The sequence below is a fragment of the Platalea leucorodia genome (assembly GCF_965183815.1).
Source record: "Platalea leucorodia genome assembly, chromosome: 8".
NCBI lineage: Eukaryota > Metazoa > Chordata > Aves > Pelecaniformes > Threskiornithidae > Platalea > Platalea leucorodia.
This window is the reverse complement of record NC_138830.1, coordinates 1,448,435-1,575,504: the sequence shown is the minus strand read 5'-3', so window position 1 is coordinate 1,575,504 and position 127,070 is coordinate 1,448,435. Positions and strand designations below refer to the sequence as shown.

General features: G+C 40.6%; 1 protein-coding gene across 5 annotated transcripts; it reads right to left on the bottom strand.

The window, feature by feature from the left end:
* Positions 1–6,824: 6,824 nt before the first annotated feature.
* PEX5L (peroxisomal biogenesis factor 5 like) lies at positions 6,825–119,150 on the bottom strand (the record flags this gene model as incomplete). 5 transcript variants are annotated; one of them, XM_082319543.1, is made up of 15 exons in its annotated part: positions 6,825–7,029; positions 7,766–7,923; positions 8,296–8,461; positions 10,218–10,415; positions 11,615–11,685; positions 12,545–12,688; positions 13,628–13,744; positions 21,022–21,117; positions 26,312–26,408; positions 27,583–27,709; positions 28,841–29,050; positions 30,859–30,970; positions 44,519–44,557; positions 45,691–45,795; positions 47,552–47,614. In XM_082319543.1, the coding sequence occupies 14 exons, from the start codon at positions 45,757–45,759 to the stop codon at positions 6,825–6,827; spliced, it is 1,809 nt and encodes a 602-aa protein (XP_082175669.1). The 5 variants fall into 5 exon arrangements, with proteins under 5 accessions (XP_082175669.1, XP_082175667.1, XP_082175670.1 ...); XM_082319541.1 differs by lacking the exons at positions 44,519–44,557; positions 47,552–47,614 and adding an exon at positions 119,130–119,150; XM_082319544.1 differs by lacking the exon at positions 44,519–44,557.
* Between the last annotated feature and the right edge of the window lie 7,920 nt (positions 119,151–127,070).

Genomic DNA, 127,070 nt, shown 5'->3' with positions numbered 1-127,070 from the left:
CCGCTGCGGTTTACGGGAAGTCGCTTGAATGACGATTTCACTCGCTGAAAGTTGGCTTTGTTTTTTCAGAAAGATCGTGTTCTAATATTATTACTTCTGTCTTAATTTTGAGGTGTGCAGTTGCATGATCTTCAGGAGAAATTCTGATCTACTTTTTTTCCCCCTCTTTCATCATACGGAGTGTATGCGCAAAATCCTTTGGGCCAGACCTCAGCGAGTATAAATTCCAGTTGTAAGTATAACTGATCAACATGTTGAGATAAAAATAAATTACAAAAATAACTTTGCCTCAGAGTAACGATGAATTTATGAAAAATGTTTGGTAATGAAAAAAGCCTCTTCTGGGCTTAATTTTTAAGCCGAGAAGCATGTTCACACCGTAAACAACAGGATAGAAGGCCTCATTAAAAAAAAAATCCTTTATTTTACTTGGAGAAGGAGGACCCTCCTTTCAGTTCAAGTAACTATAGTCAAGACCACTTTGAAATTGAAAAGAGATTTTGAAATATTTGAAGCCACAGACAAAGTTTATTTTTAAAACATATTTAAAAATTGCACAGTTATAAATACAGGTAAATAAATACAATTTAATATGTGGAAAAGAACCCAAGGAAGGCATGCTTCCGTTACAGTACAAAAATACTACATTAAATGTGGTGCTCTGCAAATAGCAATCTATGACCTTAATAAATTTAACACATCCAGTATGCACATCGTTCGTTTTTGAGGAAATAGATTGTTTTAAAGAGCAGTGCAAGGAAACATCCAATTAAAGCATCAGTAAACTACACGTCTGTGTTTAATATTATACACAGCTGATAATGCACTAAGTATACAGAGGCCAAGTCACCTGTAGTAAGAAACTCATCTTTTACTCCGTGTGTAGTTACAGACTCAGATTCTCAGTCTGGGCCAGTCTGAACCTTTGTAACGGAATGTAAACCTTCAGGCGTAGGGCTGAACTCCCGCCTCGCTGCCGAGCCTCGCGCCCACGCTTGGCGATCGCCACCAGAAGTTAAGTGAGCACGTAAGTCCTCGCCGCAGCAGGGCTCTTCAGACGGCCCAGGCGAAAGTATCTGCCAGCCCCGTGGTCTCCTCTTTCTCGTACGTTGGCTTAAAAATAAAGCCAAAAAACTGATGCAAGATTGCAAAGGTTTTCAAACAGTTTACAGCATATAGAAGAAGCCGCACAGAATGCCTCTCAAAACTATATTGGTTTAGTTTGCTCTAGATATGTTATACTCTGATATATAAAATATATTTATAAATGTTTTGATTTTTCTGAATTTACAATAGATTACTGATATTAAAAAGGCTATTTAAATTAAAGTTTTGGCCAATGTCGGTGGCATTCTGTAAATGTGGAAGGGGAAAAAAGATCAAAGCACATCAAGTCTCGACCATGCAAGCTTGCTCAACGGGCTGTCACGTGTGCGAGCGTTTGTAAAGTCCCGGGTTATTTTAGGAAGCCTTCGATTCCTGCTCTCTTTCCCATGCCTGATACCTATCGCTTTGGGGGCTGAGGCTCTGAAGCTTTCTGTGGATTCTGTGTCGTGCTGGTTTGTCGTTTTGCCTAGGTTTGTTCAAGTGTCAGCGATCCCTTCGTGCATGGCGCTCCTTTTCTCTGATTTATTTCACCAGTCCAAAAACAGTAGAACTATAATGAAGGAATCTGATTTCTAGCCTAGATAAGGTTTGAGTAGTAGATAATACTGGATTGCATACCCACTGTTGTTTTGTTTTGTTTTTCCCCACAATGTGCAGTGCATTTTGCTTATCTCTTTTATCTGTGAATACTCAGTATTTTATAAACGTTTAGTACATAAATTCACTGTACAGACTGCTAAGCTGACAACACTGGGGGCCAGAAATCTCAGTTTTTCAACTGTGCAGGTTATTCATGCGAAGTAACTAATATGTCTCATTTTGCAGATGCACGTTTAGGCAAGAGAGATCTACGACCAATTTATGTTTCGCTCCGATTCTCCCTGGCTCTGACGGGCAATGGTTTAGGCCTCAGGCTTTGCCTCTGGGGCCACCAGTAATGTTATCAGTTATTACTTCTGTCGTGGTGGCTTTTGTGCTACGGAGGCCCGTGCTCTCTGGGTGTTCATAGCATCGCCTGGCTGATCTGTTGGGGTTCCCAGGCTCCTCCTTTTCATCTGACAGGCCCAAGTTTTCTATATTGGCTCGTTAGCTCTTCATGCTTAACGATGTTCTGAGCTTTCAGCTGAGTTAAGTGCCTGCAGCTGAAATCAGTGGATGCAGCAGATACTCAGACCCTGTCAAGTTTTACATCTACATGTTTCAAACAGGACAGTCGGACGCTGAGCTGCCTTCAGAGCCAGTGGGCAAGTCTGAAAAGCCCGGCCCGGTAAGTGGAGACAGAGGCAATACTTGTTGCCCTGGGTCTGGGAATCTGTTTCTCTGGTTTGGTGCTGTCTGGTTGGGACTAGAGAAGAAAATGTGAGAATCCAAACAGCCAGCTTCGCTGTGCAAGCTGCGCACATTTAGCTTTTTAATTCTTAAGCGGATACTAAAACATGTCTGGAAAAGCTGTTACTACAGATGTCTGTCATTAATTAAACCCTCGAAGCAAACATGAGATCCGCAACACACAGTGATTTCTAAGGAGGGGATTTAACAAGGGCTCTGCGTTTGGCCTAACCCGTTCCAAATAACGTGAACAACTCCGTTTTGAGTTTGGCAGCTGCAAAGTACTTTTAAAACATCCCATAGAAGATACCAGTCAATGGTTTAAAAATACCCTATGGGTGGGCTTCTGCATGCATTGTGTAAGCATCTCCTCAAGTGGCACTGCTGCATGCTTTGTGTTGGTATTTCAGCGTCTTAGCTGGTAATGGAGTGGCATGCAGTATTGTCACGTGAGGTGGTGTCATTTGAACCTCCCCCTCGGTATTTTTACAAGTCTGTGATTTATCAGATCATAAGAAAATACCATTAGATACAGATATGGGTATGTGTTTACCTGAAGATCAAATCGATTCCTCAAACTGATATAAACCTGTCTGTTGCAACACGGTTTCTCGAGTCATTGCAGTTTAAAGAGACCAGCAAGAAACGAGCCTGTTGCTTTCATCGCAAAGCCTCGCTCCGTAGATACTCACTTTGGTTTCAGTGCCGGCTCGGCGTGCGCAGCGGTACCGGAGGCCAGCCCTCGTCCGGCAGCTGAATACGTGCACAGGAGCTGATCCTGCAAAGCGCCGAGCACTCCTGCGAAGCCTACAGACTTCAGTGCTCAGCAGCTTGATGGATCAGACTTACACGTCATACATATTCCTACGCTTTGCAGAGGGACAGTCACAAGCTGGGGTTAGGAAAGCGTTTTTTAATTGCATGAAATAGAAAAGAAAAGAAAGACTGAAAAACTTGGAATCAATTACCCGGCAGTGGTAAATCGCCTCTGGAGAAAGAGGGGAGCGACAAGAAGGGGAAACAGGGGTGGGAGATGATGCTAAACCATTGCAGCGCTCTAATCTGGCACCACCCCATAGATGCTGGGCAGTTGTAATCCTGGAATGTCTGACTCTCTCCTCTGCTGAAATTGCTAGTCGCTCTGTAAAACTGCGTCCTTCCTTAGACCTGAGCGACCTTGTGTTCGGGTGTTACCTTCCAGTTTAGGGAGGTGGTGACCTCAGCACGCAGTCTGTGGGAGAGCGGCCCCCCGCTCTCAGGTGGTGCCATCCCGTGCGATGGCTGTTACTGGCCCATCTTCCTTCCTTGCACACCCGGGCAAGTCAGGCTGACGGGAGGCTTTGACTCGGTCGAGCTCCCCGGGAGCACCGGGAACGGGACCCAGATTTCGTGTCTCTCACTCCCAGGCTCAATCTGCTACCGTTCAGCAGCCGCCTTGTTTATCCTGCCTCCCGCTCGGTTAGAAGTGCGCGCAGGGGCGTTAACGTGCTGCAGCCTCCTCGCGTGTTCCCTCGGGCTGATTCAGGCAAATACGCGTGCTTGCCACTGACTAGTTAAGAAATACCGTGAGGAGGTCAGATCACAGCTGTATGTAATCCTGTCTTCTGCACCGACGGAGCTCGGCAGCGGGGGCTGAAGGAGGACGATAAAGCCCAGGATCTTGAAGAAGTCCCCAGAAGTAACAAGAGCTGCTGAGCCCGGGCTGTTAGGAGCGAGGTGAGCCCAGTCACCGGCCGCTCTCCCACACGGAGCAGGCCAGAACTGCTGTCTCGCGTGAGAGACGTGCCGCCGGCCCCTGCAAGCCTGCCTGCTTTAGTCGTTCCCTCGCGCAGCGTCTCGGTCGGTGGCGTGTGGTGAACTGGCCATAGGCTATCTAAGACAGTAGAGAACAGGCGGGATAATCCCCGACAGTGTGCACAATCTCTTTAGGTAGGCTTTGTAGCCTGCGTCCCGTACAGCAGAACTGCAGGGCTTGTGATGATGTCCTTCGAAAAGTATAAAAATAAAGCTCCTGAACAGCTAATTCCTCAGGATAAGCGCTGATTATCCTACGCCACGGCACAGAGGATATTGTAGAAGAACTTGTGTAGTGACAGGGCATCAAGCAAAATCTAAGCCCATATGCCTTTGCTTTACAGCCTCTTCTCAAAGCTGCCTCCCTTCTCTTTTATCACTTTCCAGATTCAATTGCACTGCACCTTCTGCTCTGCCTTATCAATAAAGAGCTGCCATCACACATCGCTGTCAAAGCAAAAGAGCAAACTGTTGTCAGCAGATATGCACACAGCAGCCCACTGAGCTACAGTGACATTCCCAGTCAGTCCCTGATAGCCAGTCCTTAGAGAAAGTTGCAGGAATCGGTTATGAAACGCTTGATAGATAAATAGGAATATATATGGAGACAATGAATCAATAAAGCACTATTAAAAAAAAAAAAATCCTGTAGCTCTTTCAGCATCTCTATTCTGTGGGAGAGAGTGAGGGGTAAGCCTTTTATTTTTTTAATGAGAATTGATTATTTTTATTTAAGAAACTATAGTTGGTGATTAGATGCAGTGATTACACTGTCCTACATGGAATTTTCCTTTAAGTGGTTGCTCAAAATAACAGACAGCTGCAAGAAGCTTTAGGTTTGTCCTGGTGAAACTGTCCCATTCCCGCAGCGCTGCTTTCCCTGCGATCTGTGCGCTTGGATTTTTTCTTCATCCAGCTGATCGAGCTGGATTGTTCTTTTAATGCTCTTTATAGGAAACGTGCTATTGTCCCACTTGCCAGTCGCTACCCTGCACATTGAATTCCTGACCACAGATCAACACAGTAGCCACCTAATTACACTTTTTATCTCTCACTATTTAGGAAAAACACTAAAACTATCCGCAATTGAAAATTACATCCTTAAAAGTTTCTGTTCCTGTCCTGTATTGACACATTCACCTTGAGCTAAACGTGTTCGACGGTAGCTGGATCAATCCGTTCATCGTGGGGCGGCGTACTGCCCCAGGACAGCTCCCCACGCAGCCCGTCCGGGAAGGTTCAGATGGTGTGTATGTATATACATCTTTACGCAGCTACGAATACCGATGTTATCTAGGGATTTAGTCTGCTATCATGGAGGTCACTGAGACTTTTGCTACTGCTTGCCGTAACAGCAGGATCAAATTTTAGTCTCAATCCTACGAGCATTATGTAGACCCCCTTTTTTCAGGGAAAATTCTCCCGTGAGCACGGTCTGTAGGCATTAACTCCTATGAAGGCTTTTCTTTATTTGCAATAAAGATCTGTGGCTTACTATGTTCTGAAATGACACAATTCACATACAACATGTATGTGCATGCACATGCATGTATGTGCGTCGTACCTGATGGATGCATAATAGAATAATCTTTCTAATAGATATTGCAGTTTATACTGTATTTGCATTTTTTAAACGTAAGAATATTGAAAACCCTCTCATCACATTTCAGGAAATATTTGGTCCTTTACGCCAACAAGGCTATCCTGTACATTCCGTTGTTAGTAACTAAAATAAAAGCATAGCGCTATTTTACAAAAAGAAAGATTAAAGTGCATAAGTACATAGATAGGTGCAGACCCTGCTTTGAGCTCCTCTGAAGCAGACATACGCTGTCCAAGATCAGGGATGGCTGGTTTAAACAGCAACGGTTCTAGTGCAAGTGACCACTTGGGCCGGCGACGCTGGGCCTTCCCATACGTGCGTGGCCTAATCCCATAGACCCCCATGGCCAGTATTCCTCTTCCCGCTGCCCGTGGTTTACAGTTCCGCGGGCCTGCAGAATCGGGCCCAAGTTAATCAAGGTACCTTTGGACACAAAACTGTCCTTGACTGCCAACTAAGAAGTATCTTCAAAACAAAAGACATCCATTTTACATGCATCTATTTTCAGAGCTATGTTAAAAATGGACCTTGAGAAGACTTTTCAACAAAGAAACCGAGGGACAGGGAATCCGCGTTGTAGGGCAAAGGGATGTCAGCGTAGTGCGATGAGCTACTAAGCAGGTTCCTTGGATGCATTGCTTGCCATTCTACTGTGCGATAATGATTATCTAGGTTTGTTCTTAATATATTTTTCTTTGTATAGCTGTGTATATATAGAGAGAAATAGCTTGTATGGGATGAAGATTCTTCAGAAATGGCCATTTCGTCTAGTTCAGGGCTTTGTCAGATTAGCGGCAGCTCATTTCAATCCTTTGAGTTTGAATTTATTTACAATATTTTGTGCTTTTGAACTTTTCCTTTTTGAATAATGTCCGAGAGAATTCCCCTACTGATCTACAGCCATGATCTTTTGGAAAACGCGGTCATTTTGAGATGAGTAATAAAAGAGTTCTCTGTTTCCTAATACGATTCAATTTGTGGATGCTTTTTATTACGGCTCTAGATTAAATGCTCTTAACAGAATGTCTAGATCACCCACGTTGGCAGCTTGAAACAGTTCTGGCTGGTCCATCATAGACAGAGCAATTCGAAGCGCTGCCCAGATATTGCCTGACAGAGCAGGGTGGGGAACCTGTTGTTGATTCCTGCTCTTTCTTTGCAAACTGAGAGCAGTGAGAAAATTGCTGACAGCCTCTCTGTAGGGAAGAAGAAAAAAGAAACAAGCCATATAATTTGCTTAACAACTGGAGTAAAACTTTCTCAAGTTCTGTGCTAGACTCAAGTATATTATTTTACAATGCAGTTCATCAGTCTCTTTGGATTATTCTTGCTTGATTTTCTTTAAACAAGTGGATGTGGCTTGTAGTAGCGCAGAGCTCGGTCTAGTCATACATCTGGGGATATCGTCTTCATTGCTGAGTAGCTCCCCTTCCTCTTAACTGTCTTAAGCTGCCCGTTGGGACCCTGGAATGTCACCCTGATTCCTGAAGGATGGACTGCAAGGGGTTTTGCCGGCATTAGCTACTGGAAGCAGTTTAACTGAAGTTTCCCTTCTAAAGGCAGGCTCTTGTACTTTCTTTTAGAAAAGCTCTTAAGCACAGGACTAAGTTTGAGTGTGAGAACAATCCCACTGATTATAAGAAGAGTACTTGCACTTAGAGCTAAAAAAATGCTTAAGCAGCTTGCTGAAATGAGGGATTTATTTTCTTTTGATAGAAATTGAGTAGTTCTGTTATGCAGAATTTGTGGATATAAGAAAAGTATCATTGCTTTGTTAGTACGTTGTAAAAAATAATTAGAAAATTTTGCAATAGCTGAGATTATGTAGCTATATTCTGATTTTTTTTCTTAAGACAGGTCCAGCTAGACGATCAATTTTCACTTGGTAGTTATGATGCCTGACTTTCTCGCTCACACGTTTCTGTAGCTTACCTGTACGCCCCTAGGTTTATGCAGCTTATCCCTAAATTGTATCTGGACCTAATGAAGCCAGGTTGTATTTCTAAAGCACGTGTGTAGGCCTCGACAGCTTCTTCGCTTCGATCCCCATTTGCCAAAGTTGCTCCCAGGCGGTTCCATAATGTATAGTCCTGGTGAGAAAATGAGTTTTCTACTGTAGGTGTCAAAAAGGCACATAATAGCTCATTTTTGCTTGCAAAGTAAGGAGGACTGCAGAAAATAACAGTATCATATCTTCTCTTAATTGACGTGGCATGTGAGGTTCTGACTCATGATTATGGGCAACTTGATATAACTAGTACAATTAATCAGCACACAGCTAGATATTGGACATGTATAAATCTGCTTCTAAATGGGGCTGTCTTGTAATTAACATTTCTATTTCGGGTGTTAAAATTTTAATGGCTGAAGTGACATCTCATTAATATTAGCCTGATCAAGAGGGGAGAAAGAAAATGGCCTGTAAAGCTAAATTCTTAAAGATGTAAAAGCATAAAACGTACCTCTGGCCGAACAGTTAAAGCGGCACTAAATGCATCTATTGCTCTGTTAAATTCTCCATTCAGGTGGAAAAGAACTCCAAGTCCCGTCTGCAAGTCAGGGTCTATCATATCACCATTCTGGTGAGCAGCCTCCAGGTACAAATCCTTTACTTCTTCAAGTAATGAGCTAGACAAGGGTGAAAAATAACTTAAAGCTCCATCTTACATTTCTTTACAAATATTGCAATATTGATCGCATAGCCAGAAATTAAAGTCCTTGTGGTGGATGTATCAAAAGTGATATACTCCTAAAATTTGAAAATCAGCTGCTTCAACTTCATCATGGCAAAGATTTACTTCCAGGTGCTGTTGTAAACTCATGTCTGGAATAAAAAAGTTCACCTATATAATGAAGAGAACAAGGCTTACAAGGAGCGGCTGGGGGAGCTGGGGGGGCTCAGCCTGGAGAAGAGGAGGCTGAGGGGAGCCCTCATCGCTCTCTGCAACGGCCTGAAAGGAGGCTGGAGCCGGGGGGGTCGGTCTCTGCTCCCCAGGAACAAGCGATGGGACGAGAGGGAACGGCCTCAAGCTGCGCCAGGGCAGGGTTGGGTTGGGTATTGGGAAAAACTTCTTCCCCCAAAGGGCTGTCAGGCCCTGGCCCAGGCTGCCCAGGGCAGGGGCTGAGTCCCCATCCCTGGGGGGATTTAAAAGCCGTGTGGATGCGGTGCTTGGGGACATGGGTTAGTGGTGGGCTTGGCAGCGCTGGGTTAGCGGCTGGGCTCGATGATCTCAAAGGGGTTTTTCAACCTAAACCATTCTGTGATTCTATGAAGTCAAAGTGCAGCTATGAACCCAAGTGAAATAACATGAAGGCTTATTAAAACTATTACAACGGGATGAGTTTCTCAGACGTAAAAGAGTTCTCTATGGGCAAAAGCAGTAGTCGTTCTTAAGAGCAATAGATCAAGTGACTAGCCAAGACCCCCAAGGAAAGATGCCAAAACTTAAGACTTCTGTACCCACTGTAGACTTCATGAAACCTTTGCACTGACAACACCAGGTCTCAGTGGGATGAGGCCGAAGTAGAGTAACACACTTAGCAATTAAGCAGAACTTGCATATTTTATTTTTGCTTATACTAAATTATCTTGTCAACCCAGGGATTGTTAGTGATAAGGGTAAAACATAAAGCCTGTCTTCAAAACGACAAGCAGTGAGATAGCCTTAGTGTTTTAGTTCTATAAATCATGGTTATGCCTCTAATGACTTTATCATGCATCTCGCAATTCAGAGATACTTATTTATTGAGCTCATGAAATCATGACGAAGGGCTGCCAACTCATGAATTTTGTTGTTGTTTAAAATGGCTGCCAGCTCCCATTACAGTACGCAAGGCTGAAGTCAGATAAAATGACTACGCTGTCTCTTTGGTTAGAACCAGAATGGCTTTTAAACAAGACGATGCTGCCTCCCAATATTTTCAGTGAACTGAAGCCACGTCCCACTGCAAAATGGCTATCATTGCTGGATTCTTAGTGGCCTGACTGGGACATGGGAAATATGATGAACAGTAGGAAGAACGCACACATGTAGAGCAGGATACAGGCCTGGTATGGATTTGGAAGCAGCTGAAGAATGAGGATGCTGATGTGGGAACACAGAGACAGCAGACAAGGTCAGGGGAAAGTGATGGGAGTTGAGGGGAAGCGTCTCTTTTTAGCGGTTTGGTTTTGTTTTTTAACTTCCAGGGATGGCAAAAGATATAGCCTTCGGTCGCTAAACCAAATGTCCTGCGTTGGCTTCCCACTCCTGCCACTAGAGATAGCGAGTCTTCCATCGCAGGGAACAGGCTGGGCTTCTGCAGAGTAAGGGGGCACAGCAGGCACCGTCATTTCTAGTGATGTTGTTAAAACTTCCACCATCGGGATTTACACTGCATTTACCTTTCATCTGATGTCTTAGATGTTCTCCTGGTAAGTGCTGGGGACCCTTTTTTGCTTTTCGCTATATACTTGTATTTTGGATTTTGCTTTATCCAGTTTCTTAGAGCTTGATAGGCTTCTTGTTGATGGCCAGTGTTGGTATAGCTTACGGCCAGGGCCATCAGAGCTTTTAGGTTGTTCGGCTGTAGTTCCAAGCACCTAGGCAGAAAATAAAAATATATTGAGGTTTGTTTGGTTTTTTTTTAGCCAAACACAATTCTTGAATTCTTCTAAAATAATCTGTGTAACAAAAATCACTCACACAAGTAAGATCTACCCAATAATACTTTTAAAGAAGGGACTTTGTCTTGTTTGTCTGTGATAAGTGCATTATGCATATGTATAGACAGACATATGCGTGCACGTTGCATACACACATAGGTACATAAACGTATGCATACAAGCTTTGTTTTCATCCTTCTGGTTATGAGTAAATGTAGGTAGATTCATTTTTATAGTATCTGTCCAGTAAACAAAGGGAAGCTTCATGTAAATTCAAGTGAACAGTTTAATGTAGTTTGCAGCTCTACAAAAAATATTTTGAAGACGAAATTTCTTCCATCCCTATGAATCTTCTCAGCCATCCTGAATTCTCACTTTTTCTGTGATAAAGCTGGAGGCAATCACCTCAAGCAGTCTTTCTACGGATATACACCATGAACTGAAAACAATCCAGTCTGTGTTGTGAACATCACCGTTGCTTGTTTCAAAACTGGGGGGGTGAGCAAGCCCTAAATCAGACATCCCCTTGGATTTCTATCCCGGTGAGCTAAGAAGTCACGTATAAATAAGTTAGGTGAAATGACTCGATGGTTAACATTGCTAATGCAACGGAATATGGAGAGGGTACTTGCTTCAAATGAACACCCACTACAGAAAGATACTACTGCTGCTGGTATTTTGGAACTGACATTTTACATACAAGCACACCGTGATCTTCACATCTCTGTCAACCTAAAAATGTTGTCAGTTTAGTATTCAGCAGCTGAAAGGAGCTCGTTCCAATTAAGAAAACCTCTTCATTAAAGGACGGACTACAGAAAACATGCCAAGTGGCTAGAATATCAAAACGGCACTTTATTTGCATTATGCCTAATTCACGCTTATCAGGCCACGTAACTTTTCTTCTGTGCGAGTACTTAAGTTGCTAGATTAAATATTGCACTTATTTAAGAAAACAGAAATATTAATCACTAGTCATTCCTCTGAAGTCACTGGGAAGTTTTCTGTATCTATGTCAATGCTTTACTTAGTTAAATAAATGCTTCATGTTACAAGGTAAGTATGACATTAAACCAGCCTAGGCCTCCGTTACCTAATACCATCAGACCCCTTATTTAGCAATTATCTTCATCTACCTTTGGAGGGCGACAATGGCTGCCTGCTCATTTTCATTCTCTGCCTGTGTTATGCCCAGGAACTGCCAGGCCTGCAAAAATAATCATTGTGTTATTTGTTATACATACCCAACTGCAAGCAGAGTTACAGCTAATATCACTGTTAAGCAGTGGGGTGAATAAAAATAGCAGATGTGTCCAGCACTGACTTCAGCTTTTTCTGCAGCGTGCATACCAACAATACAAATCGATGGAGTTTTCAATATCTTTGGGCCTGATAATATTTATAATCAATGAATGCAAAGGTATTCTGTCAGTGTATGAGCACATGCTGATTTCTTAAATTGGAGTTACTGTGCATTTTAAATGTTGTTAGAAATTTATGGAAAACGGTGAAGAACAATTCTTAAGTTGTGTAGGTTTAAAGGATTCTAGAGCGTCCAGGAATTCTCTCTGCTTCTCGAAATCCTGCTGCTTAATTTAATGTAGCAATAGATTCAGAGACCTAGATACTTACACTGTAAATATCTTTCACATTTCACAGAAAACAGACTTTAAATATGTACATATTGAAAACATCAATATTGCAGAAATTGATATAGCTTTCAAAAATTTGTCAACATTCTTGTTAAATCGAAAATGTTCACCTTTTCCACAGCATTGTTCAAAAGATAGTTTGAAAACATCGGGAAAAGAAGGAAAGGTTTGAAATATTGTCTCTTCTGAATGCTTTTAAATGACAGCTTGGAAATTCTATAGTTTCAAAAATAGATTCTCACCTTAGGAAGAGCTCACCTTTATCTGTTTCAAGGTATACACTATTCCAAAACCACCATTACCATTCAATCTGTTCCAGTCAGTCATGACTAGCAAAGGTTTGGGCCCCGAAATCATTGCATGCTAAGGGGAGCCCCCTTTTCCTTTGTCAGTAAAAGGCACGGGAGTGAATACCTCTGCATCATTGGGCTCCTGTAGAATGGCAGCCTCCAGGTATAAGATCGTAACAGGCAGGTCACCTTCTTTCATTTTTTTCAGTCCTTCCTCAAAAGCACCAGGCCAGTCTTTGAAGGGATTCTCAGTATGGAAATAATAACCCTGGAGAAGAGAGACAACGGACGCATGATGAAGCAGTGTAGCAAGGAATGGCAACTCTCTAAAATTAAATGACTCGCTATTTTCCAACTGGGCGTAAACATCCTTTGTGCCAGGGAAACGGTATGAGCTCCCCCATGAAGTTTCAGTGACAAAAAGTGTAAAAAGTCAGCATCGCTGGACATTTATGTTCATGCTCTCTTTTTTTCACTTCAGCTCTGAGGTTATACCTACTGGTACGCATGTTGGGCTCTCCTGCTCTCATCAAAGATAACGGCAATAACTCACACGGACTGCAATAAAAGCAGAACTGAACCTAGCGTGAGCCCAGCACATCCGATGTGATGGTAAAGAGCACACGTCAAGCAGCTGACTCCCTGCAGCGCTTGTAACCTGATGTCTGTTCAGTTAATACCCTGAAATCTTCAATTAACCTTCCAGATACAAAACAGTGTTGCAAGCACCTGAGTTCATTTTAGGATTTCTTTAAATTTTGCCTTTTGCTCTTCTTGCCACTGCAGTGTAAAGGGTGTAGGCTAATATCAGCTGCATAATATAAAGCAAATTAAAACATACAATGGAGGGAATGAAGAAAGAGACAGAATCCCTATCATTTCTATCCTCAACAGTGTTTGAATGTGCCAGCCCAGATTTTTTTATTTGCTGCTCTTCCTTGAGTGCCCGTCTTCAGAAGTGCCCATAATCCAGCAGTTTGCTTCGTGAGCCTTTCAGCTGAATCCAGGCAGCGTGCCAGTCGAACTGTATTCTCGCTACGGGAAGGTCTTTTAAATCTGCCCCGCTCACAGACGCTTACAGAGGATGAGCTCTTCTGGGTAAAACCAGCTGCCATGTCCCAGGGGTTTTCTTGCGTGCCCTTGAATAGCTGGGCTCGTCGCGGGGCCTCCCGGGGAGGATGTACCGTACCAACAACCTTTGCGTTACCTTCTCAATGGTTGAGATGGTGACTTGCCCTGGGGCTTCCTGGTTCTCCGAAATCCAGTTTCTGCGAGCCATTTCTTCCCATTCTGCTTGCATTTTATCCCAAAACTCTGTGTCTGACTAGAAGAAAAAGAGGAAAAAAGGAAGAAAATGAACAACAAAACTTTAAAATAAAATGGCAAGCTTTTAATTTCTTTCTACCAGTGGTCTGAGTCTGGCAATTTTGCTGAGCAGTATTAATTCTATTAATAATCATACTGACTGAAATGCTACAGCACAAATTCAGAATTCCATATAATTTAATTTCATCTCTTATATTGGATCTTATATTGGATCACGTTTTGTCAACAGAAAACTCTCTATTTCAGAGGCAGAGTGTGTTGTATTTGAAGCAGGATTTGCAGCAGTTCACACTGCATCTTATTGATGCTAACAGCAAATTGTTACATAAAATTGGAAGGAAATGAATGCTGCTAGTCCCTGGCCAAAAAAAAAAGAAAGAAAAAAAGAAAAAAAATCAACTAAGCATACATGCTAAAGAATAACAATAGATACAACAGTTTAAAAGAGAACAAGCATCTCGCTTTGGTAGATTCAGCATCATTTGCAACTATGCAAAAGAGGAATGGCACAGCTTAGACAGAGGGCTTCTGCACAGGAGAATTTATACAAATGAGGCTTTTAGACATATTGGAGAAATCCTAATATTGCATCATGTACTGTGCTGGTGAGAGGAATCTATAAGAGATTATAAAGTTGTACAGTAAGATTAACATTCAGCTCAAAGACAAGAGGGGAAAATGCAAATACAAGAGAAACAGAAATGATGAAAAAAGAATGGGATTCAGGATGTGTAACAACCAGCATGAGGGAACCGCTGTGGCTACTAGGAAATGATGGCAAAAACCCCGAAAGAGGATTTAAAAAAAAAAAAAAAAAAAAAGAGGGGAGAATCCAAGGTAAGGTCCTATTTTTTCAGCTTCCACACATCAGTCACAAGCCCTGAAAAGCAGTTCTGTAGCAGCATACGTGCTCAATACATGCTCAGCACTACGAGCCTTTGCAAAGTTCTCCAGTTGCTGCAAGGTCACGGCCAGAACGCCCGTGAGCTGACACTACTGAGGGCACCGTTTCCCAGCTTATTTATGTGAAAGACAACAGCACAAATAATTCTAGCAGTTTAGACAGAACTATTTGAGTGTGAGGTTGATTGAAGGTATTATAAACTGGTATATTAAGGTGTGTATATATATATGAAGGTATTATAAACTGGTCCAGATAGTGTTGTCTGAATCTTCATTGCCAGACTGACCTCTTTGCTACTGCTCCACAGCTAGGCACGATTTGCAAAAATAGAGCTTAGTCAGCGATTGCGCGGCTTGCTGCAACCCTCCTTCTTAGGCACGTGGAAAAAGGAAAGCACAGGCTATGAACAGATCTAGAATGAGCCAGCAACGAGAACATTTGAGATTCGGTGTGAAGGATTGGGAGGACTCGCGCTGGCTACCGTTAGGTGTGGCTGCTGTAAATCAGAAGGCTGCGTACAAACGGCAAGGTGCCTTCCCTCTCTAGAGATCTGACGGGCACCTCCCTTTGGCTCTTGCCCCAGCACCTGCCTCCTGGAACCCAGCGCTTTCGTCCAGGAGACTCAGAATCGTCCGAATTCCGCAGTTATTGGATCGGTGAAGGTACCTGCTACGTCCTTCTCTGGACTAGGAAACAAAGGTGAACCATTCACTCCTGGAGAGGAGATTTCACTCTTTGTACCAGAAGGGAACAGAACCTGACAACTCTGTTACACAGCAGCCTCGGAGGTTTCCAAATTTGCTTTCATTCCAGATTTGAAGGCAATACACTCTTTTAAACAGTGGTGCAATTGTGCTGAAATGTCCGTTCAGGGTTTGAAAAGGCTAGGGCAGTGATCAGATCCCTCCCTCTTTTATCAGCCACGACCAGAGGCACCTGAATGCACCCCCTGCCCCGCTCAGCAGCTGTCCCTACCAGCTATTGTGCCTTCAGTGCAAATCTGCACGGCACTGAAGAAAAAATTACTTGACCATGTTTTTACTGGCAGTAATTTTGAGATTCGGGATGAGATAAAGGAGTGGAAATTTCCCTTTTCTACAGATTAATATTAATAAAGCTACTGAAAAATAATTGTTAATGCCTTTTTAAACAGATTATAGAACTAATTATACATAGATTCATATATATATGATGTTTATATTGGAATTTTTGCTTGTATTTTTCCCACAAAAATCCCTTATGAATCAATGGGTTAGAAACATCTCAAATCACATTTCTGCAGATCGTAAGCAAGCATACAAGTGGTTTTAGGTCTTGAGCTCAAATTCTGCTGCTTAATTACGTATTTATAATTGACGCAGAAGTTCAGCGTGTGCATACTCCCCTTAAAAAGCCAGCGAATTACCGTGCGTTCAAGTAGCCGTGCTTGATGTCTACCTATAGTGAGTCAAAGGTGGAGGAAAAATGTAGCGGGGGGACCCGCTTTGCTATAACGCCTCTCAGCTCATCACGGGCTACTCGGACGTGGGCCAGGGCCCTGCTGTTACTTTGCAGCTACAAGCGAAGCTTTGCTTAAGGCCCAGCCGCAGCTCGCTAAGCGCAGCCAGCACGTGGGCTTTCTAAAGCTGGCGTGGCAAAGCTGCGCCGAGCAACCGGACCGTGCACGACTACGGCACCTGATAAAATGCTGCAATATTGCGGTGACAAATAAGAATGTCAATAGCAGAGCCGTTTAATGTTCTTGAGGAAGAGGACCGTAAATATTGCACAGTCTTTGTTGAAGTCTAAGTCTGTTTCAGCTGTCATTAGTAGCAATTTTTTCATTGACTTCAGTGGCAGGAGCGTTAAATTAATACTGTTTCTGAAAATCTGGCTTTGGATCAATACTCCTAGATCTAATTTTAACTCTCTTTGCCATGTGACTGGTGCCAATTACTTAATTTCCCTGTTTTTGCCACCTTAACGCTGGTGAATGACTTCAGATGTACCGAAAGGTTTCAGACCAGTTCAAAACGTTTAACACGTTCTCAGATCATCTGCAGCAGTTAAGCGGAATGACAACCAGGAAAAATGTTCGTGCCATCTGACTACTTCCAAGCAGAATATTCTGCATTTTGTCAAAGAGGCTATTTTTACTCTTAGTATTTAAAAATATGCTGAAGCAGTTAAACAAATGGGAGGCAAAATATTTCCAGGCTCTTTACTTCCTACGATACAGTGAAGGGGGTGGGGTGTAGTTTCTGAATATTGCTGGCTAATTTCTAACTTACCTATTTTCATAACTTTAAGAACAGAATTTTGCCTGTCCTGTACTGCCAAAAATTAGTTTGCAATGTTCCTTCTTGACCAATGTATAGGAAACAAAGGTTGTTCGTTCTCTGAATTACTGAATCGGCAGACCCTTCAACGTGAAAGACACAGTAAGTTAAACTTATGTGCCAACTACATAAGATTTCCTTAGCTGATATCTTCTCAAAACAAAACCTGAAGTATGCCTTTTTAGTAAAGTTTAGAGATAAAAAAATTTGTATCAAGGCAAAGATTCCCGTTGTGATTTGAGAGAGTACCGAATAAAACGCATCTGAATGACTCAGGCTCCTAGATCCCAATTTAAAATGTGGTTTAGGCAGTCTCAGGCCCATCCGAAAGGGATGTTGAAATAGCGCGACAGGAATATCGCAGGCACAGAAAGGATGCTCACCAGTATTCATGGGAACCACAAAGCTGATGATTCTGGACTGTTTTCCTGGGCTAGAATAAATTAATCTCATCTTATTCCTGCTATTGTCACATAATTTAGCTGTAATATGTTCTGATGCTTCATAACAGAATGCTATACGGCAGATGGCTCACGTGACGTGGTGGTGTAAATAAAACGATGCTGAGGAGGACAGCTCCAAATTTCTTTTGCGAAAGCTCACAAAACAGTATGGCACCTGCTGTTTAATCTCTACATTAGGGAAATGTGGCATAAGAAAATATCAAAATCGCTTTTTTCCCATCTCTGAGACATTTCTCAGTGGGAAGTTTTTGCGCTCTCTTGGTTTCATTTTTATTTATTCTAACTCGTTGCCAATAGGACGGTGGATGATAAAACAGTCGTTTTAACAGAATATAGCTATGGGATGGATCTGAATCCCCATGCTGGCATTTTTAAAAAAATCAAAAGTACCAATTTTTGCTAAAGCACAGCTAATTATTAGAAAGATTCCGTTAAAACGTATTTGGTATGGCACTTGGAAATCATGAAGACTTTAGGCTATTTGTGCTTCCCTCCCATGTACAGCAAAGGGATGAGGCAAAAATCAAACCCAGTTTCCAGAGGGACAGCAAAGGCAGCCAAGTCTGCAAGCACCCGATCACTGCGAGTGAATCTGGACCCTGCCTAGTAAAAAAGCTGATTTACTTACCTCTTTATTCTTAAAAGATTCCCCAATGGCATAGACATCTTTAAACCTTCTTAAGAAAGAATTACCTCACAGATCTTCATTAATCTCGAAGTTTGACATCTTAAAACCATTCCCAAAGCTCTAAAGTGAATACTGGGTGGAGGATAAAGTTTGGTGTCTTCATTTACTGAATTGTTAATTAATTCCTTTCAAACTAGGCCACAAAGAACCTGAGATTTGCTTCCTTTTCTTGATCAGTTTTCTGGCTAATCTTACCACTTGGAGATTTCCCAGTTGAAGAATATTACAGAAACATCCAAAGCCTAAAAGATGAATTTTTGAGCTGTATCTATTCTCCACTTAAGAAAGCACTAATCTTTCGGAGATGGGCTGCAATTTATTTCAATCACTCTCGCTTTCTTACCGCTTCATTTTAGCTAGGATGAAAATCCAGCTCTTTTCATATGCAAATGGCAATAACTGCTCTATAAGGTCTTGAAGAATCCTTTCCTTTACATTTTAACTACCTGGTCCAAGTTTCTGTTTTAAGCAGGAAGAATAACTTAAGACTGCCAGCTACACAGTTAGGGAAACATTTAATTAGATTCTTTTTAACAGCTGTTTTTGAGGCTACCTTAAAGCATTTTAACAACGTGTCTTTGTTGCCTGTCGTGGTTTAACCCCAGCCGGCGACTGAGCACCACCAGCCGCTCGCTCACTCGCCGCAGTGGGATGGGGGAGAGAATTGGGAGGGTAAAAGTGAGAAAACTCGTGAGCTGAGATAAAGACAGTTTAATAATTGAAATAAATTAATAGTAATAATAAAAGCATATACAAAGCAAGTAATGCATGATGCAATTGCTCACCACCTGCCAACCAATGCTCAGCCAGTCCCTGAACAGCGATCGCTGCCCCCCAGCCAGCTCCCCCCAGTTCCTATACTGGGCACGACGCCATGGGGTATGGAATAGCCCTTGGGCCGGTCTGGGTCAGCCCCCCCGGCTGTGCCCCCTCCCAGCTCCTTGTGCACCGGGCAGGGCATGGGGAGCTGGAAAGCCCTTGACTGGTGTAAGCACTGCTGAGCAGCAACTGAAACATCAGGGGGTTAGCGACATCAGTCTCATCCTAAACCCAAAACACAGCACTGTGCCAGCTACTGGGAAGAACATTAACTCTATCCCAGCTGAAATCAGCACATTGCCTCAGAATGGCCTTTTTTTTAATGTGCAATATTTTTTTCTACAATATGTTCTCCTCCTTACTTTACTTTGCAAAGTAATTCAGTAATGTCTTGTATTCTGTTGTTGGCCTCAACTCCTTTTTCTTTCTGCTGAATGTCTGGGAACTCCCCACCACAGATGGTTTCTGGCAGTTGCAAGAGTGCTGACATCATTTGCTTAAGCACTAACCGTAAGGCAGAGATGTTCATCATCAGATTCCCTGTGTCGCAACCACGGATTACAGCACAGCATGGCCCACCTTAAGGAGCAGTCTGCAGTGCAATCGGGAACATCCAGAGCATTTAAAGCAGTGGCAATTTGAAAGCAAGTCTCTCCTTTCCTGCCCGGAGCAAATGTCTATGATGTGTGACATCAAAAAACCTATTCTGCATCACTAGCAGTTGTTTATAAAGAATCTATTTGATTGGGAAAGAGCAATGCACTCAGAAAATACAAGAAAAAGGCATTCAGTGTACAGTTTATAAAACAGCTAACTTACTGATTGTGTCCATTGCAGCCTTGCAGGCCGATACAAGAATTTTTGTGTGTGCAATAAGATCCTAAGAAATGATGGTAGAAACCATGCAGTCTTACCTTAGTAAAAACCCTACAAATCAAATTAATTTCTTAATTAAGAAATTCTGTTTCTAGCAGAAGCCAGCATGTGATTTAGGCCTAGTTTTGTTTGTAAGCAACCAATATTAATCTCGAATAGTTCAACTGCCAACACTGGAATTAAAATGGTCTAAAACTTGAGTTAGAGGAGTATTAAAATACAGACGCTAAAATTTAAATCTAACCCCAAATATCCCTGAAGTGTTCTAGATGTTTGGAGACTAATGAGACTGCAGTTCATGCTAAAATTAATCAGTGTCACAGCCTCATCCTTTCCACCCTAAAAACTCATTTCAGTGGCTGTTGCATAATTCAGCCTGAACTTCTGTCCTCAGTGGATGCAGCTGTCCTGGCTCTTCGTGGCGCTGGGAGTTTGAAGGTTACTGACTGAACCCCTGAGAAGATACGATGCTCAAGATGGATGCTTTTATCTTATTTTTTATTGGATTCTGTTACAAAAACTGTGTGCCACCTTGTCTCTAGATAGGATCAAGATTTCAACTGGGACTAGTGGTATAGAACAACACTCAAGAGGCATTTTTCATGTTGGAAAAGTAGTAGTTGGTGAAAAAAACAGAAGTGCAATAGGAGAACTGTCCAAATACCTGCACCTTTTCAAACTAAATTGATTTCCCAGGAAACGAGAGTACTCCCGGGTTTAACATTCTGCCACTACTTATAAAAACGCAGTGGTGCATGGTTACTGCTAGACGTGCAGTTCCCCATTGCAGCAGGTCGTTATTCTGTTTATCAACGAGTCTGAATTCCAGTTCCACTGTGGAGAATTGGTTTACGTCTGAGCTTAAGTAACTGATTGCACACATTAAGTTGCTGGGGAAAAATATGCTTCACTCTTACACTTTCAGTGTCGAAGTACTTACATTTATGGGAAATTTTTCTTGACCCACTTGCTATAGCAATACAAAATGGAGCTTGCAATGTTGGTTCTATCTAATCTTCATTTATACCTAGGGTTTGGGGGGGTTTTTTGAGAGAAATGGCTATTTTAAATTAGTAACTCCAGGAAATATGTCTTTTCTCTGCTTTAAATAACCCAGTTCCAACTTTCTCCTATATTTGTGCTGCAATATGAATAAGAAATCCATAGAACATTAGCTGAAAATGAAAACAATAAATGAAGTAATACCTCAACAGCTGCCTTTGCTCTTTCAAATTCCTCCTCCAAGGAGTGATTTCTGGAGAGAAGCGGCCCTCCCCAACGCTGCTCCTTAGCTGATCGCGCCTAAAAAATAAAAGAATAAATCAGAAAGGGATGATATACTCTCTGCCACATTTCTGAGTTATTTCCTTAATTGCCTAGAGCCCCAAATGGCCTTTTTCTTGGGCAAAACTAGTTGTGTCCCTGCATGAATTCCTCTGAATTCTCTTACACTGTAGCAGGGATCATTCCTCATGGGAAGCAGAGTAATTTATCTTTTCCAGACTTTTCACTCAAGGTGCGTGAATGATAAGGAGACATCCAAGGAAAGACAATGCAAGCGTTGGGCCACAAAGGGAAGAGCTGACTATTTTGTATCAGACTTTTACCGTAACTGTTCCTACTCCTGTATTACGACTGTGGCAGCGCATTCCCCTCGCTATGCTCCAGGAAGAAAGAATCTCATTTTCCCTGTACATTTTGTGTTTTTCTTTCAGGTTCTGCTTTGGGATCACATTGGAGAGCCCGGTTTGCTATGGATTTCACTGGAAGGACAAATCCTTTTTACAATTGGCAGCTCTCTCTTCTGTGCCTTACTATCAGTCGATCCCACTGGAAGGACATAACAAGTTTCTCCCTGTTCTTTTATGAAAAACTTTTTTTTTTTTTTTTTGCACAAAAGGCACAGTACAAAACCAAACAGTATTCAATGATGGCACAGAAAAGCACAAAGTGGCCTAATCTTGCTAAAGAGAGCTCTGACTGCTAATCCCTTCCCTCGGGTTTGTCAGAGGTTAAACTCATTAGCCATTTGCCTGACCGTGGTCCCAACTGCATTAATTTACGTGATTACATTTCTGATGACTGTACTTGTCATATTCAATTTCAGTGGGCCACATTGCTAAAAGACCAATTTTGCCCGCTGCAGACTCATTGGGCTGCATCTCCCAGCGCTGGAATGTGCACTGCTAGGGTGAAACACCCTGGGCGTTCGTATAAGTAACGTGCAACGCATGGGCGAACACAGATGTCTGTGTGTGTACAGACATGGGGTTTTACCTAGAAGGACGACATTGGTTTGTCAATCTAGCCTTAAAGTTCTGGTTTGTTCCTGAGTCTCTCAGGTAAAGATTGATGAGTGAAATTGGTGACACAGGTGCGGTTAGAAAAGCCCGACGGAGCACCGTGTCTGTGAGAGGCGCGGGGGCACCGCGCGCGTTCCGCTCTCGGCCTCTGGACTCCGCTGCGAGCGGGCCTCCTGCCCTCACATCCGCTCCGCTGCTCCACAGTGTTGGCAAAATATTTTGCTTTTCTTTCACGAGGCCGGGAAGAGATTTCAGGGTGCCGCTGAAAACACACCGAAACCCAATCCTATACACAAAACAGTTATTTTACCGATTAATAGAATTTAGGGCAGAAGAGAGAACTGGTTCAAATCGTCCGTTTGTCTGTATACCACATGACGGTATTTGTCACGCAACAGCCGCAGGATAAAGCTGACATTCCACGGAGAATAAGCTGAGGTTGTCTGCAATACATGTCTTTGAGGAAGGTGCTCGGATTTAATTTAAAGTTATCAAGAGACCTTAATCTCATCACTTTGTTTGCAAATTTGTTTAATTGCCCTCCTTGTTTCTCTTATTAATTTTAATTTCAGTTTCCTACTATCACTTCTTATTCTTTTTCCAGTAGTTTAAAGCACTTTTTAGTACTCCTTATTTTCTCTGTGGAAAGACACTGATGACTTTAATCAGGTTTTAATTGTCTTTTAAATGATATAAAGAGATTGAGATCTTAAATTGTCTCATTATAAGGCATTTTATTCAGATTTCAATCTTTTCCGTGTCTCTCTTACTCTCCCTCTTTATATTTTTATAGCCTTGTTTTTTTATAGCCATACAGACAACCAAAGTGAACCCTATATTCCGGTCTTGCCGTTTCTCTGTGCAGAAACCAGGTGATCTCCTATCTCCCACTAATTCCGTCTGCTCCTACACACTCCTCTTGCCACAGCACTGCGCAGGGAGCGCCCATGTTGACGTCCTCGTACGCTCTGAGCCGTAGATTCTCTTCAAATTGCCTTCCAGCGTAGCGGTGGAAGTAGAGCCTGCATTCTTTTTCCAAAATGTACAACTTTTCAAGCGACTGTATTGAAATACGTATTTATACAGATGTCTTGGTCACCGGCTCATTTTTATGACTCTTTTATTTACGTTTTTTTCATTCTACTGTTGCATTATGTGCAAATTTTATCAGGAATGGCTTGCATATTTATTTTCAGATCAATAATATTGAAGATCATGGCTTCTCTTTGGAATCAAGTGATTACCACTCCTAGTAAATAACTACCGTTCTTGAGAACTTAAATTAGCCAGTTTTAATCTGTTTAACAGCTGTTTTATTTATATTGTATGGTGCTAATTTTAAAATCAGAATATGGTATGTTAATTCAAACATCTTGCAGAATATCACACAGCAACATTTATCAGCCCGACCTGTAATCTGATCAAAGAATTAAATTTGGTTTTCTTGACACGAAACTCTGTTGATAGACATTAATTATGTTCCTAGCCTTTTCATTATGTACGAGTTGGCTCTTGCAAACTGTTTGATTATTTCCGCTTTTTAATCTTCTGTTTCCAGTGACTGCAATTTCCTTAGGTCAAGGACAATACCGTAAATCACAACGTTCAGACCGAGTACTACCGCAGAAGGGGAGAGCGAGCTCGTTGCGGCGGTAAAGAGGTGAGGGGGAAGAGGACAAGAAGCACAGAAGCCCCCTCCTCTGCCATATGTCAGAGCATACACATTGTCCCTGCATAATCCCCACAGAAATATACCTTCTCCTCCATTAAATGCAAACCTGCCCTCAACCAGAGGGAAAAAAGAATTAACAAAACCCACATAAGCTGCATTTGCATATAGACAATGCAGAGTCGCATCCTGAGTTGTGGTACCCAGAAATGCAGGACCCCACATACAACAAACCTGCTGCCTTTCGCTAGGGTGGGAAGAGAGGGGATGGGAATGGAGTGCCAGCACCGGAGAACTTCCCATCTCCTGCTGGTGATGGGGCGGGACTCTGCAGCCTCCTCCCTCAGGGGGAGCCCGAGGCGGGGTCCGGGTCCGGGTCCGGGTCCGGGTGGAATGGGGATGTCTGAGGCATGGGCGCTGTGCGGACGCGGTGGCTGGATATGCTCGCCACTCTACAACGGTGGTGCTGTAGCCGATCACTGGCTGCTGTCTACAGGGACAAAATCTTCCATTCCAATGCATTTGCGCACACTTTCCTGCGCTTGTAGTCGGCTTATGTGCTGTTGGACCTTAACTGTTGGTGAGAGGCTTAAATTATAGTCTTAACTTTTGAGCAGGTCTTCAAAAAATGAGCTACATCTGTCCCTTGTAACTCTTGATTTCATTAGAGTAACTGGCACAGCCAAGGAGGGCTAGGGCCATTACTCTTACTGTAGCTATTTGGGAGAAGTGGGGAATAAATTTTGCATGCTAAATATTGTTGCCCCAAACTGCAGATTTCTAAGGTTTGCAGGCTTTGCGCTATATCTTTGTCCAAGAGTGCTGACATGTTAGAATTAGGTACGTTTTTTTAGTATGTCAGGATTTTTGTGTATGCATTCTGAGTGAGCAAGAAAATACCTAAAATGCCCAGGGAGGCATTTAGAGAGTTAAAACATGAGCAGACTTTATGGATATACAACTGAACATATTATCTCCCTCTGCAGTTTGTAATTATAAGAGAAAAAATAAACCTTAAAAAAACCTCAGACACCGTAGGATATCTCAGTACTACTAAAAGCATAACAAGGAACTTTCCAGAATAGCAGATAAATGAAAGAACAAAGATACTTTGGGCCAGTGCAGTTTAAGAGTTAATAATAGGTAACGTATGATGTGCGTAGAACACTGAGAAGCAAGACGGCCACATCTGATGACAGCCACCATGCTGCGGCCCGTCCCAGCCTTCAAACACGTTTCTTCCTTGTTAATTCAAAGCTTGTCTTTGTGATTTTGTATTGGCATAAGTGCTGGTAAACACGGGATTTTGTTAAGAAGATTGCATAATTTTAATGAAAATATGACCTAGTTACTTAGTATTTCACTTTGAGGAACTAAAGCTAACGTGTCAAAGATGAGTGATGAAGGTGATGATTGAGAAATTGCTGATGGAAAACTGCAGCAAGTTTGACAAGAAGAAATCTTTAGGGTATGGCAGAATCTGTTGCATATGCAAAGGTTACCCTTAAATGAGATAGGCAAGATCTATAGAGGACAAAGTATGGAAAACGTATGCTTTGATAAAAGCTCTAACGTGATTTCTTTTACAAGCAGATTAAGACCTCAGTCAAGACAGATGAGCCTGTTTGTTGGGAACTGATGACTTTGACAGTCCAAGTATAGGCAGGATGAAGCAGGCAGTGAATGAAAATAAGTAAACTACCTAGAATAAGAACACAATCTCACTTCAGGTCATTTCTCTGCACTACTAATTACCAGTTCAACAACATTTCGTAACTTGAATGGATCACAAGTTTGAAAAAAGCAGCTTAATATAAATCAAAACAAAACATGCGATATACCAGAACCACAGGTAAGCATTTCATACTCTGCTTCTCTTTCAAGCTGGCTGATTCAGCTTCACATACATACCTATCTGAAACCATACAGCTCTAGGTAACCACTTCCACAAGGTCCTGTCCAATATACAATAGGACAGTGGAACAGGGCAAATCTACAAATATCCAGCCCAGCGCCCTCTGTATTAGAGCTCCTTTTCCAGCAGGAAAAAGTCCTTTGACCACACTGCTCTCCCACCTGTGGAGACAAACTGCTAATGAACGTTGGTCTAATGATTCCCTCCAGTATTCCTTAGCCATTTCCCAATTCTGGGGATTTCTGGGTGACCAAGAGACCTTGAGAATAGATACATTACAGGGAGAGGGAACCATTAGAAGTTTGAATTTCAGAACTGGAGGAAGGGAAAAATGATGATGCTGTAAATTGTAGCTTGAAGTCTTTCTTTCTGCACAGGAAGGTCACAGTTCACTGCAGTGTCAAACTCGGAATGTTCGACATGCTGACATTGTTAAGTTATTTTCATAGCAAATTAATTTGGAAGCTGTGAAGATTCGGCTGTATGAACCTTTTAACTGATGATCCTGAAAATATCCCTTAAATAGTTCTTCCAGAATGTGAACAGTTAGCCAGTGGGACAATTCCTACTTGCCTTTTTATTGTTACTAAATCTACCAAATCCTCTTACCTGTGTTGCAGGTGCAAGTTCTAATTCTGACGTTGAATCAGACTCCAAGGCACTCTTGACGTTAGTCAGCTCCGACTGTGATCTGTTTTCTGTGGACCTAGCAATAAGGCATTTACATACTCATCACCGCACACTAAGACATACTGCCTCATGTCTTTCATGTTCATAAGCACATGCTGATTAATTAGGTTATTTCTTTTAACTGAATTGTTTAACTCGCAGTTATCAAAAGTGCCTGGCCTCTTCTCAGTGTTCTCAGTGTTCACTCTTACGCTTTTCACTTGCATGCAGCCAATAGTGAATACAACAGAACAGAGTCAGGCCAGGACAGGGTCGAGCCCTGGCTATGTATTGGCATGAAACCAGTATAATGCAGTGAAGACTTTGCCTCTGCCACTATGCTTCTGTTTCATAGCCAGGCAAAATGAGGTTAGGCAATGACACAAGACTGTACCTGCTGTCAGGGTCTAAGAATCAACCACCACATTACAAGACTTCACCTTGGCACATGTGCATTTTTATGCCACAATATCCTAATATTCTTTCTTCCTAGAAAATGAAACCCTGTAGATCAAAATCAAGTTAACTGAGCAAAACCTGTGTAAAGCTCTAGGTTAATGAAACACCCAGATAAAGGGCAGGTTAAGATACAGGATAAGCATCATTTGGTCAGAAAACTGCTTCTGGTGTATGAAAATGCTAATTACGGTCATGCGTAATGGAGTGAATGAGTGTTGCTTGCATACCAAGAAGGCAGCAGAATTAATCTACATGAACTGTTCCCAAAGGCAAAGTCCAATTCTTCCCTCATTTACATCCCCTGCAATTTTAGTTGAACTGCATGAAAGCGGTAGTTCTTGGCTTGGATATTTTATCTTGCCTCTTCCAGTTATACGCAGAAATTCTGCCCTCTTGGTAGCAAAACCAAAATACACTGGATATCCAGTGACTGTCAAATCACTGCCAAGTATCCCTTTTTACTCATTTTACTCACATGTTTGTAGTTGGTTTTGGATCACCGCATGCCTCTCTAGAATTCTCACCACCATTTATTTAGTAATTGCACCTGCTACTTTTCACAACATTAAAAATTGCTGGCAAAATGTCATTTTATAGTGTACTTGCTTATGATACATTGTCCAGAATGTCTGCTTGAACGCATTTAATGTAATCATAACATTTAATAATATGACTTGCCATCAAGCAAGCATTTCTGTGAATTATGAAAGTGGGACTGGAAATATTTTTGTAAGGAAAGCAAAAAGTTGTACCATAAAAGCTCTTTTGATGAAGCTCTAGATGATGATGATGTTCGCTCGGTAGAAGGGTGGACCTTGCTACTCCTGTCCCCACGAAAACTGACATCGTCCCATTTCTCTAGCCGCGTCTGAATATCGGCTGAAAAATAAGAAAAGAAAATATGAATCTTTTAAAGAAACTGCTGCAGAAAATTTTATCTCCTACGTTAAATGTAAGTAATAGATAAAATGGTGCCATTAAAGACTATATTTTAGTTCAGGTCCAATACACAGAAATGTGTGAACCTTTCTAGCTGATATTCTGTGAAAATGTTTGGGAATTCACAATATTTTTCTAAATCTATTAGCATTCATGGTCAGAATGTCAGTGGAACTCTTGACTTAAAATCCGTGATTTGTATGTAATTTAGATCTGTTGATAAAATTATACTAACTATTTGATAGTTTTGGATATTTTTAATTTCCTAATTGTAGTCAAATTATAAAAAATAAAACTTTTACTGACTACCATTTAAAAATGACTGTGTAGGCAACTGATATTATTCAGTCATATGCTGGACTTGCTTTGCAAAAACGAGATGTTCAGCTCCTGTATGAAGATAAAGTTCTCTAAAAGAATTTCCGTGCTGATGAATGGAACATTTGCTACCTTGGTATAAATTACATTTACCTTGCAAATTTCTCAGTTGCGGTGCAAGTCATTTAGTTTGGATGGAACTAAATTAAATTCACCTTTTCCAAAAGCCAACTATAGATCATGCTTGGCAGGATATTGAGTTGTGTTTGGGATTTTTGTTCAATCTGTATAAATATAGCTCTTTCGTCAAGAATGGCTTCTTTTTTTTCCCTTGTATGCATAGATAAAGCAGTATTTACAAATATAATGTGTATTTCTGACACCTGCAGTTCTGAAAAGGACATCCAGTATGGGCTGCCTCTGATTTGTGTCCTTTACCAATTTCTCATGATACCTCTATAGATTTTTCTATGATTTTACTTTCCCTGACTAAATTCTTTTTCGAAAGAAGACTTTATTTGCACATTTAGCGACAACTTAATAGGTCTAATGGCAAAGGCAAAGGCAAAATGTGTTTTACAGCATTTCAAGTTTAGTGTTGCAAGTAGTTTACACGTGGAACAAAGGTTATGCTCCCTCCTAAAATGCGGTGCAACAAAAATCCTGGTGTTGCTCATTATTTTGTGATAGTAGCACAGAGAAACTTCTCCTAAGCAAGGCTATGTAGCACTGATAAAACAGCTACACTCTTACCTAAATCTAGTGAAGACTTGTCTGAAACTCTGGCCGTCGGGACTTTCTGCTCGGTATCCACACTGATAAGGTCAGAATTGTCTGTCTTCTTTCTGTGGGTTGAAGCTTTTAAGCCTTCACTTCTTGATGGATTCTCTGTTTTCTTTGCTTTGTTTTGGGTTTGTAAGACAGGTTCACTAAGATCCAAGAGATCCAGACCTGTTGATAATACTTAGAGGCAAATGTTAGAATTCAATGTTGTTTTAATTCAAATAGCTCACTTCTAAAAATTTAATTAGCAAAAAAATTACTAATCTATTTGCATTTGACTAGAGTAGATATATATTTTCTGACTAAAGACGATGACCATCGTATTCAAATATGACTAGGGATTTCAGGTGCTTAACAGGATGCAGTTTAAAAAGCTTGATTTGCATAAAAGGCTTTTCCTCTGGAAATCTTAAAGACATCTTAGGTCTTAAGGCTGTGGCTGTACTCCACAGATCTTCTTATGTTGTGAGGGTTCCCTGTACCATTGAGCTTTTAGATAAGATTTGGTTTAATCTTATGGTTTATCAAGTATGGGTAACAGCTGCTTAGGGCACTACTGTTGAGCCACGTGCCATTACGGAAAAAGCTGAAGAGCAGATGGCTTCGTGGGTATAAAGGAATAATGGTATGTTGGGTAATGGTTTCTCCTGTTGTTGCTGTTTGTCTTTTGGGGGATAAAGGTTGAATATAATTATAAATTCTACTGCTATTTCTGTTCAGCACTATATCAGTATAAAAGGCATATTCAGTCTGAGTTCTTAATTTAAAAGTTGCTTAAAGCATAACATTTAAAATTCTTTAGCACATAAAAGAGAAAATCTCCCTCTTTATCATCTTTTATAGGGCAGGTGGTTTTGACAGATCAATTCGTATTATCTCTTGCAGTGCTTTATCTGTGTTCTTGGTAAATCACTGAATTTCATCAATCTTCATAGAATTTTTTATTTTGTTATTAAATAAATCTAATTACCCCCCCCATCTGATAGATATTCAAGGCAGATATAGGATCTACAGACACTTTCTTTTTTACAATAAATGCCACTCTTAAACAACCTGAAATATTTCTATTCATCCCTGTAATATCTTTAGCCATATATAAAAGGAAAAAATATTATTTACAATTGTTATTTAATTCAGTGTCCCAGTTTTTGTTATTATAACTTGAATATTGCTTTAGACACATATTAATTGGATGTGAAGATAATCACTCAGCTGTCAATTTGTCATTTTAATAATTTGCATGTATATAGATTTTAATTAAATGGCTTCTAACAAGGCAAGTCATTTTATGAGATAGCAATAGAACATAGTAGTGCTATGCTGATTTTATTGTGTCATCTCAGTCAATCTGCTCAACTGCTTTGATTACCTTTGCACAAATACTGAATAGGAGGAGGCTAATTTCTAAAAACACTTCCAAAGGACGATATACTTCAAATATAATTCAATATAATTCAAAAGGCATTCGGGATTCACTCTTGGTTTTTATTATCTGCTCTACTATCTCACCGCAACACAAAGGAGGTAAGAAATGTGTTAGATCCTTTCAGTACTAAAGTGTCCGAACTCAGCCTGGATAAACTGTTTTGATATCTCTTCCCTTTTCTCTGACATCCCATCCAAGTTTTTATAGGTTTGGTTAAAACCAGACTAAATATGGCTTAGCCACAGGTTAAAATTTTGCAAAACCAAAGATTGCGAATTGGTCAAACTGACGTGTACTTCCTATCGAACGTAAACAAGTTCCCTTTAATTCAGCCCCGGAGATCTGCTAGAACACATGCGATTTGGATCACATCAGATTTGCCCTCAAATGTAACGAACAAAGTTTTTTCTACTAATAGATCAGGCAATTATAATTTAATACCAGCTTGTAATTTTGTGCTAATAGCAACAGATCAAGAAATCACTTGGCAAAAATGTACCATAATTAAGATAAAACTGAAATTATTTCTCTGTAGTGAGGGATAGTAAAGAATTTTGTTTACCTGCAGTATTTGATGTTACAGGCCTTGCGACAGCTTCTGGTTTAGTTTCACAGAGAAAGTCATCGATGGAGGGGCTCAGAAGGGGTCTGCTTTCTTGTTGCTCATTCACCAGCTAGCAACAAAAAAACCCAGGGTCACAGAGTGTTGTTGGGAGGCAGAATTTAAAGAAATAAAACATACTCTCACAATATCATGTGCTTTATTTTTGATCGCAAGAGTAAGAGATTGCAATTAGAAGATGTACAAATAGCTCTGGACTTAAAAAACTTCAGTCACTCTTTTGGGGCAAAATTATATTCCCGTTTTACAAATTGCACAAAAATAAAGCAGCAAGGTGATTTTTCCATAGCAATTATTGCATACTATCGCTTATAGGGCTAAAGTATACGAGGCCTGATGTATCTCCCTTCAAATCAATGGGCGAAGCTGGCCTTCTCTATCCCCAGGAGACTCAGCAGGGCTTTTTTTGGTGTTTGGAAGTGGTCCTTTTCTCACCAGTAACGTGCCTCCCCGCAGAACCTGCACACCACCATTTCACCTAGCAGATGTGCATTAGCCCACTAAACAATAACCGGCTGAGCCAGAAAACACCTCTCTGCAATACAAAGACAAATGGATGCCAGTGGATGGAGCCTGGTGAAGGTATGAACCTCCTGCATGAGTTTTGACTGCCTGAAGACTCACAATACAGTTTTTATTTATAAGCAGTTTTCCCTTTTTATTGTAATTGCATGAATGCATTGGTTTTCTGCTCCCTAAAAGAAATCTCTATATTACAGGCTATTTCATGTATTAGGGATTAAAAAGACGAAGCAGTAAAACACTCTTATAAATAAAAGTCTCCTCTCTGCAATCTATCTCTGATTGGAGGATCAAGACCTAAGCTGAGCTGGATGGATGTCTGATGGTGTGGCCTGCATTTACTTTATCTTTAGTAATGTGAAAACATGTTTTCCCCTCTGTCTGTTGCTTTCACCTGGAGCTATTTCGGCTTTACTTTTATCCTCTCTGCTCTCCTCTCTGCTCTGTTCTCACTCTTTTTCCATTGTTGAATTTTCAAAGTTTTCTCTCAGCTATACGTGAACGTTTAAATTTAGGATGCTAACATGGACTAAAACTGGCAAAAAAAGGTATTTATTCATCCTCATTTGACAGTTGTTAATTACTGGCATTTAGCTACTCCAGTCGCAGGATTGCCTCTAAAGTTATTACAGCAAAACAGCTTAGATTCACTTGATTTTTGTATTACAAAGTTGCAAGAAAATACTGGAGCTATTGAAATAAAAAGTCCAATATTTTGATGGGTCAAACATTTAAGCTGGTACCTAGCACCGACTAACTGTTTAATATGTGCACTTATTCATTTGCCCAGGACCTTACAGTTTTGCACTGAAATACCAATTTACATGAGTAACATGGAAGAGAGATGAGTGATTGCCTGCCCAACTGCGTGTAGCAGAACGTGCAAATGCAGGCACTTAATTTAGAAATCTGGCAATGATATTGTCCCAAACTCTAATTCTGCATATGCTAAACCCAGACTGCAGATGCAGCTTGCAGGTGCCTTGGTCTTGTGGGTTTTTAACTCTCCAGATTAATTGCCCAGGTTGCTGTCTCCCTCAATGCACAGAAGTTACTTGCTTAATTTGGTAAATCCCAACACTTGATTGGCAATTGCATTTATATCAGCTGCACAGCTTTCATTTCCACTAAAGGTGGCTCTACAGTACCCACGTAATCTTCAGGGGTATACTTTTACCTAATACTGATATTTAAGACCTAAGAGGACATTATTTTTCTGTTTATGATTAGGTGACAGCCCTGACTCATTTCTATTGGTGAAAAAATGAAGGTGGATGCCTAGTTAATTCTTGTCCAAATTACTTTTAATATTTTAAATATTTAATTAATATTTAATTAATATTTAAATATTTAATATTTTAAAAGTTTCTTTATGATCAAATCCAGATATCGAGGACATGGTACCGTGATGGACTTGGCAGTGACAGGTTAACGGTTGGACTTGATGATCTTAAGGGTCTTTTCCAACCTTAACGATTCGATGATTCTATCAGCAAAAATTGCTTGAATACATTTTCTTTTCGCATTTACACATCCCATTCTAGGAACTAGCATCAGTAACAGCTACTGCGCTTTTGCAACAAGTTGCATATTCAGGTGAACGTAGCACCCCGCAGAAAGATTGTCAAAGCCTCTATATCGGCTGGATCTTCAATGATCTACTAACAGCATAAAGAAAAGTCCTACACCATTTGGAGGGGACAAGAGCAAAGAAAGAAGAGGTTCTGTAGGAATCACTGTAAATGTAAAAACTTCACAGGAAATATTCTGTTTCTGTATCTGTGAGAGTGTACCAATAGGGTACATTATCGCATAACATTTGGATGCTTACCAAGTTTCCCATTATATTCCATGGAAATTTTCTTTCATAGGAAAGAATGGGAGAAGGAAGGAATGAAGAAGGATTGTGAGAACCAAGACAGCCCAGATCACTCACTGGAGACAGTGAAGGATAGAAAATCTGAAAACCAACTGGAAAGGCAATTTATTGCCCAAACCTGTTGCGGGGTAAGAGGATAAACTCCGGGAAGAGCAGCAGTAATGCTGAGAATCAGAATCGTGGAGGGGAAGGAGACTAGAATCAAGAAAGATCTGAATTTCTCCAGGGTTCAAGTGAAGTATGGAGTAGCAGATGTCTGGCAAATATCTTTTTCTTTTCAAAGCTGGTTATCACATCCCTGGCAATTTCTTTATTATGTTGTTTATGTAAGGAAGACCTGCTTAGCAACAGGCCTTCATTAGTTTGATACCAGCTGTGTATTGTTCAAAGTCCCTTGATAAAGTTCTACCATCAAACTGAAAGAAGATTGTTGTTAATACCCACTTCATCAATTTTTCCAGCAAACACTAAGATTTCAATTTTACTAAGTTGTGTCTTCTTTGTGCTGCATTTGCAGCATTTTAGTTTAATTAGAAAACAAATAGGTCCGTCTTCTCTGACTCTCTTACTTTGTGAACATATACACTGAATTCACCAGAGATGGGCCATCCAAATGATCAGAGGAATAAAGAACACATTTTACAGGGAGATTAAAGGAGTTTGACTTGCTTAGGCTAACAAAATGAAGTAGGAATATATTTATTCTTCCTGTATACATAAAGAGAGAGTGGTCAGATGACATTGGAGGAGGAAAGTTATTTCAGCTATAGAGAAAGGGTGGCACAACAACAGAGAGATCTAAACTGGCCATGAATAGATCTGGTCTGGGAATTAAAAGAATCTAACTACTGCAGCAGGGAAGTGCACGAACAGTATTTTTTTAAGGTAGGGGGACAAAAAGCCTAACTATTTAAAATAGCTTTTGACAAGCCTTCTACGTGGCTGTTTATGATGCAATTGCTTTTGAGAAGTGGACTGTGGCCCAGAGGATCCCTCCCAGTCCTGTGTCCTATGCTCCCATGACTAAGGACTGGAAGCTGTAGGAGTGTCTTATTAAAAGGATTGTTTCAGTGAAAAATAATCTGCTTTCAACTGAAATATCTGGGTCCAAACAGATAGCAAATACATGATCAAGTCTACCAATTCTCAAACGATCTATGTATAGCAATAGAACATATTACAAAAGTATGTTTTTGTCATGAAGCAGGCATGTCGTGATGAATCAAACCGTAACAGGTTAGAGAGTGCCATGAGCTGATATTTTGGCTGTAGGTAAGCAGGCAGTGGGGCAGGTTTCTGCCATTACTGTGTATGCAATGCCACTTGGTAAGCCCTTGGTCTCACACTTTGAATTTCATTTTGCTGCCTCATATATTGTACCAAATTTATCCCTAGTTTAACTCTGCTCAAGTTATTAGAGTTATATCAGGCATGAATTTGGAGTAGCGCTATGAAGCATTCATGAGATGAAAACTATTATCTATATTAAAGTAATAATTTATGGTTCTCAAGCACCTTTCAGGGTGAATATCACAGAATGCTTTAAAACATTCATGAATCAAGCCTGGCACCACCGCGGCGCTGAGAAGCATTATCTCTGCTTTGCAGACGGGAGAAGCAAAGCGAAGTGAAGAAAGCCGCCCCACGTCGCGCGGCACTGGCGGGAGCGGCGCGGGGAGCGGGAGCCAGGCGGCCGCGCCGCACGGTATTTACGCGTGCGGTGTTTGTACAGGCGCCAAGCTGGATAGACTCAGCCCGTGAAACTGTTGATTTCCGAGTACTAATTTAGCCAGGGAGTGCCGTAAATTCTCATAATGAATAAGAACTTCATTTTTCTTTATAAAATCTATTTTAATTAAAGAAAAAACCCCCACACTCCCTTAACTGAAGGATATCTAAAATCTGTGGAGGGTGATAATCCCTATTACTAATACATCTGCAGAGACTCATCCACAGTATTAAATACTCCTAAATTCAAATGAATTTTCTGTGACTGACTTCTGCTGTTGGACAGCACCACAGAAAAAGGCGCTTTTTCTCACCCCAGTACTGCTATTGGACTTTTTTGTTCCAAAAAGCACACCGGTGGGGATTTTTGGTGCTTTGGGAGAGCCAAAAGTCACATCTGATGGCTGTTATCAGCCCCACTGCTTAAATACACTCACAGCGAGGGTTATTTAGCAGAGATCGGAGGCAAGGCACAGAGGCCAGGCGGCGGCGGCAGTTGCGGTGCTGGAGGCCATGTCTGCCATGTCTCCCCTCAGCGCAGGCTGGGCAGTCCTGCAGCCCAGGGCACTGAAGGGAATCACCTGGTCTCCATTTTCCAAGCCCTGTCACCCGCCCCATCCCCAGCTGTCTGCATTTATTCAGCTGATGTAGCTTATTACTTGCAGCTGCCTTTGCCAATAAATTTGCCTTTCCTCAGGGGTCTGGTTTGGCTAGTGGTCTCCATGCTGCTTCTAGAGCTGCTGCGGGATGAGGTGGCAGCAGCGGCTCATGGCAGTTGCCTCTCTGGGTGTGCCTCAGGCGTGACGGGTAAGTGGCAGCCCAACAAATGGTGCTGGTTTGCAGTCAAAAATATTAAACCCTAGGTGGGCCTGGGCATGGGTGTGCTGGGGCAGGAGGGAGACGTTGCTGTGGAAGAGGTGCAGCACTGTCCCCCTTAAGGACAGCAGTGGCAATGAGAGGGATTCCTTCCTTCTAGCTAATATCCAGCCTGGTCTCAGCTTCCCTCAGTCACCCACCCAGCACCCCTATCCTCTGCCCTGCTGCCACCCCTAAGTCCTAGGCTTCATTTTCTCCCCTTGCCCCCGCAGGAGCGCCCTGCCTGGTCAAACCCCTTCCTGAGGCCTCGGCCCCAGGGCCTCTCCTCAGGCCTGGCGCTGCCCTAGGACCCCGCACGGGGCACAGCGAGCACCTAGTTGCCACCATGGTGGCAGCTCTGCTCTCCTGTAAAAACTTGTTTTTTGGTTATCTCCAGGGCCTTTGGCTTATAGTTTTAATGCAGGTGCCTCTTGCAATGCTGGTGATGGTGTGTTTTACTGTGTCAGAGACAATGTGAGCTTATGCATGGATACAGCAACTGCTATGGCTTTGGTTTTGCTCTGCTCCCAGTCTACATCTTACATTGTAGTAAGAGAGTTATGAAATACCTAGGGAGTAGTCTGATTTAAAAATAAAAAAGAATAATAAAAAAAAGAGGGGTGGGCAGCTGGCAGGGCTCTGTTGTGGAAAGCTTCCGCAGAGCAGCTGAGTTTGGCCCCAAGGCAGAGGGAGCTGGAGCACACCGGGTGCTCGGGGAGCAGCTGAGAGGACCAGCTTCTGACCTAGTGTCACACTTAGAGCTGGTAACGTTCAGCTGCACAACCTGCCCTGCTCACGGCTAAAAGTGCTGTCTCTGCTTTCGCTTCCTAGAGTGCTGGGCTTACGCCGCGGGAGCGCTGGAGCGCACCGAGGCTGTCAGTAAGGTACAGTCCTGATACCCCATTTTATACATTCTCTTACCGCGTTCCTGATCTTCATCTGTTTGCAGTGCACAATGCATGCTGATTTGTTTCTTTTTTAAATGTTAGTAGGGTATAACATAATGCTAGTCTTTAAATTATTTGGAATCTAAATTGGGGGGTTCCAGTCAGGCACAGGCAGCTAATTAGCACCTATGTTTTGAGCACATAGTGAACTAGTTCTCTTAAATTAAGTGCCTAAATTCCCTCCGCATTCAATAGGGAGAGATAAATGCCTAGAAAGGCAACTCCAGAGGGAGATCCTGCTTAATGTAGGCTGTCCCTCAGGAGGCTCTCAAAGGCACCTAGCTTTCCCACTGGCTACATATGGAACTTATTTTAGAAGGACTGCTTCAAGAGGCACTTAAAATTTAGATGTAATTAGCTACCCAGGATAGTTGGATTGGATTTTACCTATTTTGTCACCTGAGGCTGATTGAATTACTCAAGGTGCTGATTTAGGAAGCCCCAAACTACTACTGGGTAATCCCCTGCACAGTTGAGCAGCAAAGCTGCTCCTGGGCACTTACCCCTCTGGCTGTACTGCCCACTCAGTGTGCTGGCGAGAGTGTGGTTGGGCTGCTGGCTGCATCAGTGAAATGGTCTGACCTAGAAAGCTCAGGGTGTGGTAATGAACATGTGGTAATGAGCATGGGAGAAAGAAGTAACCTTTTAACTCAGATTTTCTATTGGAGAAATGGTATTTTTGAACTTTACTCTGAGAAACTTGTCTGCTGCTTGGGTGAGACTGGACAAATAGGTGAACCAGTTAGATTAATTAGAATAGTTTGTAAGTGCTGTACTGTTCTTTTAACTTAACCAGAGGCATCTGCTAAAGCATGAACTTCAAGCAGTAATTAATTTGTATGATACATAGCAATGGCTTCTTGGTAGATAGATGCAGAGAACTTATCTGGCACGTTGTGATCTTTGGTGGCATTCATGAGGGTAAGAGGAAACAAATGAATTCATTTCCACTAACTGTTTCTAAAAACTGGTAAATGGGAACCACAACTAGAAATTGAGGTTATTGTTCTCTAGAGTATAGCTGGAAGTACTGGCCCGACAGTTGTGTCTGCAGATCATTATCTTGGCAGGATAAAAACTGGAAGACCTCCTTTTCTGCTCACTGAGGGAGATTTGGAAAGATTTTTTGACAAAAATCACTAGTCTTGTGCTAAAAGTTCAAATTGCATCAGTTATGCTTTTCTTCACCCACTTTTCTAGCATGTTTATAAATATTTCATGATCAAAATTACCACCTCACTTTATTTACCATTGTACAGTAAGTGTGATCACTACTTGACCTTTTGAATCATCTTTGTGCCAGGGTCATACTAATCTTTTCTCTGTCACTCTAGTGTGAATTTATGTCCCAACAAAACTGACATGCCAGCCAAATATTGGGTTTTCAGAGGAACAGAGAATCAATTCACAGGGCACGCAGCACAACTGACTTCCACCTAATGTGAATTGCGGGAAGCTCTAAGACTGAGACAAACTCATTTCACCCTCCTGCAAAGAGCAGTTTGGTCTTGCTGCCTCTCTGAAGACCAGTCTTGCTCAGCAGGTGATAACCAGTACTCTGTTGCTAGGTGGTAGGAATTGCGTGGAGTGGCCTGTGAATGAGAGGTGACAATATTTTACCTGAAATCACACAAGCCGAGACACCCCCCTGGGGCTTAATGCAAACAACTGACAGGGCTTGTGTGAAGTCAGAGCAGCCGGGGGAGGATTACTATAGGCACTGCATTGGACATTTAAATTCGCATGCCAGCTGTGTTGTTTAAAACCTATGCTTGATGTCTAAATTGGTAAATGATAGCATGCACAAGTGTCATGATCGGAAACAAATGCGGACTTGTGATGCTAGATTCTTTTGTTGTGTCTTCATAAACAACACTGGCATTGCTTGGTGGTAATTCTTGCTGTGATTGCTGTGTCACAGTAGCATCCTATGTGTGTTCGAAGTGCTGACCTATACGTGTTATGGTGTATTGCTGCAAGGTAGAACTAAATATCTCACAGTTCATCTCCTTCCCTCTGTTCCTCTTGGTCTGGCTAAAGGAAACTAAACATGGGAATGGTAGTTGTATCTGGCTCCTGCATTTTGGCCTTGCTCCAGCAAAGCACTTAAGCGTGTCCTGCAAAACTCAAGGTTAGGCATGTGCTTACCTGCCTTGCTGGATCAGAGCCATGGGGGAAGGGGAGAAAAGTTACTCTTGTTGTCATATTTCAACTGTGACTGACAATGTGGCCTTTAGTACTAGTATAAAAATGCGATTTACTGTTTAATTGGTCTGTTGCATTAATATCCTCATGCTGTATGCACTTTTTAAGTAAAGGAAGCTGTTTACTAAAACAGAGTGCCTCCCTTTCCTGGGTGTTAGATGATTTTATTTATTTATTTTCCCTCACGTGGCTATGCATTGTCTTTGTGGTGTTACCCTGCCATTTGCGTTTTAGCCTCTCCCCTTGCCCATATCACTATCTGCATGGGAGAACTACTCTACAACGGTGATCAAAGACAAAATTAACTGATCATCATAGATGCTTAGAGATCCTTAAAGTAACATAGTCACTAAGAAGTTACAGAATGTTCCTTTAAAGAAATTATTTCTGTAATGTTACGTTATGGAAGTACCTAGTCTGTACTCCTAAAATGGCCTGCTAGTTAACTGAGGGATTAACAAACTTGACCTGTTAAATACAGGCGGGGAAGGTCCTGTAGGACAGGAGGGCTACAAAATCCCAAGTTTCTGCTGAGAAAGCCTGAGGAAATTTACACTGTGGGAGAGCTGGGGAGGCACAAGTGTCACGATGGGGAACAAATGCTAACTCGTGGTGCTAGATCCTGGTTTCTGTACCATTCATTCAAATTCCTTTTTGTGTGGCAACCCCAGCTGAAGAGGAAGTCGGACTTTGAGAACCACAGTTCTCAAATGCTTTTAAATAAGGTGCAGAGGGCAGAAACTAGAGGAGTCCTGTTTCACTCACATTGCAGGTATTACATTTGTACTCTTGCAGCATCTCGGGGGGCAACTATGATGGCTGCTTACAAAATATTAGAAAATTATTTAATGTTTCTCATTAGCTGAAAGTAAAGAAGGCTGTCAGCATATGGAACTGCATGTACAAATTCTTTGTGAACCACCAGTGATCTGTAGCTGAGTTCAAGTTTCAGCAGTAGTGGATTGTATACAGCCCCGTGCACTATTCTGGGTATGGTACGTAATCAAATGGCGATTTAGGTGAAAGATACACAACCGCTGCTTTAAGACCAAAGCTTCATGCTATAGCAGCATGAAGACTGTAAAGATGAAGATGAGAGAATTAACACTATCAAATGTATTATGGCTTATCACAGAATTTAATTTTTGTAAAGCTTATGCCGTTCCTGCTGACCTTCAGCTGTGTTGAAAATGCCCTTTGTTCATTTCCCATGCAATAAAATTCATCTTTTACTGTACCCTGGCTGTATCTTTGCATGTAGGCTGTAATTGCTTTGAAATCACACAGATTTTTCTTGTCCTTTCTGTGGATTTTTCTTTTAAAACGGTGTTCTGTAGCATATCTAGAATAAGGCTGTGGTTTTGGATGTATTACTGTGGGCAGTCATAGGAAGCAAGCTGTAATTTCTTGTTAAGTTATACAGCCTTTCTCTGCAGGGATCTGTCATGGCATGTGTGTTTGTTTTGAAATGTTTGTGGTTTTCTTTTGTTTGTTTGGTTTTTGGTTGTTTTTTTGTTGTGTTGTTTTTGTTGTTTTTTTTTTTTTTTTCAAATTGAAGAGTTTGCAACTCGAAAGCTGTCTGTTAATTTTTTTGGACTTGCAATTCAGTAGAACAGTTCCACTGTACAAATAGCGAGTTCATTGAATATAGAACTGTAGTACATGGCTTGCAACTCTTTAACAGGATAGTATATTTTTACTTAGGGTATTCATGAATGAAGAACCAACAAATTTCTGAAAATTAATTCCTATTAATAAATAATTCAGATAAAAAACCAGGGTTAAACTGGCGTAATATATTATTTACAGAAAATGCTTGTCCAAATCTTTCTGTGCTTATAGAATGGTAAGACATTTTAAAATGTATGAAACACTATAGTTAATTTTTATTTTATGAAAAAATTACACCATCAATTCCCATGGTAATTTCAAATTCAAACTGTTAATTCATGGAAAATGTGTTTAATTTATGTGACAGAGAAATCTGTATAACTTTAGGCTAGCAGCCAATTTAGACTTTTAAGCATATTATCAAGGCAACTTTATTATACTCGAGAGAATATTTCTGCTGAAATTATGCATACTGCCCTAAAAGCAATAATAGTGTTGAGCAGTATTTAACTTAGAGGTAAAGAATCAATCAATATTTGTACTGCTAAGCATGCATTTATGAATTTTGTATTTTCTTTTTTACTCTTCTTGTATGTACCCTGTTTTAATAATAGATGAAAGAGTTATCAGTAGGACTTGAAGTGTCCCCTGCTAAATGACTCAAAAATTTTATAATAAATGAGACAGATTTGAGATGTATGGAAAATACTGCTAATGACTCTATCGTGAATCCTTTAAAAAGAATATAAAAATATGATCTCAGGTCTAGTCCTCCTAAGATCAGTGAGGAAATTGCTACTGTTCTCAGAGGGCAGGTTGGAATGTACAGTGAATTATTGTAGTCCAGACTTAATTATTGTCATTATCTAAAACTGGCGTGATTTTTGCCTTTTTTTTTACATTAATGTATATCAATTAGTTAAAATTGAGTTAATTCTGGGTTAGATTGGTCTAACAGAGAACAGAAGCTAATTACATTCTCTAACTTTCTGCCATTCTGTTACAATGTTTAGTAAACATTTATGGAGTGGGCTGTGAGTCAATGCAAGTCTAATGCTAAGAAGTTTAGAATGAATATGATTGATTCAATGAGGCTGTTAACTTTTATATGGAAAACTGTGATTCTGCAATCCAATTTATGTAGTCAGACCCTGAAACACACATCAGAAAATCTACTAACAGCACTGGGAGCTGCATATTAGTTATCTTTACTCTGTTTCCTTTATAAAGTTGAAAGGAAGCATTTGAAAGATTTCCTATCACAGTTTAAAACAAACAAACAAACAAAAAACCCCCCAAAAAATCCAAAACTCCAGAACAAAACAAAAAGCCCAACCAAGCAAAAAAAAAAAAAGTCAGAGTTTAGGCAGTGGAAGTGTCTGAGTATTTTACTCATAAGCACTTGAGCAGATATAAGTGTGCTTGGATCAACAAACGGCATGCAAATGAAGTTCACTTTAAAAAATTTAAAAAAAGTTCCTACTCTGAATTACTAATACCTTAGAGAGAGATTATAAAAAAAGTCTAAAGCATCTGGTGGAGTTAATTGGGGTGTAGTCATGAAACATATCTCTGGGTTTTTTTTTTTTGACAACTTGTCTGTTGTAGCCTGCATTTTTCACAGGATAGGATGAATTTCAGCATGTTTCTTATAATGTAATCTTAACTTTTAAAATTTCTTCTTTTCAGTTCAAATTCTAAACCTAAGTGTTCTGTAGGTTAACTTTATAAATTATAAGCAGTCACTATCAAAATTGTACTCTGAGCAATATCTGTGTAGCTCACATAAATACCAAGCAGGCAGCTCCCACGTTTTTCAGTTATAAACAGAAGTGCAGATAGCTTTCAATATAGGTTTTGAATTTCTTCTTGGTGAATTTTTCATGGACTCCCATTTTTGTTCCATATAATACCAGAGTATATTTGCCACAGGATCATCTTGGACATGAATCACCTCCTGCAGGTCTTATTTCTTTCTGTTAGCTTCGTAGGGGTCCTGCCATCAGTAGCTTTCCAATTTATGTACTCTAATGAAGAATCTAAATTAGGTGTGATGAATCTGGGACAAATAACTCTTGTGACACTGTGAGATTTGTTTGTTTAAAATTGGGCTGGCAAGGCATTTAAGCGTGCACTTTTTTACTGCTCAAAAAAGCAGTTAATCATATTTTAAGGCATAAGTGTGGATCGAAGTACTTTATTGAATCGGAGCTTTTGAAGTTCACCGACCTGTAGTAAATTGGGAATTTCATAGCTGACTGTACAGTTAACCTTTGACTTCAGGGGTTATTTAGGTTTAAATTTCTTATTAAAAAGTAATTCTGAAGTGAGCTTTTTTCCCCCTGACAAATGCAAAGAAGCTGTGAAGAGGTTAAACAAAAATTTTCTTTTGGAATTCAAACTTTTATGCATGATTTTTCTCATTTATTTCTCTGCTTCAGTTAGTAGTATATTTGCTCATGGCTTAACTCCCAGTGAATCTTTGAACCCTCAGCAAACTTGCTTTCACTTTTTCTAGGTTCTGTTAATATAAAAAAAACCTGCCTTTTTTCATTTGTTCCATTCTCTTCTGAATTATCTTTTTAAAGATAAAGGGAGACAGCAAAGTAGTATGGAGTTGTGTTCTACAAAATCCCATTAGTACTGAAAGCTCACTCTCTGATGCTTGAAGTATTAAATTTGGCAACTACTGAATGTTTTCTCACACTAATAAAGTGACTTTCATTGCAAATAATTGAGATAGAATCACAAAAAATAGATACTGAAACGCCTACTCAATTACCAAGAACACCCCTCTGCTTATTGTAGTATACTCATCATTACTGCTGGAATGATGGTCAAGATTCCCAGTTGCCAAATATTGGCATAGCCCCACCAGAGTCTGCAGTACTTTTTTGGTTCATGTTATTTAAAGATTTGTCTCCAGATCTGATGATATGAAAGAATACGTGATGACACAAAATAATCTGTGAATTGGAAATTCATCAAAATTTAATGCATGGTATTTATGTCAACAAATAAGCATCATATTTTACACGCAAGGCTTTGCTAGGAGCATAGCAATAAAATGCGAATATTTACCTGACTTGTTCTATGTTGGATATGTTTTTAATATTTTCCAGAGGAAGAGAGCAAAGAGGGATCTCTTAACATTTAAATTCAGGGGCCTCCTTACATTATCATTCTTTCTCTCAAAATGAGGATTTAGAGTCTCTTCTTTGCGTATCAGATTCCACTTACGCTTCCTGCAGATTCTGCTTCTGCAGTCGGACGTGGTTAATCCTCCATTCATCAGAGATTGTAGAAATGGGAGATTTCACTTTTTTTACTTTTAGAAAAGCCAGTACTCGCCTATCTGGGCTTGATCCTGGCATTTTACTTGCAGGTTTCTTGCTTAGTTAGGTGTAGGGATGGAGCAACATAGATACCTAATGTAAATAATGACTTCCTAAGATACACATGTGCCTGTACTGGGTCTGGTGGCGGTGATATCTTTGGAAAGATCAGGCCTTATTCTCATGGCCCGCCTTGATCTGGCTTGGGAAACTTGTTTGCAGCCAATTGGGACCTTGCGTGTTTCACCCTGTGAGCAGCGACCGCATCCATCTGTTTCACCACGTAAAGAGCAGAGACGAACGCTTTGATGGTGATGGCTCAATGTATATCGCAATATAGCAGTGCGTTACTGGGAATGAATGGGCTGAACGAGAGGTTTACACGGACACACGGAAGAGGAAGCATCTCAGAGCAACGTTACAGCCAGCCAGTTAGGATATGAATGATGTACGCAATGTGGTCGTATAGCTGCACATCACACATACATGATGCAGAGATGGCTATGGAAAATACTCACTTTTTCACTTGATTCTGCTTCCTTTTGGCTTCTGCACCCCTTTGGTGCATAGCAGGGAAGTAGGTATTTGTGTTTAGTGGAAGAAATTACACTAACAGACACAAGCACTTTACCCGTAAGTTTATCATAGACTATTGCTGAGCAGACTGACAGACAACCACTACAAATGGAGCATTAAACGCCTAATGAACCCAGGCTGGACCCCGGCCCTGTTGAAGCCAATGGAAGTTTTGCACTTTTTTTTTTGGGGGGGGGGGGGGGGGGGGGGGAGGTGGGTAGAGGGGCAGCATTTTATGCTGGTTTCTAATCATTTGTTAATCACTTAGTAGAAAATTAGAAATGGCGCCTTTTTCTGTGTGCAATTACTTCACAGCCATTAGAGTTTGCCACGAGCGAAACGGGGTGTTCACCAGGGGCCGAGGAGCAGCTTGCCCGAGCTGGTTTCCCGAGCGGTAGGCGGTGGTTCTGTAAGGTGTGTGCCTTAGTGCAGCGCATCTGTGATGCTCTGCAGGGGAAGTGCGTGCTGGCCTCGCGTGTGTCTTAAATGCTTTCAAAAAGGACAGTAGCTGTTATCCTAGAACACGAAAGGAATAGAAGAGGATTGTGGATTTTGTTGAAGGCTCTCACAAAAGAGCAACTATGTGGTGAGATGACTTCCATTAAGCCTCCTGTTGAGTAGGAATAACTTCTGTGTGCTAAATATTAACAGTAAATGAAGTGGGCTTGCTTGGGGAGCAAATTCATCTATGTGAGCAACAGGAGGGAATAAACCCCACTCTTGGCATGAAATGGAAGTGGGGTGTGTTATGGTCGTGTTCAGTCACTGTCTTCAATAAACTGATGAAAGCACCTAAGGCTCGGCGGGTGCTCCGAGGTGTAAGGTTTGGTGTGAGGGCGTCGCGTCCTTCCTGCCACTGAAGGTGTAGGAATGGAAGCGATGGGATGTGCAAAGCAACATATTCTGACTTGGACCAGGAGAATCCCAGGGTGGGCTTAGGGGTGGGATCTGAGGTGTTGAAAATGATGCTACTGCGAAGTGGTTGTTTCTTATTTTACATACGCATCGAATATGAGTATTTTATATAGGTGTTGGAAATGAATATTTGCGGTGTGAATTGAAATTTTGCATTGCATTTGCCCGCGGCCTCCGGACAGCCCCGCGCTCCGCCCACCTGTGATGTCACAGTAAGGAGGGGCTTTTCTTCTGCAGACTCCTCCCTCGGCATCTCCTTCATCACCATGGCGACAGCCTTATCTGCCGCCCTAGCGCCTTTCCCCTACAACAGCGAAACCAACAATGGCGCCAGTCAGCAGCGAGCCCGCCAGCCACCGCCGCCCGCCCCCCGGCCCCGCGGCTGGCGGCCTGCCCGCCGGGGCCACGCCTGCTTCGAAGGAGAACCCGCAGGCGCCCTTTACAAGTCACAGTAGGAACAAGTGAGCGGTGACCCCGTTCGTTGCTGGGCGTCTAGCCGCAGCCTCCTCGGAGACTCGTGAGAGTTGCCCCAATGAAGCCAACAGGAACACGGGACGGCCTTGCCGGGGCGGGGCTGGCTGGAAATACTCCATGGCCAGCGGCAGGGCTTGGGCCTTTTGCAGGATAGGATCTCCGCAGGAGTAAGGTCTGCAGGTCAGCCCCTCGGTCTCACTGTAGTTACCCAAAAGTTTATCTCTGCCAATACCTGGGGTTTGCTTAAAACCAGCATCAAGCTGATCTTTGCAAATAAAGTACGGATCCCTGTAGTTCACTGAGGCAAACTCTCCCTGAAATTTGAAAGTATAATCTGTAGGGCGGGGCCCGCAGTGCTTATTGCTCTAGTAACACTTTAAAAAGCAATTCACATCATAGAAACGGTCTGGTTTTTGCTAAGAGCATATATGGAGCCAAATTCTGCCATCACAGGCATTGCTACAGTTCTCCCAAAAAAGGTCATTGTTGTTGAACTTGCTCTAAGGATTCTTTTAAACTTCACTTTTCTTAAAATTCACTTAATATATTGTAAATATTCAAGACAAAGTTAAAATGTTTTAACAATACTTAATATTTTAGCCAAACAAAAAAATGCGCTAACATTTTGTGTCATACTCTTTGCAGCCATACTTTTTTATTTAAAAAGGGTATTTATCTTCTTGATTTCATGTGGATTTCCATATTGTGATCTCTGGTACTCTTGCAAGTGCCAGAGAAAGTCTGAGCGTACACATAAAGCCATAGCAGCAGACCCGTATTATGCCAGTGACCCTGGGCATGTCCCGGCTGTTACACTTGGAAAGCTCCCATTGATTTCCATGGAAGTTTTAGCTGTGCAAAGACTGCAGGATCTGGCTCCACAAAAGCAGCATTTTACACTAGACTTAAGCATATTTAAATACTTAAAATTGCCTACTAACAGAAGGGGTTCTTTACTACCACATCATATACTAGAATTACTTCACTAGCATTGTGTTCTGCCTCCAATAAAAAACCCAACTCTATTGCTTCTACTGAGCTACAGGTTGTTTCAAAACATTTCACCAATTGCAGGTAAAACCATTACATTCTACTGCAGTTTTTCAACAGATCTTATTAATCATCAGGTCAATGTTAGGTTAGGTTAGCTTGCTTGTGCAACACATCGCAGTTACCCTACAGAGAGTTCTTTGCATGCTGCAAGAAATTCTCAGAGCAGAAGTGTCATAAATGATAAGCATGCTGGATTTGTGATGCCTTTGATATCCAAAGAACTGCAAAGTCATTGTAATATTAGATATATTTAATTCAATGAGAATTACTTCTAATTAGTAAGCATATCAAAGGTTCTTGGCCAATTATGTATTTACTCTGTTCATGATTCATATGAGATGTTCCAGGTCTATGAAGCTCGCTTGTAGTATGATGCGTGGAGCTATCGTTAGCTAGCACTAATAGCATGCTGTTTGATCTTTATAAAATGTAGTCCTTTTGTGCTGAGTGCTAGAACAAAATAGTTTATCAGCTAGAAAGGATGCATTGGAAAGCATGCAGTGCTTTTTATTTCTTGCAGAGTAAAAACCCACCAAAGCAAAGGTCAGGTCACTTTTTTGAAGACAGAGCCACTTTTTCTTCAAGGTTTCACCTACTGCCTGAAAAGAGTCATGATACTCGTATTAGTGCCTGCTGTTAACCTTTCATAAACATAACTGCAAAACCCTGGGAGGGGTTGATACCATATATAAAATCTGTCTCATCGGTTTAAAGTGGCTACGGTACAATGTAGAATAGTAACCTGACGAATACCTCTGTGCTATTTTTCATGAGCAAACTTTGTATATTTGCTAGTCAATGCAAGTGGTTTGATACTACTTTTTTTATTAGGTCTTTCTTTTAGCTTTCCTAAAAGACTACATGTAAGTCAGGTTGATTTATTTCTGGCTACTTGGCCTGTGGTATGAAAAACATTATTCTGAAACTTGAAGTTAGCAGGCAATTTCCTGGATACCAAAGAGAAAGGCACTGCAGTAAAATAGCTTAAATTCTCAGAGTCTGGTGGAGAGATACACGGGTGACCAATTCATTGGAAAATCCAGTTATTTATTCTGGTGACTAGAAATGGATTTTGCTGTCCAATGTAGGGCATGTAAGCTTGAAAATTTTGGTCTCTGTATTTGCTATAGTGAATGTTATATATTATATATTCAATCCTTGCCTATGAAGTGATTAGGCAGAAGAATTGGAGAGGAATAAAACCAGTTTTTCTGTGACCAGAACAGCCTTGTTACTGTTGTGAACTGCAGCTGAAATGATAGTCTCTAGCATGTTTATTACAATAACCATTGAAGGATTGTTCTTTTTTTTTTCTTTTTAAAAGGGGAAAAAAAGGTGCTATTTCCTTGGCTTCCTTCAATATTAAGTGTTGTTCCTTAGCGTTTTGGCTTGCTGTATGTATTTATCTGTTACAGTAGCTTATTGCTCAAACCCTGTAATTCTGTAACAGCTAATTTTATACTTGCAAGGTCTTTAAAATGAACAGTTTAGTGATAGTGCAGATTTGCAAGGTAAGTTATTTTCTCATGTAAACAACTGTTTAATTTAGTAAACAAATTTCATCATTCCCTATTTGTCTGAAATATATAGATGGAAGCAGCTGTGATGCAGAGCATGACAACCTATGTACAAATCAAGACAAACATGAATTGATGAAGGAAAATATATTATTTGTTTTCCTGGAAGATACTGCTTAAGAAAATTGAAAAACATGCCAGTATTTCATTATTTGATACACTTAAAATGGAACGGTTCCTTTAGGTGATGTTACCAGAGCAAAATAAGGAGTAGAGTTCAGAGTATTCCCATGATGCTTAATATTTATAATAGAATTGGGTTCAAAACTTAATAATGGTTTCTCTAGGTTTATCCTTTGGGATCAGATAATGGATAGTAATAAACGTATCCAAAGGTGTATGCTGATGTGGCAGGATTTTGTAAGGAAATACTCTGGTTTTTTGCAGCTGGTGTTTCTGAATAGTTTCAAATTAAATTTTGTGCAAGTCACGCTATTTAGATGTGGTACTTAGTAGCGAGTATTTAATTAAGGTACTGTAAGAGCATATTAATGTAAATTTCTAGGACAGTATATAGTTTTGGTTTTTTTTTTAATCAGTGACGCATATAGCTTTGTAACTGTGCTCATGTATGATAAAGCTTCTCTTCTTTAAATACGTGGGACCAATACACCACCTTCAAGCCATGATGGGCAGATCAGTTACAATGAGTACATGGTCATACTTGAAACATTACCGTTTGGTGAAATACTATATATTTCTGTAATTCTTTTCTTCATTACAGTTGTTTGCAAATTTGTTGTTGTATATGAAAAGCCAATGGCCAGTGCCTTGTAAATATTTAATATTTTGACAACAGTATTTAGACTATAATGATTAATTACAGAAATTCTTTGTTATCTTCTATGCAATAAAAGGATTTTATCTAAATCCATAACATAATTAGAAGCTTGCTCTTGACCAATATTTAAGGTACTTGAGTCCCAAATTCACCTTTCAGGAATATTTATACCACTAATTCTTGTGAGAACATGAACAGAAAGAAATTGAGTGATCAGATTCTGGTTTGGGGTTTTTTGTTTTGTTTTATTTTTTTTTAATATGTATACATGGAGAAAGAACTTCTGCCTTTATATAGGCCTGTGCTGTTCCATTTATTTTCTAAAGATCCTACCAAGCTGTTTCAGCTTTACTTGACACGCTACAATGCGTCGCTATTCACTGAGCTATTGGAAATCATCTCAGCATGGGCATGTTTAAATTTAAGCTTCTGTAAAATAGAAGTTTTAACACAGCTTCTCTTGTAAAGAAATTTGATAGAAAAAAGTGATATACAGACAGTGGTAGTACATGTGTGATGTGATTACTGATTTCGTGTCGCACATCTCCTTTCTACTTGAGGAGAAACAGAATGCCAACTTGCTGTATTTATGAATATAATGCCAAAAAAGTGACAAGCTATCCTGAACTCCTCACATCGGGCTATTGAATTGAAGTGTGTTTAAAACAAAACAACAAACCAACGGCCAGGTACTTTTCAGTCCAGAATACATTGAAGTACTGCTCTGCTCTTTGATACCTTTAATAGGTTGGGGAAGGGTTTTATAAAGCAAACTCTGAGCGATGCGTTAGTGGTAACTTCGGGTAGCTGCAGCCCAGCTATGGTAGGAGAGAGAGCAGAGAGAGCTGCTGCGCGCATTGAACTTGGGATGCTTGGCTGCTGTCCAGATCCCCAGGCAGCTGATGTATGAGACTTACAGTACCAATTAAGCAGCCTATTCAAAATGGCTTTATGCACCACAAATCTTTGTGTTTTGTGCAATTTGAAAGTAAAAATGAAGGGACAAACTTGCTTTACTGTTTAAAATTATGCAGTGCTAACATTTTTGCCTCTCAAAATGAGCGCGCGCAGCTATGAGTGGTACCACGGAGAGTTCCAGTGCCCGCAATACTCTGCCAGCTCTTCATTTCACATGGGATCTGTGTTTATTACTTTGTGGTTTTCCTTTCTCAGGCTTTTCTGTTCGTGTTTTCTCCGTATGTCTGTCTTTTCATCATCTATGCTTTTCTGCTGTTCTCTGGTGGTCTTATATCTTGCATCTTAACCATATGGTGAGGCAGTTTTATGAACCAATGCAAGATGGATATTTAACCAGAAAATTCTGTTTCATCAAAGCTTTTGGAAGTTTTTTATTATGAGCTTAACAAAGTGAGGTGTGTATATCTAAGGTAAACGGGAACATAATTCCTTTAGGCAGTGCTCAGTTGACTGTGGTGTGGAGATACGTGAACAAGCTTTATGTCCTGAGCTGGAAGCAGTATTGTCAAGGTAGGCCAGGTTTCAGGACCTGAGCTAGTATTTCCATATTGGACTTGCATCCCTTGGAACCTCTTATCAAGCTTTCTGTTAGTAATGGCCCAGCCTGTCTTGACTCATGACCTTTATAGCTCATTCTTACGAGATGATGAAATACAGATAGTGTTGGCTGCAGAGAAGGAATCGGGTATAGGAAGGCTTGCCTAAGAAGGAATTTACAGTAAAGCAGCTAAATCCATATTGGCTGAGTTCAAAGTGTACTACTCGTCTTTCATTCCTTTCTTTTTTCGTTCGTATGTTGATGCAATAACAGATTTCAGTATTAATATGGGAAGACTTTTCTGTTACTGCATACAAGAAAACTGGCAAAGAAAGATAATAGCTGATAAAAGGTGATCAGCACAAATGTTCACGTTTGGGTTGTGTCTTACATCCATTTAAATGTCAGTGCTGTGGTGAAATTGCATTCCACTTTGAGAAGCATTTGCATTGAAAGGGCATTGTTAGGTTTTCTGTCTGTTGACCATCAGCAGCTGTTGCGTTACGTGTGCTCCCTTTGGAAGCTGTCTCATTCCGATGCCTGTAGGTTCCTTCTGAAAGCCAAGTGGGACTGCTTCCAAAGCATCTCCGGTGAAAGCTCTGCAAGACCCATTTTGCACTCAAGAATTTTTGCAAAGTTATTCTACTTAATGAATCCAAACACATATTATGGCTGGAAATTAATAAAAAATTCTGTCAAATCTAACTCATTCTGTATAAACTAATATGATTCCTACAGGCTAATAGGGCGAAAATGCAGTGAAACTTGGTTGGTGTTGGGTTTTTTTTTTTGGGGGTGGGGTGTTGTTTTTTTTGTTGTTTGTTTTTTGTTTTTCCGTAAGTCAAAAAGTTTTATTCGGGATATACATAGGGAGTGTATCTTTTGAGCAAGGTAACGCATTCTAATGTGGGAGCAATGATGTTGACCTAACTAAATGGTCCGTCCAGCCTGGAATGTAGAGCAAGGCTGGTAAGACGCGCAAGGTCTGGGGCAGAACTGCCTGCTTAAAGGTTGTTTAAGGTTCTGGTCCTTTTATGAACGAGTTATGCAATACAGCGGCTTGCGACAGCAGGCTTGGATGAGACGCTTTGCAGTCCGTCCTTTCTCTGTAAGTGTCATCTTTTAATAAGGCCATTGTGAATATGTAGAAACTATTTTTTTAGCACTTATTTGATTGACGACTTGATAATTTGGAACTGCATTATCAAAGGGGTGAGGCTCTTCACTGCACAATAGTATTTGACTTCAGAAATTTCAGGGAATAGCTGCAGAATTTCTTTCATCTCTGCTTAGTCTGCATCAAGGAATGTTGTGAAATCATTGGATTTAGCAACTGGCAATTTCAAATTTGTTTGGTAGTCTGCAGCAGAGAATTAATACTAAAGTATTTTCTCTCTCGTTTGGGGTTCATTTTATGTTGACTTCAGTATCGCGAGCCTCAATCATAACATGCACATAGTAACAACAGAATGTTAATAGCTATGATAATGCATGTACTGAATTAGAATAAGGCACTCCTCTAGTACTAGTTCAAGTGAAATTCAAGGACCTCGGATCGCTTTCAAAATAAACAGATTGGTGACTAACGTACTGTCGGTTGTTTAGATGTGTGTTTGCTGCACACATGATGTGTAAACTGCGTATTTTGCTCACTTGCTTCCTCCCAGCACATACTGTTTTGTTCTCTAGAGTGGTAGGGGTTCCTCACCTCTGAAAGCTGCTGCACAATTTTTAATGGTTTTGTTTCACAAAATGTTCAGAGAACTCGGACTAAGGAAGAAACAATACCGCCCGAGTTATGTGCGTGTGCTGGAAAGTTTGTCAAACATTCACATCAGTGAGAAAGCAGTGAAATCTGTGCCTTAAAAAGTCTGGTGCATGTACGTTCTGTTTAATAATTAGCAATGTTTCAGCATATAGGAAACTGGGCAAGAGAGAATTTTGAATAATCTTCCATGTGCTTGTCTTCAGATGGGAGATGGGAACATGCTTTAGCAAATTTTCCTTATATTTCTCTGCTGGTTCACAAACCCAGATGTTTCAGCTGACACAGGTTGGTCAGTGGACCATAAATACTAAATGGAAGAAATTTTGATAAATCCGTAAGATTTCTTATCAGCAGACACAAGTATGCTCTCTTCCACATACTTTTCTTAATATGCCTTAAGAATTACTTAAAGATGTATGCAGACATGAAGTGTTGGCCTGTCATTTGCACCCTCCCTCCCCCTTAGGTAGGTTTAGCTCATTTCCTGAGGGCTAGAAGTTTGATTGTCAGTAAGAATTATTGAGAATTTTGACTTAAAACAGTAAAGATTTCAGCATTTTATTTTAAAACTGTATCTAAGAATTATTTAGTTATTAAATGCTTTTTCAAAATCTGAAATTTTTTATTTTTGGGGGTAGAAGATGAAATTATATTTCAATCCTTTTACGCTCTCCCCCAGACACAGAGGATGTTAATCCAGAATGATGAGTAAACCATTTAATACAGCTGAAATAAATTTGGGTTATATGTAATTTGTGGACATGTAGAACTTTTGTATTAGTGCTAATGCTGTTCAAGATGTAATGCCACAGCTAGACTAACCACAGAATTGATGGTAAATTGAGTAAACAGGACAGTTAGAAAAATATAAACATGGCTTGTGCTTTTTTTAAAAAGAAAGGTTTAGGAAAAACAACGAAAATAAGCGGAGACATGGTATTTTCTAATGTGGAAAAATCAGAGGCTTAACAAAGAGCAGGAATACAGAATACAGTCTTCGTAGGAAATTCAGAATATAGAATGTTGTTCTGAGCTAATTGAGGATAAGACAACTGTTTCTGAGCCTGTCTTCTATAAAATGTTTGGTGGGTGTAGGGACAGGGTAACCCTCAGTGAAATTAAGAGCTGGTCTTGTTTAACCTCAGACAATGGCTTGAGCCACAAAGCTCGAGACAAGCACTTAACTTTGTGCATGCTTGTCACAAATGTTTACAGACATTGGGAATCTTGATTTTGACGTTTTTGTTTGGATCTGCTTTTGCATTATCTCTGCCTTTAACTCTTGCTGTTAGAGAGAGGTTCCTGTACTCTCAGGTGTGGTGTCCTGAGAGTCAAAACATTAATTTATTGGTATTAATATAGCAAAGGCAGTGTTGACCAGAGCAAGATGTGGAGTCAGTCATGGCATAGCTTAAATGTTCCTGTTTATTTAAAAAAAAAAGACAGATCCAGCTGTTCCAGAAACTGTTGTGCCTTAACTGTTGTATCTTGATATCGCTAATGCTTCTCAATAAAAAAAAAAAAAGGCACTTAGATGTGGCAACATAGAAGTAGTTTGGCCTGATGTAAAAGGCGATCTCTGAGTACCTAGTAGCAGTCTGTCTTCAGTCTCAGGCTCCAGCTTTTGCAGAGAAAAAAGTGGATGATCTCTGGGGAGAGATCATCAGTCCGTGGGTTGGTTTTCTTTTATTACTTTTTCACTTGGGACTAATGAGACTCTGAAAAGTGTGTGACAATACTTTTAGGAATGCATAAAAGACAACTAGAAGTATAACTGTGCCTGGAATATGATGGAAGTTCTTTTAAAAAAAGAAAGTGATGCCGGTTCTGATGTTAAAATGGTATAATCTGTGCTCTCCCTGCCTGGAACATAGAAGAAAAGTGTATTTTCTCCAGTGTTTGCAAGAGCAAGTACTTTGTTCTTCTTGTTCCAGATATCATTATAAAACCATTCACTTCACAGTTGCATGCCTGTGTAGCCAAGAAAGGAATTAGGTCCCATTAGCCCAATATTCTTGTTTGTGGATACTTTCTCTAGACTGGGCAGAGACTCATCAGACATTTAGAATGAGACAGAGAGGCAAAGAAATAAACAGAATTTAAGAGAAAAAGAAATCTCTTATAGAGCTAAAAGAAGGCTCTGCATGCATACTAATCTGATCATATCCTATAGTTGCAATTCTATGAGTCTTAAGATCGGTTAAGTCCTGAAACTGGTTTTCTGCACAGAAAAGAACTGGCACACCTGTAGAGAACGTAACAAATTTTTATTAAGACTGCTGGATGGACATAGCGGTCGTCTGTTGTTTCCTCTGCCTTTTACGTGGCCAGATCAAAAGAGTCTGTGTTGCTTATTGTCGCTGTAGGGATGGTTTTACTCTTGTTTTGAAAGCCCTTAAGGAAGGTGGTATTACTTAGGAAAGGTGAAACTATGTTGAATAAGGGCAACTGTTCAGATGCCCTGCTACTTCAGAGTCAGATAAAATTCTGCATGCTGTTTTGAATAGTAAGATATGTATTCAAATATATGAATTGGTATATGTTTTGTGCTAGGTGCCTAATTTCAGAACTGGTTTAAACTTGTATTTGTGCTGGTTTTTGGCTGGGGTAGAGTTAATTTTCTTCACAGTAGCTGGTTTGGGGCTATGCTTTGGGTTTGTGCTGGAAACAGTTGCTAACACAGGGATGTTTTAGTTCTTGCTGAGCAGCGCTGACACTGAGTCAAGGCCTTTCCTGCTGCCACCCCACCCCACCAGCGAGCAGGCTGGGGGGCACCAGGGGTCCGATTCTCTCCCCATCCCACCGGGGGGAGCGAGCCAGCGGCTGGGTGGGGCGCAGTTGCCGGCTGGGGTTAAACCATGGCATATTACTTTTAAAATGACTGTTATTTTGATTGTTCTGATTTTGTTCACAAAGGAAGACAGCTTGGACAGAGAAGACAGTTTGTAATGTATTCTCATCAGTATTAACTCTTATTGAAGATTAGGATGAAAATCTCAGGATTTGAGTTCTGTAAATCCAGGGTAAACATTATGTGATCAAAATCCGTGCCTTCAGTTTAATTCTTTCATATAGATTCTTTTGTGATTTGCATGTAATAATTACAGGAAAAGATTTAATTCTGTTCAGGATTTTTGTTTTTCTTTGGCTCTTTTGTTAAATGCCTTGCTCAAATGCTATGTAACAAGAATGGAAAATTTCTTAACATGAAATGCTAAAATGTATTTAATCCTGGCCTAACAATATATGTGATTCTACTACATAGAAGGGTAGAAAGATGGCGAGGCAGAGAATGAATAGAACAAAAAAATTAAAAGGGGGTAGATGGAGGGTTATGATCTGGATTTGTTTTGAAGCAGGTGGTTGTTACTTTCTCATGAGGCTTGTGATTAGATCTGTACATATTAAATAATAAAAATATATACTAGATGGCAAGTTGGAAAACAACAGATCAGGGTAGTTTATAATTAAAATATAATTTTAGGACTTGTTTTCTTGACCTATTTGAGTTCTTTCCAGCCACCATTCTGAATGCTGCCAGGATAGATTTAGCGTTTTCTGTAATACAGATATTTGATATAATATAAACATTTGATACCCTTGAATTTATGATGTCATTTTTCTGCCACAACCTTAAGATTTGAGTCCTTTCTACAATGAACAGAGACTAAAGCAGAGCTGTTACAGCCCTTTGGTAATAAAGGGGCTTTATGCTGTATCCTTGACCCAAAACTCTTTGTTCTGTCTCTCTTTTGCTGCGTGTTCTTGGTAACAAAGGCTTCTGAGTCTTAGTGTACTTGCTAGAATAAAACTCTATTTTTAACACAGCATAGTAGCATATGTTTACCACCTTATTTTTATTCCCTAAAAATAGCAGGTTGCCATTTATCAGACAACAGCAATAGTAGATGAGGTAGTGGAGTAACAGTGTGACTGCAAAATAACTCCATGTCCCTGACCTGGAGATGGCCTCTGCACACAGTTTCAGCTTTGGAATGATCCCATCTGAAGTACTGAAGTATGTTAATGCCACAAAAGCAGCACTGACAGCATCGTATAAGCCCATTTAGAGAGGATTATGCTACTGTCCCTTCATTTAGCCCCTCGTTTATCACACAGTTTGGAAACCTTCAGGAAGCAAGCTCTTAAAATTGAGGTATTATGAGTGCGCTCTTAAAAGATATTCCCGCTTCTTTGATGTGTACTATTACTGTGGAGAATGGACTTCCCTACTCTAATACTGCAAAAATGTTGTAATTGCAAAAATGAAAAAGTGTAGGTGTGCTAGGAGATAATTATTTCTAGACCTAATTGGAAGCTCAGCTGTCTTGGACAATTAAAAGCTCATTCTTCTATCTTTACTCTTTAATTTTTTAGCAAAATGGGCCACCTCAGTTACATTTGTATAAATCTGCTCTTTTGTATATATTTGCAAGTATTCTATATTCTCTTTGGCTTCAGCGGATTTAATTTCATTTTACATCAATGACAGTGATTAGCATTTGGCCTGTTACGTCTAGTATCTCTATTTCCGATGGCCAGCACATCACTGATATCAGAGATGCTCTGTGTTGTCCTGTTTAAACAGGCATTCACCCTCTCCTATATCAGGTCACTGTGATGCAATCAAAAGCACTCTTTTTCATAAATTTATTTTTTACCTCCTTTACTTATTTTTGCATACTTATAAAGTAACAAGCATCTATTAAAGAAAAAAAAAAGGTGTACTTATTCACTCAGTTTCACGTGCTTTTAACATGTATGTTTTAACATTATATAATAATGTTTATAAAGTACATGACATTCTGCAGTCCACATGTGCTTAGGTTGTCAGGTTCCTCATTAGAGAAGTAGGGTCTCTATTTTTTTTTTTCCCTGTAATTCAACAGTATTTCAAAATTCAGTTATTTACTATCAGTTTGGGGACGTCTGCAGTATAACTAAAAAGGTGGTGAGTCCACACTTTTTATAGCAACTATTTAAACCAGCTTAGTTTGGCTGGTGGGGTAGTGATTTTGCTTAATAAAAACTGTGAGTCCCTACAGCATGGTATCTGTGACCAAGTGGTAAAAAGAAGCTGGTAATGGTAAACGCCTCCTACAGAGAGGTTCTTAATTCTCAAAACAGCTTAATTAAGATTTTATATGCAAAGAATTGTTAAATTATATAATTGTTAATTATGCTTGCTGTGAAGCTTCTTTAGCATTTACTTTCTTGGGATGTAAATGATACTGCTTGTATTTCCAAATCGCCTCCTGGTGCACAGCAAATCCCTCGGATGTACTGTCGCACCCGTTAGTGATTCTGCCTGTTCAGCCGGGATGTCAAATCTAGCGCCAGGCTGTCCTGTGTAGTTAAAGCTAAACTAAATCTTCCCCATAGCTCAGGGCGTAGTAACCTAACGCTGTGGAGGTTAAGTTGCCTGACAAGAGCATGACAGCTATAGTCAGAAATATTTCTCCTCAGAGGTTCTAGAATACAAATAAATCTCTATTAATCTTGTAGTCCAGTGCTATACGCTGCTTGTGTCCCTTTCCACAAGAACACATTCATTTAGCACGGACTGTTCTTGGACATCAAAATAAATCTTGATCAAGTGAAAGAGCAGGGATGAGCTAACCACTTTCTGAATTGCTTGCAGACAGCCTCAATAAATGTGCTTATTATCAGGGAATTAACAAGCTGCTATCGGAGGGACAGGGGTGCAGCAGCTTGCTCGTGTCTGCCGTTTGTACTGAGCCACAGCCCGGGAGGTAGCTGACAAACACGCGGAGGGGAGCACGGGTGTTTCTGGCACCCCAGCACGGGTGAGAGAGCTGCTAGGCCTGGGTGCAGAGGAGAGGCGGTGGAGTTTCAAATATATGATCTATATGTATCTTGACTTTGCTTTCTACTCGCTGAAGAGAGTAACTGAGCCAGCACAGGAAAAGAAATACTAGTGGGCTGTTGTAGTCCAGCAGTAATTCACTATATTGTCTCCTGGTGGGTTTAGGAAGAGAGTAGAGTGGCCTTAGCTTTTCTAGTGACAATGCTGTGACTGTCTGCAATCGGTCTATCAGGCAGCACTCTGAATTTTGTCCTCACTGAAACACACTGCTGCTCCATTTCACTCTGGAAAACTTGTAAATAAGGAAGTCTTGATCCGAACTTGACTCTTTCCCATTAAGCTTCAGACACGTCATGTTAATGAAACCCCAGTGAAACGATGTGAAAGATGGCATTGTCAACTCAGATCGATGAAAATTACTTGAATAAATACGTTGGCATATGCTTAGACTGGCAAGGACGGGAAGATCTTTTTTTCAGTCCAGATAGCATGAGCATAATTGAGGAAAAAAGAAGCTGTCACAGATGGTGATAGCAGTGAGAGGCCCTGTGACATGTGCTTCAACCCAAAGTTTGCTACAGGGGAGTTACTGAGGTAGGATAACATACCAGAGCAACTGCCAAAATCTCAGGCTCTAAGAAACACGCTTATTAACTAATTTAAACTTGCATATTTGTAAAGAGAGTGAATCGAATCATTCTTTCCTATGGAGAGAGGCTCATGAGTAAAGTGAACCGAGAAATGTGTGTCTTTGTCCCAAGGGATCGGTGCCAGAGAGCATCCAGCAGGGATGAGGGAAGGAGGAGTTCCAGGAGAGAGGCAGCCTGTGGTATTGGCATGGTGTAGCTGCTGCACGGTCAGGGTACGGAAGAATTACTATAATTATGTAAAGTGCCTGGTAGAAATGGAAAATACCAGTGCTTTCCTGTAAGGGAGGGTGTTACCTGGGCCACATCTGAGCTGCCTTGTTTGAAACCCTGCCAAGCCGTGGTTGATCTGTAAAGGCTGAAGGACGAGTGTATGCAGCATGGCCAGGATTTTTGTTTTCCCCCTCCTGTTCACACCTTAACATAAAGTGCCCTTGGAGTCATTTGCAGTCAATAAAAAAATCAGGCAGCTGAGTCATGGTCAGTGAAGTGGAAAGGATAGCTTAGAGCTATTTCCACACACTTGTTTCTGAATTGCACTGTCCTCTCATCAGCTACACTAGAGTTTTTTTCACACGTTTTGTCTCATTTCATTAATAGAATAACTTTCTTTGGTCAGTAACAGTGCCAATGACCGAAGACAGTTTGGCTAAGGTAGATGGAGAACTTGTTCTTATTTCCTAGTACATGAAAGACCATGTCCTTTCAAATGTTACTGTGTTATCTTGAAAGCGTTGAAAAAACCCTATTTCTTTCATGGCCCTGTTCTCTCACAAGTAGAGGAATAACTCCTTGTACGCCTGCTGAGGCTGTTGCTATTTTCTCCAAAGGGTGGGGTTTTTTGGTGTTGGCATTTTTGTCAAATGCTGACCTTTTATTTCTTTATTGCCTGTGACAATATAGTTTTACTTTTCAAGAGTGAGAACTCAACACTATTATTAACTGTGTATTATTTCTGCATGTGGGCTTTTTAAAATTTATTTCTGCACTCTGTAAGCATCCTGACAATACCAGAGGCTGTGAGTTTTTTAGAAACTCTCTTCAAGATCTGCTTGCAAATGCAAAAATATGCATGTTAGTTTCCATACATGTAGGTAGCTGGAAATCAATTGGTAATAAAAATGAGACATTCTTTTGTGCAAAAGTGAGCTTTTCGAGAGTAAATGTAGATCAGAGACACATGCAGTGAATACAAGCAAGTGCTTGTATTTTGGGCTGCATTTTGAAATTTCAGTCTGAAGATTCCTTGTTTATTTGTGAATCAAAGGCTATGTGCACAATCGCTTTCCTGTGCACAAGAGAAGGATCAAGAACAAAACACAGGCTTTTGTCTTGTAGCTGCCTAATTTAGAACTCCTGTTACCAACTGTGACTTGTTTATGACTATTTCAAGTTAGCTATTTAAGTCTAATGAGGATTATTACAAATATCACTAGATCGGCAAATTATAGATGACTTAATTGTTACAAATGCTGTAGGAGCTAAGAAAAGGAGGACTTTCTTTGCAAGGTTTGCAGTAAGGTTTTTTGTACCATTAAGAAAGTAGCTTTAAATTTCTGGGCTGTGCGATACCATGAGATGTTGTAATTCCTAGTAATTCATAGCTTTTAAGGTTATAATACTACATGTGCTCACCTTAGTTGACCTCATATATAACCAATATAAAAAAAAATTTTTTGTACATCACTTGTATCTCACAGCTAATATCCTCAAATATATATATTTATAATAAAAAAAGTCAATTGGAATTTGTAATAGTCAATGGAATTTGTAATATTCTGCTTGTGAAGCTCTCTAGTGCTGCTCTTAAGTGAGAGGAGCATGTTTGTTGACTCCCTGACCTCTCAGCTCGGAGAAAAGCAGGCTCGGATTGAGCGACTGACTTGCTCCCTGCTCCTGCCTCATGAGACGCAGCCACAAAAGCCAGTCTGCTGTTCGCTTCTCCGTGCCTCGCTGCTCCAGCGGGAGTGCGTGGTGCAGAATGCTCACAGGCGGTGACTTCAGCACCCCGTTCAAGTGGCGTTACTTGGTCTGGAGGGGAATGTTTTATTTTGGAAAGCTGCTACCTTTCTTCTCCTGGGTCCACGCTTCAGCTTAGGTGTGATGTTGTGCAGAGAGGATTTCATGAATTTTCAGTTCTGTTTTGCATCTCCCTTCAGCAGCCTTAGGATTCTCTGCTTATCTTCCTCTTTTTTTGCTGCTACTTTTCTACTCTTTATGGTACAGCCCAAAAGGTAGCAAAGAGCCTGCTATGAGGGTAGTGTTCTATTGTATGTAATGGTTGAATTTCAGATAATCACTTGCTACCTGTTTCAAGTTATGATCTCTGTAAACCTTCCTAGTAAATATCTATAAAATAGTAACGAAGGCTAGGTTTTGACCCTTTATTTTACAATAAATATATCAACACTTGAAATTGATCCTCTGAGAATTACATGTTCAGTGAGTCAGAAATGCTGTTACAAAACTAAATTAGGTATTTCTGTTTCACTTTTTGACTAACAGGAGGTTTATCCTGATGTATGTTGCCCACTATTGTTTGCTATACCGAATATCACACCTCGAAACGATAGGAAGAGCTTGTAAAGCGGAATGTGAAATATTCTCTAATGAAACTGCCAAGTTAGAATTACACTGTGGACCAATAAAACACAGCTGTGGCTTCTTAGGAACACAGATTATATTGCAGTAGCTATTGTACAATGTTGACATTTCTCCTAACCTGTTTATATATCGATTTAATATCATTATTTAGAAAAAGATATGTGAATGGTCTGGAATACTGAGCACCTTACAAGATGATCTGAATAAAGCAATGTCCAAGCATAGATTTAGCAGGAGAACTGCTGGGACCTCTGCTCAGTTAGCACCAGCTCCAGCGTAGGTGCTATGGGAGTACCCCGTAAATGTTCTGTTCGTTTCCCGATTGCACCTGCCTCTCCGGGTGTGTGAGCCGTTGTCTTTGGTTCTTTGGCTGAGTGGACAAACCACGATGACAAAATTCTTGTTGTTTGAGCCACAACCAAAGTGACTATCAATGCAATGCCAAACTGTGAAAATATTTAACTGTGAGTCAAATAGGATGTTTTATTAAGTCCAAGTCTTCTATATAGTTACTGAGGTGACAGGAAAAACATAGGTCAGAAGGAAATCAGTAGCTGAACATCTGGGACTGATATCTCCAAATATTTTGTACAGAAGACCAGCACCAAAAGCTGGGGATGCTAATAAACCTATGGAGGATACAAGGCTTGAAGGCGGCATTAATGCAGAGGCTTATCAAAATAATAGAACCGGGATGAAAGGTCCTTCTAAGAACAAGGAACTTCTGCTGTCATCGGGGAGTCTATCATTTGGAAATAACCAGTAAGAAAAACCCCCAGTCAGTCACAGGACTACTGCAAGCCAATGATATTATGCAGCTGTGAATTGATCATATGTATTTCAATTCAAGACAAGAAATGATTCTATTGTACAAACATTTCTAGGTCCTCATCTAAATACCATAGTAGTCACGTTTGAGAAGGGTTGGTTGACACTAAAAGATGTGCAAAGGGGCCAATCGGGGAGATGAAAGCTTTTATTTAAAAAAAAAAAGGAAAGTTTGTATTTTTAGCAGAATAAAAGATAGATCATGAGTAGACTTAGGTTGGGAATGAAAAGTTTCTGAAGCTGTCTAAAAGAAGTAATGGGGAAAAAATTATTTTTAAGATGGATCTTGGCATACAGAAAGGACAGTGACCTAGTACTGTAGGGAATCCATGTTCCTGGGTTTCTAGTTTTATTTTTAACATAAGTGCATGTAAGTTTTGAACAGAATGCCATTTCAAAATGAGGTTCCAAAATTCTCAACAAATTTTCAAACTAAGCAGCTTACTTCTTACCTATTGGGTAAATATACTGTGCTGACTCTTCTTTTTTTCAGTGAATGATGTATTGGCTAAGAAATTCTGTCCTAACTTTAGGTCTGTATTTTTGTTCTCTAAGCAGGATATTTGCATGTTGTAAAACTAGCAGGCTTCCCACATCTAGGAATCTATAAAAAGATTCTCTTACTGATTCATCTTGTAAATGTTTCCATGACATAATTTTGATGTTAAAACAAATACGGAAATGTGATGAATATGAATCATGTGACAAAACTTTTTTTGACAAACTAATACAACAGCTGTCATGGGGTGATTGTATTTGTGTTTCGGTGAAGCTCACCGGAGCAGGTAAATGCCCCCTGAGCGATCACCTATTCCTTGAGTGCAGTGCTGATGTTTGTAATGCTATCTCTCCTTTTTATAAAACCTGAACACAGTTCACAGTGTTAATCAATAGGGGTCTCTGAAAACAAGACGGCTAGACAGGCTTGACCCTACCCAAACTTTTACCTTTATTGCACGTTCATTTGATGCGTACTGCAGACGTGGCCAGCCAGCCAGTCCAAATCGGCTGTATTTTTCCTGAAAAATCTATGTTCATTGAAAGTTTATAAAAATTGTATGTAACTCAGTCATATTGGTCAATCCCTCCTAGTGAAAAGAAATGTGGACATTTAAACCAACTTACATATGTTCAATCAATAGGATTTTTTTGGTTTGTTGTTTGTTTGTTTTTGGTTTGTTTTTTTTTAACAACGCTACTTCAGAGCTTGCTGCATTAGACATCTTTTTTTCTTGGTTGGTCTTGCTATTTCCATGGATGAATTCCAAAGGAGGAAAAAAAAAAAAAAATCATATCTCCTTTCTCAACTGTTCATTTTGTAAGAGCTACCTAATGTTAGCAGCAAGTGGAATAAAAACAGCAGGACTTGAGGGATGCAAAGGAATTTCTGAATTTTATGGCAATGCTCAGCGCTTAACAGGAAATTTTTGCAATGCGGTTGTCATCTTTATAGTAGAACAGAACAACTTCTGAGAGCCTGATTCCCATCCCCACCCCGGGGTCCTGGTGAGTGGATGGGTGCGAGCAAACACTTCTATAAAGGAGTGTTAACTTCTTAAAAATTGTTTAGAATTGTGAACCAAGGCTAGAGGCCATATAGCAGCACACTGGCTGAGAGGATACCATTGTGAATGACAAATCGAAAGAAGTAAGGAAATGTGGCTCGAAGGGTAATGAAAAGCATGGCTGTTCCTCACCACTTAAAAGAGAAAATACTTTTCCATAGTCCAGTTTTCTAAACTAGTTTTGGCTATTGTGGAATCAAAGATGGGTCTGTACTTAAACTTCTTGCAGTAATAATGTCTGTAGTCTTTTACTTCTTTCATATACAAAACTATTGAAATAAGAGTGAAGACCAACAAATATATCATACAGGTGCTTTGTCCCATCTAGGTTGTTTGGAATTTATGCTGTAAAATAAGCTATTGAAAAAAATACCGTTTTTGCTCAGAGAAATCCAGAACAGTTATTAGCTTTTGTACTGTAAAACTAGCAATTATCAAAATGGCTAGAAGCCAGTTTAAAATATTACAAATACTCCTATTGTAAGGTTTTATACTGCTGCCCATCCATGGGCATGAGAACATGATTACAGCGTGGTCTGTAAGTATTTCCTAACGCCAAACTGTTGGTAGCTCACAGCAGGACTAGGTAGTTTTGTGTATCCCCTTGACTTTTATTAAGGTCTGAGTAATGCAATTATAAAACCAGGAACTATATCCTGGATTCTAGTTGTAGCTACATGTGACACTTGTATTAAGATAAAAGCTTGTCTAAGATCTATATATAACAATCTATTTTAACGTGTATAAAGACTAAATCTCACACATTTAAATGCTAAATATAATGCCCTATCTGTAGTCAGGGATGTGACACAGGCCAGCATTTGTTATCTGCCCTTAGAGCATTAACCTGGTTGAATTTAGACAGCGGTTATGGCCTGACCCTGTAAGATGTTAAATGCTCACAATCCCGTTGCCCTCTCCAGCTATAAGGGGTACTCAGTAAATCCCGTAAGCAGGAATTGCATTTAGCAAGATAAGTCCTCCTTCTCTTGTTGTAATCAGCTGAGTTCCTGAATTAGTGGAAGCATTCAGAATCCGGTGAAAATAAACACTGAAAATCAGCCTAACGTTTATATTCAGTCAGCACAAAACCATGTCTGATTTGAAATTTCTAACTTTAGACTAAGCTTGGTTCCGAGCGGCAAATGAAGCTCATAATTGTATTGTATGAATGATAGGGAATTATGATCATGAAACATCTTGAATATTTAGAAATGGGAGGGCCTGGAGGTATCCCCAGTTGGTGTGCACAGCCACGGGCAAGCCACAGAACTCCTGGATGGCAAATACTCCTTATCAGTTATCCTTTGCACAGATTTAAAAAAAAAAAGGTTGACAAAATTCTCAATCCTATTATAAGTTTCACCACATCTCCCTGTTCCAAAAACCATCAGGGATTAAGTATACTTATAGAGAAATACTGGTTTCAGGAGAATAGAGACAGCTGTTGAGGTGAAAAGTGCTGAGGTCAGAGAGAAGAAGAAAGAACAGAGATAATGAAAAATGTCAGAAGTAAAGAGAAGGAAAAGACTGATAAGATCATCAGCCCTCATGAAGTATGCCATGGGATGAGCTCAGCCGAAGGTTTATGAGAGGCAAAGGTGTTAGGCATGATGAAGTGAGTTATAAGCATATACCATACATTGAAAGTTTCTCTGCTTATACACTCACCTATCTGTAGCACTGAATTTTTTTAGAGCGTATTTGTGATTAAAGGCTCAGAGGGGAAAAAAAAAAACCAACAGTTTTCTCATGGAGTTTGACAGCCTAATCTTTCCAAAGAGTCTGCTGCAGAACTTGCAGCACAGAGAGCTTGACATGCATGGGAGCAATCAAGAGCTACGGCAAGTGAAGCTCAGGAACCGTATCTGCATTGCAATTCATCATGGCAGTGCACTTTCGCTATTATTTGCATTTATAGGTAGTGATTCACATCTGTGGGTTTCAGAAGACTTCTACTCAAGTTAGAGCAGTCTCACGGCAGTTGTGAAATCCGAATACCAGCACAGCACGTTGCTCTAACGGTACCATCTTGCGCTTGCGAATGTACTCATTCTGAGGGAAGGTGGAATAGAGCTGGCTGGCTTTGGAGTTATTACACGTGTAGCTGGCAGCGCTGCCTCTGTGTGTCCCTGGTATGATTTGTTTTCTAATAACGTATTTTTAATAATTCTGTTAAAGTGGGCAGGTAATTGACATACGCTAGTGCAATTTATATTTTATCTCCCAGTCTTTGTGTTATCTTTTGTAGTCATTCTTATATTTTTTCTAATTGTGTTGTTGGGTCTTCAGAGAGGTAGATCTTGGTCTTATGAGACACATGCAACTGTATGAAGTCATGCAACATCAGGACTGAGTTCCCTAGACCTTTTCACAAAGGAGAAAGGATGGTGTCTGTTCAGGACCATCCAAAAATTGTACTGGTTAAAGGTGTCTTTGCAAGTTCTCGGATCGGCTCATTTTCAATAGAAGCTTTGCTGTGATTTGTTCAAGCTCAAAACCATCTTGTGTCCAGTCTTTGGCAGCTTCTGGAGTACAAATGAACCTGGACTTCTTGTTGAAATATAAAGTTCAAATTGGTAGTAAACAGTGAAAGTTGATTGTCTTAAACTCCAGAAATACATTGTACAAATATGACCTGCAGTAATCCTACAGTCTGCATCTCCATGCACTGCACGTGGTTAGAAAATGCTGTCTCCAGCTGCTGCCTGCAAAAGGCATTGTGTTCCGAGGCATAATATTTTTCTGCAGGGATACATTAGCTGAACTTAAATATATCCTGTTAAAAGTCATGATCTAGAGAATTAAGCTTTTAAACATGTGTGATCGACCTTGTATAATGAACTTCTTTTACTGCTTAAATTAGTGAAAAGACTCAGTGAAGTGAGACATTTAATTTTTCTAGAGACTTTTTTTAAAAGACCAGTCAGAAAGAAGATCCAGCAACTGCAGAAATGTGAATATAGGAGTTTTAAAGCTTCTAACTATTGGATGGTCATATTTCAACAGCATGTGCTCATTTGCAATTAATCACATTATCCATCGTGCTTTCCTAAATGTACACGAGGATGTAAATAGGTATGAAGATTTCAACTGAAAAGTCATGTTATTGGCAAAATTTTGTAGGATTCGTCCTGCCACGTTATTTTACCCATTGCGTATGTAAAATATCGAATAGTCACAAATTGCACGGAGCACGCAACAGTTCTTTTTGAGACTAAAGGTCTATCACATAATCAAACATGGAAGTAAAACTCCCAGTGATATTGTAAAAATTTTAGTAGAAACTGGAATTAAATTATTAAGTTCTAAAGTACTAAATCAGCCTTAAAATTTGCCTGGGAAGTTTTACTCTATACAATCCTCTTACAGTAGCTTTCCAGCCCTCAGTGTGCAGCCTGGCAGCAGTAAGTGTACCGTGACTGGGAGCAGCTGTTTATGATGGTACCTACCAGCTGAAAAAACCCTGAAGGAGAGAGCCAAAAATCTGAAGTTTTAAAATCTACTCTAGGAATTCCCCCCACTTCCCCTAGAGGACAATTTATTGACAAAGACTAAAGTTAATTTGGGAGGAAAAAAAAATTAAAATGTAAAGAGTTTATATATATATATATATATATATTCCCCCCGCCCCCCCCCTTATCTATGTCTATGCACCTTCTGAAACTAATTGGGTGCCTTGGCACATCATATTGTGTGGCTGTTCAGCCTTACACATGTCATGAATTCAGCATGCTCTTTCTAAGAGACTCAGGGGTGAAGGGGTGTCTCCTGGGAATCTGCTGCACCTGGAAGGCCAGGTGCCTCGTTCCTCCTAATTCTGTCTTGGCAAATTTTTAATATGCCTTTTTTTTGAGCTAGTAGCTCCCATGTGTCTGATATATCTTTGCCAGGAAAATGTAGTTGTGTTTGTTGCGGTATCTTTTAAACCAGTTGGAAGTACATATGAGCCTATATTCTACTTCAGGCAAATGTAGGTGGACATCTACATTCATATAGAAGCACTCGTAGCTGCGTGCAGCCCCTGTGTGCATCAGTCATGCCGAAAGCCAGTTCTGCGCTGCCACCGGGCAATCTCATCGCTCTGTTGCCAGCTGCCCAGTATGGATTTTGGGTACAGCTGTAGCCTTGTCTTCTCTATACCCTTCCTGGAGGAGCTGGGTTAGGAATGCTCAGGTACTGAGGCAAGCAAGAGGAGCACAGAAAAATCTGTTTCTTTTTCCTGTCCTCCTGTCTCTGCCCACTTTATGTCACTATTATCTGCCTGCTGATGCTGTGATTCAGGCTTTGTGTTACGTGCAGGAAGGAAAGGGCACCACAGCACGGTGCGGGAATTGAGTCATTGGAAGTACTACTTATAAGACACTAGCGGCTTCTCGAACTTCCTCAAGAGCTTTCTTCAAAGGAGTTATTAAATCTGCTTTGCCATAGAGAGCGCTTTGGTCCCTGGATGCATCTAAAGAGTTTCAGCTTTTTCAAAGTGGTGTACTTGGCGTGTATCCACAGAAAATGCAGCTGAAGAGGTGGCCCGGACAGCTCTGTCGGGGTGCGGCTTTCCACAGGGTTCCCACTGAAATTGTTTATAACCAATTGTATGACTATTGCTGGTAGTGTAATAGCTACGGTTTGTAGGCACAAATGACAAAAACTATTTGCAGTTAACTCAAGTGCCATAATCTGATCCTAATCTCCATTTTGAATCTGGTTTAATTTATTTGCAGTAGAAGGAATGGATGATCTGGACTGAACCTGCTGTTTGATCTTTGTATTATGCTTATTGGGTTCATAGCATTTAATTAAAAACGTGGCAGGGTATATTCTTAACTATAGGAAAATTCTCTCTGTAAATGATGGAGTTATTGCTTTTTCAAAACCAGCTTGTCCATCGCTTTGTATTTTGACTTTGCTGTATTGCTGTCATTAAAATAACTTTAAAATAGTATTTTTTTAGAGTACTAATAAAATCTGCAGGCAGCATCAGAAAGCCCCTTGATCCTCTTGTCAGTGGGTCCTGCAATACTGGCTGATTAGAATTTTCTTTTTATGTGAGAGAATGTATTTCAGTGGAAGCACTCCAAACTTAAAGAACTAACTTGAGAGTTTTAATTAAATGTCTTTTGCGTTTGGCTGCTGCTGTCTGTGTGTGGAAGAGTGGGCTGACACAGCTCCTTGGTTACTTTAGCTGTGCTATGGTGTTGCTGAGCGAAGCTTCCTCTTTGCCTTTTGCAAGAAGGAAGACAAAGTAAAATACTTGTTTGTTTATTGTAACCGTGCATTCCTCCCATCTGTGGGATACGTGGAACTTGGACCACGTGAGAGGCAGGAAATCATCTGTATTTTGGAAACTGGTTGTTAATGCTTGTCACAGGAGCCTGAATGCAGTTCCCGGTTCAAGCCTATGATTAGGTCAGCCACTGGGTATCAACAGAACAAAGGCTGTCAATTCTGTTTGCACTTGTTATAAGTTCAGTTAATTTCTATGTCCTGTGAAGGATATTATAGCACGGGACTCTCTATAAGATTATCTTCTGCAGATTTACAGATCCTTTTTGTATTGTATAAATAGCCCTGCTTTGGTGGGGCAAAGGGGGTTGCATCAGATGATCTCCAGAGGCCTATTCCAAACTAATTTATTCTATGATTCTATTATCTTTTCCTGAATTTAATCTTTATTTCCTTTAAAGAAAAAGTTTTACATTTTTAATAGTAGACCTGAGGTGAGGGAGCACAGAGCCACCCGTGGTGCATTTCTGCCTGTGAATCATTCAGTACCTAGGAAAGAACTGAGGGATAGTGTTTATCAAGCTGTCCAAGGTTCTTGTTCTGTAGATGCCATCTGGCAAATGACTTTCTTAAAAATGGTGGGAGTATTTAATCTCCAGTATGTCATATAAAGCTGTGTGATAATCCTGAAAAAGTGAACTGCAGCAAACTGGGTCCTGACTCAGGGAAAAGCAGCTGTGAAGGAATGTGAATGAGCTGGAACTATGAAAACACTCAAATTAATAGCGTGAGTAATTAGGTATCTGAAAGGGAGGGGTATGAAAACCCATCTCTCTTGCTGAACTTGAATGCCAGAGCCGATCCGTTCGGCGCAGGGAGGTGCGAGCCCCGCAGACTGTCCCGCTTGCCCCTCTTCTTGCTCACCCCCCTGCTCCGGTCAGGGACCTTTGGTCCAGAGCAGGATGAGGGACCCCAGCAATGGGCAGCGGCCTCGGAGAAGGGTCTCTAATTGCTGATGGTAACCTTGCTGGTCAATCGGCTCCTCATTCTCTGTCACGCTGATTTTTGTAAGGGTGTTCGCCAGAGTCAAGGCTGATGAGCTTAAGATTAGCCTGGGTCAAAGAAACAAAAGGCTTTGACACGTTTTGAGACTGATAAATGATGCTTTTGTGCAGAGAAGACAGTGGCTCATTAGGGCATTTCCAGTGGAAGGAAATGCTATGTTCTGTGTTTGTTATACAAGGCAATCACTTTAAAATGATAAACTATTTGCTGCAGTATTAACAGAAAATGACTCTGTTTAATAACTGGTTTCCACCAATATTCCCATTAAAAGAGGATATATTGCCCTCTGTTCTCTAAAGGGTAAAAAATGTTAGAATAATGAGGAATGCGCTGAATATACATGGGACGTTTTTACTGGAAAGGTACCAACTGGTGAAAATGTAAATGCTTGACCTTTAGGTTTCTGCTGGGAGTTTTGCTTTTCAAAGCAAAGCACCTTTGCTTTGAAAAGAGAAATTCTTACATGATTTGTGATGGAGCTGATGGAGAGGATGGCTCTAAACACCAAACCATGAAATCCGGCCATGGAAATAAGATGACTTCTCAAGAAATACATATTGGTACTATGTTATGTCAGGAGACTATAAGCAAGGAATAATTGTAAATTGTATTGGTCCCTCTCCAATAATTTCACTTTACTGGCCTTTCAAAAGCTGTAGAAAAGCTTCAGTTGTTATCCTCCCTTCAGAAACATTTAAAAGCACAGGTAAACTCTGAATTCTTCCTGTAAAACAACTGAACCCCACAGAGCTGCTAAATATGTTCAGGAGGATGATCCTACTGAATGTTATTGTCTCCTAGGAGATAATGATCGTCTTGATTTTAACCCCTTCTAGAAAATTACAGAACCATTGAACTAAGAAATTAATTTCTATTACCTGTATGAGAACAAAAATGTCTCCAGACTCGCTGTTTTCAAGTAGCCCTTTGAGTACTGATGTCCACATCAACTTGATTTTTCACATGTAAAATTCTAACAAGAAAAATGGCCACATGCTTCCACTTCTTTATTTTCATCTCCTCCTGCGTTGTAGTTGATTTACACTGTAAATTCTCTGGAGTGGTGCACATCATTCACATGAATACTGTGACAGGTCCACGCTGGCTGAATTTTCTTGCTATGATACGAAGCTAATCAGTTCCTGCGTACCTGAAGCAGACAGGCTCTGTCTCCTCTGCTGAACATCATGCCCTTTCCAATCATATTAGCTGTGATGTAGGCACTGGCCCCTATTTCCATCCTTGCTTGAAATGATTAAGTATAATCTAAGACTAACCAGTTTTCAGTGTTAGGCTGCAAATTTTGGATAATCTTTTTACTTAGTAGTGTCACCCACATAACCATTCAGCTAAAATAAATATTCAAACAAAAGAAAGCGTGCCTAAAAGGTTAACAACTTGAAGTGTAAACGCTTTTCTCCAGTCAGTATTTGATGTAAATAATGCATCATGTACTATTTTACAAATGGCACTAGAGATGGGTTGAGTATTCAGTCCTTGCTTCCTGCTGAGAAATCGCATGCGAACAGTCCATGATTCTCAGCTGCAGGCTTTTTATTCAGAATTATTGAATGGATTCTCATATCAACATATTTCAGTCTCCTGAAGGACTAAAGACGTGTTTTCAATACTCGGCTCCTGTGTGATTTGTTACTTTGAGGATGTGGTATTGGCGTGCTCTGTTTCTTGGTTGGATGAATGTAGCTCTAGCAAAGACTTGAGAAATATAATCAGAGCTAAAAACATTTTTTAAAAGCTGATAGAGGAAGACTGGCTGAGTAAGGGATCCTTACGTATTCTATTCTGGGTTTCTGGAGCTGAACCTTGCTAGAGGCATTGTTACAAGGAGAAAATATCCTGTATAATATTTGATGTGGTGAAACTTAAAGCATATGTATGTGTATGCATTTCTGTGTCAGGACTTAAGCCTCGGGCATTATGGACACTTCTTCAAGCCCTTCTATTAAATCTATTAAGCATTAGCCTCTGCAGAGCTGTGTTAATCATCACCAAATTTTGTAAGCTAAAGGTGATAATACATGAAGGAGGAAAGAGTTTGCCAAGCAAATAAATTTAACTCTGTAGATAAAACTCACGTATTGTCTCAGAGAGATTGCCGTTGTTCTGGTGCTATCTATGCCCAAAACTCTGGATATGGATATTACCTTACTTTGTCTTGGGACAAAATACAGGGAACAGGGAAAAGATAGCAGGATAAGATATGGTTGATGACCTTGCCAAAGGTTGAGAGAAAGATGTGCTAGCATGTGCTTGATGAAATCTGTAATTTATTGCCAGAAACTAATTCTGCTCAGTTTTGTATACTATTAATCTCTCCTTCAATTTATGTACTTACTAACTTTTTGAAACAATTTCCTTACTGATTTGCTTAATGCACATTTCTACTGAGCTTTCCATTTTCTTTCTTTCCCAAACTGGTGCTGAGGATAGCTGTATTTAAAAGGGTACATAGGTCCCAGACGAGGTACAACTGTTTGCATATGAACACATAGACGCTTTTAATTAAAAAAGGCGACCGTGTCTTTTTCCATTTCCAAGGATCTTTTTTCACCTGCTTGTAACATTTTTGAGTATTTGATGTTGTCCAAGCTGTAGTAGGCTGAAATTTTGGCAGAAATGTATATTCTGAGCATATGATCAGCTATTTCCTTGAAGACTTTCAGGATTATTATTGTGCCTGTAGCCAGGTTGTGCAGAATTCTTCTAAAAACACTTGCATTGGAAATCAGATACAGGAACTTTTTCAAGAAGCTTATAAGCAACTAATCAATGTTGTTTAAATTGAATTCTTTATACATTTTTTCCTAGCAAAGTTGCTGAACTTTACTCTTATAAATGTATTGTGAAGGAATTGCTATATTCATTATTGAAATGTAGCAGACTCTGAAATGCAATTTGGGTTACGAATTGCATTACGATACTAAGTGGATCAGCATTCAAGCAATTTATAGCAATTTACTAGCAAACTTTTCCATCTTATTCCTTTGAAATCTTTTAGAGAAGTTTTTGAGTTCCAGATGCATTAAAATTTTGAGAATTTTGAGAAAACGTATGGGCAAATGTTTCTGTTGGTTTGAATATGACTGTTGATTGACCACATATGCAACTTTTAGGGGTGTGTGTGTTCATTTGCGTATGTAATGTTAAAAGCAGTCATGCTTTCGCAGGCAAAATGAGAGCTATCTAACCTAAATGATAAAATGTTGTGCTATCCCCTTCAAAATGACAAAATTGTCTATAAAACCTTGGGAGTTTGCAGATGCTTCATTTTAAGTTCTTTATTACCTTCTGCTTTTATAGACTTTTTATATTCTTCCTGTTTTTCTGCTGAGAAAATCATGTTATTCCAAGACTTGTCATCCTACTGAAGACAGCATATATTACGTGATTTGAAACAGAACTGGGAACTGATAGTGTTGCCCAAGATGCAGAGACCATTTTCTGAGAAATTCATCAGTGATGGGGCGTACTGTTTGCCAAGATAAACCTCAGGAAACCTTCGCTAGAGAAGGCCCATATGAATTCACCTCAGAAATGCAGCCACCAAGCAAGTGAGCGAATGAGATTTGTTACAGAAGGCTTTATATAAAAGGTGCTGACTAAATATGACATATTGCAGTACTTTATTTTACAGATTTGAATGATGTTTTTAATTTTGTGTGTGTGTTTTGTAATATCACTCACATATTTTTATTTGAGGAAATCAAGATAATCCCTAGTGAGATTTTTATGGCTCCTAAAGATGTTTTAGGAGTGAGGTTATTTTTGTCATCACCTTTCCGTTATTTGTGGTTATCACTGCAGTGTCTGAACGCTTCACAAATATTTATCTTTGCATACCCTTACCAGACCCGTCCGCTGACAAAGACAGCGTTAACTCTGCCTGTTTCAGCACACGGACGGTGGTATTGGAAGTCATCCTACCTGCGCACTGTGAATCGTGCAACTTGCATTTTGTGATGGTCTAGGCTGCACTGTGTAACGCCTTCTCTGGAATCCGGAGTGGCCTGTTCAGACATGAATTTCCGACTTCACGGCGTAGCCAAGAGGCAAGGAGACTTTGCACAAAGAGATTAAGACGGATACCTAAAAGTCTTTAGCAGCCTGGAATGACTCAATGACAAGTTGCATTTTTGAAGCACCTGTATTGACCAAAGCCCTCAGAATACTCAGCTTTATTTATAATACTTTACAAAATATTTGTACTTTATGTTACTTTTACGAGCTTGGTTTTGTTTGTTATTTTATTTTTTTTATTATTGTGCACCTGGTAGATGTATGTTTCATCTTGGACATCAGGGACAAAATCCTTGGTTGTTACTAGTTGTAATAACTCCACCGACAACAGCTTGCAATTTATACCCCTTTTGAGCCTGTATTTCTGTACCGGCAGGTAAATTCACAAGGTAGATCTTTTGATACTTTGTGCATCAGTGTTGCTGCTGGAGGAAGAAATATATGGTATCACAGAAATGGCCATGGATGCTGTTTAAAATACTGGAAGCTTTGACTGTCTTTGAACTTATAAATAGTTATGGGAGGCATTTCAATGTCATTCTTTAGTATCTGGAAACTGTGAAACAACAAATTCCTATGTAAGTACTTTCTTCCTTGCAAGTACCAAATGAAATCTCCTTTATGCTGTGACTGGGCATATCCCAAATCATTTTAAGCTACTGATTGATTTTTCTCTTGCTTCCTGTAGGCTGTCTGGTTTAGTAGAATAGTTTGAGTAGTGGAATGCAGAGTGACTGATTTTATCCTGTGATTAATCTCATATATGACAGTTAAGAGATACTTTTGGCTTTTGTTTTTCATATTTTTTCACAAAAATCTTTCATTTATTCATAGCTGTCTCATAAATAACTACGCAGTCGACTGGGTGCTGTTTCTAATATTCCTTCTTCCACAGTGTGGTAAAGCCAGTTAATCCACTGATAATTACAGGTAGCTTCTTTTATGAATGTTTCCGAAATGATTCAGTTGGCAGCTGTTCCTCCATCTAGTGACACTTATTGACAATAATCCATTTGAAGTGCACATCTTTAATGCTCTTCTCGCAAACATCTGAAGAGATAAGGATGTGCATGCCCCGTTTTGCAGGTAGACTCAGGAACCAAGTGAGTAATTTGCTGAGGATCACATAAGTGCGTGGCAGAGCAGAGGTCTGAATATTTTTCTCCAGTTCATAAGCTTGCTTTCTAATCAATGAATTGTTCTTTCTCCCCTGGGTAGGAAGTGTGGGTACTATTTTTGAATCTTTTGCACTTGTAGACCCTTGTACGTTTCCAGTGGAGGTACGAACCTCTGCAGAGGGAATTTAGTCCTAGCAACTGTGACGTTGCTTTTGTTAATTGCATTTCTAGTCTCCCTAGATATTACCCATGAATTTTCTTTAATTGTGAATTTTCCGTGTCTGTGGGCCACAGGTGGAAAACCATTGGTGTGGGCTAAGATTTATTGGATAAAGCAACAATATGCAGCAGACCACAATAAAAGAAGTAATGGTGGTATTTTGGTCTCTGTTTTGTATTTTACTACTGCCATCTGGATGGCTTTATAGTCACTTGGACATTCTGGATCAGATTTTGGCCCTGCCTAATTTGTTCCTTTGCAATAAATGGTTATTTAAAGCCTAGCCTTTACTACCCTTACAGTAAAATTTAATCCCTTTTATACAGTTTGTTATCTAAATTTGACCACCACTGTGCAGCAAGAAATGAGATGAGGTCTTCTCCAGAGAATCGTCTATCTTTGAGAGTAACTAACTACCAGCTGATCAGAAGCCACACTGCTTCCTGTAACTTCACACTTATTCATCTTTGCAGAATCACCCCACTGAAAACTGGCAGTAGAATTTTGGGTAGTTTAATTAGTGACAGAAAAACTATCTTGGGATCTACTTAGATTGCATAAGCTGGAGGTGCGCAACAGTCACCTGTCTTGCATACAGGAATTTCCAGCGATTTGCCACTTCAAAGTCTGTCCTTCCGTCGCTTGCCCTCTGTGCTGTCTCAGATGTCTGGTTTGGTCTGGAGTTCCTAGCTGGAACCATATCAGCTCAGCACCAAGCAAGTGAAAAACAAAGCAAATGTCTCCTGCTTTGCTGCCCACCTTCTTCTGATTGCTCCTTCTGTCAGCCTCCTACTCCGGCTTGTAGTAGACTTGTGAACCAGACATAAATGTTGGTATGAGAAACATGAGGCAGAAGGGCAGAGTTGGAGAAAATTAGCAGCAGGGAGGAGTCCTAAGATAAAGTACAAATGTTATTTCCATCAAAACCAACTTGTCCTTTATTCATAATGAGAATGGATATATATGCTCCTTCTGCATAACTTTCCTATGTCTTCAGCTGTTCTACCACAACTTAAATTCTGAAAGGAATGATGCTTAAATCAATGTAATTAGGTTCAGCTCCTGGCTCAGCTACAAATTCTTTGTGAAGCTTTGCCCAGATTCTTATTGTTTGTTTGCCACCTCTAAGAGGACAGTGATGACTAATTGCCCATTTACAAAGTAAGACTAAGAATTTCAAATGTGACAAATTTTTTAGGAGCTGGAGTTTCATTTAAAATGTGATTCCTGTTAGATTTTTGGCAAGTTTTTGGTTGCCAAAAGATGTAGATAGGGGTCCAGTGGTATTTTCAAAGTATCTACAAAGATGAGGTTGCTGATCCTAATGGAAGTTGGGAATGTAGTCTGGTGATTCTGTAAATCCTGCAAGGTGTCATCTTTAGGCACTTAGTGAAGTGGGACTAAGAATCAGACAGAAATAAATTACTTCAGCTGTGGGAAGATCCTGTGTATCTGCTTGTCTACCCCAGGAATCAATACTGGACCCAATACTGTTAAACACAGTCATTAATGAGCTGGTTGACAGGCCACAGTGCACCCAGCAAGACTGCAGACACAAAACTGGAAGGAGTAGCTGGTTCACCAAATGGTTGTGCTGCCATGCAGAGGCACCTCAAGAGGCTGGAAAAATGGACTGGTGTGAATCTCCTGAGGTCAACAAAGGGAACTGCAAAGCCCTGCACCGGGGGATGAATAACCCCCTGCACCAGTACAGGCCAGGGGCCGACCAGCCAGAAAGCAGCTTGGCAGCAAAGGACCTGGACAGGAAAAGGACCTTGGCTGGCAAAGGTTCCTGATGGACACCAAATTGAACGTGAGCCAGCAATACGCCCTTGCGGCAAAGAATTCCAACAGCCTCCTGTGCTGCATTAGGAAAATCACATCCAGCAGACTGATGAAGGTGTTTCTTTCCCTCTCCTCGGTGCTGGTGACACCATATCTGGAGTGCTGCGTCCTGTCCCGGGCTCCCCAGGACAAGAGAGACGTGAACACGCTGGATTGAGACCAGCGCAGGGCAATGAAGATGAGGAGACTGGAGTATCTTAAATATGAGAGGAGGTCTGAGAGAGCTGGGTTTATTTAGCCTGGGATTTTGTCAATGTGTATAAATCCCTGATAGGGAAAGTAAAGATGACTGAGCCAGACTGTTCTTGGTTGTCCTTAGTGAAAGGACACAAACTGAAATACAGGAAATTCCATTTAAGCATGAGAGAAAACATTTTTACTAAAAGGGTGATTGAACGCTGGAACAGGTTGCCTAGAGAGGTTATGGACTCTCCGTCCTTGGAGATATTCAAAATCCCAACGGACGTGGTCCTTGTCAACTTGCTTTAGTTAACTCTTATCTGAGCAGAGATGATCTAGATGATCTCTAGAGGTTCCTGCCAACATCAACAATTCTGTGATTCTGTGAAATGGATGAAGAATGGCTAAAATAACTTGAGTTATTTTGCGTTTGGTGCAGGCTAGGAGAGTGAATCCTTATCGTCTGGTGGGTTAACTAACTTGTGACAATTTCATGTACCTAAGCCCGTAGTGTCCTTAATTATATAGGTACTTTTGACAAATTCACTTAAACTCTTTGAGCATGGACTGCTTTTTTTTTCTTTATGTGGAATATGGCTCTGAACCATCCTTGCACTGTGCATTGAAAGTTCCCCTCAAACACTCAGATCTTACTGAGATTAGCAGGTCAAAATCTCGATATATGTTCATACTTATATTGAAAATGTGCATGTTAGCATTCAAAAGTTTAGATTTCTGTTTTGTATGTACAGTGCTAGCATATTTGTGTGTAAACAGCCATAGGCAGAGCTCAATGTGTAAGCGTGACCTCTGGGGTCTTCTGTTTTTGCATTTTGCAGAATGCTTCTCTGTTGGAATACTTAATCCAGTTATGTTTGCAAAGTGAATTGAGAGGCTCAGGCGGAAGGTGAAACAAAGGTGCAAAGTATTACAGTTACATCCTACTTATGCTCAAGCTAAAGGGTTCTGAACAGAAGAACCCAGGGGATCTTTTTTATGACAAAAGTAACATTTCATTCTAGGTTTATTGCTAGTCTTAAACATCTGATATCTGAACATTTTGCAGGCCTTGCTGTTATAATTGCATCTGCAGATGATGAAAAGAAACAACTTTTCCTGTTGAGAATATCATAAACAGATGCTGAATTCACAGTAGATTACAATACACTGAGTCTTTGCAGTTTTTCCCAAAGAGGACAAGAAATTGCTGAGGCTACATGTTATTATGTTGGAGAAAGCATAGCAGGAATACATATTTTCCACAATTGTGGAGTCTCTTCTCCTAAGCCAGCTGAAGTCTACGTACTGAAATATATCTGTTCTGCTAAAAAATAATATAAATAGTACACCAACCTTTCTAATTTACATTAATTTTCAGCTAAATGGTTGTCACATGAATTCCCTTAACGCATATAGCACAAACTTCGGTCATACAGGATTGTCCATGAGGACCTAGGTTGATGGAGTTACTCCATTGAAACTGAGAGAATAGTTTCGCCACAAAAGACAAAATGTACATATTTCAAATCCCAATTAAAGCTGTCTGTTGACCTCAAATTGATGTAGAAGAGCTTGGCTCAGATGTCTTTTCCATTCACCTTAAGAATGGCTATTGATTTTTCAGCAAAACGCTAGAAAAGAACAAAAGAGGCAGTCCTAAAGGAGGTGTCTGCTGTACACATGCCTATGTTTGCAGCCGGCTGGGACTTCAAGCAGGGTAGAGGCTGGAAGCTTTACATCTTGGTTCCAGGAGCAGGGTCAGGAAAGCATAGATTGCAGCTGAAAGTTAGTAGGTGATTATGAGAAGACACTTCAAGGGCTGAAAAATGTTTAAAACGAAATATCCAAAAGCTGTACCAATGTATCTGTGCTCAGCCTGCACTAATAGAAACTCTGTGTGCAAAGTTATGGGGACAAAGTTGTTCTGCATATTAAATACAAATCTGAACATTCATGCTTCCTATATTACATAAATCTGATACAACTTTCCACAGCACGGTAATTTGTGCTCATCGGCATTTCTGTCCCCTTCAACAAGGAGTGCCTCGCTTTATGTACCTATCACAAGAAAGAGATGAGAACTTAAAAGAATTTTCTAGATTAAAGCCCAGTCTAAATTAGCAGGCTCAAAGAAACCAGAAGTCACCGGCTTCTTGCAGCTTTCAGGAGGCAGCAGATCCCTCTTTAGAATGCAGATTTGGTAACAGCTACTAAGTTTATGTAGCTAGTCTTTTACACAGTCTTTCAGGTTATGAAGATAAACCAAACAGGATGAATAGGAAAAAATCTACGGCACACTGATCGTCATCAATCTCTAGACATTTCCCTGGCTTAATGTATATTGAGACATCTTTCAAAGCCAGATACTGTTGGAACAGCTGAGAAAAGCTGCAGAAAAGCCTAGAAGTGTGATTCACATCTGACTACTTTTGAGTTCAGCACAGAAGGGCTGCTTACTGTAAGATGCTTTTCGGTGTTGGACTTGGGGGTTAGGAGAGATCAGAGGAAAAAAATGAAGCCAGGCAATTCTGGGGAGGGAAGGAGCAACCTGATTAATCCTTCCTCTAGTGTCACGGCAAGAATGAAATAGGGTGCTGTAGCTGTATTCACCGGTACGGAGGCAGGTTTCATCTGAGAGATGTGGAAGTGGAGAAACCCATCTTACAGTGAAAAAAATCAGAAGAGATTTTTTTCAGCTCACTGTTACTTAGATTTACGTGGCACCAGTCAGGTTTTAATGAATATTCTCATCCAAATATTTTGTTGCTTTAGCAACTCTCTCTTCAGTCACCAAATTTAAGGATATTTGCACCTTTGTTTTTAAAAGAAAATAAATTCTGTGTTTTCAGTGTTATCTATAGTTCCACGTGTAGTCAAGTCATATCAGCTTAAACATGACTGATTTTTTTTCTATAAAAAAGCCTTTTTTTAATATATATGTCAGCATTCTAGGAGCATGTGTATGATTCACTTTGCACGCACAAGGATTTTCAACCTGAGGAGTTTTATACTCAAGTTCTTGAACTTGTCGTACATGCAGGTCTACACCTTTTGAAAATTTGCTCTCTGAGGAGAAAATTTTCATGTCTAGGATTCAGTGTTGTCCTAATGAGGCTCTGAAAGTCAAGAATTTCTGAATCCTTTAGGAAATAAGAGCCAATCCATTAAAAATAATGAGAGAGTAAAAGTAAAATTGGTGCTTACTTTACTTGCTTTCTGGCTTGTTAAGTCTTTACATTTTAAAGTTTCTCTCAACAACCATAAAACCTAGAAACATTTTTCTGAAATAAAAAGGGAGCTTTAGATATAATTGTGTAACTCTAGGGGCTAGCTGTTTAAAAAAAGAACAGAATGAGACTTAAAAGCAAATTGGTGCAAATGGAAAATGACGCAATAATAAGAAGAAAGGAAGGTATGGAAAAAAGCTCTTTTTTGTGGCACGCAGTTGCTTGGATTGAAGTCAGCTGGCACTCGTTGTATGTGGGTATCTTGTTTATTAAGCCAGGAGAGTGTGTGCAGGGAAGGGGCAGCTCGTGCAGATCCTATGACCGAGGAAGTGCCAGTCGTGGGTAACAACTTGCATTCGATTTATGTGCCACTGAATGCTGTCGATCGACAGTTCGGTGAATGGCAGAGCATCTGTCTATTTTAATGTAATTAAATTCTCACTGATTTGCATCTCAGTTCTGTTCTCTTGATAATACGCTGTTCTGCGAACATGACATCATCTACTGAAACTGTTCGGAACGTTGCACAATTATTAATATATTATCACTAAATTGATAGTGAATCGTTTTCCAAGTCGTAAAATGAGAGACCCCAGATTATTTTACAATAGAAAGGATGTAAAGTAGCTAATTACTTGGACTGACTGCCTAAGTGACTTTATTCTCCACATTGTGTGTTAAACACTGACAAATGAGGGCAATTAATAACGTAGTAAAGTTCCGAGTGTACAACCTATAGCGCACAGTGCCGAGGGAGGTTATTTCCTTCTCCCTGGTACAGCTGTATTTCACAGTGACTCTCAGGCCTTAGCACCCACCTCTTACCATTTCAGGCTAGACCCCAATAATATGTATGTCATCATGTTTTTGTTTCTGTACTTGCATATATGTATTGTATGTGACATACGCTGCTTGTGCTAGAAAGCTCCAGAATTCTTTTATTGTTAATTGAAGGTAAAAAAACTCCCATCCTTGAGCAGAAGTGAGGAATAGGCCCAGGAAGACTCTCGGTGCTTGTGAGCTCTTCTCCCCTGTTACATGGCTTTACAACAAGATGGTCCATATCCCTTACCACTTTACACAGTCTCCAAAATTGAGTCAATGGATAGGTTATTTTTCAAATTTGTTAAATATTAATTATATATCATATATTGTATACATGTCCTTTTCTATGCATTGCCTTTCTCTGGTTGTGATGATTTCCTTTAGGTAGGCAGATTTTAGATACAAAACTTCTACTCTAGGCACATAAGTTCTAAATTTAATTTGCCTAATCAAATGCTGTCTTGCCCAAAGAGCTTTCCAAAATAAGGTAAAAGCTCTTTGTGTGTTTTGGAGGTTTTTTGGTAGGGGAAGGAGGTCCTCATATTAAAATTAATTATCTTGCAGTTTCCCAGCTACCTAAAGTTTTGCTTCTGGACATCTCCATCTTGATAGTACTGAACTATCTCATACTGCATCTATAAGATTGATGAAATGAGTGTTCTCATGTCTATTTTGCCTGCTCGGTTTAATCTGGCAGGCCTTCTCGGAGCATGTCAAGTCCACACAACCGTAACATCCTTCTCTTTCACCCAGTAATGCCGTGGTTAGAATAACCATCCTGTGTCCCATTCTTTCCGTTTCCCAAAATTATTTAAGCTTCCTCACCCCATCAGAGTACTTGCACGCCAAACTGCAGGATATCCTGGGGTAGCTGGAAGCCATTCTTGCTACCTTTTTATCGAAGCAACTCTAATTTGTGGGGAATAAATATTTTTCAGTGAGCTGGAGAAAGCCTATGTTTATCAATATAGAGAAAGCCTAGTGGGGGGGGAAACTGAGCAGGGAATACCCTGAATTTCAGACCCTTGCTCTAATGACCATTATTTATTTTCAAGTGAACAGCAAAGGAAGGCCTAAAACTCAGACATTTTTTTTCTTTCCAGCATGACTACTTTGGCTGCTGGGCTATATCCAAGTTTGCTTTTATTCCTTTTCTGACTGTTGCTATGAATATTTAATCAATTCTATGCACTCTGGAGCAAATTCAGCAGAGAGGAATGAAAATGCCATTAGTATAGCAGATTGTCCTACATCTGTTGGTCTGGGGACACCTTGAAGATGGCAGATGTTGTTTCAGAATCCTCAGACACATTCCAGAATGGGATACCTCTCTCCTGGAGCCCGAGTAGGTGCTGCGTGCTGGAGAGGGCACTGCTGCTCCCCAGTTTCTGGTTTGGGAGGGGAGCCTTAGGCCGTCTCAGGTTCTTAACAGTAAAGTGTTGGGTATGGGATTCCTGGTAAGGGGTCTAACGAAGGGGTTTCTGTAGCCCAGAAATAAGCCAAATCAGCCTTTTCTGAGCATTGGATTTCTTCAAGCAGCTCCTGCTCCAGCTACTAATGACCGTGAATGCCGATTTCAGGCATGCATTCACCCCGGGTGCCTGGGGCCCAGCTTGAGCAATAGATTTCAGGAGACAGTGCAATACTCCTGAGTTAGATGATGCCCTGTTCAGCACCGCGGTGCCTCTGTGCTTCTGCTGCCCTAACCAGGTGCTTGATGGAAAGATAAGAATCCTAACGAGCAAGTGTTTTGCAAAGATTTCATCTCTCCTCTCTGTATTTCAGCTTAATTTTTTTTTTATCCACAAGGATTTTCAGAATATTCACAATAATAAAACAAAATGGTTGCTCAAATGATAAAATTTACCGCCATTAGTACATGGAAAAGACAAGCTGTGTTTTTAATGATGCGATTTGAAAAGCATATGTCAAAACACAAATGAAACAGCTTACTGCAGAAGATCATGCCGGCTGGGTTAGCAAAGCACAGCACTGTAGGACGAAAGGCAGTGAACAAAGAGCTGTGACTTCTGTCTTCCTCGTTAAGGAGCACTTTCCATGACCTTCTCCAGTACTTGAGCTGCAGAGCCGCAGTAACGCTTGCAGGTACAGTAAAGAACTATTTTGGTCTTGTTGTACAGATGGGATAATTCAAAGCAAAGAGAAGTAAAAGTACAAAAGCAGAGGAGAGAGAGAAATATCCTTTGTTTCTTTTAGCTCACAGGCAAACTTTAATCCCCATACCATTAATCCCAGTATGTGTATGACAATGAGGGCAGAGAAGAGCTGGGATGCGTGGCCATAGTCATTCCTGATGCCATTTTATCGTAATCCCAGATAGAACCAGACCTATCTGAGCTGAGTGAGCCTCCCTCTCTCTTCCAGTCCAGAGGCAATGTTGTTCTTTTTTCCTTAGTAGCCTCTAGAGGCACTTGAAATACACTGCCTTCTCCCTCAGTGTTTTAGGCAGTGTCTTATTACAAGGTGATAAATAACTTGCCTGCGGTTTCTGCAGCTCACTCATACCAGAGAGAGGAATAAAACCAGCCAGAACTTTTCTCCCTGTTCATTTTCTGCTTAATGAATACTGAATAGAACTATTTTCTGTTAATGAACGTGGATGGAAGCTGAAGCCTGGACAGGGTGGAAAGAAAAACAGAGACCAGCGTCCTCCTCTGTACACAGTAACACTCTCCACATTCCTCCCACGCAGTCCTACAGCTGTCAGCTTTGGTGCCTCGTTGGACCAGTTCTTCCAGTTGTGTCATTTTCTTTTCTGCGGCTTTGTGTGCTTAGGATGAGCTTTCTGAGATAGGTTGCAAAGCCTCTGGCCCTTCTCTGTCTAAATGCTGCTTTCATGGCCTTGCTCTCAGGAAGCGGTTTTCTAGCAATAGAGTCAGAAAGAAAAGAAAGCGAAGTCTTGTACTTGATGCAGATGAGTAAAAACATTGTGCTGGTGCAATCATCACTGCTGCACTTGACTTGTTTGCTGTAGTTCATCTAATAAATGCTTGGTTCTTCAGGACTTTCACATTTAATTAGCTGTAAATTAATTAGGATAATTTTGACTGACACTGCTGACTTGTTTTTCTGCTGCTTATAAAAAAAAATCTTGTATTTTTGCTTAGTTGTGCAGTTATGTTTTGCTGTGGAAAAATCTAACTGTAAGCTGTCAGTGGCATCGCCAGGAATCGCCGCGGAGGCTGGTCTCCACTTATTAATGGATTGCTGTCTGGTATTTTCTCTACTCTCAATTTACGTGTCTTTCTTGCACAGCTTAGCATTCAGGCAGCCTGCCTTTATTTCTCTCCTGACCATTTCCCTACTGGTTTGTCTCTAGTCTGGTTTGGCTCCCTCTCCTTCTCTTCATTTTTAGTGCAAGTTCTCTGTTATCGTGAGACCTTTAAACAGTGAAGCTACACGATGGCCTTTTATTCACTGCACTTTGTCTCAGTCTGTTGCAGTCGCACTAGCAACCCATGCTTGGGTGTCTCCCACGTTCTGTTCTCATGGTCTTTTTCTAACAGGAACTGGGAGAGGAACAAGACTGTCTAAAACCGATGATATTTCACCATTTCTTTTACGTGTCCAGCAAGCATGGAACATTACTGACTATAGTATCTTTACTGCTGTATGGAAACTTTAGAATATTGTTTTTGTAAGAGTTGAGTGGCAACAGCCAGAGCTAGGTTTCTGAGCGCTGATGAGCATGGGAGGGAAAGAGGGGGTTAGAAGAAATCCTGTGCTTTTTTCCCCCATAATCTTGACAAAGACATTTCATTTGGCTTCATGTGGAAGCTTGAAATTTCAAATTAAATAAAGAAATCTTCAATGTACCCCTCTTCTTACTCAGTTCCACAGTTATTTCATAAGAGCATTGTCATCAATATAATAAGATTAAACTGGAATTGCCTGTATTGAGTTAGATTTTGCTGAAGAAGGCACCCTGTGCCCAAAAGCATGCTTGCTTTTTCAAGCTGTATCAGCTAATCTAATAAAAGATACCATTTTTAAAAAACTCTCTTCACTTATTGCCCATTCCTCATATCCTCCTAAATCAATAAATAAAGTTAAGGGAATCTAAAAATAAACTGGGCTGGTTTTGTGGAAGGTTCCCAAGCATACCATGCAAAACACCTTAAGAATCTGGCTATGTATCTGCTCAGCAGTATTTCTCCTGGGAGACGATTGCTAGGAAGAAAATTAAGTGCAAGATGAGGACTTGAAATTTTTGTTTAGAATGTAACTTTTCTCATTTTGCATAAAAGACTTATGTACAGGCATTGAACCTTAGAGCCATGCAAAGTGGTATGGTAAATTGTTTACTTCTCAGTGATTCCTCTCCTAAGAGCATAACTGCTTAGAACAGCACAACTTCATATACCACCTGGTAGTGTGGACGTATTTCCTTCTCATGTGCTTGATTGGAACTGGCCACTTTGGTGTTGCTGTAAATAAATGAAATAAGTGGCAGGTGAAGAGATTAGAAGCCTGTTTCTTTAGTGTATGCTGGAGTGCTTCAAGCAAAAAATCTCTTAATGATGCATTGACTAACTCATACTCCTGCAGTTAGTAAGGCACTGTTCCTGTGAATTTGTTAATACAATGTAATGAAAACATTCATATGTATCTAACCTTTCGATCCTCATCTGAAGATTTAGGATTCTGAGATGCGGTCATAATCTTACAAATGCAAGACTCCCTTGCAGAAAAGTAACCTATTACTGCTGATTCTAATTGTTCATATGGAAAAGAAATCATGAGTTCACACTTTTTTTTTCCCCTCTTCACCTAATCAGCTTCTTAAGTGGAACCTTCTGAGGGAATGTCAGAAGTGATATCAGTCATTGAAACAGTGTGTCTCCCGCTGTTGATTTAGTTTCCATTATTTGAAATCAAAGTACTTCTATGATACCATAGTAAACATGAGGCCAGTGTGGTACTGGGGATGCTCTTAATCACCGGGAATGGTGAAGTACTTCACAGAACTGAGACCTGAAATTCCTTGGGGTCATGCGTTGCCTTGCGATGTGAGAGAGATGCCCATCTAATGACGTTGTCAGATATTTGGCAAAATACCTGTTGGAAGATTTTTTTTTAACCTCCTTAGTATATTGTTATTATTACTATTGTTATTATTACTATTGTTATTATTACTATTGTTATTATTACTATTGTTATTATTACTATTGTTATTATTACTATTGTTATTATTACTATTGTTATTATTACTATTGTTATTATTACTATTGGCTGTCCTGTTATCCAGAGATCTTGTGTTGACTGTGAGATACAGACAGATCACCGTCCTTACATGTGGTGTTCCAGATTCTGAAATTCTTACTTTTCCTTCACTAGTTGGTACTTAAGAACTCGCGTTTATAGGAGCTATGACATGAGTGTAAGTAGTCAGGATTTAAATCAACGAACGAGGACTTTTTCTGATTTTCATTTTGCATTGACCATTGAAGTCACTTGATTGGTATCAATTTAAAGATATACCTTCTTTTATCCTTAAAAAAGATACTGGAACTTTGTTTCCCTGAACAATATTCATCTTACAAAACCTCTTACAGAACAACCTGCTTCAGGAAGTTGCTTGTGCGTTTTTTTGTTTCTGTGCACATGTCCTGACATAATCAAAGCACTCTGAGAAGGCAGGTTATCACCTCCCCACATGAAGAGTAGTCTTACGGCTTTAATCTTGCTTGCCTATGTGAAAAGCCAGGCAACCTGGAGGGAAAACAACATGCCTTTACTAGTGTCAGAAGCAATCATTTATATTAGTGCTTGAAGACTGATCTCCTACATTTTCAGTTTTCCCTGGCAGGATTCAGACTTTTGTGAAGTAGAATGAGCTCACTGGGGGAAGACATAGGTTGAGATGGTGTCAACTGCACCTTTTCTTCTTTTAAATCTACCTAGGTTTACAGTAGGAGAAACTTTTCCTTAATTAAAAAAAAAAAAAAAAAATCTATTAGAGAAAAAGAGTATTTACATGGATATTGTAATTAAAATTCTAGCTCTCTCCCAATTTCTCTGGGAGGGACACTTTGGAACCATCTGGAAAGGGGGGTATGTATCAAATATGAAACCCATGCAAATTAATCTTATGCTGACTTATAAAACATAAGCATCTGATAACTCCTCTGTGAGAGCTCTTGGTGATATTGCTCTCAGATTGTGCTTAACTTCATTATAAATGATGGTAAATAAAGTGTTGTTCTGGGTTGCACCCAGCGTCTTCAGAGTCTAGGACATGACAATAAAAGAAATGTTTATAATCTATTCTTGATGTTAACGATAAGCTCCATAAATCAATGGAGTTGTAGAGAATGTTGACTGATTTTTACATTTGAATCTGACCTATAATAAGCAGCCGGACTGAAGTCTGAGGTCGCTGTACTTCGCCTCCCTGTTCTGTGTGAATCCTGCCAGATTAGGGAGCGAAAAGCTGCGCTTGCCTTTTCTTCCCTGGCACGTGACCTGGAAACCTGTTGTGTTGTGAAACACGTACAGGCACGGTGTCTGGAGGGGAAAGCTTGAACTATCGATGCCTAGGCTCAAATAACTCATTCCTCTCCTTTCCCTATTATTTTAATCCAAGAAGCACAAGGAAAAAAGAAAAAGATGGAGCACGGGTAGCAACCGTAGGGGAAGTCAGGAGGGAGGCCTTGTGCTACTAAAGCATTAGTCCTCTCTTGTGTTATTAGCAGCAATGACTCGATGGTCAGATATCGGAGTTCTCGTTAATTCACCTTCTGTTCCGCTCGTTCCTCTGCGGTTAGCCCTCGTGAAGCAACTCGCCACCCTTTGCTGCACATTCAAAATATAATGTTCCCATTTAACCAGCAAGGCATATGGAGTTCTTTGCAGAAACGCTGTTAGGTGCTTGTACGTACTTACAAGGCAATAATATGACTGCAGTTATTATCCAATTAAACAGACAGAACATGACAAGAATAATAAACTCAACGTAGTAACTCCAAGGGAGAAAGTGTTAGTTAAACATCTATCTCCCAAATACTTTAAAATTTCAAGAGTTAAGGGGATTTTAATTTTATGCTTATTTTATTTTATCAATTAGGATGGTAAGGTGTAAGTCAGATACCACTGCTACAGTTTGCAAATACCGATGAAGTCCTGTAATCAAGATTATGCAAAATAAGTTCTGATCAAAGTGAATTTTCTTTCTTTATCTTTCTTTTTGCTTTCCCAAAAATGAGTTCTGATCAAAAACAAATGATCAAATAACACAGATTTTGATCCACTGCTATGGCATGAGCTGATACTAATCATGGCATTTGTGACATTCATGTAAGAGTGGAGCTCACAGTGGAAATGGTTCTGTAAGGGCTAGGTTGAGTAACCGGTGGCATCTGAGATTATTTGTATTGCTGTGCCAAGCAGACCAATTTGGAAGGCAGCTGGGTTTGTACTGTGCTTCCAATTTAGAAATCTGCCAGTGAATTGTGCTGGAGAGGAAACTGTAATTGAGAAACCGCAGTTAGGTGACTGTGTTTGTAGATATCTAGACAACCTTCCTTAAGGGGACGGGGGAGAACACCAAGGGAAAGGCCTTCCCTTTGTTTTTTCCTTGTCCTCTGTGAAACACTGCATCTGAACTGCTCTACATACTTTTGGGCAAGGGAAAAATTTTGAGCGTAGCTTGCAGCACCCACCTGTTTCAAACTCTGTACCCAGCTACTTGTGCCCGTACTGAGTTGCTGCCCAGCAGTGCTCCCCATAGTGAATCATCCAAATTCCTTTTTGGTGTGCAAAGATTGCTCTAGTTTTAGGACTACACAACTGCTTGCGTCCTAGTGCTGGCCTCTCCCTCCTCAGGACCTCAAGCAGATCACTGATCCTGAATCCCAAGATCTGGAGCACTATATGCCAGTCTAGACAGTAACAAGAGCAGTAGCTGCCTGGATCCATGCAGGCTTTCAAAGAGATCACTCATGGGGCTCTCAAAAGCAGCTGTGTACTGAAGTTGGTCTTATGACCAAAGTCAAGTGTTCTTTTATGTATTTAGGACTTCTTTTAGCCTCTTAGGAGATAAGTTGTTTTTGCACAGATCGTCTCTTATACATCGTCCAGTACAATATCATGAAGAGTTTGCATAAATATTAAATATAAATAAGCAGCTCAATGATCTGTGGTAGATGACTGTTTGAGGGAACAAAGTCTCAATTTGATGGATTTTTCTGGCTTGCAATGACAGACCCGATGTCATGCTCCATGCTAGAGTAGTTACATTATTTCATGCTGCCGGTACTGAAAGAACCCAACCACTTCCATCAGTAGGGAAGAGTTTGGCAGGAATAGCTGTGAGAGTAGGGGTGTTCTGTACAGTGTTACATTAGATTGGACCCCTTGGACAGCTGTTTGTTTGTTTTGGTGATTGTTTGTTTTTAGCAGAAGGCTGGGTTGATGTTAGGATCATCTATTCATTGAGAGCGAGGTCCCGTCTTGCAAGGAAGCAACCTCCAAGCGTTTGTCCGTTACAAGCCTTTAGAACAGGACTTGGGCACAGAAAGGCTAAGCTAATGCTGACTAGTAAGAATAAGACGTGTCTTTAGTTGACTGGTATAATTTGCACAGATATTTAAAGACATACAATCGCTCTTTATAAACATAGTCTATTACAGATACACTTTCTGTAAACATTCATTGTCTTAAGTCTCCAACGTTCACATAATATTAGTGCTTTCCAGATGAGAGTTATGTAGGGAATAATCCCTCATTGTATCCTGGCCTGAAGAAGAGGTATATCAAACAAGTACTTAGTTGCAAATCTGCAATAAGTGTTAGATAGCCTATGATTTTTTTCGGAAAGCATAATTTATTTTTTTGACAAAAAAACTTCCTGAAAATGCTAAGACAGCAAAGTGTACGTATTGCCCAGAGACATCAGCACAGTCTACCTGCCCTTTTGCTGACTGCTCATTTTCAGATAATTCTGCATATTTTTGCATAAGGGCATGCTATAATTTCTATTAATGTGTTTTCAGCTTGGAGGTTTTAAAGCAAAATACTTTCTCTCTCAGCTATGACAAACTTCTTCCTAAGTCATTATTACCATGCAGTTAGTGCTGGGTTATACAATTAGGAAAAACTAATTAGGCAAAGCAGGTAACAGTGCTGAAGTACACCAGCCGTGTGCATTTGAAGTGAACTGCTGCATGCTGTTTAACCGTGAATGCACCGAGGAATGCAGTAGCTTGTCTGTCTCTTGCTGAATCTTGTCAAGATTGCTTGTCAAGAACACATACCAAAAGATATATTCTGAACACAGTCTCCTGGACTCGACTGAGGAATCAAACGTTCTTCAGTTTGCATTCCTGGAGGTCAGACTAGATGATCATAGTGGTGTCTTTCACAGTTAAAAGCTATATGCACCGTATTGCTGGAATCGGTCCATGCAAAAGCAGCATGTGAGGTCTGCTGAGAGCAGAACAACAGTTTGAAGTAGGAAGAGGGAGCTGTGAGTATTTGGAGCCAAAAGCGATTCCTCTCACGGAGTACGTGTTGTTTGGACTTACTCTGCAGTGGAAGAAACTGAGGGTTCCTTAGTTCCTCTGGTTGCATCTATACTAAGAAGTTCAATGTACCTAGGCCCATTCCTCGCTGTTGAACCTAATTGGCGTAGAACAACTGACATCCACGCTACCAAACTCTTACCCGCCCGCAAAGGTGCTCTGCCACCAGACCGCTACTAGAAGTGGCCGCCGTCCTCTGCCACCCTCCTGAATCACGCCCGGGAACTGTCTGGAAGACTGCACGTTAACTTGGGCCAAAAGCAGGTCGGGGACCGTTACGGCAGTCTAACGGCAGAGATGATTACAGACCCGTGCCCAGGAACCTTCCCTGACCCTTTACTAGCATAAACATAACCTCTAGGGTAACAGCATCGAGCTTAATTTCTCAGACTTTGTGCTCGGGATAGCTGCCTGTAGGTTGTTAGCAATGTATGAGTTGTTATTTTAAAAAGAAGCTATATTTCGAAAAATGAAACTTGAAAGCTCTTTGAGGCTGCTGTAATATTACTGCTGCCTAGATGTGAGGGGTGGAAAAAAGCTGCGTGTTACGCCGCTTCCTCTGCTCACAGTGCAGGGTTATTCTCCATGACTGACTTTTGTGAGTGAACCAATTTTAAAGCAGACAGACGTGTTTCATAAAAAATTCTGGTACAACTACGTTATACTGGAGCATCGGAACGAAGAGGCGTCGATGTTAAGATTTGCAATAGAAAATGTAACTTGTTCATTCTATTAAAATTGCTGACTGCAAATTGGCTTGTGTTCCAGTTGTGCTCTAAAAGCACAAATTTGTGTCAGACAAATTGTTGTTGCTTCATGGGGGACTGCAGAAGGAGGAGTTTTTTCTGTTGATCAGCCTCGTACACATATGGCATGGGCTTACTGGAATTGCAAATGCTGTGTTTCCTTCAGGCACTGCCTCTTGGAAGAGGGAAGGAACTGAATGGAGAGAAAAAAGGTGGCGTTATTGAGTGGGGCTCTGCGGGCAGTGGACAGCTATTCGTATCAGCCAGCATTAGGCACTTGTCTTAACCGCTGAAGTAAGGGGGACAGCCTCCGTTGTCTCTGCACGGGAGCCTGCTGATTTCAAAGGCACCTACGGAGCTAATTTAGATACTGAAATTTTGGTATACAAATTCTGCTTTGTTGTAACTTCCAGTCTGCCACAGACAACTGAAAAGTCACTTCTTTGTTTACGTTTTACTGTTTACAACATGGAGGTAATACTACTGCCCCAATGTCCAATTACCTTCTGGAAATAAGTCAGAATTGCCTAAGATAAAGCCACTACGTATGTAAGAAAGGCAGTAGGTACAACACTCGCCTCTGCTGCAGCCTCAGTGGGTGATTGCGTGCCAGCCTCTAACCAGAGCTGGGCTCCTGCTTCTGCCGTTCACCCCTTACTCCAGGGAGTATTTTAGGGCAGAGCTCTCTGACTGCTGTTACACTTGCACTTCTCTGCATATGAATGAGAAGGTACGTGTATTTAGTGCGTGTATTTGTCATTATTTTTTTTCTAAGTCGTTATGGGCATACTGGTAAAAATGGAAGAATTAACGGCACTGAAAACTTGAATCTATAACATATCCACAGAACAGCAAAAACAGTGAGGGCTTTCTTCTCATTTACCCAAGGGCTCAAGCCCCAAAAAACTTGGAGAGATCACATATTAGCGTATCCAGGTCTTCTGTCTAGAAATCTATCCGCTACGGTGAAGTTCTACAATAATTCTCGTATTAGTTAGAATCTAGATTGAGACTCCCTATGTATTTTTTAAAAGACACTAAATCTTGTGCAACTTAATTTTTCTTGCATGTATGTGTGGAAAAGAAGCAGGTTTTTGCAGCTCGCTGGTGAGTGCCTGCAGGTCTGGGAGAAACAGACTGCTAGGCAGAGACTACCTTTGCAGCTTTGTCAAGCTGATGTCTTGCCCCAACTTTCATTTTGTTTTTCTCTCTGTGTCTCTGCTCACTACTGCCAGCCAGCAAAACCCGCTGAAGCTCAATAAGATGAAGTAGCTAGGTCATTCTGCAGAAAGTGCTGATGTGAGCTGTTTCTTAACAGGTTGAGCTGTTTTCCCACACAACCCTGTGGATGTGCTGAAACAATAGCTTTTCCTTAGTGTGTGTCTATGTGTTCTTCTTGGACTTATGCTATGTATGTACAGAATAATTTTTAATGATGTAGAATTTAGTATTTCCTGTCCTATGCCTCAAAAATAAATAACTTGCTACATTATAAGAGTTAAGAATCCCCACTATTTCAAGATCCAGATTATATAAAACAAAAACCTGGAATGAAGCGGTCTGAAACCTCACTGTACATTACAATGCCGTGGTATTAAAATGCAATGCTGAAGGGATTACATGGTTACAGTCGGACAGTGATGGACGAAATGTGTGATGGCAGATCTGAGTGGGTTTGTGAGCATGATCCCACACTGACCAGGTAATTTAGGGGCTTTGTCTTGATCTTATTTTCATAGGTACACATTAAGGGAAATGGTTAAGCTTGGCATGATAGAAAGACTCCTAAAAAGAAAAAAACGTGGCTAGAACAGTGAACAAGGCAGGTAACTTCTGCCTTTTGTGTAGGTTTGGAAGGCAGGGAACGGAGTTGAGAAAGTTAATTCTCAGATGAAGGGCTTCGTGATAGGCCAGAAAAGCATTGTGAATGATGACATAAAAAGAAGGAAAATGGAAAAGGTGATAAAAATTTCATTTGCAGCTATGTGGAGTCTCATTTTAACTTTAATTACCAACATATGAAAAAAATACGTCTGCGCTTTGTATATAGGAAGACGATAGCCCCTTTTTCCCCATGCATTTTGGGAAGCTAGTGTGTTTTCTGCCTTAGTTTAGAATGCCTTATTTGGCAATACTCATTCCAGTACCATTTCACTGTTTCACTTTTTTTCAATCCAAGGATCAAGAAGCACTTGACAGGCATCAGAGAATTTAACCACATGATAGATCTCTGTAAGGCAGGTTGGTACTGTCCCTAAAGTATTTTTATAAAGAGAGAAACTGAGGCACAGAGAACCTCAGAAAGAAGAGGATTGTATTCATAGGCAGTGAACCATGTGCCCAGGAATATCCTCCAGAGTGCTGGCGCTTTTCAAATACTTTGGAATCCTAATAAAAGTATGAGGTGTGTGCAGGGCTGGCAACATAGCAATAAATATTGGTGTGAAACATTCATTGTCAATTTGCTAACTTTATGGTCTGTAGGGAATGATTTCCAACATGGCACTAAGGTTCATATTCAAGGCAGAAGGCTTAATAAGAAAATATTAAAGTCTCTACACACAGACCAAGAATTGTTGAATTCCTTTGGAGCTGATAATCTGGTGTTTACTGGCAGTTTTGCGTTAATGTCATAGCCTCCTTTAATTTTATTTCTCTGGTTACATATCTAAAAATGAATATGTAAATAAAAATATCGTTTTGCCAAAATGCTTTTAGAATTTTAGCCCTAGTCATTAGATCTAATGAAGACACAGCTATTGATTTTTCTGGGGACAAGAGTGCTCTTATTAGGTAGAGGTTACTGTTCTACCAATTTTCACAATATCATGAAATATTTTTTCATTATAAGTCTGGTAGGAGGTCAGAATGGAAATTTTTTTGCAGTCTTTCTGTGACCTTCGAAATGATTCTGTCTAATCCTGCATTTCTCTGCCTGGAGTACTAGTTATGCAAGTTGTCTATTTAGAAAAGTTCAATTCTTCATTTCTTGGATATACAAATGATCATGTGGAATCAGATTTTGATTGATTGGTATAGGTCATTCTTAAGTCTACCATTTGAGAGTAGCAGTCACATAGTTAAAGCAGCTTTTTCAAGTAAATATGGCTATAGAGCTGGGTATGTTAAAAAGTATACTGTTTGGAAAAGGTCCCTCATAATCTTACACAAATAGCTTTATTTCCCACAAGGCTCCCATTATCTTCTGCAGTAATTGGGCCATAAATGCTAGTTTTACAGGAAAACTTTATTTTAAAATACATTTCACATTTTAGATAAAGCGAGAAATCGTTCAAGACGCTTGAACTTTGGATTGCTGTACTGATAAAATGCAGAGCGCTTTATTTTAAGAAGTTACAGCGCAGTACAGCCTCTGCAGCATGAACTGCAGCCGTTGTGGCCTTGCCCGCTCGTTGTCACGGACTCGGATGTGCAGATCGATGCTGACTACCAGAAAGTTCCCACAACTGTGTATTGGCAAAAGAGTTTACTGTTAAGTGTTTACATGGTTTTAAAAATGGTTGTCTTACTTTGGGCATCTGCCCATTGTATTTTTCGTAGTGCTTAGCGCATAAAATATACAGGATCTGCAACTTCAAGTCAAAAGATAAAAGGTTGTGTCTCATGGTAGGATGTTCAAGCTATTTTCTTGGAGCCATTGGAAGATTGTTGTCTCTTTCCACTGTATTGTCACTGTTTGATGTATTGGTAAGTCTTGGGCACTGAATTAACTTCAGCTCATCATCACTCTTCATGCAGAAAGCACTTTAAATGCTATTTTTTGTGGGAGGTGATGGAGTGAAAGGGGAGTAAAAGTAATTAAAAGAACGTGTACCATTACTGAGTAAAGCGATCTCCTTCCAAAGTACGACTGCAGCTTGTTAACTGGTACGCGCCCATACGGAGGCAGCTTTAATTGAGGCGTATGGGGTGGCGTGGCGGAATCCCGCAAGTCTGACATACGGGGGAATCACGCGTACCTCCAATGCTGTCTGCGTTATTGATGTATCGCATTCAGTTTCTGCGAAAGCTCTTCGGTATAACTTGATATGTTGGATTGTCAAAATGCATTTAAATAATACTGATGGATGGTATTCAGGAGATAGGCCTCAGTTAAGCGAGACTCTTAGTACTCTGTAGTTACTGATAAAGCTTTGAATTATTTTATCATAGAATCATAGCATGTCCTGAGTTGGAAGGGACCCACAGGGATCATCGAGTCCAACTCCTGTCCCTGCACAGGACACCCCCAAAATTCACACCGTATGTCTGAGGGCGTTGTCCAAATGCTTCTTGAATATTGTCAGGATATCTTTTAGTAATTCCATTTCCAATAGTTCTAACTGTAATTTGACCACTAATTGTAACAAAGTAAGCTTTGAAAAAGAAAGGGATGTCTTTCCCCGGGAATTTCCCGCTAACAGCCGACACTGCTCTCTACACGGCACCGCTGCTCCCCGTGACCTGGAGTTGCAGTCGCCAGCTCTGCGCCATGCCAGCAGGACAACGACCGACGCCGGCGTCGTTCGTTCGGCAGAACGTTAGACTGGGAAGAGCCGTACTGCCAGAACAAATGGTTACGCGTCCCTCCCTGGCCAGGCTCCGGTAGCACAGGGGTGGCCGCTGCGGGCGGAGGCTGGGGCTGCCCTGTGCTGGTCACAGCCGGTTCCAGCCGGTTCCCCGGTGGCCCTGCCAAGAGCTGAACCAATCAGGGGAGCAGCTGGCCCCTCCGAACCAATCAGAGGCGCTTGTGCACCTCTGTGGAACCGCCTGTAAGAAAGGGCGGCAAACGCTGTGTGGGAAGGAAGGTGGAGGCCAGGGCTGTCCCTCCGTTAGCTTCCAAACAAGGACCCGGCAGGCACGGAAGAAACAACACGGCTTTTGCTGAGTACTTAGGGAACCCAGGTGACTTTTAAATCAGCTAAACGTGACACTCATGCCTCATCACAACAAACCCGGTTTGCCCTGCCAGTTGCCCTGCTAGGCTGGGGCTGCACTGATGGTTCCCAGCTGAAGGGATCCAAGTGGATTTGTGCAAACACAGTGTGGTAGAATGATGTGTCTTGATTAAGGCATATTTGAATAGCTTTGTTTTGAGTAAATACAGCTGCAAGGGAAAGGTAGAGGCACGTAATCTTGTCAGTGAATTATTAATTATCAACCTTTGTTGCTGGATAAATGCAATTAAAGTACTTGGGGGAGAGAAAAATAATTGGTCAAAATGTTAGAAATTCAAGGTAAGGAGCTGCGTTAGCTAAGTAAGGCTGACAGCATCCAGGTAGAGATTCATTGCGCTACCTGTGGTCTGCTGAGACTGTTCTAAATGAAACAAGTAGGCTTTGCTTCATAAACAAGTTGATTCAACTACCGAGTGCCTGCAGAGGGATTTTTTGCCTTTGTATTGTCATGAGGGAACAGTGAAAACATCCCTTCGATCTTAATCCAGCTTTAAAAAAATACATGGTAGATGTATTTTGATTTGAATTAATGATATTGCATAATTTCTGTGAAAGAAATGAAATATTTTACTGTCCAAAATATATAAGCTTCTCCAATTTAATATTTCCTAACTGACTAGTTCGGGTAAATGTTCAAACAGTTAGCAATATATTTTGCAGGCAGGGTCACTCCATTTCTGTTCCACTTGTACACAGTATATTTCTAAATCAGCACACTTCATTTTGGTATTAGTTGCACAGCAATGACTACTATTTACGTTAATAGATGGGGAGAAGGTAATTAATACAAGAAATTAATGTCTTCATGGAGTTATCAGGACAGAAACGAATCCAGTGAATGTAATTGGAAAGCATGGAACAGAGTTAGTGTCGTAAGTGCTGGTAGTATTGGCTTGGTTATCGTAAATGATAAGCAGTGGGGGTGGGTGGTATTGCATGTCATGGTTCTCCTTTCCACTGAACAGGGAAATAAGAGGTTAGTAGTAGAGTCAACGCATTTTCTATTCTAACCTGTGTTTATTGCTACCTTGATTTACCAGCGCAATGTAATTTCCCCTGTCAGCTTTCCTCTGGACTTTTCTTGGCTTCTAGCGTTCTCTTGATGAGAAGATTGTCTCCAACTGTAGTCTGTTTAGTGTCTTTAAATATTGGTTATTCTTCTTCCCAAATCAGGATATATGCTAACCTATTTCTTTTACTGACAAGTTCGAACTCCTTTGTCTTTTGCTTTCATTCTGAGCGTGGGTAAAAATGGTTCTTCCATTTTTTGCAACTGGTTGACTAACCCTGTTTCCTTTCCGTGCATAAGGAAGAGAGGAGTTCTTTATCTGTGGCCTTGTCCAGATTATTGTTAGTGGGAACTGTTTTCAGGCTTAGAGACTGTCACTCCCTAATCTGTTAATGGGACTGTAAAAACTCGCATTGCTAGGAACTTTCTGAGAAAATTCTAAAATAGATGTATGATTAAACTACCTCAAAGTAGGTAGACTAGTTTTTGCTTACCGTAATATACAGGAATACGCACTCCTGACATACATGTGCAAATAGATGTTAAGGTCGCTCTACAAAGCAGCCTGTCTGTTTCTTGACCCAGCCGTTTTTCAAAAGTTGATCACAATTCCCTCCCACAAGACTAGAGGTGAAATCCTGGTTCCTCCAAAGGCAATAGGGAACTTCTACACTGTAAGATCATTTTGCGCTGTATATAGCAAGAGGCTGCCTTGAGGGTTATTCCTCTAACTCCTCCAACTGCCACTTCGGTCCACTGTAAGTGAACTGAAATGCTGTTTTGGGAACAAGAAGATAGAGACTTTTAACTGATTCTTTCATGTCCTTATTTACACAAGTCTTGACTGAGTTAGGTGCATTCTCCCTGCCTATAATTTCAAACCTTCTCATTGTAATTCAGCCTACCTGAGAATTCTAAAACTAGCATCTGCTTTATTATATTCTTGTAAGGTAGTTTCTAATGTATTCTGTATATGTATGAAAGAAATGTTATAACATGTTGCTAATACCCACTAGGAATACTTTGAATAATCTGGAGAATCGCTACTGGAATATCGTGAGCAAGTGATAGTAGATTTCCCATTGCTTTAGGTCTTTAAACTTAAACTAGAAGCTTTGCCAGAGCATATGCTGTTCTCATTCAAACTATGATCTTGAAGATTAAATAGGAGGTGAAGTTCATCAGCCTGTATTATGTTACAGTTCATGGGAGATGACAATAAATGGATCCTTCTAGCCTCAAAATCTGTCAATGTATTAGAACACTTTTTTGGTAATTTCAAGTGTGGTCCAAGTGTCAAAAACATTTGCTAGTTTTACTAGTAGTTATGCACCTCGGTGTATGTTTATCTGTAATGCATATCTCGATCCTAGCTCGTGAATCTTGTCATTGGTACAATGTCATCATTCCACAGGAGCTTCTGCCTGGTTTTGTCTGTAGTTGCTCACGAAACATTTGTATATAGGTGAAAACTTAAACTAGTTAAAATTTCTGGATGATCAGCTTAGTTTTTCATGTTACCATGAGACTGAAGTTCTAGAGTAACTAATATTTCCTCATTTCACTTATAGCTATTGTTAAATTGGATTAGAATTCAATTTGGGGGCCTTTTGTGTTTTGTACTCTCTCCTTTGGGTTCAACCCATGTGGAAACTCATCAAACAAAATACTTTGCTTGCAGCAGTGCAATAACTTTCAATAAAAAGGAAAATATTGAAGTAACTTTGCTAAGTGACTAATATTGTTCAAATGAATTATAAATGATATCTAAATAAAATTTTAGAAGAGACTGTCTAGACCTACCAAAAAAGAATGCAGTAAGTGAAGCTCTACCACTCTGCTATCAGAGAACAGTAATACTTTCACTCTTAGACACATAAAATGATTCACTTAAAAAAAAGCGCCTTCCATGAGGATGAATGGTGTGAAAAAGAAAATATCAAGCAATGATTTTTTTGTAACAAGCAGAAGTTTCAAGCGAGAGAAATACGTGTTTGCTCTAGAGAATAAACCACAAGGAGTAAACAGGAAGCGGTGACTGAGGGCTGCTTTATGGCACCCTCACTCCAAGAAAAATCTTACTCCATTAGCAGCGCCATTAAATCCAGCAGTGTTACTCTTAGAAAAAGCTCGTAGTATGTTCTTATAAGTTGTCACAGTCTCACACTACGGGAATACAGTTTATAAGACAGCAATGAAATGTTTCCCCGTGGCTGCTTATCTGCACATTCACAGAATGTATCTGAAATACTTTTTTTTTTTTAGATCTGTATCTATTCTTGGATATGAGGTTTTCATACAGAATTCACACAACATCCTGCATCCCTGATGTTTTGCACAGTTTTGTTTTTACCGCTCCCCAACTATTACTGTCTGTGAGTACCATTTCTTTACATAGGTCCAAGCACCGACGTGGTCCGAAGGTTAATATGTTGCAGGGAAGGAGGAAAAGGTTCCCAAAAGGTTATGAGCCTCCCTAAGGACTTCAGAGCAGCCATGATACCTATATTCCTTTTAGATGGTAATATTTGGCAATAGACTTGCATGCTTAAATTAGTAGATACGCAATTTACATTCCCCTAGTTTGCTCTCAAAGCCCGGCTGTTCTGAAGCAATCTATCGCTCTGTGATAGAAGATCCAGATTTCACTGCTCAGCCTCTGAGTGTCTGGAAATGACCCCTCTTTTCTCAAAGGTGGGAAATCATTCTGATTTCTGTACCTTAGAGTCTGTTCTGCAAGCTGACTGTTTCTGACTCCTTTTTGCATTCAGTCTCTTTACCACAAAATCCTCTTAACGTTTTTTTTCCCCAAAACTTACCTTGCAGTATTTTGGTAGCATGATATTAGCTTGCACTGGACTTTCTTCCCTGGAGCCTGGCATCAGAGTCCAAATGAGGTCATTAATCTAAAAAAGTGTAGTGGTCTCATCCTAGTCTTTGTTATGGACGAATTCACGTTGCAGAAATGATACCTCGCTCAGTCCGGTTCCAGTGTGCTCTGCAGACTCTGCTTGAGAGAAAGGCTCCGGGCTTCGGTAGCGGTATTGCTAATGGTCAGGACTGTGCAGCTTGAGCAGTGCTGTGTCAGTATCAGGAAGCTTTTACTGTGCCTGGGTTCCTGTCAGTGCTACTAATTCAATCACTTGCATATGCAATAAATTCACATGAAAAATTAACAAATACCTAGCCAGCAGCAGTGCCCTCTGTTCTTTCTTATTTTCTAAAAAAAACCTATGTAGCTTTCTCTTAAAATGATTGGTTTCTGGATGATTTCAGCATTTGGTGAAAAAGAATTTTTTTATTTTATTGCTAAATAGCTTCTCAGTATTAATCCACGATATTGTTATTTAGCTGTTATTTCTAATACCTGGCATCAGGTTCTCTTCTAATTGCATCTGTATCATCCCTTGAACTAAAAGGGTCTCTGCAGATGTCGGGGGGGTGGGGGCATAGCTCAGCAACTTGCACTGATCTGCTCCATTCAACTCAAGATCTATGTGATTTTATCCTATTTTCCATCTCTAAGATCCACTACAGATAGGTTTTGGTGTGATCATTAGTAGTAATAGCTCTAAAGGCAGCGCAGCATATAGAGGGAACAGGACTTGGGACTCCTTGCTCCTCCTAAACAAGAATCCCTAGGGAACTGAGATCCAAGTATCTTATCTTTCCTTATTAACTTTTTTGAGAGGTTGGTGATCTGCCCTGGAGAGATGGTCTGGGATTCTACAAGCGGTAAACCTACAGCTCACGTAGTCTGATGACAAAGAAGTGCATTCAAAACGGAGAACTGCTTAAAGCAAAAGCTATGGCCCTTAACCGCAGGTTTTGTTAAAACTCTCTTTCCTAGCATAGCTCAAGAAATGAGGGTGGGAGTGAAGGTATATATCCTGCTCTAGCCGTGGGGCAGACTGAGATTTATACCAGTTATGAAGCTGCAGTCTCTTTCTGCGGAGAAAGGCTGTTAAAGCAGCCGGTGACCACGGTGACACTTAGGACACGTTTGACATACTCCTTCTCCTGTAGAAGTGCTCTGATGGCTGGGGCTGTGTGTCTCACAGCTATCTTCACTCACTGGCCCACTCTCACGGCTGCTTTTTGACGCTGTAACAAACGAAGAATCACATGGCCAAGGATGTGCTCCAGGTAATATAAAGGTGTTAAATTCTGGTGTTCACTAAAGCGTTTCATCTGAATTTAGTTATGGAGACTAAAATATCTTAGTTGTCTAGAAAATGCCTCTTTCTGAGGCCTTTAACTCTTTCATCAGATATTAGACAGTCTTTGAGATGTTATCTCATGATGTTCTTCAAAATTTCATGTTGATATGCCTGCTGATTACTGTGTTAGGCACCCTTTCCTGCTCCAAGCGGTGTGCTCTGTTGTTTCTAACAGCACAACCATTTTCTGGCCCTTTTCTCAGAATTATTCAAACTGGTTCTACTGCTTTGGATAAACTCTTTCACTTCATACCTTTTCAAAACTTTGTATCTTAAAAAGCCACTTTGAAAATGTACAGTAGTTGGATTTTTGCATCCCATTGCTCAACACTGGTCTGTTCCTTGTCTTACAATTATATTATGTGGTGTTAGCCTTAGAAAGCCACCCTGAAACCAAATCACCTTGTTTTAGAAAAATACTAGGTTTATCTGTTGCACTACATTGTTGGTTTTCTGCGTTATATGTAAAAAAATGGAGAAACCAGAATAATCTTTCACTGTGAGTGACAGGTAAACAAGACTTTCTAACCAAAGTAAGCAATGTTGGTTTGTTCCTAAAGACCATGTTGTTTGCTAGCGTGCCCCAGTGCAGCGAACTGACTTGTGGAAATCCAGACTGGGCTTGCAGTGTTACTCCATTTATCGTATTTCTTTTATTACCCTTTATTACAGATTTTGAGTATACAACAGTTATAAAGTAATGCATTGAGTGAATTGCATTGCAGTTGATTAGCCAGATGTAGCTGGGATTAGACTGGGGGGCACTGTGGTGCAAAAAATTTGTTCTAGTTTCATAGAACCAACAGATAAAATCACAGGGGGTTCCCGAGCTGCCTGCTACAACGTATGTTCAACCAGCTCCGCTCTTAAAACTCTGACCCCTTGCCCAGGTACTGAGCCTGGTTCAGAGTGAGATTTTCCTCCTCCTCACCCCCTGTGGCTGGGGGTTCGACCGTGCCGTCCTGCCCTCGCTTCCGTGGTGGGACTCGCGTGCCCACTGCTGTGTGCTGTTACTGGGCAGGACGCTCCTGACTGGGCTTTGCTTCATAGTTCCTTTGTTATTTTTAGTTTTCCTTATCCATTTATGCTTCTCTGTTATTATTGTAGGACTCATCTGCTTCTCTTCTCTTACATGAATCGTTGTTCTATCTGTGTCTTATCAGCAATATCCCAGAAGAAAGAGTTAAATTTACTTGGCCAGGTTTCCCTGTTTTGGAGAGAGCCCTCTTGTATTTGGCATTCCATTACCTGTATAGATCTTTCAACTCTCCTACCAATTCCGTTATGTGAAGGGCACTGAATCCTATAGCATGCTGTTACGCTATAATTTGTGTGAAATCTGGCAAAAAGCTTGGATTAAAATCTAAAGGTTATTTTTAAGATGACTTTTCATTTTTATCAGAATAAAAAAATCAGCTTAGCAATTAGAAACAGAAGCGGTCTCCATAACTGCATGAACGTGTACTTCTATATGTTTTAATATGTCTGGATAACACCCTGTGAGGATGGCAGTGCTTTTATTCCTGTCTCACTGATGGAGAACAGAGGCACATAGACCGTAAGTGCCTTCTCTAAGTTCATACAGAAAATCTGCGGCAATGGCGAAGCAGGAGCTTAACCTCAGATCCCTCTGTAGCACTGCCATAACCGTGGGAGGTTACTTCATTATGCACGTGGATCCAGAAAGTTATTGGACAGAACTTGCATTTAAGTAAAAATACAGTCCGTTTGGGACTGGTCCCAGCGTAAATGATTTGTAAGCAGGAGATAAGATCTTGCGCAGTTCCAGTGAAGGACTTAAGATCTGGCATGTGCACACTTGGGAGAATTTCATCTTCGCTGGGGAAAGAGACTTCAGTTACAGGGAGGACAGTTACAGCACCTTTCCCACATACTGAACTGTCAGGTAAGGAAGGCCCTTAGTTCCCACACACAGGGGATTATGCTAGGTCTTCAAACTGAGCCAAGTGTTGTCTTTTTCAAATCCAATCAGTAAACAACAGTTTCACAAAAAATGCTTAGTTGAGTGCTTTTCTCATCTAACCTACTGGAAGAAATGATCTAAAAATAATGGAACCTGCCTTTCTTATAGACAAAGTGGATCATATTTAAAACCCTTCAAATTGTACAATAGGTACTTTAATCCTTCAACTATTTCTGCAGAAAGTAGATAATGTGCCACATACAAATGGAGTGTGAACAGGTACAAATCCCCAAAGTAGAATTTAGCCTATTTCTGTACTAGATATTTCTCTGTGTTCACAGAATGAAGATATCCCTTTTAAGATTACTTTGAGGCAAGGAACAATGTTTCCTGCTGTGAAATATTCTAAACAAAATCCTGATTGCGCTGAAATTAATGGCATCTTTGTCAGTGATTTTACTGGAACCAGGATATCAGGATTTCTCTGGTTGGGGAGTAGATGAACAAAGAGTATTTGACACTGTCTCGCATGACATCCTTGTCTCTAAATTGGAGAGACATGGATTTGACGGATGGACGGCTCGGTGGATAAGGAATTGGCTGGATGGTCGCACTCAAAGAGTTGTGGTCAACGGCTTGATGTCCAAGTGGAGACCAGCGATGAGTGGTGTTCCTCAGGGGTCAGTATTGGGACTGGCACTACTTAACATCTTTGTCAGCGACGTGGACAGGGGCATTGAATGCACCCTCAGCAAGTTTGCTGACGACACCAAGCACCTCTCCTGTAAGGACAGGCTGAGAGAGCTGAGGTTGTTCAGCCTGGAGAAGAGAAGGCTCTGGAGAGACCTTATAGCAGCCTTCCAGTACCTGAAAGGTGCCTACAAGCAAGCTGGAGAGGGACTTTTTGCGAGGGCATGTAGTGATAGGACAAAAGGTAACGGCTTTAAACTGAAAGAGGAGGTTTAGATTAGATATAAGGAAGAAATTCTTCACCGTGAGGGCGGTGAGGCACTGGCACAGGTTGCCTGGAGAAGCTGTGGATGCGCCCTCCCTGGCAGTGTTCAAGGCCAGGCTGGATGGGGCTTTGAGCACCCCGTTCTAGTGGAAGGTGTCCCTGCCCATGGCAGGGGGGTTGGACCCAGATGATCTTTAAGGTCCCTTCCAACCCAAACCATTCTGTGTTTCTATGATCTTTTTAAATGAATCTTGCAGTACGTGAGTACATGGTGCCATGATCCTCTGCCAGTAATGAGTATTAATAAGAAGGTGACATAAGACAGAAATGTGATGAATTTCCTGCTTTGAAATTATGCTTCTCATATTTCAGAAATTTTAGAAATTACTTTACTTCCCATAAACACAAATTCTGATGGACTGCCCAAAACTAAAACTGGAGGGAAAAAATAGTAACCAGATATACTAAATAACTGTTTCTCCTGTTTAGTGAGAACCTGCAAATATAAGTCAGAGCAGAATTTATTTAATGTCTGTAATATATTTTTGTCCTTTATGAAAACAATTTAATTATTTGAGGAGAAACAAATGGCAAGTGTAGATGAACTCTTAAGCAGTGATTCTATTGCTATTCAAGAACTGTCAGTTATAAAGCATCAGAAGAACCTGTGAAAAAAATATAGACGCATAACTGCCTCTGACCAGTAAATTTAGAGTATTCTGTGAAGTATTAGCAGGTCTTTGATAGGTATGTATTTAACTGTCAGTTGAGGTGGGAATGATAGTCCGGCTATCATCTGAGTGGTTTCAAAATAAAACATGACCCAGAATCTGTTATATAAATGTGATAGTGAAAAAACTAACAGTGCTAAGTTTCCACTTGTAGATGAGTGTAAATGTGTTCCTTTTGCACTCCCTGCTGACCCCTGCCCAAAAGATTATGCAGTTGAAGCAACTACTTTCTTGTCTGCTGAAATACTAGGTATGATTTTAATTTTTAGAGCTGATAATATAGCAAGACTAGAAATCAAACAATGCCTGTTGGCAGTGATATATCAAAATATACATATCCAGAGCAGGGCAGCGAGGCTGGGGCAGGGGCTGGAGCACAAGGCTGGGGAGGAGCGGCTGGGGGAGCTGGGGGGGCTCAGCCTGGAGAAGAGGAGGCTGAGGGGAGCCCTCATCGCTCTCTGCAACGGCCTGAAAGGAGGCTGGAGCCGGGGGGGTCGGTCTCTGCTCCCCAGGAACAAGCGCTGGGACGAGAGGGAACGGCCTCAAGCTGTGCCAGGGCAGGGTTGGGTTGGGCATTGGGAAAAACTTCTTCCCCCAAAGGGCTGCCAGGCCCTGGCCCAGGCTGCCCAGGGCAGGGGCTGAGTCCCCATCCCTGGGGGGATTTAAAAGCCGTGTGGATGCGGTGCTTGGGGACATGGGTTAGTGGTGGCCTTGGCAGTGCTGGGTTAACGGCTGGGCTTGGTGATCTCAAAGGGCTTTTCCAACCTAAACCATTCTGTGATTCTATGAAAACACCATGGAGGCATTCAACTCATCATAGTTGAAAAAAAAGCGTTGATTGTTTATTGTGGATTAGTGTAAGCCAAGCACTCTATTTCCTTGTGAAGAGCGGTGCAAAAGTCAGTAAAAAAACTTGCTATTCCCATATTTTCTATTTGCAATTCTTCATCCAATTGCAATTGTTCAGTGGGCACACTATGTACATATATTTTAGCCATTTGACAAACTTTGTCTTGATGTATGTAGTCCTTCTAGTCTGTGTCTATCTTGTCTGGTTGGCCATTTCAGTAGCATAATCCTTCTGCTCCCTAATTCTGCAAATGACACTTATACAGGATGGAACTTGAGCAGGTTTGTGTGTAAGAAGGAATAATAAATGTTCTCACTTATAAATTCACATAAAATTACTTTGCTTGGTGCTTAGAAATTACACTAAATATATATGCAACAACCTGAATGTACGGCTTTTTCTGTGATGATTAATGAGTCTGAGTTAATTACTTGGAATTTTATTTGAAACTTTATTTCTGATATTCGTTAGCGACTACTTGAGAAAAAGGGCAGTGAAATTTTGTTACTCTTTGACCACTATAAAACACTTTGGAAATAAGTGTTCATTTTTTGTGTACTGTCAGGAAAAATTACTTAACTTATCAAATGATCATTCTCTTCCTTGCTCAGTAAGTTTAGTAGTATACGTTTGCATATCTTTGACTAGCTGTTATCCAGTTATCTCGCCTATTTGGAAACTTTGCTGGCATGACTCCTGAAACTGAGTACCAGAGTGATGGTCAGCAAAATGCAGCGCGGCAGCTGCTAGCAACCAAGAGCTGCAAGGCTGTAATGATGTTATCAAGATCTGATGTAGTGTTCATGGACATCTGTCTGCCTGATACATTGAGGGATGCAAATCACAGCCATCATGATCTGAAATGGGACAGCAACCCCAGCAATCAGATCCTCAAGTAGTTTTATGAGCCTGAATTAAGCCAGAAATAATTTTCTGACTCAGTCTATTAGAAGGGACATGGGACTGACTATAAGACGTGGTTTTTATGATCCCTTGAAAGAGAACAGTCCAAAGTGAGTTCAGTAGTTTTTCCTACTTACGACTGCAAAACAGAGCACTGAGTTCTCTTATTTAAGAGCAGGTGTTCTAAGTAATGACCATCATGTTTATTTTTGGAGCTCAGGAGAGAAAAGCGGTGGTAGTATGGAGAAAAAGCTCTGCTGAGGTGTGGGGAAATATCCCTACTGGTTCTGATGGGTTCTAGTTCAGATCCTCATGCACACACACACTTTGGCTGTTATTAAAATAAATCTAAGCTTACTATTACACACTGTTAAGACAGCTGGTGATTTCAAACCCTCAGTGCCTGCTTGTGGGAACATGAATACAAGATGGGGAAAACCTTCCGTGTTTCTAGTGTGACCCATTGAGTTTAGCTGTACGGGGGAAATACTTTTCTCTGATTATTAAGGTTTGATATGTAGCAAAACTATCAGTTCAGCTGAGTGGGAGACTCAATAAGGAAGCTGGCAGAGAGAGTATGCAAACTGTAGAGCTCAGCTCTACCAGTAGTTAAACCAATGTTTTGGGTGAGGCAATGGGAGGAGAAGGGAGACTACTTTGTCGGTTCCTGTATGGCTCTATTAGCAGGAGGTTACTGAAGCTGCGAAGACAGTCAAGCCCTCCACAGGCAGAACAGGAAGACTTTTGACTTCTTGACGATGAGGATTTTGGTCTTGCTGAACAAGAGTCAGGGTTTGTTTCTGCTGAAGTCAGAGAAATTTCAGAAGACAAGGAGGGTGTTGCTGGGTTATTGAGGTTCAATCTTCTGCTCTCACAGGCAGCATGTCATACAGAGTCCTTCATAAATTGATTGTGTTTCATCTTTAAAGTAATTAGGTTTTTTGCCTCCACTACTCCAGTTGGAAGGCTATTGGAAATCTTGATTGCTATAATGATCAGAAACCTTCTTCTAGTTTCCAACCTAAATTTATTCACCGTCGGTTAATATCCATTTGTTCCTGTGCCAGTTTTGTCCTTAGCTAATTTAGGTTTTTCCATATCTGCTGTTTATCTCCCTGATGCATTTACATGCTGTGATTATGCTCCTGCTGAGATGTCATTTTGCTCAACGAAATAAGCCAAAATCTTTTGGTCTCTCCTCATAAGATAGACTTTCTCTTCTCCTTGATCATCCTTCTTTGGACCTGTTTCCCTGTCTCTCTTCTTGACCAGATCTGTACAAGATTCTCAATTGAAAATTTGCTAGTGATTTTCTACTACTCCTTACTGTCTCCAGCTTCACTAATAATTTCTTTTGTGGCACTGTAACAAATGCTTATCAAAGACCATGTAGATCAAGTCAGTTACATCTCCCTTTCCTAAAAACCTAGTTATGATACCAGAAAATGCTGTCGAGTTATCCTGACATTATCTTCTCTTGATAAATTCAAATAGTACTTTTTCCTTTTTTCTGTGTATGTTTGTTTCATTTTCCTTAAAGTCTGTCCCCTAAAACCTTGCAGATTATGGATAGCCATGTGGGTATCCAGGCTGTTAGTTGTTTTACCATTTTTCTCACTTTATCTTAAATCTTGACGTATTTTCTATTGTCCTGTCATATGACGCCACATCCAGATTCATAACTAGACTATGAAATATTTGCTACCAAGTCTTCAATTTCATATACCAGTTCCGTCAGCAGTTTGGGATAGAGATTATATCGTGTACCTCTGCATGAGCTTTTGCTTCACATATTTGTAATAATTGCAGGATTCATATCCTCATAACCATTTTGGGTTTGCACCATAAATTAGGTTATCCGTAATATGAATGCCACCTTGAGTATGTTTTGCTTCCTTCCGCCTTCTTAATCATGTAACTGAAAACTTTCAATGGTGGTTTTAATATACTTTCAAGATCTAAATAAGCTTTACTTTAGGCAACTTGTACTTTTTCCTTCTGCCTTTGAGGAGCACTTTATTCCTTGTGTGTTCTTGGCTTAGTCTTAGCATTTTAACAATTGAAAATATTAGTTCTGAAGCTTCTTACAAAATTTTCCCCCACTTTCTTGGGATCTGGGTTCCCAAAGTGACCAACGCCTTTGGTTTTCTGCCTTTCCTGAACAGTACATAATCTATTGTGAGTGCTCCAGGGATAAGTGTTCCTTCGTTGTTTCCATGTAGCATCCACCTGTTTTCTAATAATTCAGAGGCCTTTGTGTTGTTGCACAGGTTCGGGCAAGCCTATGCATCCCCTCCAGTTTTATATACCTCGCCACATTGTGTACGGTACCTGCATTAAGTACAGTGTTTTCTACTGTTCGGAACAGCACTCCCTTCCTTCCTAGTTTCTGTTCTTCTGCCTTATTTTTCTCTGTTGTGCATCATCATTTTCTTCCTTTCTTTTATGTAACAAACTAGAGATAATACAGTTTTCATCTAACCTTCTGTTGTGATTCTTATTTTGAGAAGTTCTTGATGTTGTGGGTTTTTGTTTGTTGTTGTTGGCTTTGGGATTTTGTTTTGGTGTTTTGGGTTTTGTTTTTTGTTGTTGTTGTTGTGTGGTGTTTGTTGGTTTTGTGTTTTGTGTTTTTTGTTTTTTTTTTTTTTTTTTTTTTTTTTTTTTTTTACTGACTACTGCTGGTCATTCTTCCTTATATTTCTTTTTCAAAGCCTTCTTAAAATTGTCCTGGTTCTTAGAAGGAGCATTAGGATACCAAATAGCAAAAGATGAAAGATCTCGTCTACATCTGAAGCCTGTAACTGGAAAATTATCATCTTTGTTAAATTTCAGTGAATGACAGCAGAAGTATTTTGTCACTTTGAGACATGTGTTGAACTACACTTGTTATTATGTCATTAATGACTTTTATGACATTACTATCATTATTTCTATGACAACAGTGTCCAAAGCCTTAGTGAAGACTAAGGCCATCCTCCTACTGTACATAAATAATGTTAATCCGTTCTTCTGTGTACTGACTTTTTTTCAGGTCTTCCTATTAGGGAATACTCCCTTGGATTTTAAAAAGCTCTGACAGATTACCATCGCATCCAAATGTGATGTTTTATCTCAGTTTTACATGATACTCAAAAAGCTTCTATTTATTATAGTCTTTGCTTATTCCTACATTAATATTAGCAAACTTGACCTCAGTAAATTCTGTGAACTTAAACCCCAATATTCAGTGATCCTTATTGAGAAACAGATCTCTATATGCCAGGATAGGCTTAAACAGGCAAGTATTCTCTCTCAATTGACTTTTAAGGAACAGTGAGTAAGAGTTCCTGAACCTTTTTCTTGATACAAGTACCTGTTAGAAAATGTTGAATTAGAAAATGCAATTTGTAACAGCTTTTCTGCTCCTATTCAGGACATGCTGTAGTCTCTACTTGACATTGTAACTTTGGAACCCAACTGGAGACATTAGGAAGACAGGGATTAACATGAAAAAGGCTTGGAAGCCAATTATTCTCTTATTTGCATCAGTATAATTTCTACTTACATTCACTCATGTAAAAGAGATACAGCTGGCTCTAATGTTGGTAAGGCAAATTTTAAAGTTTGTTTCTTCAGGTTTTGAAAACTAGCCTGTAAAGCCAAATGATTGATCTAAGGAAAAAATACAAAGAAAAAATTGGTCCTAAAATAAATGCATGTCGAAATCATTCTGAAGTTGTCATTTCTAAATGTCAGTGGATAAGAGTATTTGAGTTTCTTTTATGTATCTCAACAGAAAACAAAGTCTTAATGTAATCAAGAAAGATTGTTTGTCTGAATGCATTGCACAGTACTGTCCTTATCACATATGCTTTTGTTGTTACACTGTACGTTAATTGAAAAGTGCTGTCCAAAGATGTTTGTATTCATGTAACTTGTATTATATTCAACATCCGTATTAGGACAAGAGGCGTTTTAAGGGATTGATACGAAATTAGCAGCTGCAAGTTACCAGAAGATAGTAGACTGCTCTAGGACAAGTGAACATGAGGCAGTAGTGGTCCCATATGTTACAGAGAAAGTCACAAAGACTGTAGTGTGATTATTTTTCCCTAGGGATTGCCAAAATAGATAAGCGTGTGAGAAAAGAGAGTTCATGGACATTGATCTACCCTACAAACATGTTGTGGTAGCTGTAGGTAAAAAGTCACGTTGCTCTTTTAAAGCCCGCTACTTTCCTTTTCTTGGTGGTCCCCTGCTATCTCCTAATGTAGATTTAATTTGTGAGCAGTGAGCTCTGCTGGCAGAAAAGTCCTCGGCCATCAGTTTGCTGCTTTCTACTCGTGGCAGCAAACTTCACTGTGGAACATTTTTGCCTTGTGACCAAGCGCTGCTGAGAGGTGACCCAGACCCCGTGGCATGTAGTATGCGGTCATGACATGGGCGAGCCTGGCTGCCCTACTGCAGGCAGCATACATGAACCTGCAGCGCAAACGTGACAGGAGGCAAAACATTTCGAGAAAGCCTTTGAACCCGGATAAGGAGGAGAAAACTAACAACTAGGACAGAGTGAGAGAAGGAACACTGGCAAATCTGTCTGAGTGTCTTGATAGGCCATGGAGAAGTGGAGGAAGGAAACTTGGGGCTTACAACTATTATGCCAACCCGATAGAAGTTTAATGAAAAATGTTTGGGAGGAACTGCAGCAATACTGAGATGTGACTAATTGTGCAAACTTTGGTTTGTGTTTTCTATTTATGGGGATATGTAGTCTGATGAGACATGGTTTTTTCCATTCAGTATAATAAGTTTCAATTACTTGGTATTTTAGACTTTTACTTAATTTATTTATATGCAAATAAACCATTGGAAGTGAAACTCATGTACCAATGACTCAGAATTTCAAAAGCCTGAGAAGAAAGCAATGAAATATCACACTGTTCACCATAATTGTAACCTGGTAGAAGAATTTGCTGAACGTGGTCTTTACGATCCTTAGGCATTTTGTTAGTAATGTTATTGGACAATGATGAAAATGCATAATTACAGAAAGTCACCTCCTAGTTTACATGTCATGACACCTGATTTGGAAGAAAACGACTTCTTTTGCAGTATCAGCTATTTCTGAAATAGCCTGTGCAAACTTACATTCTGTGATACAAACAACTCGTAGATACTTCCTGCGCTGGGTGTGTAAGGAAAGCAGGCTGGCCAGAGTCATTCGAAGTAATATTCCAATGTCTTTACCATTTTCATTTCTAACTATTGCAAAAAGGGTAGCAAACTAAACTAGATGGATGGTTTTAAGCAGACCTGGTTTACGCACCAACCCCCCCCTTTTTTTAAGTTTCTGGAGAATCATCTTAGAAACAAGATTATTATAAATTAGGAATTATTTTCTACAAATGAATGTTTGAGACTGCATTTCCTAAAGGGAACTCTGAATTTCTGTATGTGGTTATCTTAGCTTTCCCATTCTTTCATGCACGTTTTCCTCCTTGGATATTTCATCCTAATCTAGCTTGTGGACTTTTTTCCAATGTTTTGGCCTCCTCCTTTGCGTAGCAGTTTCATCTACATTCTTCCATTCTGAGACTGATGGCCTGCCTTTTTCTCTCTCCAATATATTAACAGTGGGTCCTATTACACTAATTAGTTTTTAAACATGCGTAAGCCTAAGCTTTCAAACATGTATAAGCTGAGTAATCAAAATAGACTCTCTGTAGGTCTTCATGCAGCTGAATGTTTTGCTATCGATCATCAGTCCTTGGGTTTAGTAGTTGTGCAGGTGCATTTTAGGATATTTGAAAACATGATTTAAAAACCAAGTAACTGCTATTCAAGCTTAGCATACATGCTAGGTAATCAGGGTAGACAACGTAGGTGGGGCAAAATGGATGTGTGGAAAGGTGATTGGACTTGCTGAAGCTATGTGATGAAGCCAGAGGTAAAATCCAGCTTTCTAGATGTCTAGTTTAAAGACTAGCAACTGCATCATGCCGTCATAAATGGTGACAATAGTGGGAGATTTTAAAACAATACAGCGTGATTTCTTGAGTGTGCCTCTCTTGTGAAAGCTATATACTGGATTTAGACTAACGTGTTTATATAAGTAAATGACAGTGCTAGGGACTATTGTTTTTCTATGTTTTGAATGAACTTAATTCCAGAATAGAGGGATGGATCCTTAGTTAGTTAGTAAGAGTTCCTCTTAATTTGCATCCAGCAAAAATACGCTGTGTGCCAAGAGTTTCTGAGCCTTTGCAAGATTTTCTGCTAAGTTCTTGTAAAACTGCCTAACAGCTTCAAGGAACACTTCTCTATATCGGCATTACAAATACTCACAATTTCTACAGTTTCAGTATGCGTCTTAGCCAAAAGCAGTATATCACCTACTTTCTTTGAATGAACTTCTTTCAGTGAAAGCAAGCTCATTATTTTCAGCTTGTTTGATTTATAAGCAGTTCATAATCTGCTGTTCAAAACTTGAAAAGCTGTTAGTGAATAACTGGAAAATATCAGGACAAAATGGAAAACATACCACCATAAACACTGCTCTAGCATGGTGAGTACTTTTAGAAAAGGCTTGTAATAATGAAAAATTATCAGTTTATCATAATGAAATTTCAGCTAGGCTAGGAGTTATGATTCATCGACACCACTAGGGATCATTGGCATTCCAGCTATGTGCCCAGATTTTTAGAATTTTGTAGCTTAAAGTTATTAAGTTTATGTTGATCTTAACAGCTGAACAAAGATTCAATTTAGCACTGTGTTCAATTTTATGTTGTGCCTATTCTTTGTGGGCTGTTTTATTCAGATACAAAATGCATAGCTGAGGGATTACTTTTTTTAAAATTCATAATTGATTAATAGCTTGGGTTTTATTTATTTTAGGTGGCACTGTAACCAACACTATTACAGTATTTTTAATAGGTTACCAAATAAGCAAAGATGGGACTGGCATCTGCAGCTAATCTTCAGGCAGTTCTGCTTCACTTCTCCCAGTGAGTTAGCTGCGTCTGAAGTGTGGGGAAATCAGTGCAAAAATGTTTATAACTTCTAAAATATTTAGCAATGCTTTTCAGACCCAGTAAAACATGTGAAGCCCTTGAGGTTTCGTCTTGCAAGAATTTTCATGTGTACATAGTTATTTTTCTGTAGACCCCCTATGATCATATAGGTATGTGTTTGACGACTGAAATCTTTCTGAAATGTGAAGGATTAATATGGATCATTTCATGTAAATATGAAATGCCAATGGTAAAATGTTAAATACCTTTAATAATACAGAACACAACACAACAATTAAGGGCATGAAGTTGATTGCCTATGCAATTAAAAGTTTAGGAGACTAACTATCTGATCTGGAACCTGGCCAAGGCATCGTGACTAACAAGCCTGTTCTTGCAAAAAAAGCCAGAGGAACTCTGATGGCCATGTGTGGTCAAGATTTCTGCTTTGTCTAAATTAAGCCATCTCGAAACATAACACTGCCATACATAAAATCCCATGCCAACATTTGGCAAAGCACTTCTGTTCAAGCATTTGTGCTGGAGAAAGCTGACTATATACAGCATCAAGGCAAACAGTTTTGAAAGCATTTATTTTGAATTTCCTAGGAAGCCAAATGCTGCTGAAAATCCCATTCTATGATTGTAATTTACCCTCCATCTATTTATAGAACTCTCGTAAAAGTCAATGGGAGGGACCGGTACCAGGTATATAATATTCTGTCAAAACTTTAAAACATCCTATTGTTGGTTGTTAAAAGGATAGACATTTTAGAACAGTGACTGTGGGATGAACTCAGCTTATGTTCTGCTTCCATCTGGCCTGCTACTGTTTCCTCGAAGAAGATGGCAAACAGCACACATTGGGTTGCACACATGGTCCTAAGAGAGAAATACTCGCTCTCTCACCTGCACAGCTTAGCATTTAGACTCGGTTCTTTTGCCGTATCTGCAGTCCTAGGGTGTACCCCTGTAACCATCAAGTTTTATCCTGTCGGAGCCGAAGTTTACTGAATGAGACAGGATTTCTTACATAACTGAAGCTGTATGTTGGGAGGCAAATAGGGTGCACATCTCAGCTGAAGTTCTCTTTCTCATGCAAGAGCCCCACCTTAGAGGCTCAGGCTTGAGGAGGTAGCTACGTGCCTGAGAACCTACGCCAGGCCCTGTTATGTTTTGGACAGTTACCGTGTAAACTGCACAGGCTGGTGAATACGGCTAAATTAAATGCGTACGCTTATTATGATAGTGAAATAGCTTGGAAAGAGCTCCCGTGGCACTGTACTTCTCTGCACGCTGCTTCTGTTTGTGGTGCTGGCTCTGCGGAAGGCCCCTTCGCCTTTCTCCTAGTGTTTTATGTGAAAGAGTGCGGTGCACAAGTAACACAAAAGCTAGCCCTAGAGAAAGGTACTTGGAAACGTAAAGACAGGGGTTGAACCAGTAACATATGTTCTTTTTAGATTTTTTTTTTTTTTTTTAAACTGTCTTTGGAATTTTAGCTTAGGACCTCTCTAGTATTTGTGTGTTGTGAGGATTCATTTATAAAACAGTAGGAGGGAAATCTAAACCTAGGTCTTTGGAAGAAACTAAGTGATTTTCTGGATTTAGAAAAAAATAAAAACCAATCTGTAATATAACCTAAAAATGAAGAAGAGGTACATATATTATGGCCTGAGGTAGTAAAGTACTTTAGGTGCTTGCTGGGCTTCAGCAGTGCTTAAATACAAAGTATATTTCATCTACGCTTGCAGAATTTACTGAGCTTAGTCAGAAATTCCCCGCTGAAGCTGATAATGCTCGGTGCCTATTCAAGATAGGTAAATTCTCTGTCTCTGTAGTTAGGCTTGTTATGTTGTTACAGTTGTTAATGTTCTCACCTTTCAGAAGTCTTCCAAGAATTAGCTGAGTTATAGCAGGTTATTAGTAAAACACTGGCTTTCTAAACAACTTTTAAAGTCATTGGACTAAGGAATTATTTCTGCAGATTTTACTTTTACATCTGGAAACAAAACACTAGGAAAAAGGGAAATGACAACTGGCATTCTAAATCAGATCCTACATTTGATCGCAGTAACTTCAGAAGAGCTTTTGCTGTAAAGCGTGTAGGATCAGACTTTACATATTGGCACAGCATTTTGCATTTGGATGGATAAAGGTAGATGCTTAAGTACCCAGGCAGGGTCCGGCTATAAATGCTCCAGTTTCACGTAAAGAAGGAGAAGCTCTGTGAATGCTCTTTAAAAACAAGTTGGTTTTGTTTAGGAGTCCAGGTACTGACTTAGGTGCCTGACTTAATCCACCCCAGTTTGGGTGGTTTTATGGGTCACCTTATTTTAGATTGGCAGGTAACTGCAAATAGTTTTCCCTAAGTTAGTATAAGTCTTACCAGCAGCCTTGAAGACAGTAAGAAAGGACCCGTAATGCTTAGAACGTGCCTACGTTTTTGTTAGCGTGTGGTTTGATACTGTACTTGCATGGGAAGTTTGATAGTTTGTGTTCCAACATGGTTTAATAAACATTACAGTGGATCATTTCATTGCAAAGAAATTAGCTCCTTATTGTCTTTGACTCACCTAAAGGCTCTAATTAAGGATATAGTAAACATGAAAATCTCTCCTAATGTGGTAGGCTTTTTTAGGTGTTATCTGAAGAACATTAATGCTTCTTGTTAGGACAGAAATATATTAAAAAGTTTGGTTGATGAACTCAGGTGGGTTTTTGTTTTTAACAATGACAGGTGTACTCAATAGGAATAGTATTTTTAATGCAGCAAACTTTTTAAGAGAATTTGGGTAGAATCTAATTACATGTGGGCTAGAAAACGAAAAATATTTTGGAAGAAAAAATTTAAAGGACATCAGTCACAACATATTTGTATGTTTTGACCTGATTATTCTATTGCAAATTTGATTTCAACCTTTTAATGACTCAGAAAATTTACAATGCTGCCAGACACCTCAATGTTCCATTACATTTCCTTTTAAAAAGTGGCGTGCGTTTGTTGAAACCTTGCAATATATTACTCGTAGCAAAGAACTTCTGCTTTCTTAAGGGTATAAATATCTATTTGCCAACGTCCGGTTCAGTATCATTAGTTATAGGATTGGTTTCGCGTTACCATAAAACAATGCATACTTTAACCTTATTCTCAGAAACAAATAGTAATACGTATATGCCTTCCATTGATTACCTATCTTGTTAAAACCTGTTTGCTCTCCTATCACAAGCGATATTATGACACATTATTTATCATTGTTGAGACCGGATAATGCAAACACGAAAGAGTAACTGCTATCATTCAGTTCTGGAAAGCAGAGAGTGCTGAATCAGAGTCCTCACTTAACTCACATATATCGTACACAACCCCGTGTTTGACGTTGGCTAAGTTTAATGTCCCTGGTAACCACTCAGCAGGTTTTTAAGTGCCGTGCAGAATCGCACCAAACCGAAGCGGTCAGCTTACGCTTCCCAAAGCTGCAGTTTCTCTGTAAACAGCCTTAGTACTAACAACACTACAGGCAAGGCTGGTGCCACCGTACGTGATAAAAGCATTTGGTTGTTCCTGGCAATGAACACAAAGCCAGATTGGGTCCAAAAGCAAAGAAATGAATTTGGGAGATCAGTGTAAACATTTAGTCCACGTTGGCATTTCCTCCTCCTTCAAAACAGACTTGGCTTTCCAAGGAAGAGCCATGTGAAGGAGAGCGGGAGTCAAGGTTACAGTCATCACGTCCAGGGCACTAGTATGTTTTTATCGGGGAGAGGCATTTTCTGCTACGGCGATGTGGATCAATAGGATCATGAGACAAGATTTCTGCCTAAAATGTTGAAGTCACTTAGACATGTGTTTGAATTCATTCTACAAAGTCATTCCGGGGCTCAGCAAAATCAATCCTCATCCCGTGTTGGGAGGGAAGAACAGAAATCCCTCACCTTTAAACACAACGCACCGTGCAAATCGATGGCTTTAGTGTGGCATGAAATCTTTGCAGATTTTGCAAAGCAAGTGCTCTGTCTTTTCCCTTATTGTTTGCCCTTCACTTGACATACAGGAAGAGATGCATCAAGCGGATGGCAGGAGACATGTGTCACTTAAAGCATGCCATAACACTCTTTGCCCTGGAACGCTCCTTCAGTCTGTTTGAACAAGCAGGCATCATAAATGAATAAATACACACAAAACTTCCCCTAGTGATAAAGTTGATAGAACCCCTTCTCCCTCCTCCCCCTCGAGCAGAGCTAGCCGCGGGCACGCCGCTCCCTTCAGCCCCGAGCTGCCGTGCCACGATCCTATTGCACCAGTTCACTTGTTGCACGGTGCCCAGGTGCCATCTCCCCTCCGCTCAACCCACAGAAACTTCCCAGCACCGCGTTTCAGCGAGCCCGCTCCCAGGGCTCCTCCTTCCAGCCTGCTTCCAGCCGCTTACCTGCATGTGTCCCTGGTACATTCTGCTTCGGCTGGTTCAGCCGCCCCTCGGGCCGACGGGCGGGGTGCACGCTGGGGGGGGGGGCACTTCTCCTGCGCGCTCGGCTAAAAGAAAGAAAGGAAAAAAAAAAAAAAAAAAGCCTAACCCTGCAAGAGCTATTTTTTGCAAAAGATTCAGCCTCTCCTGCAGGCTCCGTTGCCGCTTCCAGCACCCCGGCGCTCCGGGCTGCCGCCTCCCTCCTGCCTCTGCCTCCCGCGCTCTCCCTCCGTACTGCGGTGCGGCGCGGGAGCTGTTCCGCGCGGGGTGCTGGGGGGGGCGGGCCGGGCCCGGGCGGCGGCGGCGGGGCCGCCGGGCGGGGAGCGCCGCGGGGCGGAGCGGAGCGGGGCCGGGCCGCCCGCCGCCGGGCCTCGCCCGCCGCGCCTCGTCCCGCTGCCCGGCGGCCCTGGCCCCGGCGGCCCTCCCCCGCCTCCCGGAGGCAGCCCCGGCCTCCCCCTTCCCTCCGCTCTCCTTCCTTCTCCCCTCCCCTCCTCTCCCGCCGCCCGCCCTCCGCAGCGGGAGCCGCGCGGCATCCGGGGAACGCGCGGAGCCCCGCGGAGCGCCGCGGCCGCCGGGCGGGGCCCTGCCGGGGTCCCGGGGGAGCCGCGGCCCCGCCGGGGGCTGGCGCCTTCCACTGCGGCAATTAAAAAAAAAAAAAAAAAAACCAAAAATAGCGAGCATAACAACAAAAAAACCGGGGCGTCCCGGAGCCAGAACACGGGAAAACCCGGATCTGGCACAGGGAGCCTGCGGGATGGCGGCGAGTTTCGCCTCCCGGCCTGGAAGCCGAGGGGGCGCGCAGGGAGAGCGGCCCGAGCGCACCCCGGGGAGGGCTCCTGCCAGCCGCGCTGCCGCTGGAAGGGGCCGCTCGCCCGCCGGCCTGCGGCACCCACGAAGTTCAGGCTGCCGCCCTAATGACACTGAATTTCAGTCCCACGCTTGGGCCCGGCCCTGCCGTCTGCTCTGAAGAGCAAACGTGATCTGTCGTGGTTCACGGAAAATACCAGGAGGCTCTTGTTCTGGCTTGGTAGTACTGCTTGGTAATGTTTTTCAGCACCTACCAAAGATACTGTCACATAGAAAAAAAATCTGGTAACAGGCTGTGCGTGCAAAATTCTGACCTTGTAAACTGGCACAGCAGGCCTGCTAAATCCTGCAAGTGACACCTGCATCATCTTGGATCCAGCTTTTCCCTCCTCTCCCCCACCTCAAACCTTAAACTTCTGATCTGCTAAAAAGAGCAGCTGCTTCGATTTCATTGCAAATTTCTGTCCCACCCTGTGTGTCTATATTCAGTAGCACAGAAAACATCCAGCGCCTGGAATTTGCTAGGCTGTATAATTTCTTGGCTCTGAGCTCTCAAGTCTTACCATTAAACTGCACAAAACTTTATGATGCTTTTGGTTGACCAGAGCAACCCAACCTTAGGCGTGTTCCAGTACTAGAGCAATGCAAAACGGATTTCTCATTCCTGAAACCAGCGCGTTTGTATCATCGCAGCTCTCAGCTCAGCTGACTGAATATGCCTTTTTGAAGTGTTCCTGTTCAGCTAAAAAAATGGGGTTTTGCAGAATACGAGTTTGTAAAGTCGTCAGTGATGGTACAAGCAAAATCTAGCCAATTATTTTTTTTACTTAGGCTTGAGAGTTTTATCTTTTAGAAAGATAGCAAAAGCGACAGTTCTCTTACATCCAGTGAACGTGTATCCGGCTCACTGAGATTTTCAGAACAGCCTAGCAGTTTAGCCACATATTGGTGATAAAAGGAAATAAGGAATGAATGTTTTTTGTCTAAATCCCTTAAGCCGCTCTGAAAACCTCAATTAAGAGCTGATGAGCTTAAAATACTTCTTTGGGATTATCCATACATGTTAAGCATATCTTACTGTAAAACTTCACTGTGTAATACAAAAGGTGACTGCACTTACATAGGTGAAAATATCAGATTTGAATTATTGTGGTTTTACTTAAAATATAAAGTACGGAGTATAGGTTTTTCGGATATAAATATCTGGCTGCTTTTGTGCTCAGTTTAGAAGAAAGTTTAGGTCTAAATGAAAAAAAGCAAGTCCTGTTTTAACTTGGAGCCTTGGTGTCTTTGCTGTTTGTTGAGCAGGGATGTATTAGATCTTAAGGCTTCAGTAATCGTAAAGGTGCACTGTTTCACTCTGGCTACGGTAGATCCAGATTATCCTTTCCTGGGTTAGCGTGCAAGTTTTCTATAGCAGCTGGATGTTTTTAAGGCATGTGAAAATTTCTTTGTTGTTGTTTTAAGCACAGGGCTCTTGTTTTTCTCAGGGGGGAAGCTGGGGTAAATTTGTCAATGCCAGTACATAATAATGTCTATTTTTTCTAAATCTAAGTATATGCGTCATGATTTAAATGTTTCCTACAGGGTAGGAAAAAGTACACTTATAGTAGAAGAATTGTTAGTTCAGGAAGGATTATTCATGCCACATTATTTGTGGGTGAGGGACAAACGTTGGTAGAATTTGGCAAGATCCAAATGTTAGATATAAGACTTTACAGTATAGCGTGGAATAAGTATTTTTCTTAATGCATCAGAAGCAGGTGCATTCGTTTTGCAAGTTGTTGATGCAATGGCATACTGATGCCACAATTCGGCAGGATCCGGCAGATCCAGTAAAGCCAGGTAGATCCAGCTTTTCCCTTTTTCCTCAGCGGGGGGTTAAATCACTTGGCAGCGGTCAGTAAGGCGGCTGGCAAAGCAGCAGTGGTGCAGTGGAGAGATGGAGGGAGATGCACGCATAGATAAATGCATGGCAGTGGGCTCTTGTGAAGGAGCTGTTCGTTAAATATTTTTCAGTGCAAGCCACGCTCACACGCACACACAGTGCTGTGCTTCCACAAGTGTAAACTCTGCCTTTGCTCTAGCTCTTTGCTGGAAGCAGCTTTGGCAAGGTTGTTTTTCTCTGTCTAGTTCTAATCTGGAATCAACGCATGATATTTATTGCTCAGTTATAGTACAATTTCAAAAACACGATGGTGGGTGGGACAGAAAGCATTAATGTGCAATTCTGTAATGTAAATATAAATATAAAGGCAAGTTCTTTACAGCTTAGAAAAAGGTGAGTGCCAGGAGCCACGCTGTTTGTGACTGCTCGTGACTGCTCTGTTTGGGAGTGTGGAGGTCTGTTTTGTTACAGGGCGTGTTTAATCGCACAAGGGTCACTTGCCTGAAATGCTTTAAAAACATTTTTCCGTTGTGGTCCCTTTTGGTCTGTCTGTGTGGCTGCGTTAGCGTTTGAACCAGTGATGTCTGTGTGCTATGAGCTCTCCATGCTTTGTTGTTTGTTATGGCAAAAATGGGAAAAATCATGGTAGAAAATATGAAAGTCATAATGTTTGTTAAGAAAAAGAAGAGTCACCATATGGCTCAACAGATTTTAATTAATATGAAATTGCCAGGGGAAATTTTGCAAAAAGTCAAATAAAAATCCTTTATTTTACAAATAAATGCTCAGAATTTGTTTTCAAATATATTTCTGGGGCAATTAGGACTATTAGGAAGCCTAGAGATAGTAGTGGGAGTGCAGGGGCACTTTCAGAAATACAGAAGCGCACAAGGTGTTTTTGGAGAATCTGGCAGCTACCTAGTTCCTGTTGAGAACCCGACATTTAACTCCCACTGGGAGGCCTGTTGATTTTCGATAGTGGTGGATGTTTCTTTCCTTTAGGCCTTACTGATATTTGTGTTATCCTGCAAATTTGGTTTTAAATCACTGACTCTGAAACCGCACAAGACAACATGTAAAGACTCCAAGTTAATGACAGTTACCATAGTATTCTTCATTAACAAAGTGATTGGAGGGGCAAAGTCTGTGGTTTTCATGCCAAGAAACCACATGGTGAGGGCAAATCATGATTTTTATTGGGGAAATCAGGCGGTGATAAACAGACCTGCACATTCCAAGTCAGAAAAGTGAATATATACTCAGTGTGAAATGCAGTTAAGTGCTCTTCCTTAACAGCGACGCTTTTCTGAAGGCGGGTAATAGGTAACTTGAAGGAAAACGAGCTTCCATAGCTGTAAGTTGTGCGCAACAAAGCGTTCGATGGAAGAGTTTTAAATGTGAATTGAGGGTGGTGATTCATGGCATGGGAGGCAGCCGTTGCCGGCGACGTGCCGCGTTCCTGCAGCTTCAGAAGCAGGCTTTGGAGGGAGCGCTTCGGGGAACTCGGCCCTCTGCGTGCACGGCAGGTTGTCGTCTCCATCGCTCGACCGCGCCTCTCGGATCTCTCTGAATCTTTTGGTGTTTCTCACGTATGAGAACAGATTGTGTTGCCAGCATCCGACGATAGCATATGTTTGGTCATAAAGACACAGATTAGATGCTTTGTTCAGTAGTAGATTAACGTTCTGGTGCCATATACCTTATATAAAACATCAGTCTATTAGCTCATGTAACCATGGAGATAATAAGTAATTTGCATACATCAAAACTCTTTGGGTTTGTTTAGGCCTAACGCCTGCATTTTGTTAAGAAATAGATCTTTACAAACATTAATACTAATAAATATTTTCATGAATAATATTTTCTGCTAACTGAAAATAATTGGCCTAATTTGTGAAAACATGGAGCTGATTAAAAATTAATTACCGAAAATAACCTTGCTTATTCTTAGACTCAAGTGAGGTGCAAAAACTGTGAAAATGAAATTCAGTTGTTAATGTATTAATAGTCTTAAATCTTATTAATCACATAGACTTAAGGATTTATAGTATTGTTGGTTCTGACAGATTCTAATTACACTTTATACTTTGTTTTCTAGTTGCAGTTGTAAGGTACGAATGGTACAACCACACACATATCAATGAAAGCGCTAATTATGTTACGTGTATTTACACATTGCTTTTATATGCTAACATGATTTATATGTGTTTAGGGAATGCACGTAAAGGAGGTGTTTAAGGTGCTTTACATACTTTAACGCATAATAAAGTCGAGCAGCACGCAATCCTAAATTAATTTTAAAAAGCTAAAAGTTTTGTTAATGATGCATATAAAACATTTAATTAACAAGACTCAGCATAGAAACCACAAGTCACAGTAACAAATAGCAATTAGATTGTAAATAGCCTGAGTAGAATGCTAACAAGATAATTCTTCATTATGTTGGAGTCGCACCAGTTTTTTTCACCTGTAACTCTGCGCCTGTCAGTAACTACCAGCCTAGAACTTCTCAACAGAATGAAGAAAAATACCACGTTATTCCAGATTACGACCAGCGTAGTTACAAACTCCGCAGTCCTGTTTCAGTTGAAGCTTTCGTTGTTGTTACCCTAACCTACGTAACCTAACAGTACGGCTAGGGTAAGTGCTGTGAGTGGGCAGAGGAGGGAGCAGCCCAGCTGCGTCCCTGGTGGCACTGTCTGACGCGTTGTACGGTGGCGGTGTGCGGTGGGGCGAGGTTACCGCTGCTACGTAGCCTGTGCCAGGCGTGCCTACATCTGCGAGAAGCGCTGTGGAGAAACTGGAACTTCCCCGGGAAAGGTGGGCTCTGCGGGGGCTTTTCACGTACGCTTGTATCGAGTTCAGCAGCAGCTGGTGCTGCGAAGTGCGGCCTGTTTGAGGGAGGACACAAGTGACGGCTCTCCGTTAACGCATCGCCCGCGTCCAGCCCTAAGAACAGGAAATGGCCGCCTGGTAGCTCTGTCCTGCTTTGCCCTGTGTGGCTGTATTTGCTAGCACCACAGTTACTGATGTTTGTCCAGCCATGTATTCAGTTTCCTAGAGGAGGAGATTTTCCTTCTTTGCAGAGAGGCTGTTTTCGATGTCTAGTAACACTCTTCTCCACACAGAAATGCCTTATACAAAAAGGATCTTCTGCCTATTTAAATAGAGAAAGGAGGAGAAAGTATGTCTCTCCACTTTCCCCATGCACTTGATTGCACATTCCAAGAAAACTACATTTCAATGGCTAAGTGGCCAATGCTCTTGCGTTTTCCTGAATTTGGACCCTGGCATGCTTCTGCTGAAGTAAACACAAACTTTTCACTGACTCCATTGCAACAGTGTGCTTCGTCTACGTGCAGACTGGTAAACCGACTGTTCCTCATTTATCAAGTAGAAAAAAGTGTTATGGAAGATGTAGAACCTCCGAGCGTACACCTGTACTGCAGTTACTACGACTGCAGCGTGGCATAAATGTATTAGGGTTGTATTCCGCAATCTCTTATTGAATGTCTCAAAATGTGAGAAGTCCACAACCCCCAGGATAATCAGCTCCAGTGCTTAACTATCCTGCTCTTTGAAAGTGTTTATTATTGACCTTACTTAAATATGCATTGCTGAACTTTATGCCCCCCCCCCCCTTTTTTTTTTGGCTTTAGACAAAATTGATATGGACAAGGATGTATTCCCTTTCCGTTTGTAGCTGCTTTGTACACATTTTAAGAAAATTATTTCATCTCCCTCAATTTTCTCTTTTCTAGACTAAGCAATCCCAGTTCCTTAAACCTTGTCACATAGGTTGGGTTTTCTAGATCTTGATCATCTTTCTTATTACTTTCCTTAGACTGGTTTACTTCGGTAATGTCCCAAACTGGACAAGTACTCTAGCCTACTCTTGTTCAGTAGGCCAGAAAAATTTCTTCATGTGTATTACACACAGTATTTCTCCTTATACATCCCCCCATATGGTGTCGCAACACTATGATGCTGTTGAGGCATGATCAGCTTGTGATCTACTGTTACCTTTGGTGATGTTCCTGAATTATTTACTTACCCACTGTGGTTTTTTGTGGTTGATTAGTCCTACCTAACTGTAGGATTTTGCCACTGCACTTATTGACTTGTATCCTACTTATTCAAAACTACTTCTCCACTTTATCTAGATGTTTTTAAATTCTGATCACATCCTTGTCTTGTTCTCACAAGCTTTTCCAGCTTCATGTTGCCTGCAAATTTAACAAATATGCTTTTTATTCCTTTAGCCAAATCATTAATCAAAATATTGAATTATATGCTGTTCTATGGAATGCCACTTGGGAAACCCCTCTAGTTTGACAGTAAATCATCAATAACTGTTTTCTGAGTAGAGTTAAGCAGCTGTCTAACAGTGATTTTTCTAGACCATGTTTCCCCCAGCTGCTTATGACAATATCATAAAGTTCTTATTAAAAATATCTAGTCTTTTTTGCCTGTCTGTAATGCCTGTTACCCTGTTGTACAGAGAAAGCTGTCTGTGTTGCTGGTTTCTCATCCCCTTATCGTCTTCTAGAACCTTAAATTGTTTGTTTGATTCATTGCTATAGTATTTCTGCTGTAACTAGAAGTAAGCTTTCTGGCCTTTCTTTCCCCTGTTTTTAACGCTAAGCACTATGTTTGTACCTGTTTTACAAGTTCTGTTTAATGCTTCCAAGATTGCTTCAATCTATGCTCAAAGTATTGGATGGTGAATTTAATCAGGTGTAGTTATTCTGAAAAGAACTAACTTGCCTAAATACTTTCAAGCCTGTGTTTTCCCATCACTGGCGTTAGGTCTGCTAGACTTTTGATCACAGCTGACCATCTTAGGTAATTTAAATCTATTTTTTTTCAGATACTGGTAATATTTTAACAGCATGTAGCTTGCTGGGGGCTCCAAAACATGTTTTAGAAGCTGCATAAATATGCAAGCATTTACCTACTCCAAGCTCCTGATGTCTGTGGCCAGATGGGTGCCACTATCCAAGCTAGCTTTGGTTTAAAGCTAGCTTTGGTATGTCTGCACTACATTGCATCAGTGAGTGCAATGTAAACACATCAATTTACCTTGAAGTTGGCTTGAAAATTACTTATATGGAATACTTGCTATAGAGTTAATGAAAATCTGGTTTAAATGGTTTAATATTGCTAAAAACATTTACACAGTACCAGTAGCTAAAATATGCTAGACCTGG